This window comes from Melozone crissalis, unplaced genomic scaffold, assembly GCF_028551555.1.
Source record: "Melozone crissalis strain CALT ecotype California unplaced genomic scaffold, PUWL_Pcris_2 ptg000061l_1, whole genome shotgun sequence".
Lineage (NCBI taxonomy): Eukaryota > Metazoa > Chordata > Aves > Passeriformes > Passerellidae > Melozone > Melozone crissalis.
The window spans coordinates 7,946,782-8,049,277 of NW_026535839.1; the positions used below are offsets into that span (position 1 = coordinate 7,946,782).

The following is a 102,496-nucleotide window of genomic DNA, read 5'->3' on the forward strand; positions in this document are numbered from 1 at the left end:
AGGGGCTGTGCTCCACCAAGGGCCCTGAGAGTGCCTGGGGTGAGGATAGAGGGGATGGAGAGGGGCTGTGCTCCAGCCAAGGTATCTGTGAGTGCCTGGGGTGACCCTTCCCAACCTGCCCAAACTCCTGAGCTGCTGAGGAAATGCAAACAAAGGAGGAAGGATGTTGGTAAGTGTTGCAGTGTAAACTTGATTTCTGCAAGGCTCAAAGACAGTTGGTCAGAAGAAACTGTTTATTGTGAGGTTTAGGAAAACAATTTCTATGCAAATTGCTCTTTTTTTTGCCAAGTAATGGGGTTGAACTTGGAATTAAAATTTTAAGAATACAAATACATAGTATCTTCTTCAACAAACACAAAACAAACTTCTCCAGGGAACATTAAATGACCAAATGTTTCCTAAAATAAATGGGCAACAAATATGGGGTGGGAGGGACAAAATAAAACAACAACCCAACTCAGAAGTCAAAACCCCACTGAAGAAGCAGCAGTCACATCTTCAATTTTATGCTCAGGCTGTACTTTCACTTTGCTTTTCCTGTTCGATAGCTGGCAGAAAAACAGGAAACAAAAACACCATCAGTAAACTTTACTGTTTATGAGCAATAAACTCTGCCTTCCTATAAAGAGAGACTGAGGGAGTTTTGGGGTGTACGGCCTGAAGAAAAGAAGGGTCTGGGGAGAATTTAGAATCCCTTCTAGCACTTAAAGAAGCTGCAAAAGAACTGGGGAGGGACTTTGGACAAGGGGCTGGAGTGGCAGAAAAGCAGAGAATGGCTTCACACTGACAGAGGGCAGGGTTAGATTGGATGTGAAAAGGAAATTCTTCCCTGTGAGGCTGGTGAGGCCCTGGCACAGGTTTCCCAGAGAAGCTGTGGCTGTCCCATCCCTGGAACATCTCCGTTCTAGGCCAGCTTGGAGGGCTTGGAGTGACCTGATCTAGAGAGATGTCCTTGGTATGGGGTTGAAACAAGATGATCTTTAAAGTCCTTTCAACCCAAACCATTCTGTGATTCAACGATAATGGTTCTGCAGGATACCAAATTCTGTGGTCATACTCAAAGCCAGAGAATTAAATCCATAATTGGTTGTTTGGATCACCCTGAAAATGACAACTCCTTCCCAACTCCAACAACTCCTGCATAGCTAGAAGGCAGCAGGTCATGGTGTGCAAAGCTCCTCTTGTGTTTACAGCTTTAGCATTGGCAAGGATAATAAAACAGGGGAAAAACAAGGGAAAAACCAGGTATCTAATGTTGAGACTGTGTGTGCATGGCTATCAGCACACACATCCACAGTGATTAGCAGCTCTCTTCTGAAGGAAACTGCTCCCAAAACCTGCTCCAAATGCTCTTTTCATGTCTGAAGCTGAACATGAATCCCAGCCTCATCTGGCTGCCTGTGCACAGCGGGAATGGGAGAAGAGCCTGCATGAGAACAGCTCAGGGATGCTTTTCTGAGGGAGATTTTCTGTTAGATGAGGATGATGATGGGTTTGCTCACTGCCTTATTCCCACAGAAGGTGCCTGCAGGTCTCCTGCCCAGGGCTGACAGCAGGTACCAGTGGGAGGCAGCAGCTCATCTGCCTGATAACATTAAATCCAGAGCCCAGCAGCCTCTGGGGATGCTGCCTGGCCTGCCAGGGATGGGCAGAGGGTCCCCTGTGCCTCCAGGGGGGCTGGGAACAAGGTAATTACAAACAGACTGATCCTGTTACCAGCACCCAGTGGGAACACTGGTCTTGCTTTCAGCAGAAGGAAGAGCAATCCCATCAGAAAGGGTTTTTCAGACAAAATGCACTGCTGGTTATAATTACTGATATCCTTGGAAGCCCAGCATAGAGTCTTAGTATTATCCCCACTTAAAGTCAGGGATGAGTTTGAGCCTGTAATCCTGTGATTAGTATTCATTCTGCATATGAACTGCAATATGGATTATGTCCTTGCTGCTCATACTTCAAATAGCCTCATAAGCACTTACTTTCTTTAGTGGGCAGTGGATTTTTCTCTCTGGTTTCTGTCTTCTTCAGCTTGGTCTTGTCAAATGTTTCAATTTCTGCAAAATCTGGTTTGTCGGACATGATGGGTCCTGACAAAGAAAGGGAAAACACACCCATGGCTTCATTAGCTAGTGCTGTGATACCAGCCATCTGCAAAGCATTTTCTCCTCAAGAGAAAAAATATTAAAATACCATAAAAATGTTTATTCAAAAACCTCCACAAACCTAACACTCAATCTGGGACCTTTCCCTGAGGCTTGGCTCTTTCAGAGCAAAAGAAGAAACACATAAATAGAATTTTCTGTAGATTTCACACATGCAATTTCTAAAAATCGTATTTTGCACATGGCAACAAGAATAGTCGGTAATAAAAGAGACAATGATTAATTGCCAGTAATCCACAGTGCCCCCTGACATAAACCTGTATTTTAAGAAATGCTGCTAACTGGAAAATCTACAATAAACCCCAAATCCAACAGGAACAAAGAGCTTCAATTATGATTTTCTTTTAATTAATAGGATTTGTCTTTCATTCTGAGCCCCCTGTACTGAGTATATCCATGCCCTGAGCTGCTGTGGACATTTGAACATAACAATAGAGGACCGGTTCCCCCAGCCCTTTGTTTGCTCTTGCTCCATATCCCAGTCACAGCTCAATGGCTTTGATTATACTCTATTACAATAAAGAGAATTCCACAAAGCACACCAGCATTTCACCTGTCAAAACTTCCCTAATCCAATTCCTCTTTTTATTAAGAAATTCAAGTTAAAATCCAGCCTGGGCATTATTCCCCTTATTTCAGTGGAGTTTCCCATCAAGGCAAGGCTTGGCCCGGAGATGGCTGATATAATTATATTTTTTCCTTCCTGCAGAAAATCAGATTTCATTGCTATCTGCACTGAGACAACAGAGTAAATATTCACAAGGAAAAAAAAATTAAAAAAAAAGAAAAGCTACTAAAACCACATGGCATTACCGTCTGGCTGCTCTCTCTTCAGCTGCTTGGTGGCCGTCTGAGGCAGTGTGAGTTGAAAAAGGTCAGGGTAATCCCTCCTCTCCTCTCCTCTCCCCTCCTCCCCCTCCCAAACCCATTGCTATTAATATTGATTAGTTTAGTGCTGGGATTGCTCAGCGTTCAGGGAAAGGACAGATTGCTCCTGTAGAAAGTGCATGAGGGAGGGAGATGGGAAAACTGACATGGAAAACTGCCAAATTACATCTTGATTTTTCTTTTATTCTGTTCTCTTCATTTACCATGACAATCATATTGAAGTTTCCCTTCCCACCATTTCCCAGTGCTGAGGTTTGGGGTGAGGTTGAGGTTTGGGGGTTTCTGCTGCCAGATTGGTTTTTCAGGGGGGGTTTGTAGGTGCATTCAGCAACACTCCTGGGTCCATTCATGCCCCCCTGCCCAGGCTGGCAGAAGCACGAGCCTGGGGCTCTGAGGGCTCTCAGCACAGCCTTGGTGTGATTGCCATGACCAAGGGCCGAGTCTGAGATTAGCACAGCCCAGGCACCACAGTGACACCCAGGAATGTGTCCTAAAGGGATGCACAGTGAATTTCTGCTTGTGCCTGGTTTGGTAGCTGTTAATTCACTTGCTGGTGCCTCCCTCAGCCTCAGCTCAGGAAGCAGGGAGAGAAGAGCTGTGTGCATCCTCCTGGATACTGGTGTGGTTTCCTCTCGTGTACCTTTCAGTGTCTCACCTGAAATTCCTGTCTAGACTCCATGACAGTCAGAAGGGAGGCAATGAAGTTGGGATAAAATTGATTGTGCCCTAGGAGGAGCTGGTTTTCTCTACTGGCTGTAAGACAGCTGAGTGAGCTCAGAGGGACAGAGATTTCTCAGCTGACTGAGAGCCCCTGGAAAATCTGTGGATCTTTCTGTTGGCACCACAGGCTTAGGTGGAGTGGGTTTGAGTCTGACACGTGTGCATGGAGAAAATGGCTTTAATGTGCTTAAATGTGTCTTAAGGATCTCTTCTTACAATGTTTGTTTAAACTAAAACAATGAACAGGTTTGTGGTTGGACTTGATCTTAAAGGTTTTTCCCAGCCTAAGGGATTTGTGCAGGCTGGCTCGGTTATCTCTGCATCTGCACTGACCACACCAAATCACTGTGTGCACCATATTTAATGTCAGGACTCAGTTCCTTTGCTTCCATCCTGCATTTCCAAGCAGTTGTCACAAACAGAAAGCTGTGTTCCTGACTGAAACCCCCAGGGAAAAAGCAGGAAGGCAGCCACTGGGTGAATATTTGGTGTAAGCCGTAGCTGAGATTTGGCACTGAGGAGTCTTTGTGTGTCTGTTTGAAGAGAGAGCATTAACCTCTTGTTTGGCTGAACACAAGATTTAGATCAGAAAAGACTTTAAAACATAATCTGAGTGATTAATGAATCCAGGCAGTGAATAAGTATCAGTTTTTAATTAATATTTAATATTTGTCAATTTTTAAAAATAATAATTATAATTCTGATTATGAAGAGAGACTAAAAGGACAAAACCTCCTAAACTTCAAGAGTAGCACAAGTTCTCTCAGCTGTAGACAGCAAACAAAGTGTTCAGAACAGCAAAGCAGAAGAACCTCACTTTTGGTTTTCTGTGTCCAGTCACAGGCTCTGCCCCCAGGACCCACAGCAGAGCTCAGGCTCTTCTAAACATGCTAAGACAGGCTGAACATGCTTGTTTTCACCACCACTACCACTTTAATTGCCCAATTTATTGTCCAACCTAATACTTAAACAGTTTGGGATACATTGTTTGGGTTTTTAGGCTAAAGATGACCAAGTTTTTAATTGATATTGGGTTGGGTTTGTGAGGAAGGTGCAACAGTGTTGAGAGAAATAACATAATGATGAGAACTTACACGTTCTCACTGCTGAAATCAGGAGATACTCATCTCCATAACAAACATCTTGACCATTGCATAAAGTGCCTGTCAAGTTTCTTTAGCTTGTAAATTCAGTGCTGTGGTCAAACACAGCTCGTGTGGGATTCAAACCTCATGTTTATATACTCAGTGCAGCACACACAGCTGGATGCAGTTTACATATGGAAAATTTGGAATTTGGCCTGAGGGCATTGCATACTTTGAGGTAAAGATGGGTAGGTAATATCATACTCAGATGCCTTTTCCTTTCACTAGTAATGGAAATATTTTTGGTATATATGAGCAGCAAAGCTGTTCTTTGTCAGGTTTTTAATTGCAGGATTTCAGTCACTGTCTTCAGTAAGGGGAACATGGCATTTACCTGGCCTTGGGAAGACTGCGGTTGCAATGAAAGCCTCAACTTTCTACGTGTTGCTCAGAGGCAGAAGAATGAAGTGTATAGAAATGTGAAAAACCAGGAAGCCAGTAGAGCATGCAGACTGTAGAATCTTTATACATGCTCTACACATAAAGCATATAAAGCTACACTGCTATGGCTGTGCCTGAAAAGCTGCCTCATACAATGGAAACTATTTTATTTCAATTTGTTGCCAAAAGATGAAGGGCTGAGTCAAACCTGCCAGGAGTGACACTTCTGATACCAGTGAGTCACCTGCCATTGACAGCATTAAACCATGCCTGGCAGCACAAGGCACCGAGTCTGTCAGACGCCCACAGAGCAGCAGGAAAAACAAACACTCGCCCCCAGGATTCGGTAATAGGTGAGAGGAAACGTTTAGAGAGAGCTCAAGTGAAAAGTCTGAAAAGTGAAGCTGGGAGGTTTGGATGCTGCTGCCACTTGCCCTTTTCCCTTGGCTGCTGTCACTTGGAAGCAGTGTGCCCAGCCCATGCATATACACACATATATATATATATGTATATACATACACATACATGGGCTGTAGCCTTCGGTGGGCTGGGGGATGCTGTGCTCATGTTTGGCACAAGAGGTGCTCTGGAAATGCCAAGTTTCAGAGAGATGAGGTGGGCAAGTGCCAGAAGAAGGGGTTTCTTTCTCTTTAGTGGGAACCAAATGGTCTCAATTTCCACGGGGAGCTGAGGGGGGACAAAGCACCCTAAGGCGAGCAGGCGGGTAGAGGAACAGACGCTCGAGCAGATCAGTGTCTGTAGCTGAGCCAATAAGCTGACACAACTGATTTTATAATCACATTAGTGCTGTCTCGAAATAACACGCCCACTCAAATATAACAGTGATTTCATTTTCAAAATGCTGTGGTATTTTTGGTGCTAAAGGTAGGGGATCAATTTGCCAAGGCTGAGAGCTGGGCTGGAATCTGCATAGACCCTAATTCCTGTAGGTCCCTGTGAGCACTGAGCACCTTCCAGGCAGGTAGCAGGATTGGGTGTATTATGAGCGGTCCTTAGAAGGTTTCCCGTCCTCAAGGGAACAGGAAAAAAAAAAGAGTACAGCTTCACTGAAAGGGTTTTCTTAGTTCTCTTTGTGCCTTTTGTTCCGTCTTGCTGCCAAAAAAAATATCCCTGTTTGGGAACGGAGACAGGTTCCCAGGCTAAGAGACAATGAATCCTGGGGGTGTAAGGAAGGCACTGATCCCTCTTTGGCAGGCTCTCTGCTGTAATGCTGCACTGCCACTCAGTAAATACTCCACACTTGTCTTACACTGGACATTTTAGCATTACCCAAGGTGTTTCATTTTCCTTACCAAGACCATTGAACCCTGAGGGTAGTGCATGCGGAAGATGAGGGGTGAGGAGAGGCAGTTGTAGACAGTCCTTCTCCTTGGGTTATTTTTACCAGCCCCATGTTTTCCAAATAGCTCAGGAGTTCAGACAAGTCTATACCAGAAGCCCTGTTGCAGCACAGAGCAAAAGGAGAAAACATAAGCTAGTGGGAGTAGAATTTCCTCTCTCTCTCTCTCTTTTCTTTTTATTTTTTTTTATATTACAAAACTTGATATGGGGGTGAATTTTTAAAAGTTTAACCAGATGGAGATTCTTGCAACAGAGCTTTCTCAAGAACTGACCCAAAAGTGTGTCTTCCAGCACAAAGCACTTGGCTCTGGCCTGGCCCCTTCTACCAAAATGTGTTGACCCTTGAATGAATTATTTAAGGAAAAAATAGAATTAATACAGAATGTCCATGCACAGGCTTCTCTCCCCAAAGCCAGGGTGAGGAACAAAGCATGTGATGTGTTAGTCACATTAGTTAGTGCTACAGAGCACATGACAGTTTGTGATGAATACTGGTCTAGAGACACAAGTTTAGCATGACTTTGAGTCTTTAAGTCTTGTTTTTTTTCCCCTCCTTTCTGTCTCTGGACAGAAGCATGTCCTGCAAGCAGCAGTTTAGGGAAGAAGTAAGACAGGGAAATCTTGGATGAGCATTGGGAGTGTGCTCAAACATGGCTTTTCTCAGTGGAGCTGGCTGCACTGAAATTAAACAATCCACTCTTGAGATTCTCCCTCTCTTTGCTTCAGAGAGGAAAAGCATTACCATTCAAATTGTGGCACCCACTGTGCAGCAAATAGATAACCAACATAATCCAGGAGAAGACAGATCAAAGATCACAAAATCCAGACATTACTAACTTTAAGTTAAATTTAGATTTTCCTTTTGTCCAGAGGAAAAAGGACAATAGGTGGATCTGTTGTTACAATCTGTGCTGTGCTGGGGTAGCTACAGAGGTGAGAAATTCTTCATTCCACTGGGCTGTGGATGTAGCTTTGAGGGGCACCTCACCAGAACTTTTCTTTGAGTTGCCAAATCATTCCCCTCTCAATACCCTGGGACCCCTGGTAGTTTGAGTGGTTTTATGTTTGGGGAGAAGATAAACCCTGAAATTTTTCAGCGGCTTAAGGAAACAAGGCTGCTGAAGCAGAGGAACAGAAAAGGCAGCCAAGTTATCTTTTCTAGCTGATTACTCTGAGCAATTTACAGAATAAAAACATGTATTTCTCCATCATCTTTTCCAAAAATAACTTTCCAATTTTATAAGCTTGTTATACAGTGTAAGTCAAACATATAGGTATTACATGTTGTGTACAAGGTCAACATTATGTAAGAAAATGGTAATAAGTGAGTTCCACATCTGTTGACTTCTGCTTTTTCCATGAAAGCTGCAAGTATTTTACATTAAACACTGGTTTTCTTTTTTAGAATGTGAAAAAGAGAATAAAGAAAGATGATACTCTTTACCTCTCCTGGCATCTGAAGTGAACATCTCTTTCTTCAGAACCTGAGTGAACTAGAACATTTTTAATGAGTACTTTTATGAAATTTTTTCTTGCAAACCTATGTAAAGTGCCAAAATCAGTTGGATTAAAGCTCTGTCTTCATCCCAGGGTTAACCTGAGCTCCGTCAAAGTGACTCCTCTGGAGTTAGTGTACCTTGGGCATGAGTGACCACACCATGAAATAACATGGGAGCAGCAGAGAGTGATTGTGTTGGCACTGACAAATTGTGGTAACGGGAACTGCAGCCTTTGCTTACCCAAGGTAAAAGCAGCACAGCAGCTCGAGCACAGATTCCACGTGAGGGGAAAGAATGGGAATTCAACAGTGATGGGGACACACAAGCTTTAATTTGAGCTAACTTTATCCTTGGGGCATGACTCTGTGTGTCCACAGCCCAAGCTGGTGAATGCAGAGAAAACGAAATAGGAAGTAAAAAATGCAAGTGTGCAGTACTGCAAGTTTCGCTTGCCTGGTGCATACATTGAGTGATTTTCCCCTTTGGATGAATACTAGCTCGAACAAAATTCAAATAACTCAGCTGTCTACAGATGGGGGGTGGGGAGGAGTGTGGGAAGGGGAACAGACGGAAGGAAATGGAACTGAGAAGACTGAATTAACCTTTCAATGTCTTGAATTTCAAGGAGGGAAGAACTATCTCTTGTTAAGTCTGCAACCATGCAATTAAAATATGAACAAGCCTTAAAAGACACGTTTGACCCATATTCCTCGATTTCTACTTTAAAGACAGATCTTCTAAAACCGAGATTCAGATCCAAAAAGTGTTCAGAGGCAGGGAAAAAAATCTCATGCTGTAAATGTTTATTTTAATCACAGAACTCTAGTAGAAAAATGAGTAAAAATGTCTGACATTTACTCAGAACATGTGCCTTTGATACTGAATTCAGTTTTTAAAAAATCCTTACATATGTGTCTAGTAATGGCTGACAGGCTTTGAAATGATGAATGGTGTTCTCTCGGCTGGAGTTTGTGTTTCTATAAAACAGATCTTTTAACCTGTTTGCTTGAGCATTGTGAAGTCTCATTTTTTAATACAGGGCAAAGATTTAAAAATGAACTTTGCTTCTTAGGTGCCCTTTTGGACACCATGAGTTAGAACAACTGTATACTTGCTGATATGAGAGTTTCCATGGAGAGTTATGGATGTTCAGCAAGGCCAAGTGTCATGTGCTGGGCATCCTGAAACAAAATGTTTGTTAGAAAATGCTGGAAAAGAACAAAGTAAAGACTCAGCTTGGGGACGTGTCTCTGTTTGTGGATGAAATACACAGGAAAAGAAAGCTCTTTGTAGAGCATCCAGCTGGAAAGGGTTTGCTAATTTTCCCTTGGTGTTGAAAGGACTCATATTTGTCAATATTTTTTGCAAGGTATCAATAGGATCCACTTAAGGCAAAAAATTGAGCACTTCCAAGTTAGAAGAATGTATCAAATAATTTGTAGGTGAAAAATTAAACCCAAAAGCAAACACCTTGCTGACATACAGATAATCTCCAGGAAAAACTGTTTGACATATAATACACAGGTATTACAACACAGTGTCTCGTTTTGCTACGTGTCAGATTCCCATTTCCTCCTAGTAAGATAATAACCCAATAGGAAGGTAAGGAATTGCATGGCAGGCTATCAACCTTCCAAGGATTCTATGGCTTTGCAAAGCTGATTTCAGTTCTGGAGTATTTTAGCTCAGTTTGTACTAAGCTTTGTACAACCCTGAGCACAGTGATATTTTTCTTTCAGTTTCTTCTGTTTCTGATGAGGTATAATGCAGGGCTCTTGCTGGAAGTAGACTTAATTGGAAGCTAAATTCTTCAGAGAATATTTATTCTAAAGCCATACTAGGTCATGATGGGAACTGGGGATACATGAAGGAAAGAAACATGGCTCTAGTTCTGTGACACATACAGGCAACAGTGATTTGTGCTTATGAATGGCTTTTCCTGAAAAGAGAGGAATTACACCAGTAATTATTTCAGATCTACTGAGTTACTTTGTAAGCACTTAGCAGTCAATCTCTGCAAAACTTTTACACTGAACAATTTAGCTGTAAGGACTTGTAGGAAAACACACTGAGCTGCAGAAATGGCTCCCCATTCATGGTGTGGCTCTGGACATGGATTTACTGATGTGACAGGGATGCCATGGCACCCTGGCTCTTCAGTCCTAGGGGCCAGATGCTGACCAGTCACACCTGCCAAGCCCCTGGAGCTGTGCAGCAGCTGCCTCTCTTCTCTCTCTATTTACCATCTTAGAAAATGTGGCTAAAGCATCAGACACAGACTAAGATGGTGAAAAGTCTCACGGGAAATTCTCACAAAGAGCAGATTAGCTCACTGCATTTGTTCAGCTCAGAGCTGAAGAGACAGAGGGGAGCTCTTATCACACCCTGCAGCTTCCCTTAAAGGCAAGGGGAGATGCTGATCCTCTCTTCGATGACCAGTCATGGAACCTGAGGAAATGGAGTGAAGTTGGGTCAGGGAAAATTCAGGCAGGAAAAGGTTTTCACTGAGAGAGTGGTTGGGCACTGGAAAAGACTCCTCAGGGAACTGGTCCCAGTGCCAAGTCTGCCAGAGTTGAAGGAGCATCTGGACAATGCTCTTGGTCACATGGTTCAGCTTTAGACAGTCTGTGAGGAGCACAGAGGCACAGCGTTGGACTCTATCCTTATGGGCCCCTTCCAGCTTGGGATATTCTATGACCCTCTGGCTCCTGGGTTGTCCTCAACCTTTCAAGCAGACAGCAAGAACACAAAGTGAGCAGAAAAGCCTAAAATGGCAGCCTGGGACTGCATATGTCTGCCCCCTGCAAGGAGCCTTGGAAGCCTTTGAAAGGAGGTAGGATAAGCTGGCATGGAATGGCACATTCAGAGCCAGTTCAGAGGAGAGAAACCACTGCCTTGGACTGAAAAGCAGCAAACAGGTGCTGTGCTGTGCAGTGCCTGCCTACCTGCCTGCCTCTGCTGCCTGTCTCTCTCACTGCATGTGCTTTCTGTGTCAGGTTCCTTGCAGTTTCATTGCTGTCAGCCGGCCAATGGATCTGCTGAAGAGCCAGCTGGAGTCCGCTCTCCCCCATGTTTCATCAACAAAATTGCCAGCTTGTTCTGATTCAGTATCTTTATTGTTGTTGATGAGGCTAAATGAATCAGAAAGAACACAGCTATGTATACAAAATACAAATTCACAAACCTCATCCTGATGCGAGGAAATTTTATTAGTGCTTCAAGTGGAGAAGTCTGCTGTGGAAACAGACAGAGAGCACACACAGACCATTTCCCCCGACCCTACAAGTTTTATTGGGTTTGTGTGGTACCTCCTAATGGCACCAAATCTTCCAGCAGGAAAACAGAATTTTAGATCTGATTAAAGCCAGGTTAATTTACTGTGGAGTTGTGACTCTCCCTTCTTTGGATTCTAAATGCAAAACCTTTTAATGAGTCTTATAAATGTATCTCTAGATAAAATTCAGAACCCATGCTAGAAAACCTGAAAAAAAAAAACCTCCCAGCTATTGAAAATACAGAGATTTCAATTAATCCCATCCTGCCTGTATAATTTTCCCCCCTTTCATATACTCTTTGTCAGTTTTTCACGGGAGGAAAAAAAAAAGCTTTTCCTGAGAGGATTTTTACTAACTAAATCCAAGTTTCCTTAAATGCCTTATTAAACCCACCACCTATGGCTGCTGGCACTGCATGACAGAAAAAGCTGGTGTAGTTTCAGCATGGCATGTGGGAACCACAGACTGCTAGGCACTGCTTTTAACACTTCGGGTGTAAGCTTGCATCTCCTCTCTAACTTATGCTAACTCACTTTAAGGGTGCTAAATTTTGTGTTTCAAAATGCATTAGCTCTTTGTCAAAGGGCACTTCATTACTTCTGGCATGCTCGCACTTGGGAAATGTTTGGCAGTGATTGCTCTTGATGCTTCAGTTCAGAAGATTTACAGGAAATATTTTAATATGGTTATCAGAAAAGCAAAATTGGAAAATCAGAATCAATTATGCCAAAAAAGACTTCTGAGGTCGTTGAGTCCAACCTATGTCAACCAGGCCATGGCACTGAGTGCCTTATCCAAGTTTCTCTTAAACAGCTCCAGGGACGGTGACACCACCACCTCCCTGGGCAGCCCGTTCCAATGTCTGATCACCTTTTCTGGGAAGATATTTCTCCTCATGTCCAACCAAAGCCAGCAGGGTACGAGCCTGCACGGTGCCACTGCTGGCCGTGGTCACTCTCTGGGCACCCCAGAATGAGAGGAGAGTCTTAAACTGCACCAGATGAGGTTCAGGTTGGACGGGAGGAGGAATTTCTTCACGGAAGAGGTGACCAGACATTGGAAGGGGCTGTCCAGGGAGGTGTTTAAGGAAACACCGGACGGGGCACTCAGTGCCGGGGGTGGTGGGCGCGGTGATGCTCGGTCCAAGCTTGGGCTCAATGAGCTCAGAGGTCCTCCCCAAGCTGTTTGACTCTGTGACTCGGAGCCCGCACAGGCCGATGCGGGCGGGTGGCTGAGTGACCGTGAGAAAACATGATGAAAACGTTCATTTTGGGGCGACCCCCGCTCGCCCCCCAGGCCGGGCCGAGCGCGGCCGCCGCCGCTTCAGGGCGCGGGTCCCGCCCGCCCTCAGCGCCCGCCCCGCCCCGCGGCACGTGACCCCCGGGGGTAGGCGGGCGGGGGGCGCGCGCTCTGCACCTGTCAGTCAGCGCGTCACTTCCGCCCGTCGCCGCCGCTGCCGTCGGGGACCCCCCGCTCGCGGCTCGGAGCTCGGAGCGGCTGTGAGGGCACGGACGGCGTCGGCTCCGGCAGCGCGGCGGCCGCGGCACACGGCGCGGGCAGCGGCCGGCGGAGGAGGGCTGCGAGGAGAGCGGAGCGGCGAGGAGAGGCCCGCGCCGGCCCCCGGGGTAGGAAGAGGCGGAGGAACCTGCCGGTGGTGCTGAGGACGGCGGGGAGGGCGAGTCACCCGGCAACGGTGAGGGGCGCGGGGCGCATGCGCGGGGGGTCCCCGCTCGGGCCGCTCGGTGTCACGTCAGGCTTCAGGAACCTTCTGGCACCGGCCCGAGCGGGGCGCGGGAACTTCCTCCTGCCCATTCGCTGCAGCCGCGAGCTGTCAAGGGGCGGCAGCGTCCCCCAGGCTGCTGTCGGTGGGACTGCAGTGCTGACAGCCCGGCTCCTGCAGGAGTGTGCGCCCAGGCTGCGCCCTCCTGGCACGGAGCGGCCGGGTACCCCTGGCAGGGCGCGCTGACAGCCCCGGCCCCGCTCCCTCACAGCCCCTGCCTCTCTACCTCACAGCCCCGGCCCCTCTCCTTCACAGCCCCGGCCCCGCTCCCTGTCAGCCCCTGCCTCTCTCCCTCACAGCCCCGGCCCCGCTCCCTCACAGCCCCGGCCCCGCTCCCTCACAGCCCGGTGGGTCCCAGAAGTTGGCCCAAGGGCGGTCACTGCATCGCCTGGGTCACCAAGGCAGCGCTGGGTCATGCGCTGAACGCGCCAGGCTGTGACCGAATATATCTTCCGAGGGCTTTGCTGCTGTGGGTTTCCATTGTTCATGGAAGCTCCTTAGGGATTTCAGTGGAAATGTTTCTTGCTATCAAAAAGTTGCTTTAATATGAGATGGCCCAGTGTTGGGGTGCTCCTTCAAGGTTTGGAAAAAAACAACAAAACCCGACAACAAAAACCCTCACATCACAAACTGCAATGCCAGCTTTTAATGCACAGCTCTCTTATTCTCAAATTCCTTGGTCTGGCTGCATTTTAAGAAATTTGTATAAAATTTCTTACTGCTGCCAGGCTCAAGATGGGGAAAAGAGGTAACAGATGAAGAAAGTAAATTCCACATTATAACTCTTGCATATTAAAAAAAAAAGAAAGTGAATATATGAAGAACACACAGTTGTTTATTTTTTTTTGGCATGTGTTCCTGAATGTCCTCAGGGATGGAATTGTTAGTTTGTGAATTTAGAACAAATTGTTAAACTGGATTAGTGTTTAGGTTTGAAGTTTTCCTGTCTTCCATGCAGTTTAATCTGCAGTATAAAAAGAATAGAAAGCTGATTTGTTGGCCTATATTATAAGCAGTTTAGCTATTTTGTTTTCTTTCTTTTTTTTACTGCTCATAACTAGTAAATTGCTTTATGTGTTCTTTGTTGTATAGACTTGAAGATTTTTAAGATCTTGTTTAATCTTCTTTGTCTGTATTTTGTACATTGTTTGGCTCCATAGGGATTCTTTCCTTGTCTCGACTATGTAACAATAAGGAATTAAATACCTCAATGCTTTGAAAGCATCAAACTGGAAATTTACAGTATTGTTTTAGAAAAATCAATCAAGTAGAGTGTCCCATGGTCGCATTTAAGGAAACTGACTCGGAGATGCTCCTGGTAGCTTTTAATGCTTGCAGATTTTGACATGAACAACATGTCAAAACATCTGAGTTTGGCAAATGATCATTTTTATCTGCTCTGTGTTAGTTTGGGCACTTCGTTTTTGTGTTGATTGAAACACTGGAGGATCTTCTTGCACTCATAAAGACTGAATTTAACATTTCTCATGTGTGGCTCCTACCCTGAGAGCCTGTGCAAGCAGTGAAGCATTGCTCTCTAATGTATATAATGGCATGTTTGAAAAGCAGGTGAGGCTGGAGAAATATTCTGTGTGTTTGGAGCAGACAGCAGAAAGTTTTGAGTCCCTGCTTGCTGCGTGGGAAGGCTTTATGGGGTAGAGTTTTTTCCTCTCTAATACTCAGCCTTTTAATTTCTGCTCAAATGCTACAGCTGAGCAGTGATGCCCCTTTCCAGGGGGAAAGTAAGAAAAACCCACCAAGTCTGGGGTGATTTTTTTTTTTTTAGTTTGGATATTTTATATTTTTATGTGGTGATTCTCTTTTTTCCCCCATCCCCCACAAAAGAAGCTGTGGCTGCATGGAGGAGGAAGTGATGTTGGTTCAAGTTGTCCTTTAATTCCGTGCACAGCAGGTTAACCCCACTGCCATATTAGCTCACAAAAATCTCCTGTGAATCAACTAGTGCAGGCCAATTCATCATTTCCATCTGTGAGAATGAAGGATGGAAACTTTTTCAACTTTTTTTCCTTGCATTGCAGGCCTAGTTGTATATTTATTGATAAATTCAGACTGTAAATAACATTTTATCCAAAACATATGAGGAGGGGGATACAGAAATGAAGGAATATTAAATCTTCTGTGAAGGGCTACAGAAGGGGGAGGTTGTTACTTGTCATGCAGTGTGTAAAGTGATGGCTGTATCAGTTTTTCAGCAGAGGGGCTCTGTGTCTCTTGTCACAATTGGATTCAGACAGAGAATACAGGAATTTCACATTGCTCCCTGGAAAATCAGTATAATTGAGCAATTCAGTCTTGATGACTATTATTTTCTGTAAGGTGAGAGATCAGAAATTTTGTTTGAGAATGACTAGCTGTCTCAAGGCATGGTAAATTCAGATTTATCTACAGTTTGTACTGGCTTGATAGCCAGCTCTTGAGATTTGTGGAAGTTCAGTTGGTTCAAGTGAATTCTGTGGATTATTGCACCCTAAAACATAATATATTTGTTACTGCATCTTCTACCAAGATTTTTTTCTTTTTTCCTGTGGAGCTGGTTTGTTTTGAAGTCTTAAAAACACAGTTTGAAGGTCAAAACCTGTTAAGTTTGCAACATATGGGTGGAGTCATTCCCTACAAGAAATGGGTAATATTTTGCAGGCCCATATTCTGATTAGTGAAAATAGTTCTATTGTGATATTAACAGTTCTGCTCTTGTGGTCTTTCCCCTGTGAATGTGTGAAATCCTGTATATTTGTCTTAAGAAAAAAAGAAAAATGTGCCATTTCAGCTTAAAACACAGATAGGGCTTTATGTTTGTGTTCAAACAGCTTGTAACAAAAAAGACTCTGGTTGCAGAGGCTTTTTCCTATAGAGAGCTTTAAATGGTTTTTATTTTCTTCACTGTTTGGACATTTGTGAGGACATTTGGGTGGGGCATGTGCTGGATGTGAGCCCTGGATGTGGTGGGAGCCCTGCACTGACTGTCCAGGTTCCAGTGCTGCTGGCAGCTCTCCTCATGTGGCTCTTCTGTTCACTGTTCCCTGCAGTGTGCTAGGATTAAAATTTGTGCTCAGCTGTGTAGGATAATAACACATGGACAAAACTGAAAAGGTGAGAGCTGCAATCTTATCAATGTGGTTCTTTCTTCCTTTATACCCTTTTCTAAGTGTGTATTTTTGAAAGGTTTTCTCTCCTTTCTGCTGAACTTTATATTTAATGAAATCTTTTGTTGTCTTGGCACTCTAGAAATATAATCAGGTTACTTAATTTTAGTCTGCAGTGTAACTCTTAACCTTGTGATTTCTTCAAATTTAGTCATAATCAAGTTTTGACAGAGGACCTCAGTACCAGACCGTTTTTTTGTGGGTTTTTTGGGTCTTTTTTTTTTTTCTTTCCCCATCTCTTGAAATTCAGAGAATCATTGCTGCAGCACTGAACTCTTGGTTGAAATGTCTCTCTCCTGCAGTGGGGGTGCTGAGCCTGTCCTTTATTTTGGTGGCACGTGCTCGAGGCTCTGCCAGAGGCAGCGTTTGGGTATCGAGGGGCTGTGAACCATTTTGTGATTGCTGAGTTCCAGTTTGTGTTTCTGCTGACCTGTTTGGGAGGGGAGCAACAAACTGATGATAAATGTATGTAATAGGATAACTTATGTATAATGAATTAAGTGCATTATATATTTATAGTTTGCTTTTTTGGTGTCTCTGAGATAGCTTGGCTTCTGTTCCAAAGTCTTTTTTAACAGCAGTGACAATTGTTAAACTGCTTTGGTTTTACAACGTGAAGCTTGCAAGTTGCATAGTTTTGCTGATAATTTCTTCCTGTCTGTTACTTTACTGTACTTTAATAATGCCCTTGCAGCCAGGTTCTGCACTATCTGATGCAGGGGCAGTGAGATTTGTGTGCTTATGGAGTAGAGCTTTGCATTGGGGGGTGGTGAGTAGGATGCATATAATTAGCTGTTACACAAGATACAAAAGCCTTTTTATTTATTAACTACTGTTGTTAAGAGTGTGATGGGATCTGTGTGAGCAGGAAGTTTCTTTAGAATTCTGCACATGTGCATTGGCAGCAGCAGATGAGAGCAAATCTGGCAGTGTGTGGTGGTGGGTGTGAGCACTGAGCAAACATCTACTTTTTCTGGGATCGCTGATGGTTTTATTTTCTTGCTACAATGTACTTGGAGGATTCTGAGTTGCTGTAATGCTGGTAAAAAGCCTTTGGATTTTATCTAGTAAGTGAATATAAAACATTCTTTTTGCTTATCAAAATCAGCTAACATTTTGATGACCTCCTAGCTTGTTCTTTAAAAGTGTAGAATATTTTTGGAATGTTCTTAAATCAGTCACTGTATTTGGGGTTTTTGTAATAGGTTGGATCTGTCTCTTATGAAGGTCTGTGAACGATGGGCGTTTTCAGAATGTGCTCAGGTTCTGTCAGCTGAAATTGTAGACTAAACTTTAATGACTGGAAAATAAATACTAATCAGTATTATGGTTTCTTGGCTTGTAAATAAATAAAAAACCCCCACAAAATCCAAAATTCTATTAGTTTTAGTTATATCTCTTCCAGAGGAGTTTTCATGAGGTGTTTTGTTTGTTTCTTGCATGGAAACGACATAAAGGCTTAATTTAAATTGTTCTAATTTGTAAATTAGAAGGCTTGCTGCCACATTCCCAGGGAACAAAAATTGCATTAGAATTGCATTCCTCTAAATCTTCTGGTGCATTTTTTGTGCTTCTACTTGCTGTGTCAGTATAAGCAGTATTTTGTCAGTTGAGTGGTTTTGAGACCATCTCAGAAGTGCTGGTGGCAAACGATGGAGAATTTCTGTTTAACAGCACTGAGGTTTAGTGTGTGTGTGTGAATGCACATGTGAGGGCATACACAGACAAAGTGCTCATTAATGAGAGAGCTGCTGTTCATGCTTCTGCTGACTCCTTTTTGATTGTGTGCAAAACTGCAGTGGGCTGGTTGCCTTCTGATTCCTGCTTAACCAGAAAGCAAACAGGGCAGTGAAGAGTTGGGAACCATAATGAGAAACAAAGGGAGCAGCAAAGTCGCATCTGCTTGGGAAGAAATTCACTCTAACATGGATTCCTTCAACACTGCAAGTGAAATTTTGTAGTTCTACCTAATTTCAAACAGTATGCCTTAATGGGGATGGGGATTGTGTTCTTAAGAAGACCAGCTTATTAAATTTAAAATAATAACTAGCCCAATTTGCCAGTCTAGACTTGTGGCTAAAATACCTCTTGATAGCTGATTTCACTGAGCCAGAAAGAGGAAATCTTGCTTTAAGAGTCTATTTTAAGCTGATCTTGCTGGTTTTAAAACTTTTATTTTAAATAATTATTGTTTTGACTTTCAAATGTATTAATGAGTACTTAAATGTGATTATTCTTTTACATAGAGGATGTTCTGTGTCTTTTCAAGCACTAACACATCTCTACATGCCTTTTACTGTACTCTTGAGACAAATTTGTCCTTTCTGTGTCCTGTAGAGTTCTGTTTGTGGGATTAATTTCAGTTTGTCTTTTGTATAAATTTACTGCAAGCCATGCCCCCTCCCCAGCCTGGCCATCTTTTCAATTTTGACTGGACTATTTCAAACAAGCAAACTGCTCTGGTTTTACTTGTTAGCTGAACAAAAGCTGAAAATCAGACGAGGAAAATCTCTTTTGCCCAAAAGCACTTCATCCATTGGGAATGCTCACAGTAATTTGAGTATACAAATGGCATGAAAACCAGTCAGTGCTAATTGTTACAAAATTCAGTTTCCTTTTAACTCAGCAAAACTAAAGAGTGAGATGAGGAGTGCTGGGTGCCGTTTTTGGAGGCAGAAATAAGCGCAGCAGTCAGTGAGTGGCTCCGTGTGCTCTGCAGAGCTGGGACTCAGGAGGTGCCCAGGGAGGGCTCCCTGCTCTGCCCTGCCTGGCAGCTGCCTCTGGGTGATGTCATGAGGAGAGTTCCTGGGATTCCACCTTGCAATCTGGCTCTTAGCTTTTGGCCAGCATTTAGAAATTCTTCTTAGAAAATCTGTTTAAAATTTGATAATTTCCAACTTAGCCAAAAAAAAAAATCAGTTATTTATTTGGATTGACAGTATGTTTGCTGTAGGCAGCCAGGGGGATATCACAGGTTTTGTCTATAAGTAAACATAATACATTATTTTTCTTCATCAAATCTAGAGGAAGAAATCAAAATCGAATGTTTTTGTGGAATTTAGTTTGTAAATAATTGTTGCAGACAAGGAGCATTGATCTCTGTGCACTGTGATCTGTTAGGACTCGGTTTGCAGGCATGTGATGGTTCACAGGGTCACAGCACTGCAGCTGAAAAAGCCAAAAAACTCGAGGTGTGATTCCTGAGAAGCTGGGATGAGCCATTTTGTTGCTTTTTTCCCTATATAAAAATCTTAATTTTTACTTTTATGTATTAAAAACAAATATTCCCTGGCAATGTTTGCTAATGCCATGAAATAATATATTAAAACAGAGCAAAACAGCAGTCAATGTTAGCTTTGGGTTTGTTTCAGAGACAATATGAATTTCTTGCTACATAAAATGAACAAATAAAAGAATTGCTGAAATAGTTGAGACTTGTGGCAGACATTGTACACACAGAATTAATGTTTTCATTCCTATGGCACAGTTTCAGTTTGCAGCCTTTCTTTGTTTATTTTTGCTTGTTGCTTCATTCCTTTGTTTTAAGGAAAGGTGGTGGAACCCTGAGGACTTTCATTTAAAATGATGCCCATATATTATTTGTACTTCAGTCATTAATGTAAAAGCTGAACTAAATGTAAATCTAAGTTTTCATGTGTATTCCTCAAATATCAGCAGTTAGCCATGTATTCTGTGGGGTTTTTAGTGGCATTTCATGTGTGGGTGTAAATACTTCTCCAGTTGCCAAGATAACTGAATGCTGTTATGATGGCAGAATGAAGCTCATGGTGCTGTTTTCCCAGCAGACCCTATGAAGAACTTGCCTTAATTAAAAAAAGCAACCCAAATTTTTTTAAATAATGCCAGAGAGCACTGAAATCCACAATACAAAACAGAACTCTGTGTTTTACCCTCATTTGAGATGCTTGGGCTCAACATGTTGCAAAGGTCATAGTAAGTTTTTTCAGTCCCTTGTAAAATTGTGGTGTAATATGTGGTTATAATAAGGTGTATTTTTACTTTCCTGCATTTATGTTTTGTAGAACATGATTGTAGCTTAAGGATGTTTTTAAATGTTTGTAGTAACAAGCAGGGGAAGTAGATTGAAAAAATGCAACCAGAACGTTTATAATTAAACTCAAGCTAGGTAGTTTTCTTTTGTGTGGTTTTTTTTTTTTTTAGTTGCTATTTTTTTGTCTTTTTCTTGATAGAACTTGTGAAGCATTTAGGGCATGAAATTATGAGGGAGAAATCTGTGCTCAGAAGGATCAGGATAATACGGGCAGAAGAAGTAAGAGTGGAATGAGTGGGTTAGCTCTTGTTTGATTGGGGCAAAAAAAAAAAAATTAAAAAACTTCACAGCATTGCTTAGAATTTGTGAAAGACTCTGGAAATAATCCTGGAGGTTGCATGTCCTGTCCTGGTTCTCGTGTGCCTGCAGTGACGTGCTGCACTTCCTGAGTCACGGGAGGGCAAGCAGGAAAGCTTCTGATCCACAGAAAAAGGGCAGATAAAATGTTCAATTATTAACAGCTTTTACAATGTTGGAAATAGCAGGAAGTAAAACTTGCTGAAATAACTTGAATAACTCTCAGAGTTTCTAGCTCTTTCTACATTTGGTAAATGTCAGATGAATTGTATCACAGGCTGTGGAGATAGCAAAGCCTGAACTAAAAGGGAAAAGACTGAACTGCTCTGAAAATAGATTGTTGTGTATAATGATATATTGAAATGTGTGTGTCTGAGAAGGTGAAAATGAGGCTTTCACTAATTTTTCTGGGTGACAATAAGCCATATAAAGCTTTCTTCAAAGTATAAACCTGGGTTGTAAATCCGGTTTTGCTCTAACAATGAGACAATCAGGCTGTTTCAACTTCGTTCTTACCTTGCCAAGCCAGTTAAAATAGAAGTTTGTATTCTTTTTCTTTTTTTCATGCCTCTTGAATGAAATTAATATTCAGGCAGCCTGTTCATCTGCTGAGCTTTCATGTCTGTGAACTGAGCACAAAGTTGCCTCTGCTGAGAAAGCTGGGCTGCAAGATTGTTCAATTGGTGCAGAATTACGAAGAAGTGGTTACTTCTAATTTGGCCTTTTTATTAGGTGATGTTTGTTTTGAAGGTTTGTTGGTTTTAGTTAGTCAGCCTGAAGCATTGTGGCAGATCCATCAAAGGTTTTCTCCCAGCTGCCCTTAACCCCTCAGCTGGCCAGTGAGAGGTTTTCTGTTCATTGTGGACAAGCTGGCTTTGGTAGAGCTTGAGAAAATGGACTGTGTGCAACTTCATATTTTAAATTTTGCTTGATATGTTTGGATTGATTGAAATCTACTTCCATGCAAAGATTATGTTGACTTTCTCTTAAAATACCAGAATAATAAATAAAAATGGCTGTACCAGGCCTCCATAAATTATAGGAGGTCATGAATTGCAACTGCTCCATTGGTGGAACCTGGTAGGATCTTTTAGTAACCAAGAATTTGCAATAACAGATTTGAACATGATAGAGTGAAAAAAAAAAAAGTAAAATCCATTGACTAGAGTATAACCCTTCATTTTCTGTTGTCAGCTCACCTGGAGCCCTGATCTCAGAGCAGGATTCACTTGTGTGAGGCTTAAGAGATTTACAGCCTGTGTGTAATACAAGGCAATGGACAGAGACCATTTAAACACTTCTAAGCCTGAAATATTTTTTCCTCTAGGCCTCAATGCAAGGAAATGCTGAGGAGGTGGAAGCAGTCTTACATAGAGCTTATGACCAGCTCCCTCAGCACATGGATGCACTTTGAGGAGGGTTGAGAGCAGCAAAACTGCTTTATTCAAACTGCTGGGAGTACTCTGGGCTCCTGTTGTGATAGCTAATGAATGGTCTGGCATTTTGGTACTGAAAACAGAGGGCTTGGTTGTCAGGAATTTGCAAGTGAAGATCAAGTTTATTTGTCCTGATGTGGAACAGAAGCAGGAGCTGTGGGAGAACAAAGGGAGGGAAGGTACTTGTCTCCAGGCTGTCATATCAATCTCCAGTTATGAAACAAAAGGTTTCAGTGAATGTTTTGAAGCTGGGGAAAGCCTCTTTGTTATCTAGTTTTGGTGATGAGTGTTGTGGTTATGTGTGTGTCACAAGCTGCTTTTGCCCAATCACAGTTGCTTGAGTTTATTTAGAGCAGGCAGTGGGGAGATCAAGGGGCTGATGTGACTCTGACTGATTCTGGGCATTACGTTGGCTCCACTGTGCCATGAAGCTGCAATTTAAGTTTTTAATACCACAGAAAACCAGAAAGGCAATTTACTGTGGTTTGTAGCTATTTTGAGAGCTGAGAACGTGAAAAATGTCCAGATAATCTGGATTCTAAATGAAAGGTGGCAAAAGTGTGGGTGGTTCTGTGGAATCTGACATGGTGAAGTTGCTTCCCGTATCCAGACCTGATGATCACTTGGACTCTGAACTGGCAGTTAGGACACGTAATAACTTCCTAGAAAGGATGATCAGTACCATCAAAAACTGCTTGACTGTAAAGGTTCCTTAGTTAGGATTTAGGTTTTGCTCTTGCTGTTTAAAGATGTTGTATTAGACCAGTGCCTGAGATCATTCTAAAAATTTCATAGCCATTAAATATTTTAGCATGGTAGGTACTTTAAAACACTCTGTGTAACCTACTTAACTCTCCTTGATTCTTTGGAAGAGGATTGAATGAGTCTGCAAATTATTTCATAATTGTTAAGACTTAGATGTCCAATGCTAACTTTCACTTCAGATTTGGTTAACTCATAATTGAAAAGAGGGATTTGCTTCTTTTAGGGGCTCTCTCATAAGCTGTGCTAATGTGGGCTTTATGCTTTCTTGTTCAGAACAAGAAACTGATGATTTGACAAGAATTCCTCTAACGTGATGTTTGGATTCCTGACTGAGTTGAAAACTGTTGAAAACTTTATGATCTAATAATATTTTCCTTCTTTTCAGATTAACTGCTGAAGTACTGATCGAGTTCTGCTATTCTTCAATGAGGAACTACAGGCTGATCTTTTGCCATAATCTTAAACAACCATAAATGACAGAAGAATGCTTGGTCAGTGAGGGCAGCTGGCGCAGAAAGCGTTTTTCACACTCGGCTGTTTAAGTACTCTGAGGTGGGTTTCTTAACTTGCTTTGCTGGGGGGAGAAAAAGAAAGAAAAGCAAATGTGAATTTCAGAATGTCTGATCTATTAGAATTTACCTCTTGGTAAACAGAGAATTTTAGTTTGGTTGCAGTGCTTTGACTAACAGCATTTACTTCATGTTCTATGTGCCAGCTTCTGTCAAAGTGACTGCTGGCATTTAAGCAAGTATGTTTTCTTTTCTTTTTATTAGTTATTTTGAAAGGACAGTTTTTTCTTTCCTAGGAGAAGTATTTTGGTTTTGACAGGATTACAGCCTGACTGACTTACACTGCCCTTTGTTATCGATCTAGATCCTTTATCAAGCAAAGACTTGCAAGTGAAGCTCAAGCTTCTGCATGATAGAATGGTATCACTGAGCATCTAGAAACTAGCTTTGGGGGTTTTCTGTTCAGTAAAAATTTTAATTTGATGCAGGTGTTGAAAGCTTTATTATGTAGACCAGAAAATGCCAAGTATATTTTAAAATTATTACAGCCCAGTTGAGTATCACAAAATACTTAATAATTTCATATGATTGAAATTAGAGTTTTGGTTTGGTGTGATCCACTGGTTTCATTTCCTGTTGAGAGGCTTTTGTATTGAGTTCTGAGAGCCTGGCTACTAAATATTGTCAGAAAAAGTACTGAGGAACTTACCAAAATACCTTAGAACTTAATTAGAAATGTGGTAACTAGAATTTTCTGCATTTTCCTTCCTGCTGTATACATTCTTCTCAGTCCTCTGTTGAGGGCTGGACAGAACACCTCAGTGGTAGTCATTTATTGAGCTGGCTGTGTTTGGGGACATTACAGAACTGTCCATTACAGCAGTGCATGAATGGAGACAGACTAGAGAGTGTTTGCATTAGGTAATTAAAGCACTTTGTGTTACAGGTTAATGCTTTCCAAAGCATACATTGAACTGAGCCTTTTGGTTCTAATTTCTCCTATTGACAGAAAAGACAGCTTTGATTTTTGGCTGCAAAAAGATATGAGGAAGAGCTCCTCCCCTTCCTTGAGTAACTGCAACTCTGTTCTTGCTAACAAAATATTTGGAATTCCACTTGATGAGCTGCAGCAAGAAGGGCAACCAGACAATGAGGTTCCATTCATAGTCCGCCATGTCGTGGACTATATTGAGGAACATGGTATGTATCACCTTGCCTTCTTTAAAATAATGGATTTCACTGTCATTGCTACAGAATAGATTGTGGGGTTTGAGGAGTACTTGTTCCTGAAGTTAATTATTCAGCTGGATGTGATTTGCTTGTTTTGGGTTACTTCCTTTCTTTGCTCCTTCTGTTATGTGTATCACAGTAATGTAGTCAGCTCTGCAGGGCACCTCATAGGAAATGCTGTGCTTTAGGTACTGCTAACATGTCCCATGTTATTTTATTGTTACTGGACACATGAATGTGTGTGTTGGGAAGGGAACTGTGCAAAACTGTTGTCCAGAAAATGTTTCAGTCAGTATGGGAATTGTGCGTAGCTGATTATCACAATTTTCTCCAATATATTTGTCCATACCAGAGTTGAAAGTTTATTTCTGCATTTTTTCTCCTGACTCAGGGGGTCTGGAACAAGAAGGACTTTTCCAAGTCAATGGGAATGCTGAGACAGTGGAGTGGCTCCGGCAACGATACGATAATGGAGAAGATGTGGACCTGGTTAAAGAAGCAGATGTACCCTCAGCTATCAGCCTTCTTAGATTTTTTCTTCAAGAACTTCCAGAGCCAGTTATTCCAGGCAGTTTGCACATACATTTGATGCAACTTTCTCAAGGTAATAACTCTTTTTGATTCAGTGTTTTTATTTGATGATTTTAAGAGTAAAACCCAGTATTGAACTGAGATTTGTAGCGGCACCAAGGTGTCTTTGGTGCTCTGTGTAATAGTAAGAGTGATAATATTGCTGTGCACTTTGGCAGTGTTATCTGTCAGGACTGGAAATAGGACTGAAGTATATTCACTTGGTGTGACAGCAGAATTCCCTTCTATGACTGTAAAATCTAGTGTGAAAATTGTTTTTTAACTCTCATCTTTGAATAGATCACTGTGGATAGGTTTACATATGGATTGTTTCTAGCATGCAAGTCCCCATTTAGTTCCCTTTTGTTAAATATATAGAGAAACATCACTTAAACTTGCAGCTTATTGACTTTACTGACTTTTTAAAAGTGTAAAAGTTATTTCAGAAAAATTTAAAGTTATCTGTAACAAGGAAATCAAACCACATGAACACTTAAACCGTGCTTTCAGATGCTAAAATGAGACTTTTGATTTTCTCTAACTGGGTTTTGCCTGTCTGATAGACATCTCAGTCAGTTTTCAGAATTACATCATCAGCTGCATTTGAGGCAGAGGAATTGCTTAAAGACCTGCAGAAGGTGGTGGTAATTGTTGAGCCCTGTGTTAGTTCTGCAGTTAGGTCAGGCTCAGTTCTCAGGATGCCTTCATCACACAGCAGGGAGTGGCCTGTGTGCATCGTTAGGAGCTCATTGCAGGCAGGTGGCTCCTCAAAGAGAGGTGATTTGGCTAATTGGGGTGTGAATGTGGCCATCCCAGAGCACGTGTCCCTGTGTCCTTGCTTTAGTGCCAGAGGACTTCAGTTAGGGGTAAGAACGTTCTGCTTTTGGGTCGCTGGTTGTTTAGAACTCAAGTTTCAGGAGGGATTGCTTAAACAAAACATGGAGATGGGCCTGTTCAGAGTGGTCTCATTATCACCTTGCTGTGGTCTTCTTGTAAAAGTCTACATTGTTAATGTACTTTTTTTTTCCTGTTCTGTTTCCAAAGTGCAATTTCTAGAGTAAGAGCTGTCAATGAAATGTTCGTTTTAATGTGTCATGTTTGGACGACCATTTTCTGTGCTTGGTTGCCTGTATTCAGCTGCTGTAGGTGTTGACTGTGTCTGAGCAAATGAAATCCTGCAGATCCTGCTTGGTGCTCCTGTACATGCTCAACAGGGAATTTACTCACTCTTTGCTGTGATATCAAGGACTAGGATGTGTCTGCTCTCTCATCTAGAGGGGCAGAGATGGTTCATCATCTTCAAGCATGCTTTTCCCTCTCTAACTGATCTTACAAGAGTTTTCAAGTGTCTGAGAAAGAGAGAGAGGCCTCTTTGTATCAATTTTTCTCCCATTTTGCTTTCCTGACATTTCTTTTCCTATAGATGAAATTTCTCAGTTAGGTACAAACAGCTGTAAATCTTTGAACCTTGCTGCCTGTAAGGCTGATGAGGTAACAAATAAGATTTATGGGGACATATTTTGATGAAGAGTATAGTTAAATGGGGTGAGAAAGAGGAGATTTTATGGTGACCCTTTCTCAGATCTGAAATTGAATCAGCAAGCTTCAATCTGAGCACTGTGAAGATGATTACATTGAGATAGCTTGGATTTATCAGTTAAGTGTTATAAAAGCAGGTAGAGTGGTGAGAATGGGATGCTTGTAAAGGAAAAGGTGTCAAAGCAGCTTGTTGCTAAAAGAAAATTTAAGTTGATGGCAGTTAACTCGCTGTTGGAGCTGTTGCTGTCTCTAGAGCTCTTCTGTGGAGCTGCTGTTATGTAACAACGGTAAAACAAAAACATTTCAGAGTTTGCCCTCTGAAATCAGGAATTTGAGTGGGCATTAATGGGGAAAACGTGCAGAAGAGAATGTGGTGGATTATGAACAAATGCAAGAAAGTTTTCACATTTTAGGTTGTGGTTTGATCAAATCAGTTGTCTTTTCAGAAGTAAGTAGTTGTCAGAGGCAAAAAGCTGATTACTGTCAAATAGGAAAAGATACCTTCTTTGTGACTAAAATATTTTTATTACTTTTTCAGATTATAATAATGAAGATGAATTTGGAAGAAAGTTGAGGTTCCTCTTGCAGCAGCTTCCACCTGTTAATTACAGTTTGTTAAAGTTTCTGTGTAAATTTTTAGCCAACGTAGCATCACATCATGAAGAAATTTGGTCAGCAAGTTCTTTAGCTGCAGTCTTTGGCCCGGATGTTTTTCAGTAAGTTAATTATAAAAGTTAATTCGCTGTTTCTGTGGGAATTTGAGTGTCCCTTTGTAATTTGAAGTCATTCCTGGTCCCTGAGCAACAGGAATAAAGTGCACAATATGTTTCAGGCAGAATCCTTTTCTGTTCCCACCCACTCTCTCACCCCAGTTTGGTTTTACAATTTTTGCTGAGATTTAAACAGCAGCTTGTCTCTGAGCTGTGGCATGAGAAACCACTGTTTTGATGCTTGCATTACTGTATTTATTCTGAGGTTCAAATATTTTAGTGGTAGTATGTAAGGGTACTATTTGTAGCACAAATACAGTTCTGGGAAAAGGCTGGTAAAGTACCAGCTTAAACTGTTGTTTCCTCTCCACAGGAAAATATTTGACTTTTAAATGCTCCTCATGAAAATTTAATTGACTGAATAGTTGCTAATTCATGATTTTTAAATATAAAATGGTATAAAGCTTTATAAGGCACTAGTGTGAGGGCATGCCTAAAGTTCTGTGTGTTCAGAATGGGTAGGGGGCAATGGTGTGAAGTACAGCACTGAGTCGTAGGAGACTTTCAGAGGTGTTCTTTGGGGAAATGTTGCATTTAGATTTTTAAACTAAAACAGTGTTGAAATCTTTAGCATTTACACAGATGTGGAGGATCTGAAAGAACAGGAACTAGTAAGCAGAATAATGGCAGGACTTCTGGAGAACTACTATGAGTTTTTTGAAAATGAAGAGGAAGATTTTTCATCTACTAATGATTTAAGCTCAATAACTGAGCAGGTAAGAATATTTTGAATGGCTATATGTTACCACTTAACTGTTATACACATTTATATTTATGAAAGATTTATTGAAATACAGGTTCTTTAGTATGACTTAGAAGTTTCTTGCAAACTGACAAAACCTGACATTTTCTTAATGGTTGTGAAATTCTTGATTTTATAGTAAGTGTAGCTGTACTGTATAGAAAAATACATAGGAGCTAAACCAACAGTGATATCCTGCCCAACACAGACACTTATAAACAGCTTCCTAATTACCAATTTAGGAGTAAAGAACTGTTTTTTGATCAAATGAAGAACAACTCTGTTGTTGGTCTTGGTCAAGAGTGTTTCTAGGTGTGTCTTACAGGAACATGCAGGGTCTCACACTCCACTTGATGTTATCAGTGGTGCTTTCCTGTGCCAAAGTTTTTGAATGGTGTTTCTGATTCTAAGAGTTGAAAATGATGGATTTTCTGTAAAGAGGAAAAAGGGGAAAATAAGCAGTTGCTAAGGTAGGTAACAAAGAGTACTGAATTTTACAGCCTGTTTCACAAACCCCTCCTCTAGCAAGACAGGTAAGGCAAGTACTGGGGCACTTGGCTGCTTCCTCTCCCCTGCAGTAGGTGCTGATCTGGTGTGCCAGGCTGGGCAGCAGCTTCTGGAGTGAGCAGTGTGTGCTGTGAGAGCTCCTGGGGCAAACTCTGCCCCTCTGCAAAGCTCCCTGCAGGAATCTGTGCTGTGAGAGCTCCTGGGGCAAACTCTGCCCCTCTGCACAGCAGGAACCTGGCACTGAGAGCTGCCCCAGCCCTGCTGCAGGCAGGGAGCTGCTGAGCAAAGCTGGGCTGGGGCTCCTGCAGCTGGAGGAGTCACTGGGTTGGGATCACTGCTCTGTAAACCAGAGCTGCTCTGTGCTCTCATGCTTTGAAATTGCTGCCTTGGCTGTGCCTTGGTGTGTTTCAGCAGAAGGGTTTCCTAAGTACAGAATCTGTTTGGTGTGTGGTTTTGTTTGTTTTTTCCCTTAGCTCGAGGGCTGGTGGGGTGTCCCTTTAATTTCGCGGTGTCTCCAGCAGATGTCAACAGTGCACTTGTGTGAGGCCAGAGCGGTGGGACAGACGGGCCGCTGTCCCTGCAGGGCACAGCAGCTGCCCCAGTGTGTGGGTGGCCTTGCCTTTGCTTCACTGGCACATCCTCTTGCAATTAGAGAGGAAAATCAGGGATAAATACATTTCTTGCCTGGGATGTGGTGCCATATAACACGTTACACCCCTTTGAAAAACTAACCAATATCTTCTCTCTGTCTTCTGTGTAATTTTAAACTTCTGAAGTTTCAATTTTTCTTAATTTAGTGTTTTTGTTTTACACTGGTGACAGATGCTATAAAGCATATTTTCTTGAGGCTGCTGCTTTAATTTTTGGGTTTGCAAGATTGGGAGATCAGTAATCAGTCACAGAGGCAGCTTGGGACTCAAACAGAATCACTTTTTTCTCTTTACCTTTTCATGTTTTAGACATAGTTGCTTTTTAAAAAATAAAGTTTGCTGTCCTGAGTTACCACTTGGCTATATTGTTTTGCTTTTTAAATTGTCTATATTTTGCTGCTTCAGTAAAAACATCTGTGTTTGGAAACAAAGAAACAAAAATAGACGAGAGCACAGAAACTTTGTAAGTTTTCATTCTGAGCTTTGAAGTTTGGGTTCATAGATTTCTGTATTGCCTTCCCTAGGAGGGTTTGAAAATGCTCTGATACATGAGTAAGGCTACCTGTGGAATAGAGGAGAATGATCAGTTTTAGACATAGAAGAAGTAAGGTTGTGTAGTTCATTATTTCAGTGTGGTTGGGATTTTATTGTTTCTTCATTCTGCTTGTGTTCATTTTTGGCATCAGAGGTGCTTTGTGCTTTTCAGTTTTTGTCCAGTGTTCAAGAGCAGCTTTTTAATGGTGTAGAATTTACAGTTTTACATAAAAGCAAGTCTAGTGTGCCTGTTTTTGTCCTAAAATTGAAAGGTATTTCCTTCTTCATGTTACTTTCATCTTTTAATTCCCTGGACCTCTTGGAAGGAGCATTCCAAGCCCTTAACTTTGATGAAATGTTTTTTAGATCAATGATCTCTTGGAAGAAGAGGAAGATGTAAAGCTTGAGCAGTCAGAAGAACTTCCAGAAGACAGCACAGAGAAACCTGTGGAGAGGCCAGCTGTGGTGCATCTAGATATGACAGGGAGTCTCTCAGATTCCAGGAATGTTACAGCATCAACAAGGTAACTTGGTTCTGCCTGGAGTTTGGGTTTAAGGTTTGGATTGTAATTTATTCTGTCTGAGAGAGAAACTGCCAGACTTTTGAGATAAATGTTGGTGTGTGCAAAGTGAAGCTTTAGAAGTAGGTGCAGTTCTTATAATAGTAAAATGTGGGTTAAAATAACTGTTCCCAAATTCAGCAGAGGAATGCCTGTAGGATCAGATGAGATTAAGTATGTGGATTTATGCAGGGAAAGTTAAAAAGAGCATATTTTAGTGAAACTGTAAAGTGGTTTTTAAACAGTAAATTCTACAGCAGAAATAAGAAGCATCTACATACTGGTAGATCCAAACCTGTTCTGTACCATCCTTGCAATGGGAAACCCTGGGACTGTTTCTTGTCTTGTGGTGCTGGAGAGCCGTGGGCAGGTTTGGAAGTTGCAAAATGTGATGTAGGCAGGAATGTTGGAGGGTGACCCAGCTTTAAGAGCAATTCCCATAAAAGAATGTGTAAACATAAAATCATACTTTTATTTGAGAGCTTATTGGTGCTTGCTTAATACACAGATTTATATTTTACTTGTAGTATGCAAGGTTTTATTGCTTTATTTGTACTTAGAGTTTACATTCTGCAGATGGTGAGTTTTACCTCTTCCCCTCTGCAGCATGTGTTTGGTATGGGCACTGCATGTAAGAACTTGTAGGGATGAGTGAGGAGGAATTTATGATAAAAATGTGACTAAAAGCAGAAGAAATGCAGGGAAAATCACAAGTAAGTCACTGCCTAAGAATGGGTAGTGGATTTTTGATTGGAATGTGTTCAGCTGCTGGCTGCATGCTTCATTCTGCTTCATGGCAAGAAGCTGTAAAATACCAAGTAATAATAGAATCATTATTCTGTTTTGTAGTTGAAATTATATTTTAATAGTCAATTATCTTTATCAGTAATAAAGCTTCGTATTTTTAGTCTGAATTACATTTTAAAAAAGTTGCAGTTTAACTATTCACAGGTATTAGGTTGCTTCTGGAATGTGTAAACACAGCAGTAGTGACAAACTCAGCATGTTTGAGAGTTTAAATTGGATAGCCTGAAGAGACAAACATTTTTTACTAGATGTTTAAGGTTAATTAAAAATGAATAGGCATTAATTATGGTTGGCATTGTAAATAATTTGTGGGGAAGGATAAGGAGGAATCCCTTAGAAGAAGGAGAATTTTGACTGTAAAACCAGAACAGCTGCAGGAAACAGTTAAAAAGAAATTAAGTGAATGAGAAAGTGCTCTTTATTAGACTTTTAACCACTATAAATACTGTAAATATTTTCCCAAACCTGATGGCTTATATGTACACATTCAGTGACCTTTTTCTGGTTTTAGTTTCTTAATGTAAAAAAAAAATAAAATTAAGAAAGCAGATGTTAATTTGGATTTATTTGGATTATTTATCTTTGTTCTGATGCAGAGCCTGTGGCAGCTTATACAGGAAGGAGGAGAAGTAGATCTTAAACATGATTCTTGTAGTGCTTTAAGCTGGGGTTTTGTTTCCTTTTTGCTGTTGTCAGATTTTGGGAACCAAATATCTGTGTATTTTGGTCTCTCTATGAAGAGTACTAAAAGAGATTGTTTATCTTGATTTGTACAATGGGGCATCTGACCTTCCTCCTTGTTATTTGCTATAACTTGCTTCTCATTTTGCTCACTGTCTTTTTTCTCCACTCATTCTGTTTGTTCTTGCTGGAACCTATGACCTTCCTGCACTGCATGGTGTTAATTTGACTGAGTTAGAGATCTTGTGAGAATGTGGATAATCATTAATGCACTTTGGTTTAGTGACTGCTTGAAAATGGTATTTCTCATAAACCTGGGGAGTGATCTTTGAGCCCATTACCCAGCAGGGAGCATTTGTTGCTCCCAGGTTGGTGTTGAGCACATCAAGGAAATTTGTTCTCCTTTACCAGAAGCCTTTTCCCCACGGCTCTTTCCCTTGTGTTATCCTGACTTTTGGAGTCAAGAATTACTGACTCAGCATTACAGCTGAATTTTAAGACATGCTGTTGAAATAAGTACTTTAGAATCCTCCTCTGTCATTATTCCCAGTTTTTCATCCCTGAGCCTTGCCAAGCAATATTTGCTTTAATTGGGCAGTTCATCTCAAATGTTGTCAGTCAGAAGCCTAATATAAAATCTCTTTGGTTTTGGAGTTTTCAAAATTATATGTGTAAAAATATGAGATGTGACAGGCAGTAAGTTATATAAACAGTTTACTTTGTTTCTGCTAAATGCAGTGGCAAGGGCAACATCCTCACTGCTTCTGGGATATTTTCATTAACCCTTTTGCTATTTAACTAGCTCTGATCAGAGAGAAGTGATAATATTAACACCTGCCAAGGGAGACAAAATCCATGGTCTAGCTGCCTGAATAGAAGAGCTGCCTAAACTGCTAAAGAATACATTATTCTTTTAACGTAATGCTGTTTTTAGCATCCAAATACTTTTTCCTCCTTCCATCCTGGAGAATGTGTAAACAACACGTTAGGAGAGCTTTCAAGTGTTGATTGGGCAGCTTATTGTCAGGAGTGACCTCATGTTGCAGTCGATTTCTATTTAGACTGCAGCCTTTAGTGCAGCACTCCAGAGGTGCCGCTCACAGGCAGCCCCCGAGCACAGGCAGCAGCATGCACAGCCAGCAGCCCTCAGCACGCTTTGCTGCCTTCCACATGAGGCATTTCTACCTGAAGTGCTCTTTTGGGATAGCAAAAATAATCAGAATGGCCTGCAAAGTTCTGCTGCACAGGTAAATATATGAAAAGAAAATGTCATTTTGGTATGATCTCAAGTAAGGGTTTAACTTTTAAATTATGGGAGATTAAATGGGGTTTGGAGATACAAAATTAAATAATACCAGAACTGATTATTTTAATGAGAAATAAGAATCTGTGTATGGTCAGGAAATTACCAAGGAAAACTTGGACATGTTTTAATCCCAGTTCATGTATTTTTCTACTTGAGATATGTTTTTACTGGGACCTTTTCTGGCTAGGGAGCTAATGCTGGAGGGGTTCTCAGGAGGGAGTTGGCATTATGAAACAAAGATGTTTACCTTTCTGTGTCTTGCTGTGTCATGCTGCATTAAGGCTCTGTCTGGCATTATAAATTACAGCTTTTAAAAAGTATCCTGGAACTGTGGTAGGTGGGCTTAGAAGTTGTAGTGGCTTTTCACTTAAAATTGTCACATTCGTTTCAGAAAGTGCTTAATTGCTAAAGTGATTTGTTGAAGATGTAAGATATTCTTCATGTAGTAAGAGGATTCTTTAGGATTTGTAATACTGCTGATTTATGCACAGCTTTTGCTGAGTACCTCTAATGCTCCCAAAGGTATCGAGTGAAAGCACTGGAGAGCCATCCTGTGCTGGGGGCTGAAGGTTACACACTAGGATGGAAAATTTTCTTCTGAACCATGTCTGGAATCATCTGGATTCTTTGGAGATGAGTTTGATTCTCCCTGTTCTTGACACATTTCCTCATTGTCTCAAGTGGTAGAAGAAAAGGTTTTCAAGTCATCAGTTTCCTATAAATAGTGTTTGTACTTGTGCCCTTGACTGAGTTTTTCTTGCTCTCTTTTGCAATTAGGGTGTTGCAGTGTTCTGTGCTCTAATTGCCTCATTTTTTTTTCTACCAATCTGTCCAAGGAGTGACTGTTTTATTAGTAATTCACTTTCAATCTACACAATTGTGTATTTGTACCTTTAGAATACCAGCATACCTTTAATACAACTTTATAGAACTTACTGAGATGGATACTAAAAACCACATTTGTCATATTTTGAAATATTACTGGGATTTTTTTCCAAGATTATGCTTCTTTTATCTTACTTTGTTCATGAAGCTAAACTTGTAGCTTCAAATTTTCATTTTTTATTTCAAGTATTGTTAATACAGAGTATGTTTATCAGGAAATTGACTTTGTACAGGTCATAGGGCTGTGCTGAACTTCTGTGCATGGAAATACAAATGACATGTAAATGTCCTAAGCTGTGAACTCCCTCCTGCCATTTTTTTGTTTGTAAGAAAAATATAAAATGTCAGCGTGTCCCCCCTCAGTTATTTGATCTGCAGCTCTGAAATCAGTAGCTACAAGATCTGGCTTCCATGTCAGGTGTTGTAATTTCCTGAAGCTGTGTCTGCTTGGAAATAGAAGTTGAGTGTTGCCTGTTCTGTCAATGCATTTGGAATAGATCAGCTTTGGCTTTTCACCAGGCAAACACACACACAAATCATAAGATGAACTTGATTTGTCAGGCAGTTTCCATTTTTAAAAAAGGGAAGAAAAGAAATTGAAAGCATCTGTGAGCACCTGCTTGTTCACTTTGTGTCATTTGGGCTTTAAATGCTGTGCACTCTGCTCTTGGCCCGGTACAAGGTGTATAAGACAAACCAGTGTAGTTATTTTTAAATAAATACTTTAACCACTTTATCACCTTATGCTTGTGTTTCACCTACTTGGAGGAAGGAAAAATAAAGAGTCTGCTTGAGGTGATTTCTCTCTGATGGTGGAACTACTAATAAACCTTCTAAGTTCTAACCAAGGTATTTGCTGTGTTGAAACTATTCTTGGGTAAACAGAGAGACTGTCTGCATTTTTTAGTGCAAGCAAGGCTCATGGCAGTCAAAACTGATAGGGCACCTCACAGAGGTAATAACTTGCTCAGTTATTCAGGGGAGTGGCAAGCTCCCTTGTATTTCAGGGTTTACCATATGCATTCATGAAAATAATATTTTTAATCAACTTTGGCAGCAGTGTTGTTTGGTAAAGAGTAGAATGAAATTTTCTTCATCTTCGTGAGCTTAATTATCTGTAATAGAAAGAAAAAACCTTTTTTAACCTCCCTCCCTGCCTCCAACTTAAGCTGAAATTTATATTAAATTTTTTCTGAGTGAGATGTGTGTGTTGCAATGCAGGGCTGTTTATAGCAGATTTCTCATCTTTTATTCTTTATTGTCACTTTGTCTGAAGTTTTAAGTATTCTGTTTATAATAAAATTTTAATCATATTAATGAAAAATTGTAGAGGGACCACACACACATGAATGAACTGGCTTGTGTTAGTTATGTTGATTTCCACCCTCCCACCCCTCCTCGAGGAGCTTCCTAGGCTGAAGTGGCTTTGCCTGGAGATTTCCAGATGCTTTACAAAAATCAGGCTCCTGTCCCAAAATCTGCCTTCTGCTTGGAATGTTGTAGCTGTGCTCAGAGAGTGTTGTAGATCTGTTGAGCATTGCAGAACAAAATTATGCAACAGTGGGAAGAACCTGTGGAGGAAAGCAAAGTAATTTGGAATTTGCTTTAGGCAGCAAGGTTAAAATCTGCATTCTTAAGCAAGGTGTCAGGAAATGTTTGACTACAGAATGATTAGTATTTCCCATGGGAAAAACCATACATCTGAGAGCTTGGAGCTTCATAACACAATAAATATTGGCTCTTGAGAGACTGAAATCTGCATTGCTGCTTCTACAACTTTCTGCCTCGTGATGCTGCTCCTTAAGATTTTGTTATTTAAATAATAAAGGACTGCAAATCAGGGTGTTCCTTTCATGTTTATTCTACTTCTGTTAGCTGCATCACATGCAATATTTAAGTATTTTAGGTTGCTTTCTGTCGACTTCAAGACTTCTATTTAGTGTGAGAAGTTTTTGCATTATATTAATTTTTCTTTCTTTATTGCAGTGCTCATATCTCTCCCATAAGTATCTTGCCAGCCTCTGCAGAGTAAGTATAATGAAAATATCAAATGTTTGAATTGTGCTCTTACTAGAACATGCATAGAAGTTATGTATCCTTCAAATGAATCCAGTAGGTTCAATTACAGTTATGAAGGAACATATTTTAGTCTGAAGGATTTCACTGGTGGCATTTAACACTAATGCAGGAAATACCAAATGCCTGTCAGTGTTGTTGGCTGCAGGAGCATGAAAATAGAGTGTGCTTGCATCCAGAGTCCAAAACTTTGATTTTACACTTAGATACATCAGAAATTTTTTACTTATTTTTATAATACCATTCATATTGTAATTTTAGCACAAGTGATGCTGAGTAAAGTTCAGTGGAATTCTTTGTACATATATGGAGGAAAAAATAAAAGCACCATTTCAGTTCAAATGGGATTAAATAGCTGAGGATTTTTAGAGGCCTCTTTTGTGTTGGGGATGAGCTGCCTGAGAGGTGCTCAGCAGAGCAGTCTGTTTTTAAAGAATACTGTTCTTTTCTTGATGAAATTTTGGGTGTATACTGTGTCCTTCATTAGGTACTTGCTGATTGTTGCTCCTATTTGTTGGCTTTTGCCTTTTAAGATGACAGCCCTGTTCAGGAGAGGGTGCAGCCACATGAGATGAAGTGGAGCCTGCTCCAGGGTTGATTCTGACCTGTTATAAACACAGTATTTTATTGTCACATTAATCTCTAAGGCTTTTATAAGTTTTTGTGTATAGTTGTTAAAAAATAGGTTAGTTATTTTAGTGTGTTGATTACTCTTAAAATACTGTTGATAAACTTCATAATACTTCATGTAAATCAGTAATATCCATTGCTTTTTGGAAAAGCTAGTCTCTTTTGCCTTGAAGTACTGCCATCAAAGATTATTGTCATGTAAGGTTTATCTCTGCCTTTCTGTCTACATGATCAATGCAAAAGTAGATCTCTTACTAGGGTTTTCCATTTTTTTTTTTAGCATTTTAGAAAGAACAATCAGAGCAGCTGTGGAACAGCATCTCTTCGACCTGCAGAGCAGCTTAGATAATGATCTGAAACACATACAGCAACAACGACTGGGCTGTAACAATGAAACAAAAAATCCCAGTGGGGATGAGGAAGGATCTAACAACCAGTAAGCTTTTGTTGTGTCTGTAATGAATTCTGTAGGATTGTGTATCTTAACTCTTCCAAAAAAAACTACCCTAATTCTCCACCTCCACCCAAAAGTTACAACTTTGGCTGTTGAGTTCAGTTTTATCTATTTTAAAGCAAATCAACTTCCATCAGGTGCCAGTAATCAATAGCTCTTGAAGCAAATATTTTAAGTGGATCTTGTAGCTAAGAATGCTGTAAAGTGTAGTATCTGCTGAATTCTGTGCAAATAGCACAGAAACTTAAATTTATTCAAGTGCTTTCATTCTTATCAGCATGACTTACAACAAAATTTTAACATCTTAAAGCTATTGTAGATTGTTTCATAACCCTGTCTTTCCATGTCAATGTAGCTACTTTACTGCTCTGGCTGCCAGTGGCAATGAAACGGCCAAAAATGACCACTGTGGGTCTATTTGCGTGCAGTTCCAACCTTATTTGATCAGATTTTATTTTTCTTGTAAATCAGGACAGATTCAGAGTGTAGTGATTGCCATGGCAGCATTTGGAAGCTGGTACATTTTGGTACATTTCATTAAAAATAAGTAGTCGTGATTAATACCCAGATTTCAAAAATGTGTGAAGATTTCAATACCTAAATTTCTTTGTTGCTCAGAGCTAGAATACATGAACAGAACCTGAAATACATGAAGTGTTCAGCGACTCAAATGCTCTTTTCTAAATTGTTCAATCTTTAGTGGTTTTAGAAGACAGGAATAAAGTGTGCAGTGGATCATAAAAGTAATAATCATTGCTGGTAATGATCAATTAAATCTGAGTTTAGTGCTAAAGATTCAATGTCTTTGAAGTAATGTGTAAGTGGGTTATTGCCTCACAGCCCTGGAGCAGCTGAATTCCTTCAGTCCCAATGTAAGTGCTGTAAAGGTTGGCTGATCTCAGAGGGGGAGGCTCTAAGTGCCATCACTGCTGGTTTGAAACCAGTATCCTCCTCTGGCACAGGCACTGCTGCAAATGCTTCTGATCATCATTCCACTGTGGATTAACTGGGAGAGAGGATACATGATATTGTTCTTCAAGGGGGTGTCTGGGTTCTTTAAAGCAGCAGACTGTGCACAAGGCAAATACACAGTTAAATTAAGAACTGAAAAAAGCAGTGATTCAGTGCCAATTTCTTAGTGCTAATTTAATGGCTGGAATTAAGAAAAAAGAGCTAAAATGTTAATTTTCAACCCATCCTGTTTATTTTCTCTATATCTGATAGAGAAGGAGATTTCTTGATGTCGTCTGGAATTCTGTTTGAGTGAGGGCAAGGAAGGCAAAGCAGTCCAAGGCTTGTGATGAATGACAGAGTCATGTGGTGGCACATAAAGAATATATGTGAATACAAATGTGGTGTCAATTAATTTTAATGTGGCTGCAATGTTACATGCCTTAAGTTGCATGTTACATTACAACAACTTAAGTTGGCTTAAGTTGAAGTCTCAGCAGATTAAATGTTAGAAATAATGGGATTTCTCACGGGAGGGGAACCCAGTAACAGTAGCTATAAACTAACTGGCTTTGGTACTGAGAGGAGTGGAGCCACAGCAGTGTCATGGAGTCCCTGTAGTTTCAGGATGTCTTTGCTTCTGGCTATTGTGTTTTAATTCCTTAGGTTGGTATAGTAAGTGTGGGGTGTATGCCTGGCTCTTCAGACAAGAAACAAATAAATACATTTTAATATGTCTGTCATGTCTGGATGTATAAAACATCACATTAATAATTAATTTTGCCTACAGGTCAGAATAATTCTGTTCAAAAAGAAACCCAAGCAAAAAACATCCTGATGTTTGATAATGTTCAAGGGGGGGGGGGGGGGGAAGTGTTTATTTATTTTTTTTCTTTTAAAGATGTAACAACAGATTTCTAAAGTCTTTCTGTTTGTATCTTCAGGAATGATGTTATTGAAGATAATGACACTGGTAGCAGTGAAAACACAGGAGACTGCTCTGAAGTATTGGTTTGCACTGATTTAGACAGTGAAGCTATGAAACATGATACTGTAACTGAGGAAGAAGAAAGCATTCAGGTGAGAGGAAGAGTCTCCTGTATATCAAATCACAAGTTGCTGCAACTTTAGTGCTCTAGGGATCCAAGTTCTCCTAGCATCTCTGGTGTAGCATTACATAGTGCTCTTGCTCTGTCAGTTGTCTTCCTGTTGTGCCATGTGCACTGAGAAATCTGTGTGTCTTTTGGTGGGACTTGTTTGGTCCTTGACTGATATTTTTCCATTCTTCTTTCACAGACACCAGCCCTTCCTTCTGCTGAGGTAAGTTGGAGTATGAGGCAGCATAGCACTGGTTGGAACAGCCTCTGTGTTAGTGAAGGCTTCCTGAGGAGCAGAAGCTGTAGAGCTGAGATGGCAGCATAGCTCAGTCACCTTGCATGGATCAGGAGAGGGGAGCAGTCACTTTGAGACTTTGCAGCCTCTTGGCTGTGCTTGTGCTAGGAAGGTTTGGTTTTGTCATTAGCTAATTACAGCCTTTCCTCTCTATTTTTTAGTTTCTTTTGTGGTAGGCTGAGATGTCCTGTTCTTTTCAGCACATCTTCATCTCTTCCCTAGTTGATGCAACCAAGGAATTCTGTAAAATATGTGCTGACAAAAATGAAATCAAGGATAACAGTTAAAGTGCAAGGGAAGAGAGTATTCTGCCACTCTGCATTAAGCATATACAGGTGTCAGATAAGACCTTCCAGTATAAAAAACCAAATCTATAATTCCTTATTTATTTGGTAACACTTTTGTTGTTACAAATCTAAATGATGAATTATGTGGGTGGAGAGATTTGTTAAATGTGTAGAGAAGTTTCTGCAATGGTTTTCAGCTTCTTGCCTGTGAGTCCATAAATCTTCCTGAGAGTTTCCTGAAAGATAAACAGATAAGCAAACCTATTGTTTGTAGACTTAAATTAACTAGAAGAATTTAATAGGTCTTTGAACTTGCAAAGATGGGAATGGATTCCTTAGCACAGTGAAACTGAGCTGTCTGGAATCTGTATTTTTATTAAAACAAAATGTTTCTGTAGTGCTTTTCACTATTGTGATGTGTTCTGCTCTTGGGTTTTTGTTTGCTTTTGTGGATCCCAAATGACTCTGAATCACCTAGCAAGCCAAATTTTCCAGTTGTTCCCACAAACTAGCATATTGTTTTGGAATCCCATTCTGTAAATTAAATTTCACAGAATGTATTCATTGTCCTGGTTCTTTCCTTTAGTGCCAAAACTTGGTCTAAAAAATAATTAGATTGTTATCCTATAGCACAAAATGCATAAAACATGGTGTTTGATGTAAAGGGGAATATGATGCTTGTGAGTGCACAATGGAAATATTTTCTTGTCACACCTGGTGGCATTCTTGGCCTTTTTTTGCTTTTTGATGGACTTCTGTCAGTAGTAAGGTGACATTTTAGTGTGGAGTTTTGGTTTTTTTTCAATGTTAGTTTTTTACCATCTTTTTAATACACTGTTTCAAGTGCTCTTGGAGAATTGTACCATTTATGAAGAGGTTAAAGAGAAAATGTGATGATTCTCCTGTGTGAAAGGAGTTTGAGAGGAGTGTGTAGGGTGGTAGGAAAAGAAAGCTCTGCATGTGAGTTCTCCTTTGGGCCCAAAATGGAAATAGAAGCAGCTGTTTCCACAACTCGAGTAAGTGTGACTGTGCAAGACTTGTACAGCTCATCTCCAGGCTGGAAATTATCTGCTGGAGTATGACAAATGCACTGTAATTAAAAATTGCTTCCAGATTGGAATTTGATTTGAGGACTGAAATAATATCAGCAGAAGAATGATGTTTTTTCTGACAGGGGTGTCATTTGCTGTCAGCAGCATAAAACTGGCAACTGTTGGTGTGTTTGAAGTCTCCTGGTAACTTGATGTTATCTTCAGGCACTGGAAAGATAATTTGGTGAGAATTCCTGAAATCTAAAACCAAGTGACATATTATATATTTCAAATTTCTTTTATTCCCCCAAATAAGACACTTTTCTGAAGAAATCAAGTACTGTGCCTTGACATAAATACTTTTAGTGAACAAAGCGGTGACATGGATTCATCTGAACTTGTTTTGTGAGATGGTGTCATAGAACTGACAGCACTTTTTCATCCCTTTCCAATTCTTTCTGCTTTATTTAGTAACAGGGATTAGTAGCTCCTTTAAAAAGTTTGTCAGACTTGTTTCATTTCATATATGTTAGATGCAACAAAAACTCGGAGGTTTTTGAGACTAGGATGTACAAACTGCCATGATTTTAGTCACCCCAAAACTTCATGTCACGAGTGACAATTTTAGGTACAACTTTTATTGAAATAATAAAAATGGTTTATCTGCAGATGGAAAGTCAGTATCTGAGTTCTGGTGATTAAAACACCTGGTCACTGGCCTTACTTGAGATGTAAAAATGTCACATGGTTAAAAAGCGTGATTTCCATCGCCACACACAAGAAAGTTTTAGTTCTTGAGGATGTTTCGTGGTCAGAGATGATCATGGAAATGTTTTCTGTTGAGAGAGCCATTCCTAAATCTTTCTAAATGTACTTTTTCCTAACAGACTGCAGACATATTATTGAAACCATGTGATGAAGATGAAGATGTTGATGAAGAAAATAATAGTGAAAGGTTTGTGGTTTTCTGTACTCATACAAACCTATATAATTAGCCTACAGCTTTTTTTTTTTTGTGAACAGCCCTATGTTCTGGGCAAGAGAAACAGAAGAATAAAACTTTATTTTCTAAAAAATATTTTGACACATTGTATTGCTCTTAATGATTGAAGAATTAATGTTAGCAACAGTGACTAGCCAGAAAACTTTTTTAATTTGCAGCTTTAGATCAGCACTGATTGGAATTTCAGTTTTTTTTAGTTCAGTTTTAAAAAGTTGACCCTGTATTTGAGAATAAAGGTCTGAGCTGGTTTTATTTTCAGCTTTGTTCAAGTCTAGTTGTTTACATGCTATGACTTGAAATCCAATGTGAAGATCAGAAAGTGGAAAGAAGGTAATATAACTTTTATCCCTCAGAGTTTTAATTATTGCCTGAAGTAAATACATTGGCTGTCTGCTTAAACTGCCTGGGGTTTGTAAAATAAATATCAGGGGAGTGTATAGTGTTTACTGTCCATTTAAAATGATAATGAGGTCTGTCTCCTTTTCAGGGAAAATAGTATATTGCTTGATGGCAACGATAGAAATTCTTCAGAGGCATTTCTGGTAAGAAAGATTTTGTTTATATACAGATACACAGCATCTTATAAGATATTCAAATGTGAAGCAACACAATCAATTTGGTTTTTAACATCTTATGGTGGTTGATGCTGCAAGGCTTACAAGACAGAGTTCATCATGTCACTTCACAGAGACTTAGGGCAGCACAGCAAGTTTGTGCTTATGCATCTCATGTAAGAAATGTTGTGGAATGTAAATAATTGACTGCTGTTGCAGTGTGTGTGTCTATTTTTAATTCCTTGTGTTTGGAGAGATTTCTTTTTTTCCTTAAAATTTCTAAAAGTGCTGGAACTGATTAAGTACCTGATTTCCAGCTACTGAGTAATAATAAACTTGTTCTGTTTTTAAATGCAGGATTCAAGTAGCAAGCCTTGTGATCTCAATGCAAACCCTGATTCAGAGGTGCTGGGGGACGGCAGCGTTCACGTTCCCGAGGAAGCTCCGGCTGTCCAAGTGCCACATCTGGATCTGAAGAATGTGTCTGAGGGTGACAAATGGGAAGGTAATTCTCACTCTTTAGCTCACACTATAGTTAGGGAGGGGTGATAAATAAAACTATTTACAGAGTAAAAGCAGGAGATGACAGCGTGTTCCTGTACACATATAGGTAAGATCAACCAAGTCATGACATAGGTCTCATCTTGTTTCAGAACCATCTGCAACTTAATTAAGGACCTTAAAAAAATATAAGGAAAACTAAAGAAAGAAAGCAAAGAAGTCCAAGTTTCATTCTAGGTGGTGTGTTTTGTTTTGGTTTTGTTTTTTATTGACCCTGAGTCTCTCATCCAAGTCTTTAAAAACACTTTGTCAAATTATATAATTTAGTTAAAATTATCATTGTGTCTTGTTTGTCTTTGTTTTATTAAGTGTAAACTATTGAATTGGCTGAATTTGACTTAAAATCACTAACCTGCCAAACACCGCAGTTCATACTTCAATTTTTTAGAAAAAATCTGGCAGTTGTTTTGGTTTCCATGTCATTGGAGAACTTGAAGCAGCTCTGAATTTTCGAATAAAGGCTGAAGTTGCAGATGGAACTTTTTTCTGTGCCCCTTGTCCTTCCATGCTTTGCATTTTAGGAGAAGAAAAATACTTGTAACAGTTTTCTCTCAGACAGGATTCCCTATGTTTGTGACCATATTCTTCACTGCCTTCCAGATTTAGCAATCCCCTGAACTTGTGACTTGACTGAATTTTATTGCTCAAATGTTTGGTTAAACTGTTAAAACTTTTGTTTTACTTAAAACAACCACAAGTCCTTTGTAACCAGAGCAGAACACTCTTGTCAATGCCTTCTTTTCAAAATACTTCTCTTTTTATGTCTTCCTTATATCGTGTTTCCTCTGCCTGGTGTTGGGGTCATCACACCTTAAAAAATGCAAGTGATCTAAGCTGCTAAACCACGGTGAGCTGTCACTGACAGTGCAATGGCCACAGGCCACTCAGTTCTGGTTTGGAAAACCTGCAGTACAACTTGATAGATGTATGCAGGTTAACTGTGCAGGGACAGGGTTTTAACTTTCAGCAGGCTCTTCCAGTGACAGCTGTTCCTTGAGATGCCTTTAAGTGTCACAGTGAAACCTTAGCAAGGCACTGGTAGCAAGGAATCACTGCACTGAACTTGTGGTTGCAGTGTTGGAAGTATTAAAATGAGGGAAGTAAAGCTGGAATGTGTGTTCTGTACCAGTGCAGCTTGGAGCTGTCAGCACATACAGCTTTGTCCTGAAGCTTCAGTGGTGAGAACTGATTGTTGGGTTGTCACTGCTGTTGACTGTCTTGCAAATTAATTGACTTCATCAGCCCACACTTCTCTTTTAACCCTTTTGCAAATAATGAGGTTTTCAACTTATGATTGGCTTCATTTGTTTTGTACAATATTTGCTGGTTGGTGCTCTTGAGCCCTAGCAAACTGCACATTCAGGGTATGTCCTGGCACAGAGAAGTCAAATTGCAGGCACCCAGAGACACTGAGTCCAGGTTTCCATTCTTCTTGCCCAGGTTAAGAACAAAAGCTAAAGCATAAAAATCCTGTTTATGTTTTCAGTGTTTTATTTAGTTTAATTGCTTACTTGCACATTACATTTTGTTGCATCCTCTATTTGTGTTAAGATGACTTAATATGTATTCTCAGAAGGTTTGTGGCATCCATTTTCATTATTTCCTTAAATCTGCTCATGAAGTTGCTTTTGGTTTTACTTCCCCAAATAGCTTTATGACTCTTGTTTTGAAAATAGAGCAGTGTATCTCTTTATAAATTTATATTATAACTTCTTGGTATTAAATCATGTTCTTTGCAAGAGGTCTTAATCTCACTGTGAAGTATTTGAACATTGACTGTACTTCAGTCCTGTTTAGGATGGTGATTAGGAACTCAGCCTTCCAAGGCACTGCAAGTCCTTGTGGCATTCCATTGAAGTAGAGTGACTTTGTTAAGAAACCTGTACTGGTCCAAATTCAGTTACAAGGTTTGGATAATTAAAGCAAATCTAGTAGAAAACTAAAGGCCTGTATGCAACAGAGTTCTTGAAAAGCAGCATCAAATGCCTGCTGGCCCAAGGTGAAAATGCAGAATGGTTGATTTATATTTCTGAATATTTTTTCTGCATTTGCTCTGCTTTTTGGAAATCACCACCATCTCTGTTATTTACAAGCTCTGATCAAAAACATTAGAGCTTGCTTTTGTTCATGTGAGGATGCACGAGTCTCTTATTAAACTGCAATAAGTCTTTACTATTCCTCTACCAGTTCTTTGTAAACCTTTCCAGTAAAAGTTCAAATTGGCTGAGGACTGAGCATCCTTACCTGCCATGGGAATTGCTTGGAAGCTGAGAGTGCTCAGGGCCTGGTCCAAAAAGATGGGATGTTTTTCCCTGGTACTGTATCTTCCTGCTTTACATGTTATGTATAGTTTGTTCTGACTGTGCTGTGTGTTCACTTTAGTATTTTTGCCATTCTTTTTCATTTTATTAGCGCCATGCCCTATCACTTTCCCCCTCATTGATTTCAAAACAATGCATCTGCAGAGAGAAGGGGAGGGTAAGTATGGTTCGCCATACGTTCAGTTATCTGCCTTTTGATAGTTGATGGTTTGCTTTCTAACTAACCCTTCACCTGCTGTCCCTTATATCTTGGGAATATTCTGATCTGCAGCTTTTTTTTGTTGATTCAAAAAGGTCCCCTTCTTGTATCTTGTACTGTGCAAACAGGCAAGATCACAGCTGAAAACCAACAAAAAAATTCCCAATCATACTTAGTAAATGTGCAGTGGAAAGCAGGTACAAGGGTTATTTTTTTTTTTTTGAAGATTACTTTGTGGGTTTTATTGTTGTTCTGCACACTTTGAACCCAGTTTTCAAATTTCTGATTTGAGCTAGGAAAAAGAACAGGTAACTCTGAAAGGAAAAGGGGGGTGGGATTTCAAATTGAAGTAATTGAAAGACTGTGTCAGCTTTTTTTTAGACAGCAAAAAAACCATGTCAATTATAAGAAATGTTAGCAAGGAGCTTTTCATAGGGATTTGAAAGAATTGATTGTTTTGGAATCTCCCTAAAAAATCACCTTCCACAAATTAAGAAATCTCTTTTTCTTAGTGTTGTAAAGGTAGATTTTATCATAAAACCCAAAAACACTCCTTGAAAAAGCTTAAGCAAATGGGCATTGTCCCTAAACCTTCTTCAAAACCAAGAGGACCAACTTTCAAAGTACATGCATACAGTATGAAAATGCATTTCCACAGCAAAATACTGGAATGGACAATAAACATATTCTTCTTATTTTATGTATATGTCTGATACATAAATAAGGCTCTCTTACACTGTTGAACTGCTCAGAAATGCATACTCCCAAGATACACTTTGAAAAAGGGATCCTAGTGTGCATACTTCATTTCAGTACCTTTTTCTTTCAGTTATATGACAGAATTTGTAGCTTTCTGATGCATTTCACTGTTTTTATTCACTTTGTGTATGACACCACATCCTCTAGAGCATACAAGACTAAGCATTGGGTTCGCATTTTTGTTTCAACTCTTGTTGACAGTTCTGGTAACAGAAAAGTACCATTTTGTGTCTTTTTTTTTTATCTTCTAGATCCATTTCCTGCTTTCAAGTCTTGGCAGGAGGACAGTGAATCTGGAGAAGCTCAGCTTTCCCCACAGGCTGGGAGGATGACTAACCATCCATTGGAAGAGGACTGTCATCCCATTTTGTCACATCGGAGTTTGGATTTTGGGCAAAGCCAGCGTTTCTTACACGATCCAGAAACGTTGGACTCTTCATCCAAAGCACTTTCTTTTGTTAGGTGTGTATTTTATTGCAGTCTGGGGGGCAGGATGTGTTAAGCCAGGATGAAAATACATCTGTTTGAGATTGCCACGGGTTTTCATGATCTGAATGAACTGAAGCCCAAGGTCAAACACTGTGTGACCATTTGGCTGCTCTGCCTGCTCAGGAACTGCTGCAGAGAGTTGGAGCAGAGGTTCAGCTGGGGTGGGATCGTGGCTCTCCAAGTGGTCTTTGACAGATGCTGAGGGAAAGAGGATAAAAATAGGACAAGATTGCAGAGCTTTCCCTGGCATTTGGTCACGGCTTCGGACAAATGGCACTTCCTGGGCTGAAAGTAGTATTTATATCCTTTGTTTACCAGGCTTTGCTAGACTCTGGTCTGATTTTATGTAAGCTCTGGCATTTTTTTTCTTGTATTTTTTTAGCCTAGTATATTAGAGTTGTCACTAATTATTTGTATTTGTGAACTGGGCAGTGTGACTCTCCAAAACTGCAAATAACTTGTGACCTGTGCTGTCTGCTGCTGTTACTGGGAAAGGGAAGTTGAGAAGAATTTTCATGCTTGTTAGGGAAGAAATAATGTCATAAAAATGAGAAAGCCTGAAACAGGAGATTGGAACAAGTTTAGAGTTTCTAGTTGTCTGTCTGGCAGATTTATTGATGCAAAAAGATCCGTGTGCAAGTTTTCTCCAGTTAACCACAGAAGACATTTACCAAGTACTGTTAAAATGATGTAGAAGACTGACCTGCAGAAAGTGCTGATGATAATCACTGTTCTCCTCATTCTGAAACTAATAAGGATCTGCTCTAGTGGATTATTAGATTAGTATTGCTAATATCTTGAACTACATAGATTTCACTGGGTGCGGTGAGGGATGTTTCAGGCACTTTGTATAATAAGTGTTCTGGAAAATTCTCATGTCAGTCTTGAAACAAAAAACACTTTGCAAGAGCAGCAAATGTCAAGGAGCTGTGTTAAAGATGATATAAAACCAAAACCACATACTTTCTAAATCTGTTAGCAAAATCTAAGAAATGTATTAGTAAGACTAACAAATTATGTGAATACTTTTTGGCTTAATTATCTCTTATCTTACCTGAGACAGTTGAGTGAAGCTGTTTAATTCATTCATGAAGAATGAAATTATTAAACTCTTTCTTAAATATACATGTTGTTTGCACTCATTTAATTATCTAAATGACATTTTTAAAATGTTTTTAAACAGAACACGAAGAGCATCCTTTAGCTCAAAAGATGACAAAAGGGAAGATAAGACACCTTATCAGCTTGTCAAGAAATTACAGAAAAAAATAAAGCAATTTGAGGAACAGTTTGAAAAAGAGAAAAACAGCAAGGTAGGTTAGCACTTCTGTCTTTACTCAGGATAAAGGACTGCATGGGAGGGCTGAGTGACTCTTGTGGTTCATTATTGAATAACTGTTCACAAATGAGAATTTTGTTACACACTTCTTTCTGCAAAGGGAGCTGAGCAACAGCAATATTAGAAAATGTGCCAGAATGCCAGAGCCAGAGGAGGAGAGTGACAGTTCTGCTGAGAGACTGAGGCCATTTCAGATGTGTGGAAAAGCAGAAGTGTCTTACCACTCCCTGGTTCAGCTGCTGAAGTTGTTTCAGTTTTATTTTCAGAAGTCTTGTCCTTATGTTGGCACTGACATCTGAACTGATACTGAGTGGCATTTCTGTAACTGTTCACATTCACCATCACAAATCTTACCAAATCTTGAAAGAAGTATTTATAAACAAGATTTAGTGTGTTTGTTTTAATATGTAGTTTATTTGTATTTTTTTCAGCCCTCCTATAGTGATATTGCAGCCAATCCAAAAGTTTTAAAATGGATGACTGAACTTACCAAATTGAGAAAGCAAATAAAAGGTAAGAGATTGCTACAGTTTCTTCTTCTCTTGCAACACAGATTATCTCCATGACTGAAATGGCAATGTCAGTCAGTAAACTTCCACAGCACACAAAAATGTTTCATTTCTACATTCTGTATTATTCAAAAATCAGATTATTCTTACGGCTTTAGTTATTTAGGAGGGAAACTTTCCATATGCAAATTGCTATGTTGCTGTACTTGCAGTTAAATAAACTGTGTTATTTTAAACCTTTGGACTGAGCAGTTTTTCTCTTTTCAGATGCAAAGCAGAGGAGCTCAGAGGGAGAATTCATACCTCAAACACGTCCACGAAGTAACACTCTTCCAAAAAGCTTTGGTTCCTCTCTTGACCAAGAGGATGAGGAAAATGAGGATGAGATGAAGGTTGTGCAGAAAGAGAAGAAGCCCACCAAGGAGGCTACACTTGAACTCATTTTGAAAAGATTAAAGGAAAAACGAGTTGAGAGATGTTTGCCAGAAGATATAAAGGTAAGCATAAGGTTCTTTCAGAGAGAATATGGGGGAAATAGAGCACTTGAGATACCACTTTATCACATGATGATGCCTCTGGCTAACAGCCCCTTGCCAGGCCATCATATTTCAGACTCAGTGGGGAAATTATCAACATGAACCACATTATCCTTGCTCTGTATTAAAATATTCACAAATTTGTGCTGACAACATTGGAACAGCTTTAAATGGAGGAAGGTGGGTTGTATGATGTTAACTAAGCTAAGTTTGGCTTAAGCATCTGGATGGCAAATAAAAGTGACTTGTGTTTGATTAAATGCTAATTATTCTTGATAGAAAATGACAAAGGACCATTTGGTAGAAGAGAAAACATCTCTCCAGAAGAGCCTCCTGTATTATGAAAGCCAACATGGACGGCCGGTAATGCTTGGCTTTATTTCAAACTCTGCCATTGTGTGCATAGACAGCAGTAACTCCTGAGCAGTACAAAGACCAGAACTTAATGCTGGTGTGGGGGTTCTTCTTTTTCCTTCTCCAAAACACAGAGGTATCTATTGGCCTCCATGTTGCCATCTGAGGAACTTGCTGCATTGACTTCTTAAAAAAGAAAAAAAGTATGTATTAATAGGCCCCCTTTTCAGAAATCAGCAGTTGATATGAGTCTGCAAAGTGATGGGTGTCATTTGGTGCCTTATATGTCTGTGAGGCAAAGAGATGTCTGAAAAATAAACAAGATTATTGAATTTCCTCAGAAAAGACCAGAAATGTTATTCTGGATTTCACAGAAACAGAAATGAAAGGACAGTTCTCACCCCCCTTTTCTACAGTTTCATCTTTTTCTTTTTTCCCTTTCATTTCTGTAGAACCATCATCATTGCCAGGCACACATCTTTTCCCTCACTTCTTGGTCCCTTTTTGCCTCTTTTCCATGGATATTTAATTACAGGGTTTGCCTGTGCTGAGGCTCCCCTAATTTTTAGGAACCACTTAAATCTTCTCCCTGAAAAATACAGGGTGTTAAAGTGAGAGAGAATGAAAAAGCACCGAGTTATTCCCTTTTATCTGCACAAACCCCCTTTCATGCACACAGTGTAAGGTAGTTTTATATTCCTAGCTGGAATGTTGGTGGCCTGGCAGGAGAAGCACACAGCTTTGTGTTTGCTTGTCTGTGATGGAGTGACCGGTATCATTAATTCTCTGGTTTCTCTGCCTCTAGGTTACTAGAGAAGAAAGACATATTGTGAAGCCACTTTATGACAGATACAGACTTGTAAAACAAATGTTAACTAGAGCAAGCATTACTCCTATTCTTGTGAGTAAAACAAATGCTATTTCTGTTTATTTTCCCACTTTTGAACTGCGAGGCTGCCTTTAGAAAAGCTAGTGACACTGTTGTGTGAAACATCTTTCTTGTGAAAGATACAAGATATTGTTGTCATTGTACTTGAGGCATTTGATTGATTTACTGCTGAGAACAGAGCAGTTCCAAGCTGTCTGTGACCTTGATGGCTCTTGGGAATTAAATGGTTCTCTGTGGAAGTAAGTGAGCTGTGCTAACTTGCTGTGGCTGAGATGTTCCCAAGTGCCTGTGCTAGGTATGGATCCCCAGGACATACTGTACTTTCAGTCCTCCCCAGAATAGTAACACCAGTTGCAGTGCAGGTTGCTGTCAGCAGAGGCTTGAGTGACAGGATTGCCATCAGAACCATTTCATTCCTTCATGCTTCCCCAGAGAGAGACATGTTACAGCACCTGCAGCATCTGTACAACATCCCTGCTTTTTCATTGTGTTTTCGCTTCATTTCCTTCTGAATTTTCTATCCTCTCTCTGTGGTCTTCTAAGAGATGAGGAAGAAAAGTTTTCATACTGTGCAAGGAAATTGATGTAACCTTGTTTATGGTACCTGTAAAACAGCTGGGGAATGACAGCCAGCTGGTTTTGTTCTGCATGAGCCACAATCCAAGCCTTGCATACTGACCCAGACTTGCAAAATACCTGTTTGGATGTTGGCTGCTGACCCTTTTGGAAGGAAGTGACTGCATAGCTGACATGAGATAATCTCTTTGCATACAGACAGTTCTTCCAGACACAGGTAGCTGGGCTTACTCAGCAGGAATTTAATCTGCTGTTTACATTGTCACTGACAGTTCTGAGCTTTCCCTCTGAGCTGGAGTACACTGAGATAAAGGGACCAGGTCAAGATTCTCATATTCCTTTCTTGCACGTGCATTTTTTTTGCTGGCTCCTTTTAAAGAAAAACATAATTTGTGTCACAGTCAGCTTTAAGGCTTTTCTATAAGAATCCCTTTCTGAACTCCATAAACACAGGCTGCTCTTAGGCACCAGTTTCTCTGTAGTTGGTGAGTCACAGCTTTTGGGTAGTGCCCTTGATTGATTGAGCTTTATCCCATCTCTCCCCTCAGAAATCTGACTTCAGCTGAGATGGATTTTACATTCTGGGTAGCTTTATGACTGTACCATAGCCATTCTGGCTTTTTGGCTGTGAAATAAAGGGATGGGTTATAGCCTACCAGAAGGATTTTAAATTCAGGAGAGATGTCAGTAACATGATTCCTAACCTGTGCTGTAGGCAGCACCTGTAAAATCTTTTTCACAGGTCTTTGGTTTTGAAACCTATAAGAGATATGAGGAGCTTTCTCATATTGCCAAGGATTGTTCAGTGGTAACTTCTAAGAAATCTATATTCAATGCCAGCTATTTCAGGAATTGATTTTTAGGTTTGTATGACAATTAATTCCATGAGATCTCTTACTGTATCCTGGTACACCAATGACATGCACTGAAGCCTGTATGGAAATGTCCAGAAAAGCAGGAGACTATTTACCTTTCATGAACTAAAGTTTTTGACAGGTCATTGTCTGTGTGGCTTTTGTGTTTCACATTTTCCTGTCCAGAGAACATCTGTTGGAGCTGCTTCTGCTGTCTGGGGATAGGGGATGAGCAGGACATTATGGCAGGTGTGCAGCAGGCACCTGGACAGGGACACCTGCTTTAGGCTGGAGTTTAAAGGATTTTGGCTCTGAGGTGGCAACACATAGCTCTGATTTCACACTTCCACCTGCAGGGCTTCAGAGTGGTCTGGAAAAGGAACCAGGCAGGATTATTCCCAAGGGATGCCTGGCAGGAGATAACCAGCTCTGCCTCTGTAACTGTGCTTTGGGAGGAACAAGAATAAATACAAATTCAGAGCTATCATTGCACTTTATGAATCTTCTACAAAACATGGAGAGAGCAAATTCTTTTTAGTCTGAAAATTAATATTGTAAAATAAATTATAAGCTACAACAATTATTTCTGTGTCAAGGATACTTTGGGTACCTGAGCTTTTTGGATTGTGTGGTTGTTTGATTTGTGCTCTGTAAGTATGTTCGCTGTCTTTTATTCATCTTAGAGAGGAAATATTGGGTGTCTTCAATGTAATTCTGACTTCAGACAGCACTTGATGTCTTACTGTACATTTTGAAACAAATTTCCATTTTTTCAGGGCTCACCATCAACCAAGAGGCGGGGGCAGATGTTACAGCCCATTATTGAAGGTGAAACTGCCCATTTTTTTGAAGAAATTAAGGTAGGTGCAATGCCTTTAAAAATACTCGCAGCACTTGTAATTGGGAACTGAAATACATCATATTTGTTTTGAATTTCTGTTTTCACTTTCAGGAGGAAGAGGAGGAAAGTGATGGTTTGTCTACAGATCTGAATGAAATCTTAAAAACTGCTGCCCAAACACAGCCCATTCTAAGCCCAGTTGAAAACTCTGAGTCTGATATTGAAGATGGTCAAGAGAAACTCACCCGGGACCTGAGGCTCTCCAGCACCCGAGCTGCTTCTATGTATGGACAATTAAGTGGATAATTTAATTATGGTAGTTGTAATTATTGTAGTTAGAGTCATGATACTGAATCTCTGATGATGGGTGAAAGGAGTGACATGTTCAGCACTTCTCAGGAAATGTTTGGATTGAATGAGTGTTCTTTGCTCTGACATGTCTGACTAAGATCTTTTTGTACTCAGTGAATTATTTAGTATCTTCTAAACCTTCTTCAGCCTTACTTGAGCTGTGTAGACAGCAGAAAATTTATACTCCTTTATTAACTGCTAGTTTGTTCTCAATATTTCACTTTCAAACTGACAGCATGTTCCTTATGAGCCAGACAAATAAATTATTAGTGCACCTAGCTCAGTTGTTTCTGAGGAATTGAAATTCTATTGTAAGGCCAACATATTTTTCTTTCACTTGAAATTTTTAGGCCTGAATTATTGGAGCAACTGTGGAAAGCCAGAGCTGAGAAGAAGAAGCTACGTAAGACATTACGAGAATTTGAAGAGGAGTTTTATCAGCAGAATGGAAGGTTTGTTTAGCACAATACCAGATGCTGGGCTGCAGCCTCATTATGTAGCCAAGTGTGTTTTCTAACTTTGAATGTTGTCAGCTGGAATCTGATCTCTCTTGATCTGCTGTGAATAATCTCCTGAGGGAGAAAACTTTGTGTATTTTTAACAGTTCCATTGAAAAAACCAGCATTTAAAATTGCCTACTAGAAAGTATGTTTTTTTTTTTTTTATTTTAAAAAACCCATATTATCTCTGTTCTTTAACATGGGGCAGGGAAATTTGCCCCTTGTTCCAGTAGGTCAGTTCTGGCAGTGGATATTTGCTTTGCCAGTAATGGTTTTTATAACTTTTATTCTCCATATAGTTTAGTTCTTTTAGGTTTCTGATTTGAATTTGTTTTGTCATTAATTGGATTGCATTGCTGCCCATTGTATTTTTGAGATGTCTCATGTCATGAGCAAACCTAACAACAGTCCTAAGAGGTCACTTCCTTGACTGGCAAATGTTCTCACTTGACTTTGCCTTCTCCTGTATTTCTCCTGAGCTACAAACTCCTGTAACGTGGCTTCATCGTGCACTTACTGAGTTTGGAACAAAACTCCTTTTGACTTCAATGGCAAATAATGAGGTTAATCATATTAATAGATTATTTATTATAGTCCAGTAAGAATAATGCTCTGCTGCCAATTTGTGGGTCAATCTTCTTACAGTAAAAAATGTAGGTTGACTTAAATGTGTCTTTTTCTGTAGTGTATACACAGGATCTGAAATGAAACTCTTCATATCCTGTTAGTAAAATTCCCAGGAGAGCTTAGGGCAATGGTTGTTACCCAGTGCTGCAGCAGTTGTGCTGAAAATATTCTGGATTTTCAATTCAGTTTTTTAGATGATGGCAATTTTAACTACAATAAACTAAAATATGTCGTGCTGGTGAACAAGCTGCCAATAATATTTTCACCTGCCCTAAAATAACTTCCTGTAGCTACTTGTGTGTTTGGCTTGCTGCAGGATGGATGACTTAGTTGAAATTTTGATGTTTTTCTTTTTACAGGAATGTACAGAAAGAAGATCGGGTCCCAATGCTGGATGAGTACAGGGAGTACAAGAAAATCAAAGCCAAACTGAGGCTGTTGGAAGTCCTTATCAGCAAACAAGATTCTTCAAAATCAATTTAAATTATATTGCTCCAACCTGTCGAGTAACATGCTATTTCCATATACTACCCCTGTACTTATTGGGTGCTTGTGTTCATGTGTCATGCACTGTTGAGAGAATCCAGTTTGTGCACTTTACTGTGGTGCCACTAGGACATGTTTGAAGGGTAAGTAGGTCCTGTCTAGAGAGCAAATAAGGTTTCTGAGTTTGAGACTGCTCTATCCAACTTTAGCAAACACAGTTTCCATCGAAGTTTTGTATTCCAGATGCATCCATCCTGTTCCAAAACAACCATAGCCTTTTTTTTGTCTTTAGCATTCAAGAACTTTGAGACTTTTGTTATTACTAACCTTTTGCATTGTTGAAGAAATTATTAATATTGTAATGCTACACCGAACTATTCCTCTTGCCTAAAAAAATCAGCAAATTAAGGGTACAGCTCTTAATTCTTGGAACACTTAAACAGACTGTAATTCCTTTCAAAGGACTGCTGTGGAACAACTTTGATTTTTTGGTATTCTAAATTGCACCTGTACACAGTAATAATTAACGTCTATGGATTTTGCTCATTAGCGGTCACGTTTCCTCCTTGATAAAGATGACAGTGGACAAACCAGAAAGTGACCTTTTCTTAGTGGCTTTTAAACCTTGGAAAACTGAAAAGTTCAATCACATGCTGCCTACAGGACTCATGTCATTGTTGTTCATTTGATCCCTTTTTGGGTTGTTGTTTATCAGCCAGTGGTGACGTAGTGTTTGGGCTGAATTGGATACGGCATCTCCGCTTTCGGAAGATTTGAGGAGCACAGTGAACACTGTGGTGGTTGGGAAATCTGGTGGTGCTCAGACTGGTGTGGCTCCACAGAAAGGAGCTGGCTTAGGACAGTTAAAATCCCACTGTACCTGAAATGAGTATGGTGTCAAGGGCTAAAATCAGAGTAGTTAACACGCACCACAGGGAGAACCGGCGGTTTGGAGTGGAAAGATTACTGCTGTTTATCACGGTTTTGTTTTACAGTTGGAGAATAAAAATACATTATCTAATCCTTACGATGTAAGCAAAACAGTTTATGGGCCTTGCATGATTTAGCTTCAGAGTTGAATCTAAATAATGTTTTGAGTATCACATCTGCTGTGCTGAATGATGATTTAGGGACTAGCTTTGCTCTGCAGCAGCCATCCGCAGCTGTTTCTGATCTGGCAAAATCAAAATGTTAATTTCAGCTGGTGCTTTCTCAGTTGTTTTTTTTTTATTTCAGTGTATCAGTTTGATTGTGGCCATGTTTTGCATGCACCTACTCTCACTGCATGTTTTTATGACTGGCTAAGGTCAACATAGCAATGATTCACTCTGCTTTATGAAAGACCAAAAATGAACTTTCTCACAATGTAAGAAATGGCTCGCACGTAACCTCAGAGACTTGCTGTTCTGTCATGAAGCATATGAAATAGGTTGCAAGTAGGATTTTTAGTGCTCAGATTTCATTTGTGTACTGTAGAATACTTCTTGGTTTGTTTTACTCTGCTTGTAGGCATGTATTTTTGGAATTCAGAAAAAAAAAAAGCACTAAAACTATTGAGCACTGGTGGTATGCCTTTTTTTCTTTTCTTTTTTTTTTTTTTAACTGCAAAGTGATCTGGGACCTTAGAGAATTATGAGGTTAAAGTAGTCTTTGAGACCATTTACCAATTTTATTCAGTTCCATTGTGCAATGTACACTTCAGTTCCTTTTCTATCAGTCTGCAGACACGGGTGTATCCAAACATTGAAACTAATGTGTACTGTATAGTGTTGTACATGAATGTTTGTGTTTTATATACCACATGCAAAATGTCAATATGCACTATTTAAATGTTTTAAATAATATATTCCTCCTTTATAATGCTTAAATCTATATGATTCCAATATTTTTATAAGTGAGTGAGTGATCAGACTGGTTCCAATTCAGAATTAACAGCTGCTTTGTGTTTGTTATGCAGTGTTTGGCTGTTTATTCAGTATAGTAGATAAGCATGGCAACAGTTATGCTGAGTGTGTTTTGTGCCATCCTTGTTGAGCAATAAATAAATGGTAGAACTAGGCATTTTGTGATATAACAGTTTTACTTTGGTAAAAGCAAAACCTATATATCTATATGGATATATAGATATGGAATATATATAACTAAACCAGATATAATTGCATTGCTATGTCTGGTGCTCATTGTATAGACTTTTATAATAAAAGTACCTTAACCTTTATTGTCTTGTATTTTTGTTTCTCATCATGCTTTCTCCTCCACTGCCATCTCTTAAAAGGGAGTGGTGAATCCTTTGCTGCTCTGTTTGTAGCTGCAGGGCATTGTGAGGAGGGTCCGAATTCCACGGTGTGCCCTGGTGGTGGCTGGGGTGAAACTGCATCCCCTGGAGCCGTGTCCTGCCCGTGCGGGCTGTGCAGGGGAGGGGCCCCAGCTCCTGGACTGACAGCGGGGATCGTGGTGCCGGCTGGGCTTCAGCTGCTGCTGGGGGTGACGGGGAGCACAGGGGACCTGGCTCCTGCCTGCCCCCGCAGCAGCGGGTGGGTGCAGGAGCCACCCCTGGCACGGGTCATTCACTGCCCTCAGCTGGGCACATCGGGTGTGTGTCTGTAGCCACGAGGATCTCCCAGCCTGGAACCACTACTGCAGCAGTTCCTGCTGGTTCTGGCCAGGAAACATTGCTCTTGCTTGTGGTGTTTGTCTCACCCAGGACAAGGTGAGAGATGAGAATCTACTCCAAGTTCTTAGAAGGCTGATTTATTATCTTATGATATTAGGTTACATTATATTTAAAAAATTATATACTAGAACTATACTAAAGAAAGAGAAAGGATACATCAGAAGGCTAGAAAAGAAAGAATAATAAAAACCTGTGACTCCTCAGAGAGTCACTCACAGCTGGCTTTGATTGGTCATTAAGTAAAAACAATTCACATGGAGCCAATCAAAGATGCACCTGTTGGTAAACAACCTCCAGAGCACATTCCAAAGCAGCAAACACAGGAGAAGAGAATCAGATAATTATTATTTGCATTTTTCTCTGAGGCTTCTCAGCTTCCCAGGAGAAGTAGTCCAGGCAAAGGGATTTTTCAGAAAATATCATGGTGATGCTTGCACTCTGCTGTACACACCAGAAGATGCTTTTCCTCTCAACAAAACAGCCTTTCATAGTATGTTGTGAGCTCACAGAAACTGGTCAAGGTCTTTCAAGCTGGCTCCTGTGTTGTGCTCTGTGAAAATCCATCTCTCTTCAATCTAAAGCGTGGCAGGGGCTGAAGAACTCCTGAAGGTGAAGACTGCACTGCAGGCAAGTGGGAACAGGAAACCAACAAGTTGAGGGAGCAAGGGAGGGAGAGGAGATGGGAGAGAGCCTTGGGCACGTTCTTTGGGTTGGGACAGGGTCACCTTCCCTCTGATCACATGGCTTTTCTCTGAAAATGGGGGAAAGAAATTCTTGGGACATTGGCCTGAAGAGATAACAAGGTTCCTACTGATCTGTTTTGCAATTCCCCCATTTTTCCTTAAATCATTATTTATTCAATGAAGCTTGCTGTGAGCAAGATGCTAATAAGGAAAAAAAAAATCCCTCAAAGATGGTTTAGTGGGAACTGCTGCAAATCGATGTGCAGTGAACTAGGATATTAATGAGGAAAATAACTGTGTTGAACACTATTAGTTAAAATGGAGGAGCAGCATGTTTCTGAGGGTGCAAAAAGCTCAGTTCTATTAGGAAATCTATTACTGGAGAACCAGTTCTGAGACAATGCAAGTCGAGGGTTTTCCAAGCTTTCCCTCTCCAAGCAGATTTGCCTGAGCTGTTGTGTCACTGCAGGGCACAGAGCGTGCAGGGAAATACCAGGCAGGGTGTGGAGAGGGTGTTCTGTGCCCCAGGGGAGTGAGGTGAGGTTGAGGAGAGCTTGAAAGCTCTTTTGGGAAGTTCTGGGAGAGGAAATGTGTGCAAAGGTTTTGAGGCTCTGTAGGAGAGGGCTGCCAGGAGGAGGAAAGGTTGGAGATGTCACAGGTGCCACACACCTGCTTTTCTGCTGTCAGGCTATTGAGTAATCCAGCTAAACAAATCACCAGTGACCTCTGTGTCCTGGGCTGCTGCCTGGCAGCAAGATCCCTTTGGAGGGAAGGGAATAGGGGTTTAGTTTTTAAAACTGGTCTTGTTAGAAGAGAGTGGATGGCTTGGCTTGGCTTTTGGCCAGGAGACCAAAGTACAAAATCAGTGACCTCTGCAGGGCTGCTGTGTGCCCTGTGTCCCCTGACTGTGCTGTTGGACTGGAAATCCCCTCCTGGGAGCCTTGGAATGCCTCTGCTCCCTTCTCTGTGACCCTGCTCCTCCGCACTGGGATCGGACACAGGGAGAGCAGAGCCCGTGGAGCAGCGTTAGCATTAACGAGGTTAATTAGCATTAATTAGCATTAACCCCGCAGCTGATGCATGAAGGGAGCAGGGGTCGGGGTGGATGTGAGCCAGCAGGTTCGGGATGTTCCGGGGCTCGGGATCTGCCCCTTGGTCACTCAGCTGAGTCTCAGAGCTGCCCCAAACAAGGCACAGGTAGCCAGCTGCTACCTGGGGAAAAGTGGTTGTATATGCCTGAGGTGCCCAGCCTTTCCTCGTGTCTTTATGGAAGCATCATGCCTCAGTAAATTGGATTTCACACACAGCAAAGGTAAGAGCTCCCCTGATTATCCAGAAGAGGTTCACGTTAGCATTACATCTTGAGAAATACATATGCAGGATATCGGCTTTAAAATACAACCGCTGGTAGGATTTGTGTAAGATTCGGGGGCTTTGGGGCCGGGCTGTGTGCCCTGCAGGAACAGAGCTGGGCAGGATCTGGCGGGGCGGTGGGTGCTGCATCCCGCGCTGGCCCCGGCTTTCCCGGGGCGCTGTCCGGATGGAGCCTGGGCACGTTTTCCTCCTTCTGCCTCTGAGTCCTGGCGACAGACGGACAGCAGTGACTGCCTGGGGTGCACAGCCTCTGGCCTGCCCGTAACCTGTCCCCAGGGTTACGGGAATACAGGGATTGAGGGATAAAAGGGATGTTCCCGGAATTCCGGCTGGAGCGAGGATGGAGCGAAGCGCCCTCTGGTGCCTGTGAGCTCCTGAACCGAGGAGAGAGATCTGGGGATTTCCCTGAAAGCTTAAATTGATCCCTTTTCTCTGACGGTAACAGATAGCGGGGTAGGAATTGTTGAGAGATTAGCATTAACCTCTTGCATGAAGGGAGCAGGGGTCGGGCGATGTGAGCCAGCAGGTCCGGAATGCTCCAGGGCTCGGGATCTGCCCCTTGGTCCCATAGCTGGATCTCGGAGCTGCCCCAGGGCTCGGGATCTGCCCCTTGGTCACCCAGCTGAGTGTCAGAGCTTGGGAACTGCCCTTTGGACACTCAGCTCAGTGTCAGATCTCGGGATCTGCCCCTTGGTCACCCAGCTGAGTGTCAGAGCTGCCCCAAACAAGGCACAGCAGTTGATGTAATTCAGGCATTTGTATCTCCAGCAGGGCTGGGCAGTTCTTCTCAGAACAGCACCTGGAAGATTCAGAGAAAAGATCCAGAAGGTTGTTTATACATTGATAGTCCTGCTCCTCTTGTCCAGAAATAGGAAAATAAAGGGGGGTAGTTGGTTTTAATTAAACTGTGTGAGCAGTCTGTTACCAGCTGAGCTCAGGCATTTTGCTGTGCCCACTTTCCTGAAGCTCTACTAAACCCTTCCCTCCCAGAGGGCAGCTGTTGCCAGCCAGTATCGAAGCACTTAAAGCATCTTAACATCACTGACTTGGTGCAGTTCTTCTGCCTCTCTGGCTGTCTCTCAGTGAAGTTTCAGCACGGCTGCAGCTGCCAGGGGATGGGGACAGCATCTGCAGGAGCAGAGTGCCCCACCCTGCTGGGATGCTGCACTGGAGATGTCGCTCAGAGCTGTGACTGGGTTTCTTCCTTCCATTCCTGAGCTTTGATAACTCCAAATTCAACACCAGAGGGATTAAAAAAATAAAAGAAGTCTCAAACAAAGCCAGCATGGCTGACTGGGACAGCAGTACCACAATCAGTCCTGTAGGAAGAGATTCATGGAGCTTTGTGGGGCAAAGTTTTCCACATCTGGCTGAAAGTAGACTTTCCTTCTGGCCTTTCCAAAAAGACAGGATACAGAAATACACTTTTTTTTTCAGATTGGAGAGTGATGGCGGGGATTGTTGTGCAGTAATGTTTACAGCCAGCCTGGGGGCTTTAATTTTCTTCTTGCAGAAGTGATTTTAAAATAAAAATATGTTGTACAGACACAGACTTAGCCCAGTGATGGAACTGGAACAAAGATTGCTGGAAACCTTTTAGCAAAGCAAAGGGAAGTTGCAGTAATATTTCTCCTTGCTGTAGATGCAGCCTGTGACCCAATAGATTGCTGTGAAACTTGTTTGTTTTCCATACATCTGTTTCTGGTTAATGTTTGGGGAAATGCTCAGCTCACAACTTTATACAGTCACTAGAAATCACTGATCTTACCCTGCTGCCAGTTCTGCTGTTCCGTGTATGACCTGGCCTGAACAAGCTTTTATTTGACTTTATGGGCATAATTGGTGATTTTTCTTTATTTATGGGTTTAGTTTTGCTATTCCTATGATGTTAAAAATAGTATCCTGTGGAGAAATAGCTTTTGTAAGTCACAGTGGGGGCAACTGTGACTCCTTTTGTGTTCTTCAATTTCCAAAATGCAACCAGCAGTTTCTAAGATTACAGGAAAGAATAAAGCCCACCTTTTCCTCAGCACTGTCTCCATTGGTTTGGCCTCAGAGCACCTGGTTAGGAACAAATGTAGTTCCTAATTTTGGAGAAGTTTGCACTCTCTGCCCAGATGGGAGCATGTGTATTTGAAATTAAAAATGCAATTAAATTAGGTGTGAAGGCAGTCCTGAATCAAGGGCAGAACATTTTGCCTCTTTCTGCAGTTAAGAAGTAGCTAATTTTTAAATAGCTTTTGGCTACAAAGCTATGACTGCCTTCCTCTCTTACAGCCAGGCTGTCTTTACAGGTCATACCTGGCTAACATGGGTCTAGGAAAGGCTGAGTTTAGGGAGGCTTTTTCCTGTGGTGATTTCCCAGCTGCTCCAATGGAGACAGCTGCCCATGTGCAACATTTTTTTAGTTGAGTTTGGAATTTGCATGACCCATGTTCATGAGGGGGAGGTAATTTTAAACCCCTCTGGAATCTCATAAACAGAATTCTCCCTTTGAGCTGCACCTTTGCAGCTCACCCATGAAAAGGTAAAAGCGAGCATTCGTGCTGTGCTGAGGAACACTGTGATTCCTGAGTACAGAGAAAGGGAATCTCAGCCAATATTTTATCCAGGGAAGGAAGATGTTGACAGCATGTTTACAACCTGTTATTGTAAAGAACTTACCAGAATGCAAGGAAACAGAAATCTGGAGAGACATTGGCATAGCCAGCAGCTCTTCCTTTAGCAGGGACCCTCCTCCAGGGCAGGAGGTGTTGGAGGCAAGGCAAGGATGGATCCTGAATGAAAGCAGGAGCAGGGAGATCCAGCCCAGCTCCCTGCCCTCCCTTCAGGCTGCCATTCTGCACAGGGAGGACTGGGTTGGCTTCAAAATATGGCTAGATTTGAAGAACCTGAGCTTGTTGGGTGTTTTGTCATAAGCTGTATATCCATGAGGCTTTTCTGGCCAAACCTCTTGTGTTTGTGCTGTGTCACACATCCCAGTTGGACTGTGCCAGCTCTGCTGTGCCCCAGCCCTGCCCTGCTCTGGCAGGCTCCAGGCTAAAACAAACAGGGTGGGTAATGAGTAGGGGGGACACAGAGCCACAGCAAGGCCAGCAAGGGGCCCTGGACCCTGATCTGTGCAGCCTCTCCAGGGTAGGACAGAGCCTAAGCAGTTACTTCGGGTTAGACTGAGCCTGACCAGGCTCACCCTGGGGCTCTTTAGGCAGGGCTGGCCAAGGCTGGCAAACACAGAGGTGAAACCATGGGGTCACTCACCCCCACAGCAGCAAATGCAGCCAGCTCTGGGCACTTCTGGAGCATTTGTCTCGCAGTTTTACTGTTTGTAGCTCCCTGGATGATGGGTGCAATGACAAAGAGGCAACAAGAGACTTGCCAGGGCCACAGAGCTCATCACCACCCGTGACTGATCTGATGGACTGCACGTGGGAGGGGTGTGGGGGGCTGAGAGCAGCCCTGGTGTCAGGAAAAACAGGGGGCTGGTGGTAAATGTAATCCCTTTGAATCATCCCAGGCCTTAATTTTCTAATATTGCTAATAACAAGGACTAATAATCCAGTCTTTGGCCTTGAAAAGGCTGAGAAATGTTTCCCAACAGCCAGCAGCAACCAGTGCATAAACCAGGCACCAACTATTGCCAAAAAATGGAAAGGTTGGATCTGGGTGTGCTCCCTGACCTGAGTTCTGCATTTTTAATGAATTATTGTCTTGCCAGCTGCTACCTGGGGAAAAGTGGCTGCAAATGCCTGAGCTGCCCTTATGGAAGCACCATGCCTCAGTAAATTGGATTTCACACACCATAAAGGTAAGGGCTCACCTGATTATCCAGAAGAGGTTCACATTAGCATCACATCTTGAGAAATACATACACATTTATGTTTATGAAATACAAACACAAGTATAATTAATGCAGCTCTGGTTCCTCTAGGGAGCCACTGTTCTGCCTGGGAAACACCAACTTCTCCTCACCCTCCTGCTCTGATTTGGGTGAAGATGTGTCCTCCACTGCTGTGCCAGCCCATGGATCCCAGTTCCATGGGGATAATGAGGGGGATGAGGAGTGTTTCCATCTCTCTGAAATGGGGAAACAAAGCAGCTCAGCTTATGGAACCTGAACTGATGTAAGCCTGGATTTTTTATTTTGTAATCCTTGTTAGTCCTTGTGTTCTGCATGCAAAACTGACAACTAAAGGCAGACCTTGAAATAACATTTTTCTTTACATGAAGTGCTCAGGAGATACACAGCCTTAGCATATTCCCAGTGCCTTTATTTAGTTACTCAGTACCTTCACAAAACAACAATTGCTTATTAATCTGGATTTCACCCAAGATGGGCCAGGCACTTTATTACTTTAAAACCTTATTTCATTACCTTAAATGAAACAACTCTGGTTTACATAGTTCATTGTTACTTAGGCATGTTCACATGGTCTCTCTTATGTTAAATCAGTGCTAAATGAAGCAGAGCATTTCCAGAGTATTTTTGCCTGATTCCAATTTATAAATATGTGATTTAAATTCAGGCCTCCTTTAATTGATTCCTCTAGAGATGATAGAGGAGATAGGAGCACTAACATGTGCTTCTGCTCAACTGGGCTTGCTCTTTCCAGTTCTTCCTGTCTCTGCTATGGATTTCCCATGCCAAATACCCATCTTTAATGTTGGCACAAAACCAAATCCATGGTTTATCTTAATGTAAACAAGAGAAAAGCTCAGCTAATTGCACTCATGGCTGTTACCGATGCAGAATTGTGGCACTTTCAAACATTTCTGTGCTCAGACAGAATTACTTGCTCAGATTGATTCCTTAGACTGAAGTCAGACCTGTCTTCAGCTCAGTAATGACATTTGCTGTAAGTATGCTAAAACAGTGTGGAATTACAGGAGATGGATCCAGTGTTGTTGCCTCCTTTCAGCTGGTGGACCTGGGCTGCTTCCAACAGCAAATTCTTTTGTAAATATGGCTGTTGTTGTTTGGGAGGGTTAATGTTGTGATGTGGTAGCATTTGTCCCAGCAGAGTCCATCCAACAGGAATCCCTTTGCAAACTATGAAAATAATTTTTATTGCAGACTTTTTCCTTGTGTTTTGTGTATGATGCAGCAATTAGCTGGCCTTTTGTTTTCCTAGGCTGGTTATTCAGAAGTATCAGCATTGTTTGTACCCAAAATTTCTCCAAATGCATTTGAAGAATTTGGTTGCCTTTCCTGAGCTGAAAACTCAACATTTAGCACAAGGTTTTGGGGAGCCACGAGGTGAGGTTGCTCTGAACTATACTGGGAGCATCTTCATTTGTTTCTCTGCATGAAAACATTTCCAAGGAAAGCTTTGCCCTCCAGAAATCCCAGAGCTGCTCCTGCCGTCCTCGGCAGAGGAGGGCTCCAGGCAGAGGTGGGACATGGATTTGCTCAGCACCCTGAGCTCACCAGAGAGGAGGGGCAAGGAGGGGATGGATGCTCACAGGCTGAATTTGGAGGGTGACAGCAGCTTCTAACCTTGCTCTGCCATTCCCACGTGTCACTAAGCTGTGCTGCTGGGAACTCAGAGCCGTTTCCACTGCCGGGATGTTTCTGGGTGGATGATGTGTGGGGTGAGGCGTGAGTACTGAATGAGGCACAGTGACACTGTGATTGCTGGTAAAGAGCGTGAGGCACCCCAGGTATTCCATTTGTGTGTAAAGACACCTGCCAGGGAAATGATGCAGACTTTGCAACCTGCCAGTGCAGCCTAAACTGGGTGCTGGCTTCATGTGATCAGCTCCATCTCCAAATGTGCCAGAGGGGAGTTATCTCAGTGTATTTCATCACTTGGGCAGCCCAGAGGAGATGTGTGGTCATAGAGCTGCAGGATTTTTGGGGAATTTAACAGTCAGTGTAATGCAGTTCAGATTTGGGGGGTTATTTAATGGTACAGCAATGCAGGGTGAAACAGAGGCCTCATTTTTTTCTGTTCTGGAAGGTGCTTGAGAGGTTTGCTGACTGTGCTCCTCAATGAGGAGGTCAGGCTAGATCAACCCCCACAGATTTTTTTGTAGCAAGTACAGTTAAAATGTCTCCAGTTTTGGTTTTATTCCATGGTATTTAGCACTGTTTTTGAACAAGGTGTCTGTGAACAGCAGCACACAAACCACTTGGGTGACTCAAATCAACAGCTTGTTGAGAGTCAACAGCAGGATAAGTTGCAACCACTCCTTGATTAAAGGAGGGAAAACATGATAGCCCTAATGATTCATATCATGGAGGGCAGCTTTTGGGTCAAGTGTGCAAGGAGAAGAAATATTGATGCTGCCTCACTGGCATGGTGTAGTGTTAATAGGGTGTCAGCATTTAGTTTATGCTAAATATTTGGTACATGCCAGATGACAAATGTCAGTGGGAACAGACAGGGGAGGGGACAAGTGGAAAGCTCAGGAGGGTAAGTACCCATCTTCCCCAGGCTGCAGCTGATGCCAGGCATTCAAATCTGCTTTTAACAGATCAAGCAAGGAAGAGTCACAGCTGATTGGTTGGTTATTTAAAATTTTATTTGCCTCTAATTTATTCTCATAAAAACACTCTACTCTATTTGGCTTTAGTATTCAGACAGTACAGACTTCTGATATTACCACGAGTGATATTAAAGAAGCAGCACAAATCAAGCTACCTTAGCATGTAACCAAGCGCAGGTGGAACTCAGCCCACCCACACTTGTTAAAACTAATTCACCTGCTTTCTCAGGCTTTCTAGTTCAAATGCAATACTCAGTAATGGTTACAGTCACCAAACCATATAAATAAAATCTAACATGGTAAAACAGGAACAGCTGAATGTGCAAGAGTCAAGGTAAAAATATGCAAGTAGGTATTTTGCTAATTAGAGCAATCACCAGTTAACTGCATCTATGTTGTAACTGTCTCTTATGGGTGTGAGGTTTTCCTCTTCATTTCCAGTTAAAGTTCATCACTTTCATACAGTCCAGACTGCTCAGCCAAACGCTGAAACTCCCCTTCTGGTGAGAAAGCTTGTTTCACATCCAGTCCTCTTCCATTGAGTGCCAAGTACTTGCTGAAGGTTGGTCTAACCCGTAACTGCTTTGGGGCTGGAAGTGGCTTATTTGTATGTGCTGGAAGAGAGAGAAAAAGCCTCCTTCAGTGCCTTCCAGGGTGCACAGAGACCCATGGCAGGCAACCCCACTGCTTTTGATCTGCAGTATAAACCAGCAAGCCCTTGGGGAGAATTTAGTAGACAAACCCATATCTCAGACACCAGAGATTTATATCCACCCTCTTGCTTGGTGTCAGGGGAATTGCAGTCTTTAAAAGAGCAAAAGGACACTCCACAGTGTCCTGTACTAAAGAAAAGAGCTTTTCCCAGGATAGTAACTTTTTGTCTGGGAAATAAATCCTCCCAGCAGTCTGAACTTCATTAGATTAATCTTGAGGGCCTGCTCTGAGTATAAAATGCACTTTCTGTGGCACTGGGACCTGGAACTTACTTGCAACCTCTAGTCTGGCGTGGCACGTGGCCACCCCTGCCCCATTGACAGCAGACACGGTGTACCAGCCAGCATCCTTCTTGGTGGCATTGTGGATCAGCAGGCAAATCCTTCCAGTATTGTCATGGAGCAAGCTGAAAAACCAACGTGTTAATGCCTAAGTGCTTTGAGGGGCGAGGAGAGAAAGCAGAGTTCACATGCTGAGGAGCTGAGAAAGCCCCAGAACAATCCTTGCACACTGTTCAGGTATGAACCCTGCATTTGTGTCAGAGCCACCAGTGATTCACATCGTGGCATCAGTGCGCAGCCCCACACTGCACATTTCAGCCCTGAGTCTGTGCTTCCCCAGGGGCCCTCTGCTGCTGCAGGCACTGAGAGGAGCCCTGGGCACAGCTCTGTCCCCCTGTGTCCCCAAAGGCTCTCAGCACATGGCCTGTGCCCCGGTGTCACCCCCCAGGGCAGATCCAGCCCCCAGCCTGCTGCTTACAGACCCAGCCCATTTACACCTGACTGAGCAAACACTGGTTGCTGTTTGTGACACCCCGATGGCCAGCTGAGCAGTGGGATACCTTATTCGGTCTGTATTATATTGTACCATTTCGTTGTTTCTTTTCCAGTAAATCCGAGGGGTTGGGATGGCAGAGATCTGGCATTCCAGCCTGGCTGTGTCTCCCTCAAAAACCTTTTTGCTTTGGGGCTTGAAAATGAAAGTTGGAGGCATGTGATGCTCTTTAGCTGAATTAAAGAGGAGAGATAAGGAGGAGTTACTGGAAGTGTGGAATGCTCATGTCATGCTTGGTTTTTAAGATTTCGGGTTGCTAAATTCAGGAGGACAAGTGTTCCTCATCTCCTGCATCTCCTTAGCTTGCAGGCAGTTCCCATGAGCTAAAGGGTGTGGTGAACACAGTCCACCTTAGAAGGAGAGTCAATTAACATATGTTATCAATCCTGGAAAATTAATAACATCAATTAAATTAAATTCTGGACGTCTCGCTATATCACTATATCTAAATATCCTGACAGAAGTGGCTTGAAGAAATACTGCATCCTAGATGTAATTATTAAAATAGTCATGGAATAGTAAATTGATTTTCATTGTTTGAGCCTGAATTGATTTTTATTGCTTGATCCTGGTTATGTGGAGTGCTACCTCTGCTTCTTATTACTCGAATGTCCCAAACACAGGGAGAAAAGCAGTAGATTGCTGAGATTTCCCAGTGTGTCCAGGGAACTACCAGTGCTCTCAGTCTTACCAATTACTTCCACTTTTACTGTGAAAGATGCTTCTCCTGCACGGTTGACAGCCACACATTCGTATGTCCCTGCATCAGCTGATTTGACTGCTTCAAAAATGAACGAGTGGAACCCCTTTTCTGACACTATCATTTTGTGGAACTGATCCTGGTGAACCATCCTTCCATTCTGGTACCACATCACATCTGGAGTGGGGAGCCCACTGACCTGTGAGGGAGAGGAGAGCAGGGAAGAGTTAGAGATGATAAAATCCCTCCAACACTGCAGGGAGTTTGATGCTGATGGGTGATCAAACCATGTTCCTTCTGCAAAGCTGTAGAGTATTTATTGCCTAGTTCTGAATATTAATGTGATGTTGCACAGAAAGGCTCAGGGAGTGCTGTGGAAAGATGAGCTTTAGCTACAAGACAGTGGATGCTGTTTCTGCAGCCCCCTGTTCCCTTCCTGTAGGTGGCTTTGATCAGGCCCAAGATGCTGATTTTGGGTTCAGCCCTTCGTTCCCACAGCTGTCACTGCAGCAGTGCTGGTACCACAGCTGATAATGGCTGTAAATGAGCTCCAGCTCCTCCACAGCACCCAGAAGTTTGGGCAACCTGGAGGAAGATGGCTAAAGGCCATGTGTAAGTCTGGCCAGAGTTTACTGAAACAAAGAGGTGGGAACCCATTAGGAAAACCCAAGCCTGTGCAGGAAATGAGAATCTTTTCTCACCCCAGGGTTGGTACAGCTGCCATGAAGTTTTAGGCCATTCTTGAGTTTTGTTTCCATTTAGGGCATTTCCATGCTTGTCTGCTCGAGTAAAGGTACAGTTACCTCAGGGAAGAGCCACTACGGGGAGGTGAGTCCTGCACAGACCTTGCTGGATGTGTGTCCACTGAAGCAGTGGAGCCCCTGTGCAAAGCACAAGGTTCCCTGACAAAAAGCCTTTTTTCAGCAGGGCATTAATATTCATTCTTCCCAAGGAGGTCCAGAGACATTCTGTAGTGGTCTATATTTACCACTAGTTAGCTTTAATCATAATCTTATGCAGATAATTCCATTCACATTTTCCAAGGGAAAACACTGACATGTTTATCCATCCCCTGTCTCTTGGCTTCCATAGCCTGGGGAGACCCTGAACCATCTTCCATTAGTGCTCTGGGTTATGAAAATGCAAAGGCACTGCAGAGACCTCTCTGCATGCCCCACGCCCCAAGAGGGAATGGAATGGGAGGGAGAGGTTGGCAATGGAATTGGGAGAGGTTGGCAATGGAATTGGGAGGGAGAGAGGTTGTCATTACTTTGAAGTCCAGCCTGCAGAACCGCCCCTCCTCGATCACCACATCTTCAGGCACTTGTGTGAAACGTGGCTGGAAAAACTTCTCCTGGATCGAGTCATGTCCACGATCGTCGCCTCTAGAGGATGGTCTGCTCCTGAAAATGGGACAGGAACAGTTAATTGTGTAAAAGCTATTGTAGTACAAGTGGTATCAAAGCTCTGATTGCAGCTGGAGTCCCTCAGCTTTAGGAATCTAACAGTTCTGGTTGGTTTTTCAGCTGTAACTCATGACTTGATAAGTCACTTCTCTTGCTCAAGTTGTTCAATGCAGCACACAAGAATAACCTTCATTATGGCCTAATATCCAAAAGACTTGACAAGAGAAAGTTGGCTGCTTAATTTTCATAATTTATATTCATTTCAATATTTATATTTCTTTGACTAGAAATTAATCTTCTAGAATATAAAGAGTATTTTTCCAATGTGCATGGGAATTGCATTTCCTAACTCCCAAGGAGTTTTTAAACCTCTAATGCTATGCTTAGAATTCACTGGATTAAGATCATAGGCATCATCACCCATGCACAAATGGTAGCATTTTAGTAAAAAGGGAGTGAATTCAGTAATTATTACTTTAGCAAAAGTGATAAGTAGTGAGATTAAACCAACATTGTGTAGAAATGTTTGAAATAAGATCTTGAAGAACAGCACAGCACAAGTTTTTGCTTTACCTGACATGTGTTGTAGGAACCTGCAGCCTGACGTTTTCTGCGTTCTGGTGCTTGGGAAGAGAAAGAGGAGAGGTGAGTTCAAATTCACTTAGAAAGATTTATCTGTAGACTGAATGAGAAGCCATTTTACATTCATATCCTGACTGCTGCTTAAAAACAAAATGAATGTACTTCAGAAGTCCTTGGGACGGGAGGTAGAGGAACTTGCATGAGGATCTGACACACTCTGTGCTCACCATGGGCTTTGCCATGGCAGAACTTGTCATTGCTGCCCAGGTGATGGGTGCAGCAGCTTTGTCTGGCACACACAAGGTTTTCTGCCAGCCCATAACCTTTGTGAGAGAGGAGCAGCACTCCTGGCAATATCTAAGCTGAGAGCTGAGTACAGAGTGTCCTTCCCCTAGCAGGAATAGAAGTGGAATTGCTGGCAGGAGCCTCGTATTGTGCCCACTTAAATGTGGTACCAGCAGCCATGGACACATGCTGAGCTGGAAAATACTTTTCTTTCTAGATCACAGCACCAGCTAAGCTCGCTGACAACTCTGAAATCACATGGCTAAATCTGCTAAAGTACCCAGGATTGATTCCTGTTAGGAGCCAGGATGTTTGGAAAACGCGACGGGGTTTGGTGCCAGCGACTCGTTTTAGCAATGGAGTCAGAGAGAGCAAACTCTGCATGGAAATTTCTGGAGTGCTTGCCTTGAGACATCCCAGGGCTTGGTTCTGTGCTCTGCAGCCCAGCCCTGTGGAACATTTAAGCCTGGGTTTAAACTTGAAGCAAGGAGGCAGTTTTAAGATCAGGGGGAATATGACATGAATGAGGGTTTTGCTGGGCTCAGTTCATGTGCAGTCCAAGGCAGTTGCCTGTATCTGCCCATTTACACAAGTTCTGTACAGTTATTACTTGTCCTGTGAAATTATGCTGTAGTGGTGAAGTTGCTGATGATTCTAATGACCTGTTACATGGACTGAGTTAAGTTCCTGAGGAATCAGGAGGCTGAATAAATCAGTGACTATTTAAATATTTAAAAATAAGACTGAACAATGGAAGTAAAATGTCCCAAACATAAGCGAATCTCTGCTTCCAATGTTCTTTTTAAAACAGCATTTCACACATGCTGAAAAGTTGTCAGCCATCCTGTTTTGACTGACTATTTCATTGTTGTCAGCAAAAGATGAGGCTTCCCTTGCTCTCTGCCATTCATGATTTCTCCTTCTTTTTCACCTGATCTTGCCAGGTGATTGCTGGGGAGAGATAGCTCTGTATCCCTCCTTTGCTGTGATCTTAGGTGTCTGTTCCATGCAGGGGTTTTGCTGAGGGCTCTCTGGCAGCTGTGTGCCTGCTCCTGGCTCTCTGCTGCTGACAGCAGGAGGGTGTTTTCTGTCCTGCTCAGGTACCCAGTGCCACATCACAGACATTTCCACTAACCTTGAGCACAGAAGCACCAAAGAGAGCTTCTAACTGGCCTGAATGACCAACAAATGATGCAAGTCTCCAACTAAAACATTTTGGAAAAAGCCAGTGGTGATAAATTCTTGTCTATCAGCATGTGGGCTGCTGAAATAACTGCTTTGCATTCTCTTAATGGCTGCAGCCCCCTGCAAGGGCTAAAACCCAACCAATCCCAGCCCAAGGCCACGACCCCTTGAGGCCAATGTCCCTTGTTCCCAGCAGTGGCAGGTGTAAATCTTGCTGTCCTGGCCCAGCCTGCACTCAGGCTGCTGGAGTGGGTACCTGGCTCCCTCGTGGGGCTGCTCCCTGCCTGTCACAGGCACTGGGGGCTGTGCTGAGCAGCTGCTGCTGGAATTCCTCCCTGGAGAGGTCATTCCTACAGATCAGGCACAGTAAGGGAATGGGGCTTGAATTTTCCCCCTGTGAAAGCACCAAACCCCTGCCACGGAGAGCTCTGCCTTTGAGAGCCACCCCTCACCTGCACTGGGAGCAAATAAACCCCATCTCTGCCCTCCCAGGTACAAGCAGCCCACAGCAGAACCCCAGGAAACCCTTTCTGCAGAGGCAATGCAGTTACCTGTGCATTCTGCACGCTGTCTTCACTCTGTGAGTCCAGCACTGAGGCAGCATTCACTGGTCCGAGCAGCCTGCGAGCCATCCTCTCCTCATAGGTCAGTCTCTGGGGGCACAGTGCACAGCAATTCCAGTCACAAGCCCAGTCACTGTTTCAGACCAGCTTGTTAAGAGCACATTAATATGCCACAAGTTCACATTAATATGCCACAAGTTCAGGATGTTGTCAATGGAAGCAAGAGCTGACCATGTCTGGCCCCGAGGGTTTGCAGTCTGTGATGCCAACTGAAGTCAGCCTCAATATATACAGCACTGAAATGCATAAAAGATTAAACTGCCTGTTCATCAAAGCCTCCCTAATGCCATCTGTGGCCTTCCACTCCTCCTCTTTCTCTGCTGGGATTATTTATGGGTAGCTGATGGCATCATCCACAGCAGCCAGAGTAAGTCCCACGGTACCTTTCTGTCAGGGCTGGGAAAGCTTCCCAAGCCATTCAGCTGGAGGCATGATGGATGCTCCCAAAAAAGCCACAGCAGAGGCAGGCACAGCCAGAGGGGAGCACCACTGCCCCTGCAAGCACTGGGGAGGCTTCTGCCAGCACATCTGCAGGGTGAAATGCTGGGCAGGAGGCAAGGACACCTTTCAGGCATGGCACAGTCAGTGCCTGCACTCTGGATGTGGCACACAGGGATAAAAGTGAGCAGAGTTAAATCCAAGCTCTGTCACTTGGGTTACTTTAGAGAAGCATGTTAGCACCAGAACACCTGACACTTTGCTGCCCACAAAGTTTCACTTGGGTTTGGATTTTGACACAATGGTGAGCTCTGATTGAATTTCTGCTCTGTACTGATACACATGAGTCTGCTGCTGGCTGGGGAAAGGTTTGGGAGCCTTGTGGGACTTTTCTTTAGAAGAGAGCACAAGACCTTCAGCAAAACCTGTGAGAGCTGCCTATCCCTGAGGTCCTTACGTGTGTGTCAAGTGTGGCTGAGATTGGCCAGTTGGCTCAGGCTTGTTGGGGGACAAGGGGAGGAGGACACAGTGGTGATTGCATAAGACTTATTTTTAGCCTGGCTTCTTCCTATGGGAAGAAAAAAGCTGACTTGCTATGACAAGCCTTCCTACACCACATAGGACATTTCTGTTTAGGGACATATTCAGTCAGATTTGACCTATTTGTTTGCCCATTCAATATTTTAAATTACATATATGACATAAAACTGCTCTCACTGATGATCATGAGAATACTCCTTTCTACTTCAGGGGAAAGAAGATGGAAACTTTGTGCCTTTACCAGTCTGCCTGCAGCCAGCAGAAAGGCTCCCACATTAGAAACCTGCCTGCTCTAGCTGCTACTGGTAGCAAATTTTCCCCCTGGATTTTGATTTATTGGTAAGGGGGATTCTATTGTGAGCCTCTGCAGAATAAATAGGTACTGAGGCTAAGAGGCCCTCTTATAGGAGACAGGCTTTATGATAAAAGCTCATATAATTTCTTTCATTTATTGTTGTTCATATGAAAGAAAAAATTTATCCCATTTGATGGTGATCCCTAGAATGAACTTTCAAATATTCCAATTTTTCCTCAGGTTCTAATGGTTTTGAGATGTTTATTAACCTCAATGTTGAAAACCAGGTTGTAGTCATGTCTATAGAACTGAGGCATTCTCCTTGAATTTTTAATTTTCTGTGGATGTGATGTCCAACAGGATCCCCAGAAGAGAGCTCAAATTTGTGCCACAGCTCTAAACATATTCCTTTCTCTTTCACATTGAAAGAATATTTCAGTCATAAATGGCTTTTGCTCTCATGGGATCTGTTAGGTTCTGAGTAAAGGGCAGGGCTGCTCCTGCATTTCCTTCTGCTTTTAGCTGAGTTTGGAGGCTCCAGCCCCTGGAGCAGCATCTCTGCAACCTGCCTGCCCTCCCGGGAGCTCCTCAATCCCTTACCTGGTTGCCATTCTGCAGGAGGCTGTCCTTGCATCTCAGTTTCTTCTCCAGGTCCTGGATGAGGGCCTCCTTTGTTCCTCGAATTTCTTGGTCTGATGTCTTCTGCATAGAGTTGATGCTGGCTTGTTTGTTATACATGGGCTGTGAGTAACTACTCATACAGGAGGAGAAAACAAAGTTATTCCTGCAGGCCTGATGGATTATTTGCTGCAGCTTCACAGAATGCACAGAAAATGTGAGCCTGCCCCTGAGAACTGGGGCTCAGACGAACCCACAGAGCATCTGGGAGGAGAACAGGCCGAGTTGGGTAATTTTGAGTATTAAAATCTAAAGGGGAAGAAGCATCATGGTGCAGCCAAATCACTGAGTGTCCTCACAACACAGCATCCCTGCATCCTGCAGTGTCCCTCCCAGCCTGGCCCTGCCATCCACAGCCATGGATACAGCCAGCTCCCGGGGCTGGGTACCACATCTGGTTCTGGAAGATAACGGGAAAAGAGGAGCAGCCATCAGAACGGGCTGCAAAAGTCTGCTGGAGGTCACAGCACTCTGTGCTGACAGGTCTGACCTGGTCTGTGACCTGCAGTGGGGTCTCCTGTGCTGCACTTGTGTTCAGAAATTATTTCTATTCCAAATCCTCTTCCTCCTGCGGCTTGGGAATTTGTTCTGCTGGCTAGACTAGAGTAGAAGCATTATAATTCCAGAATACTCTCAGCACTGCTTGGGCTTAATAACTTAATGTGAGTTATAAAACTTGAGTGATTTGCCCCAGAGATGAACACACCTCATGTCCCTGTTTGCTCATTAGTAGTGAGATTGGGAAAATAATTCCTCAACTCATTGCATGTTGTATTTAAGAGCAACTTATACAAAAATCATAGTGAGGCATCCAAGCCCTTTGCTATGGAAACAAACAACCCCACTACAACTACAAACCCAAACCCCAGCAGGGTCCCAAACCCTCCAGAGTACTGCAGGACTTCAGGAAACTCTCCCCAGATAACCCACCCCATCTTACCTTTCCCCTTCCCTCAGTGCCGTGATTCAGAAAACAGACAGAAATATTCTGATTTCCTGAATGCAAACTGACACTCAAACCTGGGTTTATATCCAAGTCAGCAGGACCCCCTGCCCCTATCAACTTTCCAATATCTCACTTTGTGTGTATTCTACCCTGACTTTCCCCAGGACCTCCAGCTGATATTGGCAGGAATACAAGTTGGTGAGAAGGCAAGGCCCAGCTCCCTTTGAGAGCTCACTGACCTTGGAAGATATTTGGATTGCAGCCCAAAGGCAAAATGATATAATACATATTTAGGAAAGAATTTATTCTTTGCTCTAAAGGGGTGAAATTTTCAAGGGGCTGCCCTTCTTTTGCATGTGTGATTAATAAAAGGCGTTTTGTAGGTGAGTTTAGATCCACATCATGATGTGGAATGTGAAAGTATTGCTGAGACTTACTAGGACCCTCTATGTTGTGTTGGGGATATTACTGTCTCCCTGTTCATAAGACATGTTTTGAGACAGGTGCCTGTCTTCTGTTCTAAAAAACCTTAAGAAATTTCTGTCAAGTCCAACTAAATAATTCCAACCAGCTCCAGCAAACTCAGCCAGCAGCCTGTGCCATGCCCATGGTGCAGTTTGACTCCCACACAAGGGCGAGCACTCCTGCCCCGACCTGTGCAGCTCTGCCTTGCACAGCGCAGTCAGGGGGAGCTGTGCAGGGCCGCAGCTTTGCCAGGGCGTTGTTTAGGGGTGGGCAGTGCTGGGGCAGGCCGGGGGAAGCAGGCAGGGTTAGCAGCTGTGTGTACTTACGGAGGTTCCACGGGAGAAGGAGCTGGGCTGCTATAGCCGGGCTGCGAGGGGAGCACGGAGCACAGGAAGGCTGCGGGGGATTGGTTAGGCATGGGCAGCAGCCTCTGGCCAGATGATGAGCTAGCAGGAGACTGTGCAGATGCAGGAGTGATGGGATAGGTGGATTCCTTAGGGGCACTACAGGAAGGCGAGGAGAGCGTGATTGAAGAGCTCAGCGATGACGAGGAGGAGAATTTCTGCCCGCTGGGGTTACGAGGCTGGATGAGGATGGAGGACTGTTTGATTTCTCTGCTCGGCTCTGTGGAGGCTGCTGCGGGTCCTGGAGGCTGCTGTTGCCCTTGGCACACGTTCTTAGACTGGATAAAGTGTTTTGGACGTTCGTAGTTAAACATGGTTGGTTGGCACATAGAGGAAACGGATGGGAGATTAGGGACACTCATAGGAGAGGTTTCACGGCTGTCCTGGGTTTTAGTTGGTGATAACTGGCTTTGGATGGGTGGCTGGTAAAAGCTAGGTGACAGGCCACAAAAGTTTTCCTGGCTGGGCTCCTGGATAGAATGGAACCCTTGCCTTGCAGAATAGAGACTTTCTTGGAGTGGATTTTCCCTTAAGGAAGACAATACAGATAAAATAAATTGTACGTCACAAGCTGAATCACCAAAATGCTCTGTTCTGAGCAGCCACTAGCAATCCAAACACTATGAAGTTAAAGTTCAACTAGATTAAAGCTTGAACTTAAAATAAAGTTATTTAGGGTTTATTAGAACTGTACCATGACTGTATGAGCATTTTGGGTCACAGAAACAAGCCACACAGTCTGCCTGGCTCAGGTGCAATGATCACTGGGCTTGTCTCATGTGCCAGAGCCCAGTAAATGCTAAAGGAAACAGCAATTGGTTACCACCTGCCTAAATCTATAGATAAACACAGATACTGCTGCTAAGCCAGGTAATTTCCCATGTGTCGTCTTAACTAAAGATCCCTGGATCCTGCTGTTTTGTGCCCTGTCAAAATGCTAAATGTACTATTTCCCAGAACCAGCTATCTCTGCCAAGAAATTCCTCGTACCATAGGGAAGCATGAAAGTTTCACTTTCATGTCTAAAATGAAACTTTTGAAAACAAATCTGATTTCTTCTCTAATGGGTTTTGAATTCAGAGTTTCTAATATCCAGCTGAGATTTGGGATTAGAATGCCAAGGACTTTGTGTCTCTGATATTTGCTATTAAGTCTGCTAATTGCCAGAAGGACATGAGCTGCAAGATAAGGTAGGGCAAGCTGAGCTGCTCAGAGTCCTGATTTATTTCACTGGTAGGTGTTTGATATCTAAAAACCAAGGCTTTCCATCAACTCAAAACCTGGGAGAGTTTCATTTCGCAAGCTTTTTAAAATGGACAAATTACTCCAGCTCCAGGATAAAAAAAATAATCCCCCAAAATAAGCATAAAGCCACTAATAAAAAAAAAAAAAAAAAAAGAAGAAGAAGAAAAAAAAGAAATATAAATCCCCACAGTTACATGTGCTGGAAAAAATTGTAATCTTGCCCCACTGAGATCAGCTGTTTCACTGCTATATATACACCCAGTGTATTGTATTCCTCTCGTTGGAGAAGGGCTCCACGAGGTCATAAATTCCCATGGGGGGAGATAAGTGGAGACATTGCTCGACATTAAGGACTCAAGGCTTTCATTTCCTGCAGGTAATCATCAATATTGGTTGTGAATTAGCTGTAAGTAAACAGAGGCCTTATAGTAAAAGTTCCCTAACTTTCCCCGTGTCATACTCTTGGAATTTGAAGCTGGCTCAAACTTCTGGAGCACGTCCACACTATGTCCCCATTCACTAGCGCAGAAAACTCGTTCAGTCTTGTCTTTATCCCGTTTTTATATCACTACCTGTGCACGGATTTGTACCCTCACTGTACCACAGGCTGTGGACAGCAACCAGCGTTTACTCCGTTTTTAGAACGCTGCCCTTAACCAAGCTCTGGTGCGCAGCGTCACTTCTCACAGCAAGGGATAAGCCATGTTTTCCTCAAATAGTTCCACCTTGATTTGGGAGGGAAAAAAATAAATCCAAAGAGACATTTGACCTTACAAGGTAAAAACAGTAAGTAATAACAGGGATACTTTTCCTGTTGAAAAACAAACCCGTGTTTTGGCTGTGCTGCTGCCCACGTTCCCTGTGACACCGCCGCACCGTCCAGGTGAGTTCCACCTTAGCATTCCCAGCAGTCCCTCTCGCCACCTCCCTGGCCAGCCTCCGAGTGGAAAGTGACGTGGAGAAAAGCCCAACAAGCGCCTTACCTACCGCCTAGGAGCTGTCACCTGGGCCGAGGCCGGTATTTTGGGAAGGACGGTCATTCACTGTCATAGCCGCCCTCTGCGCGGCGGGACGAGCCCGGAGGCTTTAATGTGCTGCCAGCGGTGACACCGCGGGCCCGGCCTGTCCCCGGCCCCCGCCAATGTCACAATAAGAGTCTCCTTACACAGCCGGGGACTGGGCAAGGGCCGGGGCTTGGGCAGGTGCCCGCGGGCAGCGGATCCGCGGCGGCGGCGGCGCTGGCACCGCCCGGCTCCGAGCCCCGGCTGCTGCTTCGGACCGGCGGGCACGGCTCTGTCCCGGCTCTGTTCCCGCTCTGTCCCGGTTCTATCCCAGCCGGCACGGCTCTGCCCCGGCTCTGTTCCCGCTCTGTCCCGGTTCTATCCCAGCCGGCACGGCTCTGTCCCTCTGTCCCGGCCAGCCCGGCTCTGTCTGCTCTGTCCCTGCTCTATCCCGGCTCTGTCCCTGCTCTATCCCTGCTCTGTCCCTGCTCTGTCCCTGCTCTGTCCCTGCTCTGTCCCTGCTCTATCCCTGCTCTGTCCCTGCTCTGTCCCGGCCCCGAGGGGCAGCGGTCGCGGCTCAGCGCTGCCGGGAGCGTCCCTGTCTCAGCAGAAGGCACAGAACCGCAGAAGTGCCCACCTTTAGAACAGAAAACGGCTGCTCTGCCCATAGCACCGCCAGGGAGCAGCAGCAAGGACTGCCACAATATGCTCGAAAGTCCCGAAATCCCACTCTGTCATCCCAAGGAAATTCTTGCCCAGAGAAGCTGTGACGGAACCATCACTGGTGTTTAAGGCCAGGTTGGATGGGGTCCTGAACAGCCTGGTCTAGTGAAATGTGTTCCTGCCCATGGCAGAAAAAAAGGTCATCTCTCAGGTCCTTTCCAGCCCAAACCATTCTGTGGCTCTAAATTCCTTGTTTAATTCATTTACTAATTTGTAGCTAATTGCCTCTGTAGTGCTAAAGCTCTGGTACCGATTTTAAGGCTGTGCACATAACACACACCCTAGAGCCAGGTTTAAACGTGGATTGAATCCCCGCAGCCGCAGCCCCGAGCGAGCCCTCCCTCCCTCCCTCCGTGCCCAGGGGCAGCTCCCCCATCCCCGGGGCCACCCAAACCCCGCTCCCGTACGGGGCTCGGTCAGCAGCAGCAGCACCCCTCATGGATGTGTCTGAGCAGCCATAAACTGAGCAACACAACCGGCCTTGTGGAAAGAATGTGATAAAAATACGGAAATATTAATATTTTGCTATTTGTGTTTGTTATTACGCCTATTTTACATCTATTTTGTTATTACATCTATTTAATATTTTTGTGTTTGTTATGACATCTATTACATCTGCATTTTTTCATCTATTTACATGGATGAAAAAACGCAGCTGTGGTGCTTTCACCAGAACAGCAGCAGGTCCTGCTGGCAGGTTAGGTGATTCGTTTCCCTTTCATCACCAGCTTCAATGCCTAATTACATCTGAAATTGACATTATAGTGTTTTAAATATCTTAATTATACTTTGGCATAAGTATATGCCAAATATACTTTTGGCATATAAGTTTATCGCCTATTGTTTAAAAACACCCCAAGCCCGAAAGTTCCGCTGCGTGCGGGCTCTCAGCTGCTCCCATCTCCTTCCCTTGGGTCTGTCAGCACAGAGATCTTCACGAGGTTAATCCACCTCTGATGTTGGTGTTTAAACATCGTTTGTGAACGAAAACTACAGAGCGGGTGTTAATTGAGTGCTAATTTATATAAATTCCGCGCATGAAACTGATTAAGGGAGGGAATGCGTCCCTACTTGCCTGAGAGGTTGTTTGCTCATAAGCAAAAAAGAAAAAAAAGAAGCGGAAAACAATGAAAAAGAGGTGGTTTGCACAGAGAGAGGTGAGTACTTGAGGAAAGGTACCCGGGTCACGATCACTGCCCTGCAGGGAGCTGCAAAGGGCAGGCTCCGTGCTCAGGCTCCCTGGCTTCCCACCAACCTCAACTTAGCGCTAAAATCAGCTGCGAGGCATCAGCTCAAGGAGAGTTTTACACACTTAAAAGAGTGGACACAGCCGGGACAGCTCGTGTGAAAGAGAAGGAACAGGAAACCGTGACATCCAGAAGGTAGGAGAAAAGGTGAGAGAACTGGAAGCTGAACTGCTGAAGGCAGAGGAATAAATCTCATCTCTGTGCCAAGTAACTCAATAGCACCGCGGCCAGCGCTGCGAGGTGTCAGAAATCAGATTTTCTGTCCTGCTTCAGTTTACTCTCTAAGAATGGTGCGCTGCTGCTTCTGATTGGGTCCTCTCTCCTCACTGCCTGAGTCATATAGCAAAAAATGTCTAGAAAAAGAGTTAAGGATCTGTTGCTTATTAATTAAGATACTTAAAAGTGAATACTAAAATACCTGGCAGTATATTAGTGCCTGAAGCCTCTTCTTTGGCTTGGATTGAGTTTCTTTAATGCAGTTAGTAATCAGCAGTGGTTTTATTCTGCTTCAAGGCTCTTTGGGACACCGCAAGCTGCAGGTGTAAAGGGCTCAGAAAGGAGTAGCTGGTACTGACAGTCTTGAATTGCATTTTCTGGCTTTTGTAGAGTTCCTGTTGCTAGGCAATAATTGGGAGAATATGGGTACAAGGATTTCATTCATTTTACAGCTATTCCCAGTAATGGCTTTGTTCTGTCATCACTGCCTTTGTTGGTATCTGCCTTTGGTAATACAGTTGCAACCACATTCACTACATGAGGGAATTATATGCTAAATCTGACTAACAAGACAGTTATTTTACAGCCAGCCATTAGCCATGATTGCTGAGTTTGAGGTAACAGCAACATTTACAATGCTGAGTCACATCCATAATGATGTTTCAAAGCACCTGGCAGTGTGTCTGTGGGATTTAAAGGCACTTAAATTCTCATAGACAGGTATATCTAAAAATTGTAATAGTTTCTCGCTGTATTTTGAGATGTGTCCAGTTAGTTAATATTTTATTTTTGTTTACATATATATATATATATATATATATATATATACACACACACACATATGTTACCTACATTCTTAAAAGCTATTACATAGCTGGTTTTGGTGGAAAGGTAAATCCCTTTATGCATTAGGGTCTGCTTAGGGTCCCAGCTGATTTCCCTGGAGCAAGCCTGGATTTCATAGAAGGGCTTGAAGCCAAACTGAGAGCTTTCTCTTAATGATCTGCATGTTGGTTATCGAAGCAAAACCATTTTTACTTTGTGATTTAGCAAAAAAGTAACTCTCCTGCATGGAGACATCTATACTGAAATATGATCTCTCCCATGCTAAAATTTGAAGGAGGCTGTTGAGAATTGTTAAAATAACTTGTTTAGTTAGAATGGCTGAGTACATCCAAAAATAATCTCTCATGCAGGGAATGGTGTGTGTCAGGGACAGCCTTTGCACGGCCTGTAACAGGATCCCTGCAGCTGCAGGCTGGCACTGAGCTGGGAGAGCAGGCACACCTCTGCCCCCACACAGCTCTCCCTGTCCCTAACACACTGAGGGAATCCTCTGCTGGGCTTGGAGGGCTGAGCTGTCACCATTCCAGGCCATCATTATGTCTGTAACCCCTGAGAAGCCCTCCAGAGATGGGGATGATGTCACCAATCTGTGCTTTCCAACCTGATTTGCTTCTCTGGAGCAATCAAACAGGAGAACTGATAATGCAATAAGTGCACAGTGACTTGAGAGCTGCATTTGGGATGGAAATTGGATCAAGTCTTGTTATAAAATGGAATACTGAATTACTGGGGGAAGATCTCCATCTCCTGAGTGGGGAGTGTCCCTGCCATGGCATGGGACAGTTTTCCTTCCATGCAGTGGGTCACTGGCTCAGTGCTTTTCCTCCACAGAGTGCTTTGCAAGTCCTGTCTGCACCATGCCACAGGATCTCAGGTTTTATTGCTGTCTTCCAGAATAGGAAACAGAAACATGAGGTGATGCCATTTGGCCACGGCCACCAAGGAAGTTGGTGGCAACAGAATTGTACCTTGAGATTCCCCAGGTACTGTGATCTCTGCCTCATGCTCTGCTGTGGAGCCAAAGGTCTCCTAGAGGACGACTCTTTGGAGTGATGCTTTTAGGTTACACACAGACAGGCACTCCTGCAAACAGCTCCAGGCCCTCCCCTGATGCTTTAGGGGGTCACACCCTTGGTCAAATGGAGCCTGGGCTGTGACTGCCAGGCTGGTGCTGCACATTGTCATTGTCACCAGGCAAACAGCTCAGGCTGTGCCAGGTCCCTGTCAGGCTCACCGGGGTGTGCAGCTGGGATCCCTGGGCACTCATGCCCCACGTGCTGCACACAGCTGGCCCAGGACTGTGAATTTCTCCCTCTCTTACCTCAGAGGCGAAGCCCGAGGTGAGTTCTCATAAGCCCCGTGGAGCTCCTCAGCCTGGCTCTTGGAGCTCTTCTGGCCCAGGCTGGAGGCTGCAGGGCCCAGCCCGGGGCTCTCGGGGCTGTAGGAGGGCACAGCAGCTGCCCCACGCTCCTTGGCCCCTGCCTGGCTGCTCCTGGGGAAGCTGGGCCTCTTCATGGTGACCTGCACAGCTGGCCTGGGGGCAGCACCGCCAAAGCTGTCCAGCTCCTTGGCTCCTGCAAGTGGAATTGTCCCAGGTCAGGTGGCAGCAGTGGTGGCTCACCAGGGCAGTGGAATTGTCCCCAGTCAGGTAGGAGCAGTGGTGGCTCACCAGGGCAGTAGAATTAGGTCAGGTAGGAGCAGTGGTGGCTCACCAGGGCAGTGGAATTGTCCCCATGTCAGGCAGGAGCAGTGGTGGCTCACCAGTGCAGTGGAATTGTCCCCAGTCAGGTAGGAGCAGTGGTGGCTCACCAGAGCAGTGGAATTGTCCCCATGTCAGGCAGGAGCAGTGGTGGCTCACCAGTGCAGTGGAATTGTCCCCAGTCAGGCAGGAGCAGTGGTGGCTCACCAGGGCAGCAGAATTGTCCCCAGGTCAGGTAGGAGCAGTGATGGCTCACCAGGGCAGTAGAAGCAGAATTGTCCCCAGGCCAGGTGGGAGCAGTGGTGGCTCACCAGGGCAGCAGAATTGTCCCCAGGCCAGGTGGGAGCAGTGGTGGCTCACCAGGGCAGTGGAATTGTCCCCAGTCAGGTAGGAGCAGTGATGGCTCACCAGGGCAGCAGAATTGTCCCCAGGCCAGGTGGGAGCAGTGATGGCTCACCAGGGCAGCAGTGGGATGGGAAGCTGGAATGTCTGAGCAGGAGGATGGAGCTCATTGTGCTCTGCACAGACTGAAACCAGCACGAGCCAAACGTGGCTCTGGCAGGGCTGGGGAGCTCTGGGCACATGCCAGGGGCTGTGCTGGTTGCAGATGGCCTCCAGCACGAGCCAAACAGCTCAGGTGGAGCCATAAACAAGGTATAGACACAGCCAATGTGCTGGCCAAGCTGGAATCCCTGGAGGGATGAAGCTCAGGGATGAGACCCCTCTGAGAGAGGGAACAGCAGCTCCACCTTGTCATCCTTGAGCCAAGAAGAGGGACCAAAAGCACAAACACAGAACAATCTGCATCCAGCTCTAAGAGCTACCCAAGCAGAATGCTTTTTTTTTTTTGGGCATTTCTCTTCTCTTGAGCCTACAAAATTGTTTGGGTCTGGCTTCTGGTTGGGAGATATCTGTGATTCTGCCTGATGCTGGGCAGCAGCACAAATTCTTTTGTGCTTAGCTGCTCAACACAGAAATCCATGTGCTTACCTGGGGAAATGGAGAGATGTGCACTGGATGCTGCAGACCCAAATTCATTTTCAGCTACACATTTAAATATTCCAGAGTCTTCTGGGAAAGCTTCTGTAATAACCAGGGTGCAGACTTCCTCTGAAATAAGATTCAGGTACGATGTTGTAGCACAAGAGGCAAATGTTAACCTGTAGGAGCTGCTCTTTACAGGACTCTTTACTTAGAGGTGGGGATTGGCACTAATAAAGTGCAAAAAATGATGTAGAGGGCATAGGAAGTCAAGGGGTTTAGAAGGAGAAAGATTAAAGAAGAGTCTTCCTGTGACATTAATGAAACAAAGCATATTTTTGTGGTGTATTGGTTTTGATTTTTTAGTTGGTTATGTTTGTTTGTTGGTGCTTTTGTTTTGGTTTTGTTTTTTTTTTTTCTAAATTCTGTCATTTCTTGCACAGGTTTAAAATATTATAGGTCAGAATAGTAGATATGCTTTCTCTTAGCACAAGGTACTCTTCGTTGGCTGAATGTAAAAGGATTGGTACCTTTTTCCAAGTGTTGTGGAAAAAATCAGGGTGCTTGCAGCAAAAATAAGAACTTGAAAGCTCTTGGCCTGACTACTGTCTTCTGGCTACCATTGTACATTGTTTTGGATGAGGTGGGAAATACTGAGTGTAGTGAGGAATCTAACAAAAAATGCACAGTGTACTTACCAGGAACTGCAGATGAACAAGCCTCTGCTCAAGATAAGAGAGAAAGAACTTAAATTATTATTATGTCAGCATGGAAAAAACCCCAAACCCTTCATCCCTCACTCCCTTCCCCACCTCAGCTGTCACCTTGGTCACAAGGGAACCCTCTCCTTTCTGTCCATCACAAGGAATGGCATGTGGGTGGGGAAAGCTCAGGTGTGGCTGGGGAATCTGGTGCTACAAACAGCTCTCCACTGAGGTGATGCACAAAGAGCTCCACTGAATTTGGAGCTGGTTGCTGTGTGTCACAGACAACTTTTATAAAAAATCCTTTCCTTAGGATTTCTTCCTCCTGAGAAGCTGACAGGCCTCAGGAACAAAATGCAAACGATGGTTATCTGCTGCTGTGGAATGCAACAGGTGCATCTGTGATTGGTCTCATGTTGGATGTTTGTAATTAATGGCCAGTCACAGTCCAACTGGCTCAGATTCTCTGTCCAAGACACAAGCCTTTGTTATCATTCCTTTATATTCTTAGCTTAGCCAGCCTTCTGGTGAAACTTTTTCTTCTATTCTTTTAGTATAGTTTTAATGTAACATATATCATAAAATAATAAATCAAGCCTTCTGAAATATGCAGTCAGATGCTCGTCTCTTCCCTCATGTGAGGCCCCTGTGAACACCACCACAGCTGTGGGTTGGGCCCTCTGGAGCTCTGACCTTGTGCTTGGGAGTATAAGAAATGGTTTGAAATGAGGTTATGCCTTTTTCCCCTTAGTTCATCAGCAGTTCTAGCACATGGCAGCAGTGCCCCCATGGCTCAGCAGGGCTGTCATCAATAACCAGCAGCCTGGAATCTGCCCCTGCTGGGCCTGACCCACTCAGGCAGTGCCAGGGAGGGAAGTGCAGATTGTGCGGCATTCTGTGACTTGGGGCCATCTGCTACTGTAAACTCTGCTCCTATGAACATCTCCTGGGTTCATAGCAGCTCTCACTCCTGTCCTGCCCCTGTCCCAGTACAATATCTGTGCACCAGGAGCTGCAGCAGCACCTACTTTTCCTCAGGGTTCGGAAATCAGCAGAGTCCAGGATCTGGTCGTACTCCCTGTACCAGTGAACCTGCAGGGGGGGAGTGGAGTGGACCCGGCACTCAAGCACCACCAGCTGGCCCTTGCTGGCCCTTATGTTTTGTAGACCCTGGAGGAGAAAACATTTGTGTTAAATGCCTGATATAAGTATTTCCCCATATAAATATTTCCCCACTGAGGCATTTATTAGGACATGATACACCCTTCAGGGAGGAAGATGGTCTCCCCTCTATTTTCATTTTTCTTACAATAGTTGTCTGCATTCTAAATGCATTTGCAGTGGGTTGTGAGTGGAATTTTTTTTCCAATACTCATTAAAGTCTTGTTTGTGCATTTAAATAAGATACAAATACAGGAAAAGCTTCTATTCCACTGGATGCAATATGATAAGGGTGGTTACAATTGAGGTTCCCACTTCAGCCTCCTTTGCAGGAAGTAAATGAGATTAATTCCTGTAAGTGGCTCTGTCTGGATCGTTTACCAATTAAGATGTTAGTTTGATAGCATCACTGAGGAAGCATGGTAGCTTTTTTGAATTGTAAATGAACCAATATTCCAGCCTAGCAATACCTTCCGATGGAACAAGAAAATGCAAAATCTTATGCTGGAAGTTGCAGGACGGGCTGTGTTGTTCTTGTGCTCTTTACCTTTGTAAACACAGGTGTGGTTCCATAGGCAGACCCAGACAGGCTCAGCGAGGGACTCTGCATCTAGATGGCAAAGAAAAGAGATTTTTATAGATTGAAATTTTCACATGCAGAAACCTGGCTGTGTTGCTGGCACTTTCCTTTGAAGGAGAAGAAGATTCAGGGTGTTTTATCTGCTGTTCACGTTCTGGGCTAGTAAATACCCCATGGAGAGTTTCCTCCACTCAGGAGCTTTAAAGGAAACAGCTCCCTGGCCTGCAGACACCAAGTGAGTGGGAAGAGGAGCTGATAACCAGTAAATGCTGCTCAGAGCTTTAAGCCAATTAATTGCCCACATCTTGCAGGCTCTGTGTACAGATCAGTGCTGCTGCCAGAGCTGTTCCCTTCCACAGAGAGCCTGGCCTGGTTTAGCTGGTCCCAGGTCTGGCACTCCCTGCCTTGGGTGAGGCTGAACGTAGAGAAATGAGCAGGATTTTTCTACTCTGTCCTGACATCCTCTGTTAAAGCTCAGCTGCCACAGAAGCTCCAGTAAGGCGTCTCATTAGCAAGAAAGGCAGTTTTGAGGTAATTAAATATTTGCAGTGCCAGATATGTCCTTGTTCCATGGTGGAGTGTTGATGTGCACTCATCCCTGTCTCATTCAGCTTTGGAACCATGTGTCTTGCGTATGAATGTGCAACTGAAGGGCTTGGGTTTGTTTTGCTATGACACTGGCCTTTTTTTACAACGTTATCTTTGAAACAACCCATGTTTTCATCTCTTTCCCTCCCAGCCTGGGTTAAGATGTGAATGTGTCTCTAGGTGCTCTGGCTTCCCCAGCTCTTGGCCACATCTGTGCTCTAATCCAGCTCTCTGTCCTGAAGTGAATCTTTGAAGTGTAACTGTGGCAGCCCCTTGGGCATTTCCAGCCCTGTCATCTGCTCCATCGGTTCCTGGCAATTCTGACCAGGAAATGTTCTAAACCAGAAAACCCTTTTCCAGGGCTTAGGGTCCAGACCTTGGTATTAATGCTGACATTTGCCTCTTACACTCTTGCTGAAAATGAGCCTGAGCTGATCCTTGCAAAATACTTCTAGGATGCTGTAAATAATAATTTAAAACATGTGTAACTGCTCTTTGAGTGTCAGTAGATAAGGCTGAGTTAAAGTGGTGTAACTCTGGTCAACTGAATGGTTGTGAGAGACTGCACTGGCTGAGGAACCAATGGACAGAAAAACACTGGTGGCTCTCTGCTTTTACCTAGTGTGTGGGGAAAAAAACCAGGGCAGTACGGAGACAGAGGCTTTAGGAGGCTGAGAATACTTGATCCAATAATATTTGGATCACTTACTGTGACATTCCTCTGGCCCTGACAGGATGCTGGGACTTGCAAGGAGGCTTAGCCTTCGGATTGACCCTGAGAACCTGCAGAGACAAACAGAAAGCAGCGTGTGTTTAGAGCCATCTCCTTTTCCTTACAACACAGCAATGACTGTTTGGTGAACTGGACATAGGCTGGTTGGGGACACACAGAGGAAATAGAAGTGTCCTGAGTATTTGAGAGTAGGCTCAGGTCACCTCCAGAACATGGAGACACTGCAACAAAATTATTGATACAGACCTCTATAAAAGACCCAAGTTGCGTGGATGGCTCCTGTCCAAGGTTATAGCACGAGGCCATCAACGGGGCTGAGCTGTGATGCAAGGGCTGCTGGATAATCCCAAACCCTTGGATGTGGGAGCAGGGCCTGGGAATGTTTTTGAGTTGCCCTGGGTTCCCACTGCAAACCAATCCTGGCTGGACTCCACCACAGATTCCTGGGGTGCTGCTTTCCAGTCTATCGGGTAACACTTGGTATAGCCAGTTTTCAGGACCTGGAATACTGGATGATTTGGGCTTTTTCTATTTTGCCTCCAAAGAAAAAGGGTGATGAAAAATCAGACATGTTCAGATTGTGAAAGGAGTTCCTGGACTGATATATCTGCTTTAAAGGGTGTCCCATGCACCTGAGACACCATTAACAAAACTGCATTGGAGGATCATTGCCCCTTCCTTTTCTGCACAACAAAATACTTCATTATCCTCAGAACTGCCACCACTCTTCATGTTCCACTCTGTTTCCAAGTCCATGATCATTCTGGGCTCACACAAAACATGCAGAGAGGCAGAGGGCACAGAGGTTCCCCTGTCAGAGGGGACTGTGGCCATCTGTGGAGTGGGACCAGAGCACAGGGAGGTGTTGCAGGAGGCATTGCACACATTGTGTCTGGGGCAAGGTCTTGGAGAGAGGCTGCTCTACTGAACTGGATGAGAGCAGCTCCTGACACGTTTCCAGTATGATGAAAGAGGCACTGAACTTTAGCACCAAGCAGGAATAGCAGCAGCTCATGAGTTTGTGCTCAAGACAGTTCCTCGATGTGATCACTGCTGCTAAGAGCTCCTGACGTGGCAGAGATCCTGGCCAAGGGATGGTGGCTGTCAGGGCTGCGAGTGTGCCTGGCCTGATGCCCTGTGACACACCAGGCAGCCAGTGTTCCCACAGCAAATGCAGGCAGCTCTGCGTGGGCTGCTGCAGCTGCCAGAGCTTGTGAAAGGCTGGGGTAACCTCTCATCAGGGCAGATCCTGTCAGTTCAGCTGAGTGAAGACCCCATCACTGGGAATTCTGCTTGTTCTTGGCTGCTGCAGGTGTGTACTGAAAAGCAGAAACCATCCTTGAAATCCACATTGCTGGCAGCACCTCTGTTTGTAGATAAGCTCATCCTTCACACACATGGCTCACGTTGGATGCTCTGTTCTCACCTCCTCTTGTGTGGTCCCTCTGTTTCACAGTTTGCTTCCCATGAGTGTGCTGGATGCTCTCACTGTTAATATTAGGTTTAGGTAAAGGAGAGTTCATGGGAATGATAAAAGGCTTATGAGTTTCAGTGCTGGGACAGCCACTGCTTTAGTCTGAATTCCCTGGTTTTGATTGAGACCCAGTGACCTGAGGGCTGAGGATTTTTAGTAAACCAGGAGACTCTCAAGCCTGCTGAACGTGATGGCTGGTGCTGCTTTAAAGGGCAGAGAGTATTTGGGAGAGTAAATGCCCTGAGAGCATTTGGGCACTGGCTGCAATGCTGACAAGCTCTGCCACTGCTAATTGGTTTCACGTGGTTGAAATAGTGGGCTTCTGTAGGAGCCCTGTGTGTGTGGCTCTCCAACTCAGCAGTACAAATGAGAGGAGGTCATTCAGCTTCCAAGAAAACGCTGGAAGGTCACTCTGAGGGATCTGTTTTCTCTCTGGCACATCTCCTTTTCCTTATGAGTGATGCTCCAGGCTTTTGTAGCTGTCAGTTCTCAGACTTCTGAGCTCCTGATCCCACATCTGAGGAGCTCTGTGTGGGACCTGCCCCTCTGCCTGTGTTTGCCTTGCTAAGCAGAGAGGTTTTCTACAGCAGACCTTGCTCCCTGTGAGGGTGGTGAGGCTCTGGCACAGAGTGCCCGGAGAAACTTTGGCCACCCCATCCCTCGAGATGTCCAAGACCAGGTTGGATGAAGCTTGGAGCAACCTGGGACAGTGGAAGGTGTCCCTGCCCATGGCAAGGGAGTTGAGACGGTCTTCAAAACCCTTTCCAACCCAAACCATTCTGTGATGTTATGAGTCTGTGAAGAGTCATCACCCTACAATTTACGCCCTTGAAAGAATATCTAGCCGAGGTTTTACCTTGGTGAGTCACTCTAGCAGTCCTGGTGTCTCATGTAAATGTCAACCTTTACTTAGTGTAACTCTAGATCTTTGTGAAGGGGACAGAATTAGAGTCAGCCAAATGAAGAGTCCAAGGACCTTTGCAACCCAACACCAGGATGATTACAAGGTACATCCAGATCATGCTGTTGACACAAACCGTGACGACGACGCTCTGGCATTACCTGAATAGCTGACATGGCTGCAGAATTATGCTATGGGCAACACTGGGACAAATTTAACACGGGGCTAGGAAAGTATTAAATCTGCACAGAGCCCCTTTGCCAGGTGTTTAGATCATGGAAAACACATTAGGTCTGTTTTAGGAACAAGACGAGCATCTGCTGGATCTGAAATACACTGCATTGCAAAGAGTGTGTGCAGAGGGGAGGAGCACATTGAAAATTTACACTTAGGAGTGAGGCAGAGCTAGACTGCAACATCACATTGATGTACCAGCTTGTCTTCTATTTAAAAAACAACCTTGAATAGATACATGGGATAACAACTTCCAATCACTTTGGAAATGCTGCATTTTGCAAACCATCTGCACGTACCTGATGGTGCTACTCATTTTCACAGAGGTGTTCAAGCTTTGGGAGGGTGTGCCAGACACTTGGGTGTCTTGTGGCACTACTCTAGGGCTTAACAGAGATATGAATAGGTCTGCAGAGAACAAGGCTGTCCCAGTGGCAGTGGGCTGCAGAAAGCTCTCTCTGGAGCTGTATTTCTTCTGTGCCATATGGCTAAACAGGGAAATTGTCACCACTGAGTAGTGAGCTCCCTAGTTGTGAGCTCCTCAGTGGTGTGAATGTGTGATTATAAAGTGGCTTCTCTGTTGCTCCTGGGGTGTGAATAATGAGACTTCAGTAGGAAGTGAGAAAAGAGTGATTCTATTTGCTTCTCTTTCGATGCTCCAAGAATCCTGAGAGGATCAGTTGGACTGCAGAGACTGTTGTGTTTTGTGGAACAATTTCTTAAAATCACTGCTCATCAGGTGGGGAGTGGGGCAGGTTTGTGTCAGCTGGGATATTCTGAAAATAATCAAATAGCTGAAAGAGGTTATTGTAGCCATTGATGAGTTATTCACAGAAACTGCAGAATCCTGGTTGGATGTGAAGCTTGCTGAGAGTCTTTCTAAATTGTGGAAATGCAGCTGAGTATGTCCCAAAGACCTCTTTTATTTTTGGCATATTTTCTGAACAGTTAGCACTGAAGAGCACATTTTCAGAGGCTCGTTTTCTGTGAATTCAGCTTTTAATGCCTGCCATGAAACAGGTTGGGGATTTGCATCTCAAAGTTGTGTCTGGCACTCCTGTGGACATTTCCATACACGTTTGGGAAGGGCAGAAAGGTGTGCTGGCTTTCAAGGACAGGCTCCCTCTGGAATTAACAAGGACTGGCAAGCACGGACGCCAGCATGGCAGCTGGAATGAGTGTCCTGTGTTTCATGCTTCAAAGCCACTGCTAAGTTTAAGCTGGGTCTGTCCATTTTACAGAGCAAGTGATGCAAAGAAAAGAGCGTCAGCTCTCAGAATGTAGTGGCATTTGAACAATAACTGCAATATAGGAAAGAGCACAGTGGAAAGCTTAATTTTGGAACTAGTTAAGGCGGATCCCCGACGAGATGGAGAACAAACGCACCCAGTGTGTGGCTGACGTGGTGCTGCATTGCATGTGGGTGCAGGTGTGCACATACCCAAGGTGCTTGTGCTCACAGGCACGTGTCCCACTCCAAGAGCAGTGTGAAGAGATGGAGCCTCAATATCTGCCCACTCAAATCTCCTTTTGTTTGCCTGGAGGTGCCTGGGGCAGAGCAGGGCCCTGGCAGGGCTCGGGGGCCGCCTAGCGAGAGGGACAGGCTGGGAGGGCCCACACACCAGGGCCTCATCCAGCACCTGGGACAGGCTCACACCCCAGGGCTGGGGGGGAATTAATTTTATCCCTCGTGCTGCATGCCTCCTCTAAGCACAGCTGTTTCTCAGGGCTGGAAAATCCTGGCTTTCCCTCCCCTTATTTGGATAACAGCTGAACTGCCGACAGATATTGGACACTTGAGTCAAACTGGAGTTCCTAGAACCAAGTGACTAAATCCCCTTTTAAGCACCGACGTTAAAAGACGCCTTGAGCTTATTTTAAGAGATGCTAAGCTTCCACTTGAAGTCATGAGGCTCCATACTTGTTGAAGTATATTCGTGTCAAACAGAAATCCTGCTAATTTCCTTCCTTTCTTCCCTGTAAGAAAACCCAGCCCTGCCCCACTCCATTGCATGCCAGAGCATTACAGAGCTGTAGGAGGATTTTGAGCCCAGACTGCCTGACAGGTGAAGCTGCAGGCCCTGGGATGAAGGCTCTGTGCCCCTGGCTGTGACCTGCAGAGGATGTGCAGGTGTGAATGCAGGCAGCAGCACTTGGGCAGTCTCTGGGCATCCTGTGCCTGCTGGTCTGTGCTGTATCTTTGGCATTCCCATGGAACAGGCACATCCCTGAGGCTGTGTTTGTGGAAGCTGAGGGTTCCTTATGTGAATCCTATGTACCATGGAAAGAACGTTGTTTCAAGAACCTGTGAGTGCTGTCTCTGCAGTTAGGATGCTGTAACAAAACAAAGCTAGATGGAATTCTTTCCTGAAAGCTGCAAGGGAACACCCACAGTGTCACTCTCCAGGATTCCTGCTCCCAAAGACCTCAGAGTTAGTGTGAGTGGGTGCCCTGGGGCAGGGCAGGGCAGGGCTGGCACAGCTCTTAGCCATCCAGCCCCGTGCTGGGATGGGAGCATCCATCGGCTCCTGCTGCACAGCCTGCCTGTGCTGGAGGGCATCGATCCCATCCCAGCCCTGCCTGTCCCTGCACACTGCTGCAGGGTGTCATTCCCATTCCCACAGGATGCTGATGCAGCAGAGCCTGGTGGCCACATTTCTCTTCACAGAGAAAAGCAAGGCACAACTTCCCAAGGATATTTTCTGGGAATAGCAGTGAGGAACCTCAGAGAAAGAAAACCCCAGTTCTTATCTTATTTGCTGTGCCTGTGTTTGTGCACAAATTGAATGCGTTGTGGAAGATTGTTTACCTGAAGGGAATTGGTGATTGGATTCTGGTGTGAATGTTTTGATTCACTGACCACTTGGATCCAGGTGTGTGTGTTGGGACTGACAGTCACGAGATTCTGGTCAGTTGAGTGCTTGGCAGATTAATTTTAGATGTAGTGTAATATAGCATAGAATAATATAGTATAATAAAGTAATTAATTAGCATTCTGATGTCAATGGAGTCCACCTCATCTTTCTCCCCTTTGTCGGCATTGCCCTGCACTCCTCAGCCACAAAAAAAAACTCACAGTGTTTTATTTTAAGGTAGAAATAGTGCCATGCACTGTTCAGGCAGGGAGTGGGTGACCTCCCCAGCACAGCCCAGTGACTCTGCTGCACGTCAGAGGGAGGATCAGGTTAGCAGGGCCAGAGAGGAGGGAAGGAGCCTGTCCTGCCCCATGCTCCGTGTGGGGCACACCTTCCAAGGACGTGGCTCTCATTGCAGCAGGCTGAGGAGATGGGAATTGTGTGACCAGTGCAGTAAGTGTGACTCATGGCTTTGCTATCCAGAGCCCCAGGGATGACTCTGCTGCCCTGGCTGTAGCCTTACTTTGCATTTTCTGCCTCGAGTTCTGATCTCACTGGCCCCAGACCACACCTGTTACATGTCCCTCCTTCAGGAAGAAGGAATTTTTGTGAACAGCACTGCAGGAATTGCAACTGCTACAGCATCTTGTAGCACAGGATGTCTTTGCTATAGTAGTAATTACCAAAATGGAGAAAAAGCCTTTTCTGTCCCCAAACATCATGATTTTACTTAGCTGATTTCATTTGCATGGGAATAAAAGGAAAGTGTGTCCTCAGATGAGAACACATTCAAATGGGATGTCTCCAGAGTGACAGCAGCAGCTCTGTTGCACTCAGATGCAAATAGGAATGTGGGGTAGCTTTTGCAGAGCCTGCATAACATTTTTCTCCCCAGTGCTATGCAAAGCAGCACGTGCCTGCTGTAGCTGCTGTCATCTCCTGTCACACAGGTGTCCCTCGAGTGGTTACTGACTGGTGCTCTGGTGCTGCTGCCTGTAAACCTGAAATCATCAAAGCTGGCAGATCCAGAGATGAGCAAAGCTCCTGAGCCTGCTGAAATGTCAGATCTGCTGTCCCAGGGCATGTCAGGCTCCTGAGCTGCTGCAGGGAGGGCAGGCAGGGACAGTGGTCCGTGGGAGCTGCTCCCAGCAGTGCCCCGGGCAGGGGAGCTGTGCACAGAGCCCTCCATCACCTCTCTGTAGGGGGATGCAGTATGGGTAAATGAAGGTGGTATAGAATGTAATGTTATCCCCTAAAGAGTTGCAGCTGAACCAATTGCTAAAAGATTAGGAGCAGGCCTGATGCTGCTGGGCATCAGGGATGTGTGACCTGGCTCCCTCCATGCCAATGTGCAATGCTGTGGGGAGTGGGAGGAGAGCACAGGGTTGGGGTCTCTGGCCAGATCCTGCCCAAGCTCTTCCCCCTGCTGCCCCCTGAGCAGCAGAGCAACTTCAAGCCCCTCTCAAATGGGGCTGGAGCAGGCAGTGGGTGCTGTGCAGTGATGCCAACACAAGGAGGACATTTTCTGTAATTTTTTCCTCTGCATGGGCCTTGCAGAGGCTGGAGGGCAGCTGTGCAGTGGGACAGAGCTGGGGTCTCTTCAATGCTTGTTCTCAGGTCCTACCCCTGACTTCTTCACCAGAGGAGCTGGGGCAGCTTCAGCATCTAAAAGAGGATTTGAGTCTACACCAAATTTGGATCTGATTCAGCAGCAGGGCTTGTGGTAATTATCCAAAGCTGCTGGGAGCCAGAATGCACCAGATAACCAAGTCAGGAAAAGCAGCCTGCTGCATGTGCTGCAGCATCACCACAAAACTCAGAGCAGGCACCTACCTCTTGCACTGTAAAATGGGGTAAATAAAACTATTCCTGTCTGGAAGCTTTTGCACAGAACATAAATTGTGCATTTAAAAAGTGTAAATAACCAGGATATTGCAAGCACTGTAGCTTGGAAGGCTGTGTGTAGAGCTAAGGTGCAGACTATGAAGCAGTTAAAGGTGCCAATTCCCCAAAACATCATTGTTCAAATTGCCTAAATTAACCTGTCACTGTACAGTCAAAGGCAGCCTTTTATAGGGAAATAACTTTACAAACCCCAAGCCATTTCACAGAAAATTGAGCTGGCAGAAAGGATTGCATAAAATTAAATAACTTGCACAGATGTTTCTTGAATGAAAAATGAGTTCTAATGGTTATTATCAGTGCCCAGCAGGCATCAAGACTGTGCCATCCAAGCTCTCCAAACACCTCCTGTGACAGTGCCACGTGCCCCAGGAGGAGGAAAGGTTGGTTTCAGTGAATTCTGTGGGATTTGGGCTCCCACAGACCCCCAGTGCCCAGCTGGTGCCAGGCAGTGGCTGCTCACAGCCAGCAGCCCATGGGCAGTGTCTGCACAGCCAAACCCCCCCAGAAATAGCAGCAGGCTAATTTTAACTCCAGGGACAGCATTTGATATGGAAGCAGCTGGTGTCATACAAAACTCTGGGGCTGTGAGCAACCCGAGTGCTCTGCTGCAGCAAATCTGTTCATTTCCACCCAAAGGCCACCAGCAGCCAGGCCTGATTTTAGCCTGCACTTGGCTCATTATAAATCAGAGCTATGTATTTGTGACCATAGACATGCTGTGCCCAAACTCTCAGATTTTAATGCCAGTTCTTTAGAAAAGTGAGGCATGGAAAGAATGCCTCACTTTTTCTAAAGAAATCGAATTAAAATTAAAATGGAATTAAATACTTGTTTCTCTCACCCTGTAATCATTTATGTTTTGCCTGTTTGTGTTTGCCACTGCTGAAAAGGTTTCCTGGTCATACTCCCTGTGTTCCCCTCTTGTGAAAAGGTGTTCTACAGTGAAAAGTTCCTTTGCTAGACATCATGCTAATTGCCAAGAGCACATCTAGGCAGTGATCTCAGCTTGGATTACCTTCTTTTTGGCAGCTAACACAAACTTTCTGGGTAGAAAACCCCTAAAATACAGAAGGACTTTAATTTCCTGTCTTCTGGAGAGTGGCAGAGGTAGCATATGTGCCAACATTCAGCTCAGGTGTCCCACAAGCAATTGAAATTGCTTAATTATTGGAAAGTCTCTCAAAACCAAAAAATGCCTGATTTAATGTGTACCCAGCTGCATTGGGAAGTTGTCACATGTACAGCCATGTCAGGGTGGCTTTGTGGCTTTGTGCTGCAGGCCTGGCACCCAGCAAGGGGCTGTCCCCTGCCTTGTGCAACCTTTGGAAATTAGGAAATGCCAACAAAAAGCATGTGAGGCACAGGAGAGCTTTGTGTCTGCCTGCCCTCCCTGCTACAAATGAGAAGTTTGCTTCTGCTTAGAGAACTGGTCAGTAAATGAGTTTGAAATGTTAAATTAGGTTTGAAATGTTAAAAGGTAAATTAGCAGCAGAGGTAGAGGAGAGTTACAGTTCTTGTTAATTGTATTTGTGGGAAGTGGACAAAGTTCCTCTCTCAGGCAGTGAGGATGCACCACTCAGTTTTCTTGGTGCCTTTTGCAACAACAGTGATGAATTTCTCCAGGAGATACCAGTGTTAGGGACAAAGTTCTTGGGTACCTCAAACCTACTAATTAATGCATCTAAAAAGAAAAACATGAAAAGGAAGATACTTAGAAAACAAAGGGAATTAAGTTCATTTCAAGGGGCAAAATTTGCCTCACACCCTGATCTGCTGAGGAAATCCTTGACCCAGCAGCTCCTTTGGAGGCTCCACACTCCCATCCACACTTGGCCACTGTCACAACCCTCTGGATTAAGCCTACAGATGTAGGGGGATAGAATACAAGAAAATAAAGATAGTGTAGAAAGCAATCTCACCCCTAAGGAGTTGCAGCTGGGTTAATTATCAAAGATTAGGAACAGGCCTGACTTTAACAGGCCACAGCTGTGAGCAATGAGAAGAAGAGTGCTGTAAAAGTGTGGGGTGGCTGGGTGAGAAGGGAATTGGAGTCAGTGGCTGCTTTGTGAGGAAGAGTCAGTGCTCTGAGGAGATGCCCACGAGAAACACCAAGAAGGTTTTGAACTTTTGTGATAGGAGACAACAGCATGGAGCCCCTGCAATGAGATGGCAACATCCAGACCTGGGCCAGGTGTTAGTTGTGCCCTGGGGCTGGGCTGTGGCTCCTGGAGGGCGCTGCCCAGCCCTGCCCATGGCCTGAGGCCACCCTGTGCTGCTGCAGGGGCACAGACAGGCTGTCCCCCCTTGGCTGTGGCACAGGAACAGTGAGCAGCCAGTGAAGTGTTCTGGTGGCACAGGGCTGGACAGGGAACTCCTGAACTTCTGTGGCTGCAAATGATGCCCTGGCAGAGAATCAGAGCAGCCTGAGCTGCTGCAGGGTGGAGCACAGGGGGAAAGGCTAAATCCAAACCCCACCGCTGTGGTTCTGGTTGCCTGCATTGCCTACAGCTCTCAGTGCTCTGAAAAGGCACCACTGAGAAGCTGTGTTATAATTTCTGGCCACTTTTTTCCCTGTAGCCCCTCTTCCTCTTTTCTCTTTCCCTGCCCACAAGCCACGTTTAGGAGCAGGCTGTGGAGCCCTGTGGGTGCCCTGCTGCACAGCCCATACCACAGCTGAGGGTCCTGGGGACCATTTCACCTGCGCTCAGGACACTGAATGGAGCACTGGTGGCTTGGCTGCTTGCAGAGTAGCTCACAAATGAGGTGAGACATTCAGGGGGGCAGAGCTCCTTGTGGCTTCACCCATTGTGCCCCTGCTGGGGTGGCAGTGGGGCTCTCTCCTGCTCTGAAAGCACAATATTCCTGTGTGCCAGGCTGAGAGGGGCTGATGCAGGCAGCAGGGCTGAGCCAAGGATTTGTGGGCTTGGAGCTCCTGGCTTGCCTGGATGCTCAAATCCCCACCCTTGATGAGCCCAAAGGTAAGAGCAGAGCTTGGTGTGCCAGCAAGGGGAGTGCTGCTCTCTGAAAAGGAAAATCATATCCCTGCCTCTGTTCCCCACCTCTGAAAAGCATCAAACATCCTGAGAACATGGTTAATATGAAAACAGAAATTAAAGTGTTACTCACCTCTGTAAGCCATCAGTTGGGGTTTGGGGCTCCTGCTGCCAGCAGTTTGTGTCAGTGCTGAGCCTTGCAGTGGAAAGTCTCCTCTCCAGCAGCTCCCTCTGAGGTCTGAGGCTGTCTGGGGTGGTGGGTTACATTTCTAATGTTCACATCCCTGCTTGTGAGTGATGGCATGGCGGGAATGTCAGCTGTATGGGAATAAACTGCAGCAATTTATTCCCTCCAGCCTGCTTGAAAGTCAACAGGGTGGCACCATTAGCTGAACAAAACAGGTCCAGTGTTGTGAGATACAAAGGTGGCCAGATCCATAATTGCCTGTAATTTGAAATGCTAATAGCCCTGAGTGCTGGAAAGGTGCCAGCTCAGGTCGATTGTGGCTCTCCACATTGAAAGGGAAGTGCAGAAAAACTTCATTAGAAGCAGGACTCTCTTATGCAGATCTGGAATGTCAAGAATTCCCCATTCACTTGGGACGGAAAGAAAACCTGAGCTTCTTCCCAGATGCTGAGGAATGCAGGGAGGTGTCTTGGTGGAGCCAGCAGGTGTCTGGCTGGAGCAGCCTCAGAACTGTGGGGTGAGGTTTGTAGGGGCTGAGGGGATGTGGTGATGGTGGCAGAGCTGCAGGGCCACTGCACACCTGCATCTCACACCAGGTGCACTGAGGAGTGCTGGGGAGGGAGGGAGGGAGGTTATCTCTGGACTGGGGGGTTGTGTCCCTCAGTGTCACTGCAGCAGCTCTAGGGGGTTCCTGTGCCCCAAACCCTTGGGGGAATTGTTCTGTGTGATGCACAAAGGGCAGGATCCCCACACAAAGCTGACATTGCTCTCTATCTATAAACAAATTGGTTCCTGTCTGCCCCCTCAGCATTGCCCTTGCATGGCTGGGCTGGGTTATCCTGCCCAGGCTTGGCTTGGCCAGCCTTCAGCAGCTCTGTGGCCATGGAAATAACCCAGCTGCTTTGCAGAGCCCTGCCCAGCAGGTGAGGTACTGATAATTATTTACCTTTTGTGGGATTTCCCAGATTCCCAGTCTGAAAACACGACACGTGGTTTGCTTTCCTGCAAGCACAAACCCCCAGAGTTTTCCTGTTGCCTTCCTTTGCTTTATTCACACTGAGGCCCAGAAGCTGTGTAAAAAGGTATAAATGACTTTTGGCTAAAGCATCAGTCCTGGCACTGTTATTAATGGTGGTTTCTACATTTTTTTGTGTCATTGCAAATCATATCCAGACCATTTGGGCTCAAGGATGGGATGGGTCCTGCTGTACCACTGGTTATGGTGTAGGGATGCTCTCCCCTTCTTCTGGAAATTGTGCCACGAGTCAATGGGATTTACTTGGATCCCTTCACCAGACAATCCAGCCTGAGGAATTTAAACTATTATTCACCTCTTGGGGGAGTGATTCCCAGATGAACTTTTGGAGCTTTTCGAATGCAGGGGTGGTGGGAAGAGACTGGCTATTCCAGCCATCTTAAACCCTTCCCAAAATGGAAAAGCAGCAGGTGCAAAGGCCACAAATGCTGGGGCCCTCCTTCCTGAATGGCTTTGTCAAGGGCCTCTGAAGTGACATTTCAATTTATACATCAGATTCTGAGGCAGATGAATAGGGTCTTCTTTTTAATTTTTTTAAATTTTTTTTTTTCAGAGAGATTTCTGAATGAGGAGTGCAGATAACAAAAATCTTCTTATGGAAATGAAGGGATGTGCCCTGTGGAGAGACTGGGTATTTGCAGTGGCAAGTTGGTGTCTGGGGTAGTTTAAACAGTAAAAATTGAATTAATTCTGACTGTTGTATTCAGAGTTCAGACAGAAACTCCTCACTTCCTGAGGAAACCCATGTCATCTTTCACCCCTGTGTGAAGGAGCAGGGCACAAGCTGGTGTTTGTGTCACAAGGGAGCTGGGGATAGGGAGGGAGCCTGGCAGAGCTGGGAATTTTGGGACAGAGGAGCTCCAGGTAGGCTGGCAGGTCCCAGCAGTGTTTCCCAAAGAGCTCCAGGTTACCTGTGGCAGTGACAGGCTGGGTGTGCCGGGAGGCTGTGCCAGGACAGCTTCTGCACCCACTGCAGGGCTGGGCAGGGTGGGGACATTGCTGGGGACAGCCTGGGCTCTACTCCAGGACAGGGCAGAGAATGTGATTGCAAACTGGACATCACCATTTGAGAGAGAGGAGAGCCTCTGGGAGGTTTCAGTGCATGGAGGTGCCATTGTCACAGCCTGGCTGATGGCCCAAGGCAGCAGAGGGGCTGTGAGTGGGTCCTGGCAGTCTCCCCAAGCCTCCCCTCCTGCCTTCCCACCCAGGGGACTCCACGTGGGTGGCAAGCTCTGTAGGCTCTGCCAGCTTTGGCTGGTTGCACTCCATCAAACCTGTCTGAAACTGGACTCACCAGCAGGCTCAGCCAAGTCTGGTTAAACTGAGCCAAGGCTGAGACCAGCACGGGCTGGGCTGCCTTCACCTACACCAGCACATTGCTCCAACCCCAAATTTGGGCTGGTGCTCTGGACCCTGTCCTTGGGTTCCTCTGGCCTCAGAGGAGCAGTGCAGGTTCCTGTGAGGGCTCTGTTTGGACAGCAGGGACACGTTTGACCTTTCTCCTGACATTGTAATTCCATTTAAGATCTGATGTTCTCAGCGAGCCAAACAGATCAGTAGTTTTAGCCTAGGTGCTTATCATGGGCATCTTGTAAATTCAGATTATCTCTGACCGCATTGGCCAAGTACTCTTCTAAATTATGCTGGTGCATATTGGGCAAGTATGGTGGAAAAGGAGTGCAGAGGAGCAGGAGCAATTTGGAACTTTGCTGGCAGATATCCTCAGTCATCTGTCAGCATTAACTTCTGAAAGCAGCTTAGCAGAGGTGCCTGCTTGCCCTCCACATGCTGAATCCCAGGAACAATATTTTAGTGGGGAGACTGGCTAGGCTGAGATTAAAAGTGTTGCAATAAAGGCATTACTGGATGCTACCTGGAGGCACTGCTTTATTGGGTGCTCTTACAGCTCTCTTAGTGCTGCTTTCTGGCAGCATTCCCTGGGGTTTCATTTCATGTATTTTGATGTATCTAATGTATTTTCCACTGTAATTTAAGCCTGTGCCAGTCTGGGCTATACAGATTTGTCTATAGGCAGCTTGGGGAGGGGTGAACATTGTTGGGTGCTTGCCAGCCCTGGGTGGGACACTTGCCCTGATATCTATAGTCTGTGCTGATGTGTCCCCAGCTGGGTCCTCTGCAGGCTGCATCAAAAACCAGCTCTGCAAAACACGTCTGTGGCAGACAACTTTTATGGAAAATCCTTTCCTTAGGATTTTTTCCTCCTGAGAAGCTGAGAAGCCTCAGGAACAAAATGTAAACAATGATTATCTGCTGCTGTGGAATGCAACAGGTGCATCTGTGATTGGCCCATGTTGGTTTGTTTGTAATTAATGGCCAATCACAGTCAGCTGGCTCAGACTCTCTGTCCAAGACAGAAGCTTTGTTTTCATTCTTACTGATTCTATTCTTAGCTTAGCTAGCCTTCTGATGATACCTTTTCTTCTATTCTTGTAGTATAGTTTTAATGTAATATATATAATAAAATAATAAATCAAGCCTTCTGAAACATGGAGTCAGATCCTCATCTCTTCCCTCAACATAAGGCCCCTGTGAACACCGTCACACATGTCAGAGTTTTATGTGAGTTTCCTCTGTGGGTGTGGGTCTAGGTTTTGCAGCTGAGATATTTCCAGAGAGGAATCTTTTATCCTGGCCTTTCCCTAAGCAACACACTCGCTAAAGCAGACAGGGCTGCACTCACCACCATCTCCATCTCCCATTGTGACCGTGGTTCCTACAGCTGGGTTTGCCCCTTGGTGCTTAGGAGATGGAGTTCAATTATTGTGTCAGAGAAGGCAGAGCCTTTCCCCGGGCTGCCTGGGCAGGGATGGTCGGGACACAGGACACGTGCGGAGCGGGGATCGCGGCGCCGCCCGCGCTCGCTGCTTTTAGCCCTGGCAGGAGCTCCCGGCGTGCTCGGGATGCCAAACCAACAGCTGCAGCTCTCTTGATGGACACACAAGCACCTCTGGCCCCCGAATTTGCAGGTTTTTGTGACCATAAACAAGGACATTTAAAAGTTATATTGGCTGTGTTCTGGCAGAAATATTCCTCCTGACTCCTGTGTGTG

At 43.6% G+C, this 102,496-nt stretch overlaps 3 protein-coding genes across 7 annotated transcripts; 1 reads left to right on the forward strand and 2 right to left on the reverse strand.

The window, feature by feature from the left end:
* Positions 1-280: 280 nt before the first annotated feature.
* LOC128944683 (thymosin beta-12-like) lies at positions 281-3,084 on the reverse strand. The gene is made up of 3 exons (XM_054288049.1): positions 2,976-3,084; positions 1,980-2,087; positions 281-548 (listed from the first exon to the last, which is right to left on the reverse strand). Exons 2-3 carry the CDS (start codon positions 2,077-2,079, stop codon positions 511-513), a joined length of 138 nt encoding a protein of 45 aa, XP_054144024.1. The 5' UTR covers positions 2,080-2,087; positions 2,976-3,084; the 3' UTR covers positions 281-510.
* A 9,896-nt stretch (positions 3,085-12,980) lies between these two features.
* On the forward strand, positions 12,981-57,023 carry FAM13B (family with sequence similarity 13 member B). Of its 5 annotated transcripts, none has more exons than XM_054287728.1 (25): positions 12,982-13,125; positions 23,332-23,498; positions 24,465-24,655; positions 25,077-25,289; positions 27,333-27,510; positions 28,136-28,280; positions 30,364-30,521; positions 36,223-36,264; positions 37,223-37,378; positions 39,292-39,427; positions 39,644-39,667; positions 41,945-42,012; positions 42,548-42,602; positions 42,972-43,119; positions 45,588-45,653; positions 46,706-46,916; positions 48,127-48,256; positions 48,714-48,795; positions 49,059-49,288; positions 49,607-49,690; positions 50,487-50,582; positions 52,777-52,860; positions 52,953-53,125; positions 53,543-53,644; positions 54,679-57,023. In XM_054287728.1, exons 3-25 carry the CDS (start codon positions 24,499-24,501, stop codon positions 54,800-54,802), a joined length of 2,862 nt encoding a protein of 953 aa, XP_054143703.1. In that variant the 5' UTR covers positions 12,982-13,125; positions 23,332-23,498; positions 24,465-24,498; the 3' UTR covers positions 54,803-57,023. The 5 variants fall into 5 exon arrangements, with proteins under 5 accessions (XP_054143707.1, XP_054143703.1, XP_054143706.1 ...); XM_054287729.1 differs by having other exon boundaries at positions 12,997-13,057; XM_054287730.1 differs by lacking the exon at positions 12,982-13,125 and adding an exon at positions 17,371-17,443.
* Positions 57,024-66,057: 9,034 nt separating this feature from the next.
* Positions 66,058-78,447, reverse strand: MYOT (myotilin). The gene is made up of 10 exons (XM_054287991.1): positions 78,350-78,447; positions 76,040-76,645; positions 74,225-74,375; positions 72,280-72,381; positions 70,250-70,299; positions 69,541-69,673; positions 68,262-68,469; positions 67,578-67,743; positions 67,009-67,142; positions 66,058-66,636 (listed from the first exon to the last, which is right to left on the reverse strand). Exons 1-10 carry the CDS (start codon positions 78,400-78,402, stop codon positions 66,464-66,466), a joined length of 1,776 nt encoding a protein of 591 aa, XP_054143966.1. The 5' UTR covers positions 78,403-78,447; the 3' UTR covers positions 66,058-66,463.
* Positions 78,448-102,496: the final 24,049 nt, after the last annotated feature.

Coding starts and splice junctions, on each gene's coding strand:
- FAM13B (XM_054287728.1), top strand. CDS start 24,499: ATGAGGAAGAGCTCCTCCCCTTCCTTGAGTAACTGCAACTCTGTTCTT. Junction 30,522..36,222: donor AATGTTACAGCATCAACAAG/GTAACTTGGTTC, acceptor TCTTTATTGCAG/TGCTCATATCTCTCCCATAA. Junction 36,265..37,222: donor ATCTTGCCAGCCTCTGCAGA/GTAAGTATAATG, acceptor TTTTTTTTTTAG/CATTTTAGAAAGAACAATCA.
- MYOT (XM_054287991.1), bottom strand. CDS start 78,402: ATGACCGTCCTTCCCAAAATACCGGCCTCGGCCCAGGTGACAGCTCCT. Junction 72,382..74,224: donor TCCTGCAGAATGGCAACCAG/GTAAGGGATTGA, acceptor CTGTGCCCCCAG/AGACTGACCTATGAGGAGAG. Junction 69,674..70,249: donor GTTCCTACAACACATGTCAG/GTAAAGCAAAAA, acceptor TCCCATTTTCAG/GAGCAGACCATCCTCTAGAG.
- LOC128944683 (XM_054288049.1), bottom strand. CDS start 2,079: ATGTCCGACAAACCAGATTTTGCAGAAATTGAAACATTTGACAAGACC. Junction 549..1,979: donor TCCACTGCCCACTAAAGAAA/GTAAGTGCTTAT, acceptor TTTTTCTGCCAG/CTATCGAACAGGAAAAGCAA.